The 140,986-nt window shown below is 31.0% G+C and overlaps 2 protein-coding genes across 2 annotated transcripts; both read left to right on the forward strand.

The window, feature by feature from the left end:
• The first annotated feature begins 9,057 nt into the window (after nt 1-9,057).
• LOC129957645 (maltase-glucoamylase-like) lies at nt 9,058-93,418 on the forward strand. Its single transcript, XM_056070081.1, has 24 exons — nt 9,058-9,201; nt 16,186-16,336; nt 20,258-20,487; nt 33,975-34,144; nt 37,610-37,781; nt 38,615-38,711; nt 40,996-41,108; nt 43,955-44,080; nt 46,021-46,155; nt 48,869-49,009; nt 53,260-53,376; nt 56,474-56,597; nt 61,906-62,041; nt 66,374-66,507; nt 69,067-69,101; nt 72,063-72,179; nt 73,861-74,009; nt 74,801-74,885; nt 82,735-82,797; nt 84,970-85,094; nt 87,544-87,632; nt 89,489-89,538; nt 92,005-92,154; nt 93,198-93,418. The coding sequence occupies exons 1-24, from the start codon at nt 9,172-9,174 to the stop codon at nt 93,285-93,287; spliced, it is 2,829 nt and encodes a 942-aa protein (XP_055926056.1). The 5' UTR covers nt 9,058-9,171; the 3' UTR covers nt 93,288-93,418.
• A 22,587-nt stretch (nt 93,419-116,005) lies between these two features.
• LOC129956702 (lysosomal alpha-glucosidase-like) lies at nt 116,006-138,474 on the forward strand. Its single transcript, XM_056068634.1, has 8 exons — nt 116,006-116,009; nt 119,519-119,621; nt 122,177-122,310; nt 123,838-123,872; nt 126,311-126,427; nt 130,819-130,944; nt 132,949-133,002; nt 138,340-138,474. The coding sequence occupies exons 1-8, from the start codon at nt 116,006-116,008 to the stop codon at nt 138,472-138,474; spliced, it is 708 nt and encodes a 235-aa protein (XP_055924609.1).
• Nucleotides 138,475-140,986: the final 2,512 nt, after the last annotated feature.

Genomic DNA, 140,986 nt, shown 5'->3' on the forward strand with positions numbered 1-140,986 from the left:
ATTTAAAAATATTCTTAATTTCCAATTTATCTTCCTGCTTGCAGCTCTTTTTTTAAACAAAAATCCCCAACACCTTTAATTTTGTTTTATTTAAAAGCATTATAGCGAATTGGAATGAGCGAAGATAGAACCTGGAACGTTGTGGTTCGCAGCCCAGTAACAATACAAAAGCAATTGCTCGTGCAGCGTAGTTGTAAACTGGCTTATATGTTTTCACTACGGCATCATGCAAAATTATTCACAAATCTTCCTTTTCAGATATTTCGTACTTTATATGAAATTTTATGATTAGCCTCCAATTAAAAGCTTATTCATGTAGTTATAAATTCTTTATTTTGTAACTACAGAGGTAGTGGAAACATTTTTTTTTCTTCTTCCCATCGGAAACTTAGTGTTTAGGATAAATATATTAAATCTTAAAAGAAACTGCACTTTTTTAGCTTATCTACAAACTTGGAAATTCTGACGATACTTTATATATTTATTATTATCATTATCATTTATTTCTTAATTTCCATCTGGATTATATTTTGCTAATTGATTTTGCAATCTAATAAAAATTAACTAGGTTATTAAACATAAAAGTACACCTGAAAGTCTACCGAAATTTCATAAACATTTGCTTCCATTTTGATTATTTTCATCCAATCATTCCATGTGAATTTCGAATTAGAACGAATCGTGGCTTCGTGACGCATTTAGACTTGGAACTATTGTGCAAGAACCGCGATTTAAGTGAACTGACTAATCAGAAGCAAACAGACTTCAGAAAAAGATTCACCCCCTCCCCTATTGACTGGCCAATCATGGCTGCCAAAACCAATGTGTGTTGCTTTCGTCATTAACTGACCAATCATAGCCTCCTTCTCTGCAACAATAGCCGCTTCAAGCTTAATGTCATCAATTTTTTAGTGTCCTACAAATACTATAACATTCTTTAGTGCTGTAAAGATAATTTTATTACTCATTTAAATGCACAAGCGTAAATATATAATATTCATGGATGTATATAAATATATGAACCTATTTCTAAATATGCATAAGTGTGGATTTGCGTGTATTTATAAAGTAGAATTTCAAATTAATATATTGGGTTCTTACAGTCGTTAAAAAAAATACTTATTCTAATACTTTCATAAAATTGGTGTAGACAGAAATGACTTTAGAGAACAGATGTGATTCAATAAAAATCAAATTATCCGAGTTAATTAACTAAAATCTCGATATTTTTCTATTACAGCTGTTATTATTATTATTATTATTATTATTATCCTTTTCTTCTTCTTCTTCTTCTTTTGCTGAGTTGGTATTCCGTCATGAAATGAACCATTCAATAAATTTTTATGGAATTCTGATGACAATTTGGAGAGCTACAGGATTTTGAAAAGTAACGCTTTCACTGTTAATAGCTCTTATTTCGGTGATATCTCGGAAATTATTTTATATTTCTGAAAACACTTTTACTCCCGATAAGAAAATTATTGTTTCGTTAAATCACGGAATAAATACAGTGTCTCACAAAAGTGATGGGACACTTGTGCTTTACAAAAGGAAACTGTAATAAAATAAATTAAAAAAACATGTACAAATTTTTTGTGGGTGTGTTTCATACTTAAATTTAGTAACAATTATTACATAACATACATTTTGTCAAAATATTAAAATATTTATTTAATAAAAATACAATTGTTTAGAACGGAGCAAAAAATAGCTCACATAAGTGATGGGACACCATTAGATATGCAACAATAATCGTCTGAAATAAGTAATAAAAATATTTTTGGTGGTTTAATTTTTACTCAAAAGCAATGGGGTCAATTCATGTGACGTAAAAGTCACATGTCATGTACCTCTTGCGCATGACATTTAAGTTTCATCCGCACCGTTTTCTTCGAGCAGTCTGCCATTAATGTTCACTCCGCCAAGTATGAAGCGAATTTTTTGTTTACATTTGGAGTTCTAATTTTTGAATCATTTTCTTTCCTCTTATTATGTGTTAACAGAGGAAATACTGGTGTGCTGATGGATGCTTTAATGCGTAACACAAGAGTGACTGTCACGATAAAATGTTTTCTTATTTTCCTTTCAACAATCCTGACTTGGGTTGATAGCTTTGGTATAGATTTTTCCAAGCCTTCGAAGTCGGTGATATGCTCCGATCATTTTGAAGAATTCAGTCAGTGTGTGTCCATTTATTAAATATAGCTGTTCCAGTAATTTGTTAGAAAAACTATTCGAAGAAAAAGAAATCGGTAAGCGATTTGCCATCAAAAACAATCAAACAAAAACATGAGTGCATTTCTAATTTACTTTATTCACATTTAATGAAATTTCTGATAATTTTGAATATGCTAAGAAGGTTTTAAAATGTTTATATGAATATTACATTGCATTTTCTACAAAATTTTATCTAAATTTAATTAACGTACATAAACAAATTCCTGTTGCAAAAATAACAACTGCTATAATGCTAAACTTAGGTGGAAGTGAATAAATTTCTTAAAGATTTATTTAGTAAGTGAATCCTTTACCAACTACTGAAAATCCAATTTTCTTATTGACTGTTATAATATATATATAATTGATGTATTTTATTAAAAGTGCTCTTAATTTGATACTAATTACTAAGCAAAAGATTACTAAGCACAGATTACTAAGCAAAATTATATGAATTCTGATTTCAGTGGAATGTACTCTGCTTCTTCCCAGACTATTACTTTTTCTGAAATAATCGACAGGATCAGCAATTTGCAAAATGAGCTACAAGAACTTCAGTATTCTGTAAGAAAGAAAGAGATTCATTCCAGAAAATATTGGACTCTTTTTTTTTTTTTTTTTTTCTATTTCTTTAACATATTAATCTTGAATTATAAAATTCTGTCAAAGCATAAAAGTATTTCTTTCAACTACTGTTTACATCCTATTTTAATTCTCTCTCTCTCTCAAAAGCAAAATTTGAAATCTTCAGCACGAAAATTGAACCTTCATAACGATTTTAAATTCTACCAGGACAATGACCCCAAGCACACTGTTTTGAACGTTAGACTCTGGCTGCTGTATAACTGTCCTGAAATAATAAAAACACCACCACAATCTCCAGATTGAAATCCCATAGAGAATATTTGGCAAGAATTGGAATCAAGAATTCGCAAACACACCATTTCTTCAAAACAACAATTAAAATCGGGGCTTTAAGAAGAATGGGGTAAAATCACTCCAGAAATCACAAAAAAAAAAAAAAAAAAAAAAAAAAAAAAAAAATGAGTCGAATCCATCCCAAGAAGATTAAATAATGTTTTAAAAGTAAAAGGAAATCCAACAAAATATTAAAACCTTTTAAAAAGTAAAATTTTTGAATAAATATTTGATGGAAAAGTAAGTGTCCCATCACTTATGTGAGCCCTTTTTTGCTCCGTTCTAGACAATTGTATTTTTATTAAATTAATATTTTAATATTTTGAAAAAATGTATGTTATGTAATAATTGTTATTAACTTTAAATATGAAACACACCCAAAAAAGTTTTGTACATGTTTATTTATTTATTTTATTACAGTTTCCTTTTGTAAAGCACAAGTGTCCCATCACTTTACACACATGTTACATAAATAATAAAAATGTAACATTTTTATGAATTTTTAAACATGGATGTGGAGAAAAACTGAGTGATAACGTAGTAAAATTTTCGCATAAAAGCAAAGCTGACTTGGTAAAATGTAGGAATCTGAAAAATTGTGGATATTCCCCAAACAAAATTGTAAATTAACAAAAATTGTAAAATTCCCCAAATCGATTTACAATACTCATTTTTAGAGGGACCGTATATTAAATTTATTCGTATTTAAAGATCTACTCTCCGTGAAATAGTTTCAAAGACCATTATAATATCGCAGTTGGCTAAATATTAAATTTATTTTCAAATCTGAGATTCTAAAATGAACTTTGATTTCTTTCTTAAAAAAAATAATCTTTTCCCAACTCAAACGATATAAAATTTGATTGCAGAGAAATTGAATGTTATAATGAACGATCAATTTTTACTCTTAACCAGCGTGCCGGATTGGTATGAGCGAGGATAGAACGTGGGACCTTGTGGTTCGCAGTCCAGTAACATGACCACGATACAAAAGCAATTGCTCATGTAGCGTAACTGTGAAGTGGCTCATAAGCTTTCTCCGCAGCAGCAATTACAGTTTGCAAATAAATGCAACCGAAATCTAATGAAACCTGCTCTCTTTCTTACCATTATGTAAGTTAACTAATACTAAAATAAGGAAATGAATTAGCTCTTGCTATTTATATATTCAATGGCTTAATCTCAGGTTGCCCACCCTGTTGCACAATATTATACAATATTGTGCAATATTATATTATATAATTTAATATTTAACAATGTTGCGAATATTGTTTAATATCATACAATAATGTACAATATATGTGTACTACTAGTGATGTTGAACATTCCATCATAACTTTAGTTAGATAAAGAACTCATGAAGAATAAACTCATTCATGACTATGAGTAGATAAAGGATATTTTCAGACTATTCGTAACACTAGAGCGTCCGGGACACTGTGATATAAAATATATAAAACTAGCTATTACCAGCGACTTCTTTCGCGTGGAAATTTTGATCTATATGTATGAGAACTGACCTAGGCATCTTGCGCCTCAATCAACACCAAAGCTCCGTTAATGATTAGGTCATTGTGAGTGCCCTCCAGCCTATGCACAATATCTTCTGATAAAGCGTCCTTGTATTTATCCCACAGCTGGAGGAGGTTTGATAATCCGGAAGTTCTCACTAAAATTGCAAACAGGTCATCGTGATGTGAGCAAAACGACAACGTCACCCATCACCGCCTGGTTGCTGCGATTTAACGCCTCTAATGCATGCTTGTACGACATTGTGCACTCGTCCCATACTATTAACTTGCACTGCTGCAAAAGGACTCCCCGGCCGCTGTTTTTGGTGATGTTGCATGTTGGGGTATCTTTGCTTGCAAGATTAGGCGGCAGTTTGAAAACGTAATGTTCACTCTGGCCACTGTTAAGCTAAGTTGCAGCAATGCCTGAGGAAGCTACAGCCAGAGCTATATTACGGTCCTTGCTGAGTTGGGCTAGCAGAAAATTCAAATCAAGTCCGTGTTTGTTTGTTTTTTAAATCAAGTCGATTTTATTTATCGATTGAGATAGTTACAACAGTATAACGCACATTAATTTTAAACTTTTAATTAAAAGGAAAATACAGTTGTCAACAATAAGAACAAATTGCGCATGCGTGAATTTTCAACTCCAATTGGAGTAACGCAAATGCGTGAATTTTCTACGCCAGTTGCGGTAACGCAATGCAGATTAGAAATTTTTAATTTCCTTTATTCTGTTTTATTTTAATTTAAAAGTACTTCAGAATGAATCCGAAAGAACGATTCATTAACAATGTTTAATTTTAAATGCATCGGACACTAAGAAATAAGCAGAATCGTTTGAAATAATCGGTCGAAAAAATTTTAGGTTGAAACATACAGACGCTTTCAGGAGACTTCATTTTATACTATGTATAGACAATTGCAATAACTAAATAAATGCGGGACTACTGTTCAGTAGGGTTTAGTTGTAACCTCTAACCTCTTTAGCGTGGGAAAATAAAAGACTGAAGCCTTACTCATTTGGCGGTGGGGAAATGAAAAGATACTTGGCAGGAAAGTTAATTTTAAATTAATAAAAAATTAGCCGCAATAAATAGTAGGCTATGTCCCATTCCAGACTATAATCTATTTCTGTGCTACATTTCATACAATTCCGTTCAGCCGTTCTGACGTGATTGACTAACAAACATAGGTAAACAAAGAAATGAATCTCCTCTGCATATAACAGCTCTTGCTATTTGCACATGCGCAGTTTGAGATTTTCGCGCATGCGCGAAATAATTAAAATCGCAATTATAAAACTTTTTTTTTATTTTGATATGACTTTAAACTAAATTAACTAAACCTTCTAATACTAAAGTACTAAAACCTTCCCCAATAAATGCTCTATAAAATGGCATAAATATCTCTAATATCCGTTAACTATTTCTCGAATTTTTAAATTCAAACATACAGACGCTTTCAGGAGATTTCATTTTATAACTATGTATAGACATTTGTAATAACTAAATAAATGTAGGACTACTGTTCAGTACGGTTTAGTTGTAAGATTTTTTAACTTTATTTCATGTAATTGTCATATTTCATAACCCTTTACATCATAAAAAAACTGTAACAAAACAAATTATTCACTTTCATACAATCTTATGTCTTCATCGGAATCTAAATTAGAACGAGACAGCTCATCACCAGCCAATTTATTCTCAAAAAATTAGCAAATTAGCAATTTCATCAGGACAGAGACCTTCTCTATGAGCCATCGTTTCAGGATATTCGCTCTGCACAAGGTTTGAAAATCGAATGAATTTTTATGAGCAAATAAGCAAATGCTGTGTAACGAAGCACTTAAGACATACAATTTTGGAATAATTGATTCATTTCCACTGTGAACCCAATAACACTGCATTCAAGGTCAACCAAATGTACGATAGTACTTTGGGGAGTTTGTTTTACTAAGTGAGCTATCATTTTTTGAGCGACAGCTATTTATAATGATAAATTACCTTGGTGTCGAAATGACACCAGCGGACGTTCTAGGTATATTTAGTTGAAAAATCTCACTTAATTAACATAGAACCACAAAACTTTTTCTGTGTAATCACCATGGAAAATGATTAAAAGTCACGAAAAATTTTCAAATTCCCTGCTAAAATGCGGAAAGGAGAACCAACTAAACAGGCTCCTGTGTCCAGTCGACACCGATGGATGTTCTAGTGTTAAGATGGTTACTAAGTTTTATAAAAGATTGTCCTCTTTGTAGATGTGTTGTGTAAAAACACAATTTTGAACCTCTTCTTCTAAAAATCACTATATAATAATGTGCCGGACTCGATTCGTTTTTATTAGTTCGCCTTGATGCATCAGTCATTACATAACAGAAAGAATGCCCATCACTCTGCCATTCTTATGCAACCCTTTATAGTACTATTTTTCTTAATTTCTTTTAAATGTTTATTCTGAATACTGTTTCATCACTATATATATTACCCTCATGTACTTTGATAATCAAAAATCGGAATTTTTTAACGCTAATTAGTAAATTTGGTTGACAGGAGATTTAGCTCCGGTAGGCGATGACACTGTGGTGAATAGCATAAAAGCCAGTTAACAAATCTTCTACCTGAACGATCGTTTTGGTATAATGGTTGAGTTACTGGACTGCTAACCACAAGGTCCCAGGTTCTATCCTAGCGCATCATCATACCGCTTCAACACGATGGGAATAGGACCGTACGGCCAGTATATTACCATGATCTTCTTCGTACAAAATGGTGTCAGTCTGGTCTTATTACCAGGTAGTCCGAAGCAGAAATAGGCTGGAACACACTGAAAGAAGGTGAAAGTCTGGGTTGTTCACCTTGATGCATTAGTCATTAACAGAAAGAATGCCTATCACTCTGTCATTCCTATGCAACTCTTTATGGTAGTATTTTTAAACATTTCTATTAAATGTTTGAAGGGAGAATTCTTTCAGCTAATAGGAAGCAGTGCTTCAGAGAAGTAGATGAGAAAGTGACTTCTGGGCCAGTTTATGGATGATGACAGTGGATTCTGGGCTACTGAAGAGGAATCAATTATTAGTGGAGAAAAACATATGGGCTGGTGTTAAGAATTGCGACTTGGCTTAACCCATGAGCGCGTTGAGGATTGTGAGTTCTTTTTCTTCTTTATTTTTTATTTGCTTGGCTATTATTTCAGCTTTTATAAGATTAGGAAAATCCTTTAATATATTCTTTAGTTCTTAGAGTGCTTCGTTTCTTTAAGTGTAGAAATATCGCCTAAATTTGAAATGTGTGGCTGGAAAGATCGCTGACGCATAATTTCCGTCCCAACTTATTAGATAGGCCGGAAATTCTTCCTCTTTCTCCGACATTGATTCCCGCATCATTAAAAGTTTTTTGGTTCGGGTCCCCCTTCCCTTCTTTCCCACGTGTATGTGAGTGCCGTGTAATTTTTGACTGTATTGTTTTATTTTAATTCAAAACTGCCTGTTGATTGCTTCTATGGTTAGTTCAAGTTACGAAAATATTTTTTATAAAATCATTAAATGTGATCAAGAAACCTCCAATTTCAAAATGTTATCAAAAAATTCAATATCAAATTTTTAAAAAAATGTTTTAAATTTGATATAAATAATAAAAAAGTATTATTTTGTTAAAAAAAATCAATTAAGAACAGAAATTTTCCATTTATTCATTATAATTTAATCTTTAGGCACCTTACAGTAAATAAAAATTATTCCAAAGAATCTTATTATAAATTAGAACCTTTTTCCCACAATATTACAAGTCATTCTAAGTTTTTTGCGCCTTTTAAGTTGGCGAATAATCTGAGTTCACCTTATTGTTAAATGTAAACATAATATCTTTTCTTCTTTCCTCTCTCCCCTATTTTGACAAAATAAACGCGGTCTAGCGCATGCGCAAAAGACCGGAGATTTTTTCGAATCTATGAATGAACATTATCTATATTTGTTTACTTGGTTTGGAGATATATGCATTTAAAATTTATATAAAGTTTATTTTATGTATGAATAAATTTATTGTCAATGTATGAATAAAATTTCACGTTTTTTAGATGGATATTTCTGTAAAATGAAAATAAAAAAGTTTAGATTTTTTTTTTTTTAGTAAACTGTTTTCGGAAAGATTTCAATTGTTTCAAATCGTTAAATTTTAACTGTGATGTATTTTATCATAGTATTCATTATTAAATTTTATCAGCATTTTTGATAACATTTAAAATCAATTTGTTTGTTCTGTAAACTTACTCTTTTTTTTTTTTAACAAGGAAAAGAAAAAGTTTTATCTTTCATTATCGTCTGCTGCTGATAATGAAAAAAGAAAATCGAAAATTATTGCAAGGACAGAAACAAAAAAAGCGGTGTTACCTTTCATCTGGAATTTCGAGATAATAAGGTCAAGATTATTTTCACCAGAATCATAACGCCATTGTTGTGATCGCGACGAGCTGTGAAGAAAGATATATCGAATAGAAAATTTGTCAAACGCATTGTTTCAGCATGGCCAGAGTGAGATTTCCTGGACAAAAAGTAAGTTTTTGGCACTAATATTTTTATGAAATCTAATAAATAAATAAAGAATAATTTTTATAACATTTCACATTTCTTCAATTTTAAAGAAAAAATTATTTACGTATAGATAAATTTTTGTTTTAAATAACATATTAAATAATCATAAAGAATAAAAATTAGTATCAAATACATTTACACCCTAAAAAATTTAAATAACCTTGAACAATTTCTGTTATTAATTTTAAAGAAAATGTAAAATGATATGTAATATGAATCAGTCTAAAAGTTAAACTTAAATACATTATATATTATTGAATATATAATAAAAACAATTTTCAACAGCAATTTTGATTCGTGTATAATGAGTAGATTTTCTTTATTTTAATTATTTTTGACTTTTGGGTCCTTAATTTATATTTTAAATACAAATATTAATGAATATTGAAATTAGTTTTTTTATATAAATTCCTTCCTAGATGGCACCATTAGTTTGAAATCAGAATTAATTAGAAAGCTGGCATGTGGTTATTACATAATTATCAGAGAATCGAATGTGCATTTTGAACGCCTTTTTTCCGACAATTTCGAATACAGAACTAAAACTGTAGACACAAAAACAGATACCTGATTTCTTATATTTAAGTCATCGCGATTTTTAGTTATATGTACGCAAAAGTATTAAACGTCAGATGGTCAACCGTTTGACAGAACTGATTCATAATTGGATAAAAATCTATATTTTATATCCTAAACCTTATGTACCAATTTTATCTTTCAAGCTCTTTACATTTTGTGGTCATCGAATTCACTTTTATTCGGATAGTCGGACAAACTTCCGCTGACTGAAGTTTGTTCAAAACTTGAGAGAAATCTACACAGTGTAAAATTTCATCCGTTTAGTTTGTTGCGACATAAATCGTAAATATTTTATTTAAAAGGAGCTAACGATTATTTTAATAATTATAAGTTTTATTTTGTAAATAGTTGTGAAATGCAGATTGGCAACAGTGATATTTTTGGAACTTTTAATTTGTTGTATTAAAAACGATGCTAGAATTTTGAATGAAAATAAGTTGATGTAAATTTGATAATATTATCTATAATGTAATAAGATTTAGTTTTATAGTAAGTTTGTCTGCATTTTATTTTTGTTGACGCATGTACACAACAAGTTCAAAACGTTTTTGAGCTATCGCTTCAGACTGAGAGTCATAGTTCCAAAATCAAGTTATTCAATGAGGTTTGAAACGTGGAGATTCATAAAATCTCGAATACGAATATTTTGATGATTGTAATAGTTCCTCTTTATATACTTCACGTGCAAGAAAGTAAAAAACGAAGAAGATATGTTTTCCTCTAGAATTTATCTTATATTTTCACAATATGGTCAGTTTTGAGATAAACTTTATCATAATGAAGAAAACACGGTATATAGTTTGAACCGATTGATTTGAATGATTACTTCCAAAATATAATGCATATCTACAATTTTGGTGGCAGAACCACAGGCAGAAATTTCTACTTCTTTTCATTTTTGAGTAATAAAGTATATAAGAACTCATAACATCACTGACAATTAAGTTTCAGCAATTTAACGTTAAACTGTAAATCAAATTTCATTTGTTTAGCTAATTTATTTTCGAAATATAAATAGCTCACAGATATTCATAGTAAAGAAAGTATTATTTTTGGAAAGGTATGAAAATTCATCAAAATCTCATAATCCAGTTCTTTAACATTACACTGTATTCTCTTTCTGTGCTAAATCTGAGTTTTAAAAAAAACGCTTAAATAGTATGAGTAATTTATTTCGCACAATTTTGCTGAATTATTCTATCTTTATGAAATTTCTTAAATCAAAAATAATGTTTTAAGATACAAATGAGTTTACATTTTTTAGCTTCCGAGTTTGAAAATCCACAGAGCTTATCAGTTTTAAAGTTATTTTTCAATGTTCGCATCATTTTATCGATACAATCCTTCTTATTTTTCATTCGTTTTTTTTTCTTCTTGTTTTTGGTTATCTTACTTTTTTGATAACACAAACAAGTCATTTATTGTAATGTTTATCATCTTGAAATTCGAACAGTCAAAAATGTCATTTTAACATTTCGTAATATTGAGTTCTGCTCTGGAGGTGGAAAAAAATTTAAAATTTATTTGACTTTCTAGTTTGAAAGATCGCAGCATGATCATGTTTCAGAATTTATTCGTTTGTCTCCAATTCGTTTTTTAAATTCAATTGTAATTCTATAAAAGTGATACTTTGTGCACAAAAATTGTGTTTGATATCGCGGGTAATTATAAATCCAGTAATGAGAAAAAAAAACAATTAAAAGTACGTACTTCAAAATATTGAAAAATAAGAATTTTTTAAATTTATAAATACATTCTAAAAGATTATAAATTATTATAAATATGATTTATAAGTTATTTTATATAAATTATATATTCTAAAATCTATCAATATTAGTCCCGCTAAAAAAATCCTGAAAAATCCTGCAGCTAAAATAATATGCAAAGAAATAGGTCACGTTGCCATCCAAATCTGATAATCTTGCACGAAAATAGATTTTGTGTAATTTCAGATTATATTTAATGACTGTTTTATTAAGTAAAAAATGTTAATATTTAAATATTTTTTAAACATTTTAAAATTATACAGAAATGTGATGTAATGCTCCTGAGGAAAAACGTTAACATTTTCATTAATGTTTGATGAAAATTCTAAAAATCCTTTCTTCATATACGATTCCACATATAACAATGTACCAAATTCGATAGTTTTGGTCAACGAATTCCACAGAAGAGCATTCAGAACGAATTTTTCTCTTCGAATTTCAAAATTTACAAAAATTTCCGATACGGAAAAAGTTGATTAAAAAAATACCTTATAAAAAATATTATGATATCAAAATGCATTATTTTTTTAACTGATTTTTATGTATCTAATAAAAATAAAACAATCAATAATGCTCTCAGACTTTCTTTGTATGCTTACATAAAATATTGCAATGTTTAATATTTGTTTTCTGTAAAGCCATCGATATCTTGAATTTTGTTGTTAAGAACACATACCATATTTTTTTTTTCATTTCTTTTTCTTCTTTTTTTTCCCCCATAATGTATCATGTTTTTGGATTTTCGTATTCTTGCACACGAAAAATACACAGAAAAATCTGTCTTATTCAATCAAAAAAAAAAAAAAAAACTTCTAAGTTACTATTTTCAAATTCCAGTAAAAGTTAGACAAAAACCAACAAGAATGGTCTTCCCAAAACATTCTCGCTTACCCCCCAATTAATCCCCCCCCTCCTCCCGTATGTTACAGTATATTGATGTCCGAAACGAAGAGCTTCAACAAAATCTCGAATTTGAATTATTTGACGATAGCAAAACGTTATCTATATTTCGTATACGGTAAAGTAAAAAGGAAATATTTTGAATTGAAGCTACCATACATAATAATTATGCCTCTACTGAACAATTCACAATTTATTGAAAAATAAATTATATCATACAAATATTATAAATATATATATATAAATCTAGATTTATACTTTTTGAAAAGTTTTGAAATTTTTAACACATGCCAAAAGTTTGTATTTATCCGCAAGAACTGAAAGTTTATATCCGCATGTTAAACATTATTTAAAGAAATTAGCCCTCATCTGCAAATATTGCTCTTTCAATTAAATGCGAACAATCACTTTCTATGGTAGAAAGTACGAATTTATCACTTTATTTTTCATTTATATTGAAGGAAAAAAAATCGTTTGCTTTTCTCATTTAATGCTAAACTAAGATCTTATTATTGCGCATTTAAATATTTGAATTATAATTATTAATTGGAGTAAACGTAAATTTATCATCTGTTATTCAGAAAAATATTCTTTTACATTATTGTATTTATTATTAACTACATACCATTAGCAAACTTAAGATTTAACCGCACAGTCAATAAACTAATATATCTTTGATGATTTTTTTCGGTGATTAATTGTTATCAGTCGTTAATAAAACTACCATACTTTGATTAAAGTCATAATGATTGTCTTCTATTATTACAATATTTTTAATACAGTATACTCTTAGTAATGCAGCCAACATCAAATCAAAAGACCATCAAATTAACAAAAGCTCCCGAGTAATAGTTCATTTTAAAAATAAAATACAGAGAGAACTGAAAAACACACAGCTTATGGAAATTTTTAAACTGATCGTTTTCACATAATGTTGTCATTAAATCTTTCTCTTTATTTTTATTTCCTTAGATTTATTCAAGCTTTTAATCTTTATTCCATGTGCATTTAAACAATTTCAAACTACAAAATTGAATGAAAAGTAAAAATTTTATCTCATTTTTTTTCAAAACTACCAACATAAATTGTTGGTGTTAAAAACAGTCAAACTTAAGGCTTGAAAATTACTTTTTAGCCCATAACATCTAAAATATTGGAATTAATGAAAAACTATAAATACAAAAGATGTTCGTCTTAATGAGGCGCCAATCTGCCTAATTGGTTTTATTTTTCTATCTTCAATATTCAGGAAGTTATGGCGAAATGAAATTTTCAACTTCCCCACCATTCCACCCCCTTTCAGCTAGATGACTCATATGGTTTTGGTTTTTAATAACCATGTTTGGAGAAGATCTGCAGAAATACAGAATACCAAAGTCGAGTCATGAGAATCACTGCAATAGGTAGTGTTCCTTTAAAAATCAAACTAATAGACGCCGCCTACCATACTGTCACTCAGATCATGTCAAATATGTATGCTTAGCACTATGTGTCTGTAGTTAGAAATACGACTCTAAATAGATGGCGCTGCTCTATGAAATCATATATCAAGCTAAAGAATATTGTGATTTTTAGTATTTTTTAATAGTATTTTTACGAAATTTCCGGGTGCGTTTGGCTAGTAGAAGTTATATGGTGTGGAGAACGCTCAATCAGCAGGTGGCAGTAGAAAAAAAACAACGACGTTTTTTTACACGAAGACACACAGGACAGCACAAAGACGACAACTATATACAGTACAGAGAAGACAATTATCTTCAGCCGAGCCGTGCACACAACAAAACTCTACTGCAGACAGTAGCGCACAGCTTAGTTCAGCACTAGCTTGACTACGTCGCTGCTCCGCTAATCTCTGGAAGACTCGTTTTTTATCGTCGATTCTGCCTACTACTCCGGCAGCTGCAGACTGCCTCCTTTTATAGGTCTCAGGAGGCGGGGCTAGAAGCCTCTCAACCAATCAGGAACTTTCGAGGCTTATTTCGGTTCCTAATGGACGGATAGGGAAAATTCTCGATGTTTCAGGTATAATCTATTTTGGCGCCAAAGTCGCCAAATTCGTCGCCAAGCTCTGGGATTTAAGACGCGATACCCGGACTCCTTCCAATACAGATGACTGTAAAACAGTCTTTCTGATGATGGAACCAACTATCCTGGGAAGCAGCATCACAGATTCGTAACAGTATGAACTACAATTCAGAGAGTTTGGAAATTGGCACATATATTGCAGTAAACTATAGGACATTTTGACTGAATTTTACTCTTCAACTTTAATAATGTTACTGAAATAATTTTGCTGAATTCTATTCTGCTGGTAATCTTAAATTAATATCTATCTTCTTATAATGTTACATTAGCCAGCTCACGTATACATAAATAGACAAATTATCAGACAGTTAATTTATTAACAAATAGAGTCTTAAATTTCGTACACTATTGCAATTTACATATTTTGTCTTATCTGGATCTTGAGTTATCATTTTCATTGATGGAGAAAAACAATTTTTCCTGATTTTTTTTTTAGTTTGAAATTTAATAGAAAATTGAATTTAGGGTGCAAATATCGTATACCACATTACATACTATCGAATATATACAGTTTTTATCCATTGAGCTTACAAATAAAACAATATAATTCTAAAAAGGATTTTTCTTTCGTTCTAATTTTCGTATAGTGTATAGTATTATCTGATAGTGAATTTGAGAGGCGATGCCTGCTACAGAAGAACACAAATAATAAATTTTAAAATGTATTTATTTAGTACCCTAACAAAAAACTGTTTTTAAAATCTTTTAGATTGCATTTATTTTAATTTATTCTTTTCCGAATGAATTATAAAGCTAGTGGCACCTTTATAAGTCCACAATCTTTTAAAGACTTCACCTCCCTCAAAGCTGATTTTGAATGGCAAGAAAGTTTTGATTCTGCACATTTTTAATCTCTAAGAAGAACCATCCGAACCCTTAAAAGTTATAGGAATGGTAAACTTTTAATCCCTTGTGGATTTTAACAAAAGAAAAAAGAAATATATGCTCATAAAAATAATAATACGATAATCGAATCAAGTCATCGTTTTCCCAAAATAGAGAAAAAAGTAAGTTCTCGTTCAGCTAGAGTTGGAGATTCAAGCTGTTATTCTTGCTACACAAAGCAAAAATAAAACAAAACAAACATTTTTGACCTCAGTACAGTTATTTTGCTTCTAAACGATGTAGTACAAGAGCCCTTTTCTGGATCTAGAGCGTGAAAATGTTGCATCGATATGACAGCAGACAACTGATATGAAAGTTGATAAATTATTCAGTTATCGCCAAAATAATATAAACAAAATCAATAATCATTGGATCGCAGGCTTTGGAAAAAACTTGTTATATTACTGCGAATTCTTCTTTAACTACAATGAATTGATTAACGAATTTACTTGATTAAAATTTTACTAATTAATATTATTTTTAATTAAATAAGATTTACTTAAATTTGAAAACGAAACTAAATGGAAAGATATTATTGAAAAATGAAAAAAAAAAAAAAAAAACTCAGTGCAATAAAAAGATTATATTTCTTTACAAAATAATCCAGATACCTTCGAATGAAGGAAAAGTTTTCAAATGAGTCTTTCAAAGATATGATGTCTTTTAATGAGCAATTTTGTCTTCCAAACTTATTTTGTTGTGTATAAATGTTATTTTATTTTATTTGCAGGATGGTACGTCGAAGGTTAAAAGGATTATTCTTGGATCTGTTGGAGTTGTCTCATTAATATTTGTCATAATAATGCTGGTAGTCTTCGTCCCTAAGCAGAAAGCAAAAGTTCTGGATACAAAAGACAGGATTGCCTGTCCTGGTTTTAGAGGTAAGTCGCATATAATCACCTAAGAATTTTCGACAATATCATTGATATTCGATAACCGAAAATCGATTATATCCTTGTGATGGGCAGATCCTAACCATTTATAAACTAATTACCAGATCTATTACCCTAATAATCTATACCATTCTTTTTTTTAATTCGTTAATGGTACACGCAATTCTCATTAACTTTTCACACAAATATAAAGAAATAAAACACTCGCAGACTTCTTTTATTTCAATTACTTATGTTTTATTTTGTTTGTACCACTTTCGTGTACTGCTCGTTTCAGTATCCTGAGACTACCACTTTTCAACGATCCTCTCTGACTAAGGGGTGGGACCCAGAATAACGAGCACATTCCCGGAATTTTTCATCGTTCATTGACTTGATTTCTGCCCTATTAGATATTTTTTCCCACTTATATGTGAGTGTCAGTGTCGCTTTTAACTGTGTTATTTTACTTTAAATCAAAAATTTATTTATTTTATTTCTGCGTGTAATTTGAGTTTATTTTATTTTTAAATGTAAACATCGCCTTCTTTTATCTTTCCTCTCACCCCTATTTTGACGAATTAAACCCATCCTAACACATGCGCAAAAGCGTGAAAGGTTTTAGAATATGTTGGCAAACAATACTTTTAATAGACGGTCATATATCTCAAAAAGTATTTCCATCATAATTTGAGAATCTGTAGCCCAGTGGAATTCACTTTCTGCATATTATAGGAAGAAGAATACCGCAATTATCATCCACGTGGTACAGACAACATGGAAATTAATTTTAAATGAGGTGATAAAGGACTAATGCTTCTATTTTTATTTTTTTAATGTCATTTTCCGATATTTTTCTAGCGTTTACTTCATTTCAAAATGAATTTCGCTAAATGTTTTGAACGATTTTTCTTTTCATTTTTCCTTAAAATTTGCATCCTGATCGGAAAATGAATAATACGAAACTGCACGTGTGTAATGTATTATTAATAAAATACAAAATAATATGCCATTTATTATTAAAATAATATGCTTGTTTGTTTCTTATGGCACTTGCCACTGACAAGCCCACTGTTACGAAGACAGCGATTTAAGCCTGAGGGGGGACGTCTCTTATTTTTTATAGCAGCGCCAACTAGGGCCAAGAGTACGACTTTGCCACTCGCGCATCACTCATTCGCTTGCACAACCCCTTTTTACAGGAGGGCACATTCACACATCTCACAGATAGAACAACAGAAGAACAACCATGCCCAAACCGGGACTCGAACCCGGGACGCCCAGATCACGGGGAAGACGCGCTACCCCTATGCCAGGACGCCAGCAAAAATAATATGCTTCTCGCAAAAATAATAAGGGTTTGAAAAGTGGTGAAAATTGAGTTTCAGAAAAAGGAACAGCATTTGTGTTTCAAATTTTCCAATTCCGATTGGTGAGCAGAATTGCCCATTGCGAACAGTTGGAACACATGTCTATATTACCTGCAAAATATGAAACACCGGCATTTTATAGAGTGCCTAGGCACTGCATGTAATGCCGGGCGTTTTTTAGACAAAGTATGAAATATGAAAATTATTACAAACTTTCCCTAGGCATTGAATATAATGCCTACGTACTCTTTAGAATAACAAATGCTATTTAGGCAAAGTATGAAAAATGTCCTTTTAGGACTTTTATATAAATTAAGTGTATTCTTCAAAAAAAAATGTTATTCTAAAAAATTAATTGGAGCCCCATTTAAAAAATTTATTCAAAATATAAAAAAAGAAAGAAAAAAGAAAGTTGTACACAAGATTTAAAATTCTCAGCCTGAGGCACACGTTAGAAATCACATCCCTTTCCATATGGTATTCGGAACGAATCGAAGATGTATTTCATACTTTGATGGTTTTTCATTTGACATTCTACAGAATGCTTAGTGAAATTTGTGAATTATGAACCGTTTCATATATTGTTAGGAAGTTTTAAACATTATCTACAATGCCTAGACATTCTATAGAATGCCGGAATACATATTTTGCCGGTAAAGTATATAAGGTTATATTTTTACCATTTGTTCTGTGCTACGGTTAATTTAAATCATTTCATTGTAAGTCTCATACGTCAGCGGTCGGACGGTTTAATTTCTATGACTATTCATTTTATATTTTATAAAAATACTACTAAATTTTAATAAAAAAATTAACTACTAAATTTACTAAATTTTTAGTCATCTCTTCCTTATATTGATGAAAGCAAGATATTGTCGTCATATCATGATGAATTTTAATAAACATATTCCTTTCTAGCACATCTCTATTAAGTAATTACTGTTAATATTCAAGATCATAAGGTTAAATCAATAGCAACAAGGCTTTAATTAATTAAAAATTAGGTCTGGAGATTGTGATTCGTTGAGATCGGGTGCTGCGTCAAAAAAACCACTATCACTGGTGTGACATCGTCGTCCAAATAAATATAATTTTATTTCATGCATAAATATTTTCAGAATAGTGTATTATCAATATATTATCAGAAATCAAATATCAAAATATTATCAGAAGTAATAGTTGGTCTGATAGCCAAATAAACAAAATATGTACTACCTTAGTTTAATAATTCTCACAATGATAAAAACTCCAAAGCTTGATTGTGTTATAATAGAATATCAAATGATCACTAAAATCTTTAAACGATAAATTTCAAATCTTGTAATGTCTTGATCTAGAGTGATCAAATAACGAAGCAGAATTTCCAGACAATTCTTTATTTTACAACCCGATATATACAAAGAACAACTTGTTCCAATCTTGGTTAGATAAATAGTTATTTACACCTGTAGTAGGAGATACAACAGTCAAAGTCGAAGGCTTTCTTGAAACTCAGTGGTTCTCGGACTCCGAACTCGTGGGCGTAGTCCAACAGTCCGCCTGCAATTTGTTTCTTCTCTCCTCCTAAAAAAAATATCCGCACTTTATTTCGGCGACCATCTCCTCTTCTTAATTTACATTGATCATTTTACATTGATCATCAGTTGGTCTGATAGCCAAATAAACAAAATATGTACTACCTTAGTTTAATAATTCTCACAATGATAAAAACTCCAAAGCTTAATTGTGTTATAATAGAATATCAAATGGTCACTAAAATCTTTAAACGATAAATTTCAAACCTTGTAATGTCTTGATCTAAACTGATCAAATAACGAAGCAGAATTTCCAGACAATTCTTTATTTTACAACCCGATATATACAAAGAACAACTTGTTCCAATCTTGGTTAAATAAATAGTTATTTACACCTGTAGTATGAGATACAACAGTCAAAGTCGAAGGCTTTCTTGAAACTCAGTTGGTTCTCGGAATCCGAACTCGTGGGCGTAGTCCAACAGTCCGCCTGCAATTTGTTTCTTCTCTCCTCCTAAAAAAAATATCCGCACTTTATTTCGGCGACCATCTCCTCTTCTTAATTTACATTGATCATTTGAGCACTGTTTCGGCCAATCGTGGTTCAGCAATATGCTTTCTCAGCGGCGCCAGTGGGTCGTGGGAAAGTCCCTTCACAATGAGAAACATTTAGCATCCAGATGTTTGGACACCTCTTTCTCTCTAAAGGTACTATCAATATCTCTTGCCGAGAAATTCCACATGTGGTCTTTCAACGTAGTCGCTAATGAACAGATGCGAGACCGCCCAGGTGAAAAAATCCACCATCTGGCTATTTCGAGGAGTTTAATAAGTAACAGCGACGACACAGCTGGCTGTAAATCAGTACTGGGAAACGGGGAATGTTACAACGTTAACTTATTTTCAAAGATTGTTAAAGGAAACCAACTTGTATTAAGATTAAGAAATGCTCCAAACGATAATTTCGAAATATGAAAAAAAAATATTGTAAAATGTACATCTTTCTATGAACCTATATAATAAAAAGTGATAATGTATTTTGTTAGATAAGTCTGACTGTACGTCACATGGTTGTGAATACGCCAATGTCAAAAGCGGCCCGTCCTGTTACATGAAGAAAAATAGTTTTGGATACAAAGTGGAAGATATTATCAAGCAAGCTGATGGAATGGTAGCCACATTATCCAGTTTGTCAAAAACTACACCTTATGGACCGAGCATTCCATTAGTTACTTTTGAGGTCACATATCTCACCGAGGAAATACTTAGGATAAAGGTAAAAGGCTTTGTTAATTTTTAATGAAGAATTTTAAGATTTATTGTATACTAGCCGCCACATGGCGACCGGCCGGTTCGCCAATCTTAATGCTCGTTAAAATTACAATTATTAAATATTTTATGTAACTCCTATTTTAATAGCTTCTTCATCAAAATATTTTAAAGGTTCAAATTTTGATAGTCATATAATTCATTCATAACATTATAAAGGCCTTCAGCCATTACGTAATATGTCTCACACTATTTTTCTGTTAACTCCCGTAGAATTTATGCCTTAAATTAAAGTGGAAATGGTTAAATTGCACTTAAAAGAACAATTTTTACTGAAACGAAGCATTTTTTTTATATATATGAGTACTGAAAACAGAGTCGCTGAGTATTTAAACCTTATGGGCACTAAAGAATATCTTTCTTAATTTATGTAATATCTCAAGAATTTGTCAACAAATTTATCTCAGAATCATCATGAGCAGATCGATTAATTAACAATGTGAAATTTTAAATGCATCAAACACTAAGAAAATAAACAGAATCGTTTAAAATAATCGGTCGAAAACTGGTTAAAAAATCTACTTAAAAAACTATGTGCTTAAAGCTATAAGCATATACAAAAATATATATAACTAACATAAATACAATTTGATTACAAAAGCATACAATTAACCTAAAAATAATTTCTATCAAGTCCACATCCGTCGAAAATAGTTGTCAACAGTCAGAACACAACGCGCATGATTGAATTTTCAACGCCAGTTATGGTAACGCAAGTGTGTGAATATTTCTACACCAGTTGGGGTAACGCTGTGCAGATTAGAAATTTTTAATTTTCTTTATTCTGTGTTATTTTAATTCAAAAGTACTTCCGAATGAATCTGAAAGATCGATTAATGAACAATGTTTAATTTTAAATGCATCAAACATTAAGAAAATAACAGAATCGTTTGAAATAATCGGTCGAAAGATGTTAAGCCTAACCTTATGAGCGTGGGAATAAAACTGAAGCCTTACTCATTTGGCGGTGGGGAAATGAAGATTTTTTGGCGGGAAAGTTAGTTTTTAATTCATAATTAAAATTCTAATTAAAAGTTCAAAAAAAGGGACCCCAGGTGCACATTCCCGACCTCCAAGGTATACATGTACCTAATTTAGTAGCTGTAGGTCACACGGTCTGGCCTGTAGAGCGCCAACACACACACACACATGGAGCTTTATATAAGTATAGATAATCTCATTTTTTTTCTCTCGAACAATAGAGAAAGTATAGTAATTGTCGAAAAATTCGAACTCTAGCTTTTGGTGAATATCCATACTTTTGACCTCCCTCATCTCGGAAAACACTTTTTTTGGGAAATGTCCGTCCGTTTGTCTGTCTGTGATGAAGATAACTCAAAAAACGATTTAATCTAGACGGATGAAATTTGGCATACAAGCTTAAATCCAAATTTGATGAAATTTGGCATACAAGCTTAAAGCCAAATTTCTAGATTTCTATCAAATGTTGGGCAAAATCCGTTCTGAGAAAGTCTATCTGTCCGGTTGTACGAATATAATTTAACACGATAGCTGCAAAACAAAGAGAGCTAGATCGATAAAATTCAGTACACAGATTTAACATTTATAATATTAACCCCGATCAAATTTTGTGTGAGATCCAAAAAGGGGTTGACCATTTGTCTGTCTGTATTTTCAGAAACATGTAAACGTGACAACTCTAAAACCAATGACTTAAATATCGGAAACATGGTTCTGCGACTTTAAGTATAGTTTTATGTCAAATTTTTGTTTCAATTGGTTTGGAAAAACGTGTCTGGGACCGATATCCGATTTTTTGGATACTTTTGACTATATGCTATGAATTAATCGTCTGGCAGCATCGCTGGATTGTGTATAAATGATAAATCCAAGCTAAATGTTAATATTTTGTAAGTATTGTGCGCTATTGCCATACAAGGCTTTCAAAATTTAGTTTAGTTATATTAACGTCCCATTTTAGAGGAAAACTAGGGCTATTTTAGATTGGACCTCATAATTTTGAGCCACGGTTAGATGATGGGAACGACACTTGAGTGACATCCCTCTTTGCAAATTTCCACAATACACCAGCGGGAGGATGTTTATCCCCAGTGGTTTTTCTGTGCATTGGGCCAGCTTACGCGATGGTTTGTTGGTGGAATCGTGTCTCGAGCATGGAATCCTCCGGTCCCGAAGGCGAGGCCTTGACATCAGACTATCGCGGCCCCCGGTTTTTATTGGAATAACATCTTTATTAGAGAGTGTGCGATGTTTTGGGAGACCATCTCTGCTGATTTTTTTTCAATTCGATGCTTTGAATTACATCGTTTTTAAATATAGTTATTCGGATATTTCATGAAAATTCTTCATTTTATTATTATGAAGTTTTCTGTTACATTTCAGAGGTATAGAATTCTTTTGCACTTGTTCTAAATATTTCTTTGAGCAAAGCTTGATTTTCATTTTTAGTCTATTTACCATTGAAAATGTAGATTTTAAAAACTGATAGGTACTTATTAATTAACGGTGAATATCGCCAAAAAAAGAACCAAAACCAAATTGGCATTGCAACCTTATGAGCATGCTTCTAATTTACAAGAAAAAAACAAGCACCTGTCTACGCTGTTTGTATTAAAAGGTGTCAAAATTATTGATATAAAAGATTTAAAAAAATTACCGCAAACGAATCGCCAATTTTTCATCTTTAATTAATAAGTACTGAGAGATATTATCTGTCCGATATTAAAAATACTTTTAATACATTGACGATTGGTTAAAATTTTAAGCAAGAAATAATTGGGTTAGCCTAAATTAGTTTTATATTTCACATACTTTTTATTTGTTTCAAAATGAATGCCATTTGAATGTCAATGAAACCGAAGACTGAAGATATATGATTACCGTCCAAACAGCTATGAGCGCTTTTATTTGTTGGAAGGGTTACAAATAGAATGCTCTTAAGGAACATTTGAGAGTATTATTCTGCATTTAATAGGTATTTTTCTCCATTTGTATTGTCGATTCCAGTATTTCCATATAAATGAATAAATAAATAAATTAGAAAAAGAAAGAAAACATTGGCTACTGATATTTCCCAAAGAACATATGCATGTGGATGCTTTTAAAAAATAAGAATAATTCAATTTTTTTGAATTATTGAATGGATATTTCACTCCAAATCGAACTTTGCAATTCGATATTTCTATACAAATGAAAAAAAAATTTAAAAGCAAAAAACAGGAAATATTTTTCTACTAAAATAGAAAATATTTTTCTACTTCTTCTCGTGAAAAAGAAAAATTCAGAGTCGCTAAGACGACAATTTATAGCCAAGCATGGAATGCCTGAATTTATCTTATGAAATTGTGGCAAACATAAATCAGTCCTTTTCTACACATGCAATGCCTATTTGCCGTCTTATAACTGGCCGAGTGTAAACCCGGCATTTATTTCTGTTTTTTGAATATATTTGAAGAAATTAAATAGCTTTTGCACATTTTCTTCTTTCAATTAAATGCAAACAATAATGTTTCATTATAGAAAGTACGAATTCCTCGTTTAATTTTTTTATTCATAATGGAGGAAAAAAAATCGTCTGCTTTTCTTAATTAATGTTAAATCTTATCGTATGCGTATTTAAATATTTCAATTATAATTATTACTATAATGAATCTCTGTTTTTTGAATATATTTGAAGAAATTAAATATCTTTTGCACATTTTCTTCTTTCAATTAAATGCAAACAATAATGTTTCATTATAGAAAGTACGAATTTCTCGTTTAATTTTTTATTCATAATGGAGGAAAAAAAATCGTCTGCTTTTCTTAATTAATGTTAAATCTTATCGTATGCGTATTTAAATATTTCAATTATAATTATTACTATAATGAATCTCTGTTTTTTGAATATATTTGAAGAAATTAAATATCTTTTGCACATTTTCTTCTTTCAATTAAATGCAAACAATAATGTTTCATTATAGAAAGTACGAATTCCTCGTTTAATTTTTTATTCATAATGGAGGAAAAAAATCGTCTGCTTTTCTTAATTAATGTTAAATCTTATCGTATGCGTATTTAAATATTTCAATTATAATTATTACTATAATGAATCTCTGTTTTTTGAATATATTTGAAGAAATTAAATAGCTTTTGCACATTTTCTTCTTTCAATTAAATGCAAACAATAATGTTTCATTATAGAAAGTACGAATTTCTCGTTTAATTTTTTATTCATAATGGAGGAAAAAAAATCGTCTGCTTTTCTTAATTAATGTTAAATCTTATCGTATGCGTATTTAAATATTTCAATTATAATTATTACTATAATGAATCTCTGTTTTTTGAATATATTTGAAGAAATTAAATATCTTTTGCACATTTTCTTCTTTCAATTAAATGCAAACAATAATGTTTCATTATAGAAAGTACGAATTTCTCGTTTAATTTTTTATTCATAATGGAGGAAAAAAAATCGTCTGCTTTTCTTAATTAATGTTAAATCTTATCGTATGCGTATTTAAATATTTCAATTATAATTATTACTATAATGAATCTCTGTTTTTTGAATATATTTGAAGAAATTAAATATCTTTTGCACATTTTCTTCTTTCAATTAAATGCAAACAATAATGTTTCATTATAGAAAGTACGAATTTCTCGTTTAATTTTTTATTCATAATGGAGGAAAAAAAATCGTCTGCTTTTCTTAATTAATGTTAAATCTTATCGTATGCGTATTTAAATATTTCAATTATAATTATTACTATAATGAATCTCTGTTTTTTGAATATATTTGAAGAAATTAAATATCTTTTGCACATTTTCTTCTTTCAATTAAATGCAAACAATAATGTTTCATTATAGAAAGTACGAATTTCTCGTTTAATTTTTTATTCATAATGGAGGAAAAAAAATCGTCTGCTTTTCTTAATTAATGTTAAATCTTATCGTATGCGTATTTAAATATTTCAATTATAATTATTACTATAATGAATCTCTGTTTTTTGAATATATTTGAAGAAATTAAATAGCTTTTGCACATTTTCTTCTTTCAATCAAATGCAAACAATAATGTTTCATTATAGAAAGTACGAATTTCTCGTTTAATTTTTTATTCATAATGGAGGGAAAAAAATCGTCTGCTTTTCTTAATTAATGTTAAATCTTATCGTATGCGTATTTAAATATTTCAATTATAATTATTACTATAATGAATCTCTGTTTTTTGAATATATTTGAAGAAATTAAATATCTTTTGCACATTTTCTTCTTTCAATTAAATGCAAACAATAATGTTTCATTATAGAAAGTACGAATTTCTCGTTTAATTTTTTATTCATAATGGAGGAAAAAAATCGTCTGCTTTTCTTAATTAATGTTAAATCTTATCGTATAACGTTATGTTAAATCTTATCGTATATTGTAATAACAAAAAATGTAAGACTTGTCCACTTGCTAATAAAGAACAAATTAATAACGAAATTTCAAATCTGGAATTGTTCTGTAAAAATAAAAATCTTATTTATTTATTAAATTGCAAAGAATGTAATTTGAATTACATAGGACAAACCAGTACTGAACTAAATAAACGAGTAAATGGCCACAGATCTGCCATTAAAAACTTTAGTAAAAATGAGTCTTGATTATGAGCTACTACACTTCCAATGTCATAATTTTGATAACATTAATATTTACATTCTGGAAGATAATATTATTGATTTAAATAAAAGATTAGACTTGGAAAATATTTATATATGTAATTTAAAAACTTTGTTTCCTTATGGACTCAATAGTAAATTAAATGGAGAAGGTTACGGGGATTTGGATAACATTTGTATTTATAACAAACTTAACATCTTTAAAGACTTTCTAGATAATGAAAACAAAAGTAAAAGATTTAAGAGAGGAAAAGGTAGAGGCGGCAATTTTGATATAGTAACTGAGGATTTTCAAAATTTGTGTAATTTGGAACATAATAATGAAAATATTCTTAAAATTAAGAAATATCTATTTGGCTTTAGAAAAAATAAAATTAGATGGTTTATTAATAACAAATTTGAAGATTTAAAGTTTGAAAATTCATTCACTAAATACATAATTCTAGATCTTATCAAATTCAAGCTTAATATAGGAAAAAACGATTTACTATTTAAAACTAAAAGTAATTTAAATAAAGAATACTGTGTAGTGAGATTTTTGGATATTTGCTTCGAAAACCTAAAGTTACCTAAAGTTATGCACAACAATAAAGAATTTTTTCCTTTAAAGGATAATGCAATAGCTTCAATAGCATTTAGTTATACAGCAAATTTAAGAAAAAGAATCTGTAACTATAATTACTATAGCAAAAATTTAAATAAGATAGACAAGACAGACTGTAATTGTAATAAAGATATTTATAAAGATTATATAGATGCTGACAAAGGACATATTATAACAGGGAATTTAAAAATTATAGATTCTAACTCTTTAAGAGATTTGATGGAAAGGGGCACGAAATTTAGATTAAGAGAAAAAGTTAACAATAAAAAAATCTTAATTTCTATCGGACAAGATTTGGATATTTTTATTTCCAAATTATCTAGGAAATACCATTGGCCTCCAGAAGGTTTCAGAGAATGGAAAGTAAGGATTTTAGAAGACATTAAAACAGAATTTAATGCAGACAACGTTAGAACTAAAGAACGAGGAATTTATTTCAACAAAACTTTGAAAAAAGAAATAAAAAATTTAAAAGAGAGGTTTGTTATTACAGTAATAGATAAATCGGCAAATAATTTCGGTTTAATTTGTAAATATTATTATAAAGAACTTCTAACTAAGGAATATAACTCTAATTCAACTTACAAATTAATTAACACCGGGAAAAAAGAATTGGATAAAAGGATGCTAGCTTTCGCTAAAAAAATTAAAATAAAAACTTGCTCTTTAAACTACCCTTACCTCTTCCCAACAATAAAATTTCATAAAAAACCAATAAATTTTAGATTCGTAACTTGTAGCACTGGCAGTTACAATTACTATACGGGAAAACATTTCTTTAAATACTTAAAAATTGTCCTAAACAAAATTAAAGAGGAAGATAATTTTATTATCAATAGTAACAAAGATATTTTGGACTTTCTAAAGGATAACAATTTTAATAAGCTTAATACTTATGATTTTGAAAATTTATACACTAATCTACCTCATGAAAAGTTAATAGATGTCTGTACTAATATATATGAAGAATATTTAAATAGAGATATTATTACAAAAACTAATTGGTTAGAGTTATGTAAATTTAATATTAAAGAAAACTATGTTTTTAACGGAATAAATTTTTATAAACAAGAAAAAGGAATTCCAATGGGAACAACTTTTTCAAGTGCGTTAGCCAATATTTTCCTACATTATTATGAAAAAGAAATAATTAAACTTAACTTAATAATAGGCTGGAGATATATTGATGACTTAATTTTGTTAAATGTGGATAATCCTAATGATATTATTAATTGTTACCCAAAAGAATTAGTTTTAACTCAAACAAACGAAATTCAACTTAAAGCTAATTATTTAGATTTAAATATAGAAATTGACAATGGAAAAACTTTGATAGGTATTTATGATAAAAGGGATGAATTTAACTTTAAAATAATTAAACTTAGTAACTACCATTCTAATTTAAACTCTAAAATTTTCAAAAATTTGATATTTTCACAATTTAACAGAATTAAAAAAATTTGCAATAATAAAAGCTCTTATATCTTAGCAACAAACAATCTCATTAAAAATTTAACTATTAACGAATTTCCCAAAAACTTTTGCAATATAGAAGTTTTGATAAGAGAAGGTCTGTTTAATTTCTGACTTCCTCTGGTTTGTTAGCTTTGAGTTTTAATTCAATAGATGGCGCTTCAAGTTTGATGACGATACATTATGACGAAACGTGGGAGGCGGATATAGCTGTAAACGTGGAAAAATTAAATCTTAGTTTAGTTCAACGAAATACATCTACAATAGCACGTTTTAACCTCAAGTAGTTTTCTTCAGATTTGTACTTTCATTTTGTAAGTAATTTGCCTTGTGTTTATATTACTTTTTTTCACGTATCTTGTGGTTTGATTTGCTGTGGTCTTATTTGGTTTGTTTTTTGCTAGTGTTTTTACTTGTTTTAATCTTGTGATACTAATTTATCTCTAAAACCTCAATTTTCTGGGATTTTCGGGTCACGAGGGGTCAATTTGTTGGACGAAAAGTCAGACCCCTCACAGAAAAAATCCCTGGTTTGAATCCTTGCCTGAGGGTGACCCTTGAAAAAGTCTTCGGGCCGGATTCAGTTAATCTTTCTTTTTGATTCTTTGACTATTAACTTAATATTTATTTCTAATTTGAAGAAATTAAATATCTTTTGCACATTTTCTTCTTTCAATTAAATGCAAACAATAATGTTTCATTATAGAAAGTACGAATTCCTCGTTTAATTTTTTATTCATAATGGAGGAAAAAAATCGTCTGCTTTTCTTAATTAATGTTAAATCTTATCGTATGCGTATTTAAATATTTCAATTATAATTATTACTATAATGAATCTCTGTTTTTTGAATATATTTGAAGAAATTAAATATCTTTTGCACATTTTCTTCTTTCAATTAAATGCAAACAATAATGTTTCATTATAGAAAGTACGAATTTCTCGTTTAATTTTTTATTCATAATGGAGGAAAAAAATCGTCTGCTTTTCTTAATTAATGTTAAATCTTATCGTATGCGTATTTAAATATTTCAGTTATAATTATTAGTTGGAATAAAAGAAAATTTAACGATGAAAAATAAAAAATAAAAACATTCATTCGGTAACGCACAAAAACATTTGTGCATTAATTGCAAGCCATTGCAAAACTTTAGCCTTAATTGCATGGACATAGACAGTAGACTGCATATCTTAGCGATCTTTTTTCGCAATAAAAAGAATGCATGCATGTTTTTTCGCAATTTTTTAAAAGAATGCATGCATGGGCTAAAGCCACAATGGTTATCTTTTATTTACTGCAGTATTTTTTAATACAGTATACTCTCAGTAATGCGATATACATCAATACAAAAGACAATCGAATTAACAAAAGATCTGAAATAACGAGATTCATTTTTAAAATAAAATATAAAGAGAACTGAAAAGCTCGCAGCTTGTGGAAACTTTTAAACGGATCGTTATATAATGTTATCAATAAATATTTCACCGTTTTTATTTTTATTTAATTAGTCTTATTCAAACTTTTAATCTTCATTTCACATGTATTTAAACAATTTCAAACTATAGAAATGGAAAAAAAAAAAAAAAAAAAAAAAAAAAAAAAAAAAAATCCCAAAACTGGCACCATAAATTCTTGTTCTTAGAAAAAGTCAAATTAAGGCGTGAAAATTATAATCCCTGAACTCTAAGATATTGTAATTATCGAAAAACTTTAAATACAAAAGTTATTCATCTTAATGAGGCACTAATTTAGCTAATTTGATCTATTTTTCTGTCTTCAATATTAACGGAGTTATAGCGAAATGAAAATTTCCGTCCCCCTAACCCACCATCTCCACCCGATTTGAGCTAGATGACCTATTAACGAACTCATCTGAGGTTTTTACATTTCTTGAAGCATATTCCAAGTATATATAAACTTTTGAACGAAAAGTGGTTTTGAGTTCTAGGGATCTTGATCGGATAAGATCTGCAGAAATTTGCTCAAAGTCGTTCAAGTGAATCATTGCAATGGGTAGTCTTCCTATAAGGAATCAACCTAATATGGAAATAAAACTCTATTAGGTCAACATTGTATTGAAACAAGGAAGAATTTTTTTATAATCTTATCGTTCTATCTTCTAAACGTAGAAGAGTTTTTCTAGTGATTCTTCATAACCGAAATTAAAATTTTCAAATTTAATAAATTTTTGACCTTTTCTATCTTTATTTATTTTCAATTTAAAGACATATTCTGTTCTTATACTGTTACTCATCACTTAAACAGATTGTAGTGTTCTGGGTTCTGGAAGCTTTCCCTTCCGAGAATATTATGAATGGGAAATAACTGTAATGAGGATAATATTAGTTATCCAGATATGCAAATAGTAATTAAAAGAAATATTTTAAAGTAACGATGAATGCCAGATAATTGATAAATTGGGGGAAATGATTTATTTCGACAAATAATTTTTTTTGGGGGGAGGGGGGCGTAAGACCCATATTTGGTTTTAAGGCATTTGGTTAAACGACAGACAAAAAGATAACAGAACGTGAAATTAAATAAAGAACGATACATGAGCTGATTTTTGAGAACAATAACTGCAATGAATGATGAAAAATGTCCGAGGGTGTATGGGTGAGGATTTCTTTTTACTTTTTTCCAGAAAATTAAAGACAACAGAACAAGGATTTACAGAAGAACCTGTTGTCGAGAATAGTAAGGAAAATTCACCTCGAGACGACACCAGCAATGTATTGTTACGAAATTTCCCGAGGTTCGTTTGGATAGTGGGAGTTATATGGTGTGGAGAACGCTGAAACAGCAGGCGGCAGTAGAAAATAAAACAACGACGTTCATTTACACGAAGACACACAGGACAGCACAAAGACGACAACTATTTACAGCATAGAAGACGATTATCTTCAGCCGAGACGTGCAGCATACAACAGCATACACAGCAGCATACAACAAGACTCTACTGCAGACAGTAGCGCACAGCTTAGTTCAGCACTAGCTTGACTCCGCCACTGCTCCGCTTATCTCTGGAAGGCCAGTTCTTTACCGTCGATTCCGACTACTCTCCACCGTCGATTCCGACCACTCTTCATCGTCGATCCCGACTACTCTTCTCTGTCGCTTCCGACTACTCTTCGACTACTCTCTGGTTCACGACTACTCTGGCAGCTGCGGCTGCCTCCTTTTATAGGTCTCAGGAAGCGGGGCTAGAAGCCTCTCAACCAATTAGGAACGTTCGAGACGTACCTCGGTTCCTACTAGACGGATCGGGAAAATTCTCGATGTTTCGGGTATAATCTATTTTGGCGCCAAAGTCGACAAGTCGCCAAATGGTCGCCAAGCTCTGGGACCTCCTATGGAACCAACTATGCTGGGAAGCATCATCACAGATTCGTAACGGTATTTATCACAATACCAGTGAAGTTTGGATAGTACTTCTGAGTGACTCATGATATTTATTTAATTCTTAGAGTAGTGTGGTAGAGCTCAAATAACCAGAAGAGTGGTCTCCTCAAAACTCTCTCGCATACTCTCTAATATATATGTCATTCAATAGTCACTGGCGTACTATAGTTACAAAAGCCTATTAGCCTTTCTAAATAATCCATTGTGTCATTCTTGGCGAGTTATTTGGTGATCAATCCCTGCGTTAATAGTATCCGAAAATCGAACTGACATGGTTTTCTTTACCTATTGAAAGAAAAATTTGACATAAAACTGCATTTGCAATTTCAAATTTTCATATAAAATTTGATATATTTAAGTCATTTTATTTGTGAATTATTGCATTTACTTATTTCTGAAAACCCAAGCCGACAGACAGTCAACCTGTTGCTGAATTTGGCACAAAATTTGACAAGTGTAGATAGACATAAAATCTGCATAGCGAATCTTATCTAGCTAGCTCTCTTCATTTTATAACTAGCCACCTTTGGCAACCAGCCGGTTCGCCAATCTTAATGTTCGTTAAAATTTTAATAATTAAATATTTTATGCAATTCCTACTTTAATAGCTTCTTCATAAAAATATTTTAAAACTTCAAATTTTGATTATCATATAATTCATTCATAATATTATAAAGGCCTTCAGTCATAACGTAATATGTATCTCTCTCATTTTCTGTTAGCTCCCGTAGAATTTATACTTTAAATTAAAGTGGAAAGGATGAATCTGCAATTAATATAATAATATTTTTTACTGAAACAAAGCCATTTTTATAATATGATTACTGATAATAGAGTCACTGAGCGTTTAAACTTTATGGGCACTAAAGAATATATTTCTTAATTTATGTAATATCACAAGAATTTCTCAACACATTTTTCTCAGATTCATCATGAGCAGATCGATTATTTAACAATGTATAATTTTTAATGCATCAAACACTAAGAAAATAAAACGAATCGTTTAAAATAATCAGTTGAAAACAGGTTAAAAAAACTATTTAAAAAAAGATGTAATTAAAACTATAAGCATATACAAAAAAATATATAACTAAAATATAAACTAATATATAACTAACTAAATATATAACTAATATATAACTAATACAATATACTAACTAAATATATAACTAATATATAACTAATACAATATACTAACTAAATATATAACTAATACAATTTAATTACAAAAGCATACAACGAACCTAAAAATAATTTAAATCAAGTCCGCATCCGTTGATAATAATTGCTAACAATCAGAACTCAATGCGCATGCGTGAATTTTCAACACCAGTTACGGTAACGCAAATGCGTGAATTTTTCTACGCCATTGGTGTAACGCTATGCAGATTAGAAATTTTTAATTTCCTTTATTCTGTTTCATTTTAATTCAAAAGTGCTTCAGAATGAATCTGAAAGATCGATTAATTAAAAAGGTTTAGTTTTAAATGCAACAAACATTAAGAAAATAAACAGAATCGTTTGAAATAATCGGCCGAAGAATGTTAAGCCTAGCCTCATTAGAGTGGGGGGAAAACTGAAGCCTTACTCATTTGGTGATGGGGAAAATGAAAAGATTTTTTGGCGGGAAAGTTAGTTTTTAATCAATAATTAAAATTCTAATTAAAAATTCAAAAAAGGGACCCCAGGTGCACATTTCCGACCTCCAAGGTATACATGTACCAAATTTGATAGCTGTAAGTCAAACAGTCTGGTCTGTAGAGCACCAACACACACACACACACATTGCGCTTTATATAAGTGTAGATTATCGTGTTAATTAATATTGGAATAGCCGTACAGACAGACTTCCTCTTAATATATTTTACCGAAAATTTGATAGAAATCTGCAAATTTGGTGTAAAGATCAAATACCTAATTTCAACTGTCTAGTTTAACTCGTTTTGGAGATATCTTTGCCACAACGTAAGACAGACAGACAGATGATATTTTCTAAAAACGTGTTTTTCGAACTGAAGGAGATCTAGAACGTGGAGATTCGTCAAAATCTCGAGTTTGACTTTTCCGAGGTTTACTATACTTTCTCTATACTATATATACGAGAAAGTAAAAATGGAGTGGTTGTTGCCAGTTGGGTTTTCTTCAGGAAATTATCCGCATAATTTTTTGTGAAACATTAAAAGTGTCAATTCTATCAGTACATACGATAAGATCAGAATCGCAAGAAAATGGATGTATCATTCTTATTCAGAACATTTTTTACTTTTTATTAAATGAGTTTGTGATTTATAAACGCTAATTATTTTAACTGGTGATTCTTTTTTTTTTTTTGTAGTTATATGATGCTAAAAATAAACGATATGAAGTTCCGGTTCAGGACACTTTTCCTCTGTTACAAGAAAAGAAAAAAGTTGATGTAAAGAAAATGGCATACAACATAAGCGTCTCTGAAAAGTCGGATGTTTTTTCTTTTCAAGTCAGACGCACCGAGGATAACACGGCGATGTAAGTAGCATTCCAAATTATTAAAAACTGGTAGCTTACTCAAGAGATTGAATGCAGGATTTCAGCTTGATTTCGAGTTCAACAAAAAGAATATTTCCCGATTTTATTTTAAATGGAATAGAAAGTTATTATTATTATTTGGAAAATTTATTAAACTCCATTATAAAATTCTTACTGTCGACTTTTTTGCTTATTTCTATGTCCAACTGCATTTCTACTTTATAAAGATGAAAATGTGTGTATTGCCAGACCGTTTGTCTTAGAGCTATTACATAGTACTTAGAAATTAAGTAGAGGGGAATCCAGGCATTGTTTTAGACAGTCGGCCTGGCATTGTTTTAGACAATAGCAGTATCGACAAATCCTGGCGATACTGCTACGTTCAGTGGTGGCGGGGTGGTCGGCTGTATGTAAGAAGAGGAAGGCATTGTTTTAGAAACCCAGACCATAGCTCAGTTTTTCGGTCTGAACTATTAACTTGCTATTAACAGAGCTTTGGACCTCGCCTTGGTGACTGACAATTCTCAAATTTGGATTCTCACAGACAGCAAGAGCTCAATACAATACTTAAAGGACTGGCCACACATTCTTGACAAGTTGGGCCAAGACATTATCTCCAAATTAACTACATTCGCAAGGACTAGGTCAGTGAGCATACAATGGATGCCTTCTCATGTGGGCATCCACGGAAATGAAATTGCAGATGCTCTGGCCAAAGAAAGAAGCCTAAGTCCCAATCCCTCCCCCCTCTTCTAAACTGCAGGCCGCAGAGATCCACGCTTTGTTTAAACTAAGAATTAAAACGAAGTGGGGGATTCCCCCCAGAGCATGACTGGTATGCCGGTAGGTGTTCAGGCTTGTCTTTGGCGTGCACAAGTACAAGGAGTGACTCTATCTAGGTAGCCTAGATAAGAGTCAAACTCTCTCATCTAAGCTAAGGTCTGGCCATATAAAAAGTCTTTTCTTCATCATAGGCCAAAAGATGTATACCCCTTGCCACTGCTCGGCCGGCGCTTCTCCCCCTCATATCATTGACTGTATTGGCGCCTCTGTGAGGCAGCTGGTGAATGAGGGGGAGTCAGTTTACAATCTTATCATGCGATTCGATCTCTTGGATTTGGTTTGAATTAGTGTTGAATCCAAGGGTGATAAGCAACAACAACAACTTATAGCTTAGAATTGCTACTACACATATACACATTGGAGAATGGGAATGTGCATTTCGAAGGAATATTTTTTTTAATTTTAATTAATTAAAAATTCAGCGAAGTCGTGAAGTTTTCCTGCGATAGTTTCCAAAAATGTTATTGCCCCAAAACAATTTTGCACCAATTAAAAATTTTAAAAAGTGCCTTTTTAATGACGTTAATTTAATAGTCGAGTGAATTTTTCTTTACATTTTTTTAAAAATTTTAAATATTTTTTTTCTAGTTTTTAATAAGAGATCCGGTTATTGATCTGAAATTCAATTACAATGTTTCATCAAATACTTAATCGCATAGTTTTCTTCCATTGTTAAAAGCTAAAGAAGAAGGATTCTGTTTAATATCTATTTGTGCTGTTTAAAAAGCAAATAAGGAAGTGAAGTTAAAACATTGTGAAATTTAGAAGATAGATGAATCGGATGTTTACATTTTTAATAGAGCTATGATGTTATTAGACTGTTTGCATTAGAAAAGTTGAGATACACAAGAAGTACAACTTAAGTAAGACAAAATAACAAGGAATCGATGTCAAAATTTGGCGGAATCATGTACATAAATATTCAATATTTAAATAAGTTATTGAAATAAGATGCAACTAGTATTCCCGGAGAATCAGCTGGTCGTCTGAGGCGACTAGCATCAGATGATAGAAAATCGATGTGACTATTCAACGGCATTAATACCTTTAAAATGTCTTTAAAGTTATTATGATGAGCTATATATGATAAAAATAATAATTAGACCTTTAACTTAATATAGATAAACTTCCGTAATGAAATTGCTAATTTTTAATAAATTGTAATTAAAAAAATTTTCAAATAACATTTCCCTGCTTATTTTCTTATTATCCTTACTTTTGCTTTTGAAGAGTTGCACAAATTCTATTAAGCAATAATAAAAAAAGACCCTAAAATAAACGCATGCGCAGGAAATTTATTTTCATACATATTGACAAGAAACGGTATTTTTTTTAAAAATTCAAGATTGGTTATCTTATATTTATTTGTTTATTTTTCAAATTATGGTATAGAGAGCGTTTAAAATTCCGTTTTTAATCACTCGAACTGCAATTCTTTTTACAGAGTGGGCAAAAAAATCCGTAAAAACTGTAAAAATTTATTAAACCCAGAAAATTAAGCAGAATAAAAAACGGTTTGCAGGTTTAGCATCGATAAGTCATGGAATTTTTGTTAAGGTAAAAAAAAATCATTCAAAAAATAGCCGGGAGGGTCTCTTTCACACACCTTATAGATAGAGCACTTAGGGGAGGAACAACCATGCCCGAACCGAGACTCGAACCCAGGACACCCATATCGCGAGGAAGGTGCGCTACCCCTAGGCGAGGAAGCCAGCATATCGTGGATTTACAAGACTAGATGATGACAGGGGCTAAGTATTATTTTTCAACCGCATCGTCATATTTTTTTTAAAAAAAGTAATATAAGCGTGCTAACATTTATTTCCATACTGTTCCCTAAAACGGACAGGAATATCAATGGCCTCTTGCTTTTCATTTGCTACGGCACTGAAGGTATGTGCCCCATTCCGATTGTTCGTAGGTCAATTTACTTCTAATTACTTACATTGCGCTCTTGATGTCTGCAATGGGAGCCATGGTGGCTTGGTGTTAAGGTCTCGACATCGGGACCGGAAGGTTTCAGGTTCGAGACCTGATTCTGCTAAAGAACTGCCGTGTAAGCGTGCCTGGTGTACGTTAAATCCACCGAAAAAAAGTTTCTACTTTTGATGTAGTGCGAAAGCTTGGAGAGGGGATTGCCAGCTCAAGCATCGTCCTCGTCATCAAACTGAAATTCACAATTGGGAGGTCCGTTCCAAAATAGCCCTAGTGTTGTTTCAAAACGGGGCGTTAATATAACTAAACCCATGTATTCAATGGCAAATATGCCATAAATTCTGAATCTTATCATGAATTAATGTTCTCGTTGATAAATATGAAACTTTTTCAAGTTCTATTTTATTCTAATCGCTAATCTTGGCAGTTCTGAAATCATCCTGCTTGACTGATTTTGAGAAATTGGGCAGTCGTTTTGTTCCCCATTTCGCTTATTCCCTGAAAAATACAGACATTGTTTATTTATCAAAAATGGTATTTTTCTAATGTTGCTTGATAGAACTGATGTCGTAAAAGTATATAAATATCATTTGACATTGGAAAAATTAGAACCTTGACTCACTTTCACCGTCATATTCCATATATGCCTCCATAATAAAAATTATCGACAGGTTTCTTCATTTCTAGATGGGATTCACGAATTGGTGGCTTGGTTTTGAGTGACAAGTTCCTTCAAATCTCAAGTTATCTGCCATCTAAGAATGTCTATGGTCTCGGTGAGCATGTACATCCTAGTATCAGACATGATTTGGAATACAAAACATGGCCAATGTTCGCCAGGGATCGAACTCCAGAAGCGGTGGGTAATATTTTAGTATATAATTGAGAAAAATTTCTATTCTATTATATAAAGCTTTTATTGACAGTAAATGGAGAACCCGCCTCAGCTCCGAGGCTATCTCCGGGCCTTGTAAAACAGGAGTTTGATGACATCGCATTCCTGAATTGGAACAAGAAATGGTCAGTAGTTAGTTCAGCTGGGCTGGTAGTTCATAAAACTTTTATAATACTAAGAAGACTGAAATAGTTAAGATAAAGTAAAGTAATGGTATTCCGATATCAGTGTAATTCTTGTACCGATAATATATGTATTATGATATGAGTTCCATACAACGCAGGCATATTATTCAGAGTTCCCAGTTGTTGGTTCATCATATTCAGTGGTTTGAAAAAGGAAATCTCAAAGCTGAGGCCCGCTAATCAAAGACCCTGCCGTGGTCAAGTTTTGCATTTCAGACGTTCAGTGACAATTAGAGAAATCTGTAACCTTCTCAGAATACCCAGGCAAATTCCTTGTGGTCATCTTTGTCGTCAGCGGCCATTGGGATATTTGAAATGAACCTGCAAAACAACTGCAAAAACAATCAGCATACTTTCAAATTACATGGTTTAATGTAGGGAATTAATTTTGACACTTATTGGATAATATTTTTATCGTTTCCTGTAGAATACAACTATTATAAGCCAAATTTTATAGATGCTTGAATCAAATTTGTGTAGTATATTGTTATAACAATATATTGTACAATTGGAAAGTTGTTTAGTATAATGCAAACTGGCAGTTTAAGAACTGTTCTTTTGACGAATATCGATTTCAAATTACATATTCTAAACAGTAACTTTCTTTTTCAGGGATTTATCAACCTTTACGGAGTGCATCCATTCTATACATGCCTGGAAAACAGCTCAAAAAGCCACGGAGTCCTTTTGCTCAACAGCAATGCTATGGGTAAAACGCAATTCTTATTAAATAACAATAAGTATTCAATGAATGAAAACATCAAAACAGCGAGAATTTTCAAAGATCTATACTTTGAAACAACTGACACTTTCACGAAAGGTTTTTGTATTAAAACAGTAAGCATTTTCTCAGGATATTCTTTTATGAGGACAAAGAAGAATTTCTCGGGAGATTTTTATATTGAAACAAAAATCATATTTACTGATGATTTTTATATTGGAGTGCCAAACGCTTTAATTGGAGAATTTTAAATCTGACAAATCCACTACATTTTCAGATTAATGAAATCTTTGCAAATCAAAGGCAAAATTTACGGACACACATCATTTTGTCTTGTTGGAATCAGTAGTGTAACGATAGGGGGTGGGGTCAAACAAAGAATTTACAATTATTCCAAGAAGCTATCTTAATATCCATATAGTAAACTTTTGCGAACTTATTTTAGTTTTAAAACTCATTTGTGCTCAAACGCCATAGATATGGCAAAATATAATATCTTTCTCCTGACATCATTTAGTCTTGCCAGGCCAGTAGTTGTGCCTCCGATCAACACACGAATATTTAAGTAGGCTTGGTGTAAGAACAGCCTTTCCAGACAAATAGATGAGAACGGAAATTGAAAACAAACTTCATACATCAGAGAATTAGTTGTACACTATAAAAATATGGCATTTGTATATATTAATTTATGATGTTTTACAATGCCGACCTTGGCGACAAAAGTTGGCGACTTGGCAAGAAAGTTGGTGACCTTGGCGACGAAAGGAATCTTCTAGAAGACTCCAGATGGTCCCAACATTATATCACCGAGACCAGTTTTTCCTTGAAACTTGGAGAAAGTTCTGGAACTTTCCCAAGTTCCACTTCCTGTAAGTGACATCACTTCCTGTGGGAAGACTATAAAAAAAGCAAGCACTCAAGACTTAGAGTATTAGACAGCAAGCAAGCTGCTGAACTAGCGATTATATGCGCTGAGTTATTACGATTGATTGACGGTATTTGTAGAAAGATTTTGTAACAATATTTTCCTGATTGGCACAAGATATTATACGATGTCTCACGATGTTATTTGATATTCTGAATGCTGCACAATGTCATGAAAATAAAGTAAATATATTGTTGGATATCATATGCTTTAGAGTTATCAGTTTTTGAAAAATCTTTTTCTGGTGGATATATTATTAAAATAAGTGACGATATAAAAAGTCCTAAAATGAAGGAAGAATATAGTCATATTTTCATTATAAAATCAAAATAAAAGCTATTCTTAACATTATTAAATAAAAACATGGACAAAAATCATATATTACGTTATTTTTAAGCATCCAGAATGAATTAATGAAATTTCAAAAATAATCGATGATTAGTCAAAGAGCAATTGTTACAAAATTCGTCGTTTGTAAAAGGATAATGGTCATAAGCTTTTTGCATACTATTGTTTTTTACTTTCTTTGTGAATTTTCCTATTAATCGAAAATGAATTAATGGTATATAAATGAAAATAACTAGAAATTACATAATCATTGTTTTTCTTTTTGAATCTCTTGAAAGAATTCATGATATTTTCATAATAATCAATGATCAGTTGGCAGTTAAATCTCATAAAGATTGTTATTGTGAAAAACTGATGTCCATTATCTGATCATCCAGTATTTATTACACCATTTATTTCGTTGTTCATTTTATTTTTAGCCGATGAAGTGTAAAAAAAGCTTTACAAAGCAAGAGGATATATAAAGGTTTACTCAATATGAAAATTGTTAGATCATATAGAAAACTCGCACACAAATTAAAGTAGCCGAACAAAATTTGGTCAGAAACGACAGCCGGAGGAAGTAGAAGGCGCTGTTTGTCAAAATATTGGATTTTAGAGTCAACCAGTTGTCCGGTTGTATATGAATACAACAGTTTATGAAGATTGCGATGACCGACAACTCTTTTATCATGTTGTCAATGTTTACGAAAAGAATTTTTGAATGAGCATTTTTGAGAGAGTTCATCAATCCATTTACTACTGGTGTGAATTTAAATAGTAAAAACTTAAAGTAATTGTGAAATTACGCTTGAGGAATTGTTGCTCAATTATCAGTTGTCATCCGTTCTTGACTAGTCATTTTTCCATTTTAGTGTATCTTATAGATAATTTGGTGATACATTCCTCCGCAATTCTGTCTTGTTTTTATGCTTTCTGTTGCACCAAATAGCTAGTAAGCACATTTCTCAATAATCATATGTAAATATATTAAAAATTTTATTTTTTATCTCTTTCTAGATGTCGCATTGCTACCAGCTCCTGCAATCACTTTTCGTTCAATCGGTGGAATAATCGATATATTTTTCTTTGTGGGAAGGGATCCAGAACACACCGTGAAGCTCTACACTTCCGTGAGCCACTTCTTAATATACTTTTCTCCCAATCATTTTAATTTTAAGATTTCATATAAATGACGATAAAAGCATGTACCGGCCTAATCATAAACATTCTTTTGGACATAAATCAGTTTATTGAACTGTTCATTTTGCTAGCTCAAATGTGCTTCTTTAAATACAGAAAAAGATGTAACAACAATAATTTCCAAAAGAATGAAATAAATAACGAGGTTTTGTAAGATATTTTTAAAGAAATTTAATACAGCTTTAAAGTTCTCTGAAGTGCATAAGTGCAAGTCAAGGGAGCGAGGTTACACACCAGTAAGAGTTATCTCATTTGAACCTCTTCATGCATTAAGGCAATATGGCCTATTTTCTGTTTATTTTGTCTTGTTAGAATTTACAGCTCTACTCTATATCATCAAAATCCACAAATATGTCACGTGCCGGATAAAGCAACAAACAGATCGTATATCAATGGCGGGAGAATTTTTCCCTCTACTTTAATGTATACGGTCACTTAGATGCGTTTTGTGCATCACAGTCGATGAAAGAAAAAATGGATATAGAAATGGATTAGAAATCTCTGCATCCATTAATTTTGCTTAACATCTATTAAACATTAACATTTTTTTCTGCCCCACTACGAAGCTCTCTTTTTACTTATTCCAAATTTTCTTTATTTTAAAATATGACTGAATTAAAATGTAACCGAAATTAAGATATGACTGAGTTAAAATGTAACCGAAATTAAAATAGAACTGAATTTGAAAGAAGGAAGGGAAAGATTGGGAATTTCAAAGAGTTTGTATGAGTTATATCATAATAAATGCTAATAAACATAGAACAACTCTGATAAGTAAATAACTGTTAATACTCACGATCATAAGTTTCAATCAGTAACAACCAGGTTTCAATTAATTAAAGATTAGGCATCGGAGATTGTGATTCGTTGAAATCGGGTGCTCCGCCAAAAAGGAAAAAAAAAAAAAAAGCATTGGTGTTGTTCCAAATTTTATGTATGTAAGTTACTATATTTTTCAATTATCGCATTCCTTTAACTCAAATGTACTGATGAACAAGTGGTCAGTAGATTGCCTTGTTTGGTCAAAAGTTAAACATGCTTCAATAATTTTGATGATAAAAAAGTAGATTAAATTCTATCCATCTATTTCATTTATAATTCTCTTTAAATAATCTCTCGTTTTATTAGCAGTATTATAAAATTTGGATAGTTTACACCAATCAGATTTGTTGTTTTTCTTCATTATTTCCTCTTTTACAATGAAACTCAAATGCTTGGTTAAATAATAGATTTTAGACTAAGCAGGCTTGTTAAAGCCAGCATGAATACCATCAAAATCCAAACCTCAATAGAAATAAAATAGAACTGTAAAGAAAGAGAGATTAAAAATGAATATAGATTTTACACATTTATTTTTCCTCGTGACAATAAAATCGTTTGGTAAAAAAAAATAATTAAATTCGAGAAAAAATTAAAATCAACGATCACTAAAAAGAAACAAAAAAAAAGGTTAAAATTAGAAAATTGCTGCAAACGAAGCTATTCAAATCTAAATTATATAAAAATAATTTTTATGACTCACTTTCTTTTAATAATTTTTAATTTAGCCCATTGCAAAATTGGCAACAAAAAAAAAAGAATCTGCATTTTTTTATGCTGGTTAACAAAGAAGATACTTAAATTCCTAAAGAAAATAATTAATTAAAAATCAATGATAAAAATTATTTGAATTGTTCTTATTTTAAATTAGAGAAAAATGTTTGAGAAATGTTTTCAAATGAAAATTTTTTTAAAGAAAATAGAGTGACAATGTCGTATGCATGAATTTTAGTAGTAATTAGTATATTTTTTGAGAAAGCTAAATAAATTTTGAAAATTCCTCAAAATTCAGAAAATTTCATCGCTCGTTAAGAACGAATTTCATTGACAGGACAGTTATTTGTTTCCTTCGATGATGTATTGATTTCTTCTTTTATAATTATTAGAAGCGATACTTGAAGAGTCATCCAAGACAACATACATTATTGAATTAAAAAAATTACATTAAATTTTAAAATTTGGTTTCGGAGTCATTGAGTTACCATTATCAATATCTGAAATTCAACTTTTATATCTGTACATACGTGCAATAGATTTGTCTAGACATAACAGAAATGCTCCCTAATTCATATCTTCAAAAACATTTCTTTTTATAAATAATGATGAACAAAATAATGATGGCATCTATAAACAAATATGAAAGAATAATGATGGCATCTAAAACAGTACAGGTACTATTTCTATCACAATATGAAAATTGTTTGTTGAGAACATTACATGACAATGAATAAATACACGAACAAAACAAACATCCCTTGAAGTGTCAATTGAAATGTAATATCTAAATGAATTAACTTACGGCCAAAGGCGATTGGTAAGTACTGAAGAATATCATCAAAATATACATGACTTACATTTCTAAAGAATCACTTAAACCTCTCGACAAACATATTGTTAGAATACAACTCAAGTCTTACACTTACCAATCTTTCCCTTTCCCAATCGTGTTCAGGGAGTGTCTATTTCAAATTGGGCATTGAAAATGGACTGCTGGGGTATAAAGAGAATAGATATCCGACATAACAGTTCGCGCCATGCCTATACCAACTGGGTTTTCGTACTGACGTTGGATTTCAGAGTATCAAAAATCGAGTGAAGTGAATAGGAAAAATCGTGACTATCTGACTCTAAAGTTAATTAAAATGCTGCCAACAACTGCACTATATTATAAGCTTCCGTTTTTGTATATTTCTCTTTATTATTGTGTCATTTTTATAAATTTTTTAACACATTTCAGCTTGTGGGAAAGCCGGTCTTGCCTCCGTTCTGGGCGTTGGGATTTCAGTTGTCTCGATATGGTTATAACTCACTAGATAACGTGAAAGCGGTTGTGGAAAGAACAAGAAAAGCTGAAATACCTCAGGTAAAAGTAGAGGTTAAATATGTGGAAATTTTGGAAAGTTGAATTAGTGTAAAAGAAAATATTTTTAAGAAATTGTTTTTCCCTTTCATTTAATTTTGAAATTTTATCAAATTATTCAATAAATTGGTGCCGAAATTTTACATTAATTTTTAATAATTTTTAACTGGTACTCAAACAGAAATTATTATTATTATATACCTAACTTTTCAGTAGATTTTATATAATGTCAATTCTACACAGATATCTTTTTAATTGCTTATTTTACAGACATTTACTCTTGGAGCATGCTTTTGAAGAAATTTTGATAGATATTTATACACATATCTTTCGTTGACTTTAGCTGACTTGCTCTAATTATTGTATGTCGTTTGTTTTACCGTGTTTCGATATGAAATACATTTTACATCTATATTTTGGAAAAAAAAAGAGATTTTTTTTTATTTTAATTATTTTCTACTGTTAAGTCTTTCATTTATAATTAATTACTTTATAAATTGTATATAATCATGAAATCAGTTGGATCTAAGTGATGCCCGATGTATTTTAATTCACTGAATTTATTAACTGATAATTGTTTAGAAAAATTAAACTAATGTATTTTCATTGACGATGTGTAAGTTTAAAAATTTCGACACTAGAACATTTAGACATGAGAGTGAAAAAAATCGGTTGCAAAATTCCATCATTACTAACATGAAGCAGATCAGCTCTATTTGCAATAAAGATGATGAGTGTTTATGAGTGTTAATGTATGAGTGTTTCCAGCTTTCTATTTGTATTTTGTACACCACACCATTTGACATATATGTACCAAATTTGGTACAAGGTAAGACTGGGAGCTTCGGTTCAATTTTTAAAATATTTAAATAAATTTAAACTTGAGTGAGATTTCAGTGTTTTAACTCGGTAAATTCCAAATGCGTTGTGGCATAAAATGATTGAATTAAATTTAGAAAAATTGTCCAAGATAAAACATTGCATCATAATTTGTTTATTTTATGATTAATTCTCTCGAATTGTGAGACTTTTTTTTTTTAATTTTTAACCATAATTTTTAAAAATACCTTAAGTTAAGCCTTTAAAGGGCCAATTTTTTCTAGTCATACTATGTTAAAATATTTTTAGGCTTGAAATTAGAATAAGGAAAGGGATTCATTTAATTTATTAGATAAATTTAATTTGATTAATTAATTAGTTTGGTTAATTAATAATTAAGTACAAATTAAGACACATCATTTTGTGTGAGACAAAGAACTGAAACATCTAAGTTTCTGCCTTTCTAAAAAAATCTGTCAGAACATATGCCAACCTACATAATTTCATACAAAGATTGATAAATTTGGTGGGAAGCATACTTCCCACGGCCCTAGAAAGGGTTAAAAAAGAAAATTTCTGCTAAATGTCTGCATAATTTACATGGAGAATAAGAAAGTGAAGTTTCAATATCGCGAAAGAAAACATGAAGTTAGAAGACTGATCACCCTGACAGTTTCGATTTTAATAAAACCATGATGTCATGAGCCTCCACTCCACTGAGAAACGCTCAAGCACTCAATTAATCGATAAGATTATAAAGTAGCAAGGCTTTAATATTTGTCACAATTCGATGCTAAAAATATTGTGTTGGTGGAATTATCGATATTAAGCTATATTAAGCTAGCTAAAGACACTTAATTGAAATTAAAACACTATATTCATAGTGAACTAGGTAGTCACAGAGACGGCTAGAGTAAATAAAGGATTTTTAGAAACACTGGGATTTTTTTTAACTCTTTTTTTTTATTATAATTAAATACTTTGAATTTAAATTTACTACAAATAAAACATGGCAATACTCTAATTTGTAACAATATTGTTTATTATTCAATTGATTTAATTGTTGATGAAAAAAATTCCGTTTTTTTTAAAGTCCTTTTTTTTTCAAATGCATATTTTTATAGAGTGTGCAGTTTTTGGACATTGATCATATGGATAATAACAGAGATTTTACTTATGATAAAGACAAATTTGCTAATTTAAAAGATTATATGACAAAAACACAGAAAGAATATGGATTGAAGTGGATAATCATTCTTGTAAGTATAAAAGTAGTTTTTATATTTTATTACTAGATTTAATATCGCATTTGATAATGAGTAACTGTATATTTGAAATACTAGAAAACCTGTTCTGTATAAAAGTCAATACGATTAAACTACAGTTTATTCTAAACTACGTACGTACTAGCGAGAAAGATGTACGTTTGAATATTGTCCTGATAATATCCAGATTATAATAAACTTTTTACTTTAATAAATCACGGTATATGACGGCTTTGTGGTAATATTTAAGAATTACTTTTATAATTTATTGGTTTACAATTTCAAAATTAATAATTTAGAATATTTCAAATATTAAAAACAGGTGGACGATGTGTAATGATAGTTACATTTCTTTAATTACAATAAATTCTTGAAAAACGATTTAAGGATATTTCTATTTCCTAGAAATGTAAACTCACAGAACAAATAACAATAAGTAACTCTTTTATTAAATATACATATTTAGATCTTAGTTTTTTTGGAATAATATATAGAAATAAAATTGTCTGCCTGCATTGTAATAACACTTTTTGGTATTCAATTCTTTTTGAGGAACTTTACTCTTTTAAACTTCCCTAAATATTCAAAATTTTTAATTTTGTTATAAAAAAAATTCTAATAGCTTGACATATAATTTCGAATTCTAATTAAATCAGTATATATCACTATGCTTTTTAAAAATATTTATTATGATATTAAAAAATGTTTAAAAACAATTTAATTAAATGAGTAACGAATTTTTAGAAAAAAAGGAATAAAGGATTGATTATTTCTTACTAACTATTAACAAAAGTTCGTCGTTTGAGAGTGGACATATACTCAATTTTCACATTCAGCTGGAATGCAATTCCTATAGTTCGCCTTTCCGACCTAAGGTGGCGCTGTTACTAGTGCGAATGAATAGTTCATGGACATTGATTCCTAAAACTGTTGCCATATTATATACTAAAATGAATCTGAATGAATTGGCAGTAAGGTAAACCGACGTACAAGAGATTTTATTATATTTTAAATTTGTTTTACATTATTCTATACATTGTACCTGTTGTCACTTTTTCTTTTTCTCAACTGATAACAAAAGCTATGGCAATAAATAAGTTATCAATGCATCGGATTTTTTTAACAATTTCTGATATCACAAATGCAATTTAGTTTAAAATAATATTTTTTTAAGTTTAAATTATAAGAAATATTTTGGGTTTCTAAGTTGTCACATTTTTTACGAAACAAAAGTGACCAATGCCATGTTTTAGAAAACGAAAGAAAAAAAAAGGATTTAAATAAAACCTTCTAAACAATAAGCACTGACCAAATTCCTAAAGAATGAATGATCATATCTCTTTTGTAGCTAGACATAAATTAAACACCTTTTAATCAATAAATGTCAATGAAAATCATATCCTAACACCATTTGTTCGGTAAATATCATAATCTAAATCTGTTAATTGACATTTAGCAGACGATTCCTTTTTAGACATTTTACAACTGCTACTATTTTTATTTTGTTAAAATATTATTAAAAAGTAAAAGCAAACGATTTTTTTTTTGATAAATATATTTTGTTAATATTATTTCGTTTATTTTTTGTATAATAGCTGATGATCAATTGCAAACCTTCTGGAATCTAGCAATGTTTGTAAGATATGCTGTTAAGTTGAAAGAATAAACAAGCCGATGGAATTCTAAATTGCTCGGAGTATTATTTTAGTTTTAAGAATTTAAGATGCTCTGCAAGCTATAGTTTGAAGCCTAAGAAAACGGGTAGTTTTCTAGAAAGCATGCAAAACCATTAGTTTTAAAACTGTTAATCTCTTATTTATTTAAATAAGTTTTCACAATTCAACTTAGTTTAGCAGTTTTTTTCATGCTTAATAATTATGAAAACTATTCATCAGTTTAGAAGTATCGGCAGCTAAATCTACGGAACAGAATAAAATTTAATTTCATATGCAAAAAAAAAAGACATAGACAGATTAATTTAGTAAAAAATAATAATAAATAAAAAAAATATTATCAAATTTTCGAATGATAAAAATTTGCATACAGAAACGGTTGAAAGGTACTTTGAAAATTACTGAAAATAATAACTCATTAATCATCACTATTATTTTCTAATAGACATGCAGTATTTTTAATGAGAAATTTTCTGATGAAAAAATATTTCGTAAGAAACTTTTTGTGCATTTTTTTCCCTCGGCGTAATCCATCTACTTGTGGTATCCAGTCTGCATATCAAATTTAATTTTATTCCATTTGTGATGGATCTGTTTTTATTAAAATAACGTCACAGTTTAAGCTGCATGATTCTGCAAGCGAATTAATAATGCGATGCACGAGTAACTGCAACTGTATCTCTTTTCGTCTTCTTAATGTTTCAGTTAAATAAAGATGTTATTTTTTGCTCCGTCATTGAATTAAATATTATAGACAACATCCACATTGGTGATCCGGACGTGATTTGAACACGCAACCTTCTGCTATAACTTCTGTTATATGAAAGATACAGTTGCAGTTACACGTGCATCGCAAAATTAATTCGCTTGCAGAATCACGCAGCTTAAACTGTGTCGACGTTTTGATGAAAGTAGGTCCACCACACATTTATTAATTTTAGACTCAAAAGAATACAAACAGAGAAAAAAAAATGTATGACCTTCTCTGTCTATTCCTTGAATCATCACTAATTGCTTTAAAAAATTGATTTCAGGACCCGGCCATCGAAGCTCTTAAGGGTTATGAAGCTTTCGAATCTGGTATGAAACAGAACGTGTTCATTAAACGATCACCTATTTGGAATGATGAGATGTTCCCACCTCAGCTTGTCGATTATAACATCACTTTCGGACGGGTGAGTACTTGCGGTTAAAGTTGGTTCCAATTTAAACTATGAATACCTATAAGGGCAAAAAAGAATTAAATGATTGCAAGCATTCTCTAATCGACTTTCACGTTTATTTATATTTTGCATCTTTTGTGTTTAGCTTCGTTTCGTGATAAAGAAAATAGAATGTGAATTCTGGACCTCTTTCTATAAATGAGCTGGATTGAAAATTTCATTCATCAGCGAGTTTCATGCCAAGAGCATATACATAATTTACTTTCTCTGTCATATAAAATCCTATCCCATCTGAAAGTACTGTCCCCATTCGCAACTAACTCCAGATCATGTTTTTGATTGCCAGGCCATTATCGGTTCCTTCTTTCAGCTTGGAGCACCCCCAGTCGAAATCCTCCATAGCCATCGGGCTCCAGAACTTGCAGATCTTGTCATCAAGGCCTTTGGTGGACTCTAATCTTTCCATTAGCACTGTATGCTTAGACACGACAACAACAACACTTTCTCTGTCTTGTTGCATTTTTGAGTTTGTAGGGGATTGTGATGCGCGAAGGATAGAACCTGAGACCTTGTGGTTTGCAGTCAAGTAACATAACCATTATACCAAAACGATTGTTCGGGTAGAAGAGCTGTTAACTGGCTTATATGCTATTCACCACAAGTTAACATGTTCAAATACACCCAGACAAACAAATAGATACCATTGTCGTCAAAGGTTCTGTTAGAACTTTAGGCATACATTAATGAATGAGAAATACATTTCAAATACTGAAATTCATTTTTTGCTGGTTTCCTTTTTATTTGATGTTTTCAATATAAGCAAAGTAATAGGCAGACCAAATGACAGTTAAATTCTTGGAGGCACTTCGTTCCAAATTAAAAATTGATGTAGAATATTGTTTTCAAGTTCACATATTAAATATTAATGGTCTAGTTTCATGTTCATGTTGTCCTTTTTTATCATTTCCTGATTTATTATGTAAACAAACAACATAATTAAAAGAAATGTTTGATTTTTTTTTTTGCGGGAGGAGCGTTTTAGTTCTTTATGGAGATTGATCAAAATCTGTATTCAAAGACATTTTTGTGTGCTGTTTCGAATTTTATGTTTTGGTATCAAAATTTGCATGAAAATTGTATTTTTTGACAATTCTTTTTCTATTTTTCGTTCACAAAATATTACAAAGGATTAATTCTGAAGGAATCATTTTAATTGTACTATTTATACCTAAATTAAAAATTGGATTAAGAAATTCATAAGATATAATTCTAAAATTATGTGGAAATATTTATATAGATTGATGTGCGCGATGAAATTTGATATAATACTCTTAGATGAAATACTCTTTAATAAGTTCTTTTACAGAGACTCGGCTAGTGACAAAACACAATTGTGATATTTTACAAGTATCTTTCATTTTTCTTCTCCCAGTGCGTCCTGGAAAACTTTTATTGTATAAACCAGTTCATTAAATAAAGCTTTGAAAAAATCTTATAATCTTCCTAGGTATTCATTAGATGAAAAATTATTAGATGAAAAAATGCATCAAAAAGAAGGAACATTTGATATGTGAGAAGTTTCAAATGCGATTTATTCAACAATTTTAAAAAAATCAGTAAAATTATTTGCAGAATGAATTTTACTCAGTGCATTTCAAATAAAACTCCCAATAAGTAATCTGAAAATATCGCATCAGTACTTATCAAATGGTAAAATTCTGCTAGAAAAGAATTTATGTTTCCGCTGTTGCTATACGTAGTAATAAAACGTTTTGTGTCCAAGTGCTATACGTTATCATGTATCTCTGCGTTTTACTGTAGCGCCCTCAAGTGGTAAGTATAAGTATAAAAATTTAAACCATTCTTAAGAGGTTCGTTTTAATTCTCAACATTATCTATCGGTAAAACTTTTAAATTTTTTTAAAAATTAAATGTTTTTAGAAAACCTTTTAATACAATCATTGATTTTTCTTTTGTGGAGATTAATTTAATGATATCCTACATTTCTCTATTTAATATAGTAAGGAACTTATTTTGTTTCATAAAATCTAATCAACTGGTGAAAAAAATGCCTTTTGGAAAAGTAAGCAGCATTTTTCAATCACTTAGTATTTTCACTCTACTAATTTCCCTGGGACAATGTGACTGAAATACCAAAATGCATAAAAAGGGCCCATAAAATGAATAAATAAAACCTTCTGGTGAACTGTTTATTATTTTTTTATCGCGGAAGTTATTAAAAAACTTTATGAAGAAAATTGTTTTTCTTTCAGCTGTATTTAGAGTCCAATTCACGTTGGTTGAGCTTTGAAATTTCGAATATTGGCTTAGGTTGTCTGACTACGGTTGAAAATCTATATTCATTATAGAAATCTGTATTCATTTATTTAGTGTTGTTTACTACCTTTTATAAATTCCTTGTTATGATAGCAAAAGAAGATATTATTTTAAATTGTGCTTTTATAATGATAAAAGTGCATTCTGGCTGTTTAGCCCTGTGATGAAAGCTTATAAGCCAGTTAACAGCTGCGCTACACGAGCAATTGCTTTTGTATCGTGGTCATGTTACTGGTCAGCGAACCACAAGGTTCCAGGTTCTACCCTCGCTCATCGCAAATTCGCCACATTGGTGACCTCGGACGATGATCCTTGAACCTTCGTACAGCTGTTGTGGCACCATCTACCCACAGCAAACCAAAGTCGTCAGACTCACTTGACGCAGCAACACAAAAAGGCCGCAGCAACCCAGACTCACGTGACGCAGCATCAGCAACCGCACACGCTCGCCATAACGCTTGGAGCTACTCAAATGGGTACAGACGCATTAGAATCTACATCTGATACATCACCACTCAACAGCCATATCTTTCGTCTCATCTCAGACTCACTGGAGGGAGAGTCTGTGGTGAAAGCTTATAAGCCAGTTAACAGCTACGCTACACGAGAAATTACTTTTGTATCCTGGTCATGTTACTGACCTGCGAACCACAAGATCCCAGGTTCTATCCTCGTCATATCAATTCGCCACAGCCCTTTCCTGTCAAAAATGGTGAATCCTACAATAGGACAGAAAAGCCTTGATTACATATCTAGAGTTCATAAGTTGTCATATGAAGAAAGAAAACCTTTCGAAATCGCTACGAAGGTTGCGACTTGGAAATTCTGTCAATGGCTTTCTCCATAAAAAAATATGTATTGCACAGTGATGGTTTTTTTTTATATATATTTTTTATTTCTATTTATTTATTTATTTCCATTTTTCTCGAAAATAAAAGATGGAGGATTGCATATCATCACGAATGGCATAACTAACTAGAGGATAGGAGCCTTTCAAATGAAATAAAAATTCGAGACTGGACCAGTAGCTTTATCTAAGGGACTGATTCTATGGTCCTTCTTATTATTATAAATATTAATTTAATGAAAATAGATAAAATTTCAAAAAATTATCAGAATAAAATGGTAGATTCATTTTTGTTACAAGCATAAACAGACAGCGAGAAAAATGCAAAAAATATGATTGACAGTTGAAGCTGCAGTAGAAAAATAATAACGGTGCATTATATTTCTTGTGCCATTTTAAACCATTCAGCTGCTTCTATGTACATCATTTTAAAATCATTTAGTGCAGGAATTCTGAAAAAAAATAATTCGCAATTATGTATAATGTATGATTAAAAAAGATTGATTACTCAAAGATGAAGAAGTACAGTTGTTCTATGCACCAATCTTAAGGGGCGTTATAGAAATAAAGTGCCCCTTAAGACAGGGGTTCATTTGGGAGTAATTTGGGTTTTTTTCTTTTTAGTCGTGTGACTGTTTTAAGCCAAATTTTGCACAGTAGCTTCTGAGGGTAAAGACTCCAGAGCACCCGAGAGCAGAAGTCTGACTTCTAGTTCAAATGAAGATAGCACACACACGCACTCGCTTGCACAACCCTCATTCACGCACCTCACAGAGAGAACACATGGAAAAGAACAACCATGCCCGAACCAAGAACGCCTAGATCACGGGGAAGACGCGCTACTCCTAGGCCAAGACGCCGGCGGAGTAATGGGTCTAATCAGTTTATTGCTGGAAAAATTTGCCAATTTCAGATAGTTTAGAAATGAACTACTGGACCATGATTATACTCGACATCCTAAATGATTGAAGTTAATCGATAACTCAGCGTTTCAAATAACAGTTCAAATAATTAAATAATGTTATGTATACATTACATATATATATGCATTATCGTGATGCAAATTTTTCTTTTTCAGGTATGGCCTAGCTCAGAGGTAGCATTTCCAAATTTCTTCGATCAAAATGATAGAAAATGGTGGAATGATTCAATAGTGAACCATCATCAAGAAGTACCATTCGATGGATTATGGATAGTAATTACATTTTATATTCATTTCTTTCCCAAATTTTATGTTACATTTATCCCACCAGTATTAATGTTTCCAATAAAATTGGTTTCCCTGAAGGATCCGAGTTTGTAGTGAAATTTTTTTATATAAAATTTGGGAGAATACCTTTTTGTTTCATTTTCAAGGTTTTGATGTAGAAGGGAATGAGTACGATTAGAAACGGCGACGTTATGAATAATTTTAAAATTTAACTTCCGTAAAAACAAAGCCAGTAAAAAATTACATGAAAATTTGGCAAACAATTACATGTAGTAATCTTTCGTGTAACAACTTTTATGCTAACAACTTTTGCCAAAATTGTTTTTAAAAAATATATATTCTGAATGATTGAATCTGAATATATTATAACAAAAGGAAAATTAGAAGCTTTTCTTTTCGGTTCAGATTAATCATCAATTCACTGTAGTTATAACTGAAATTAGTTTACAAATTTATACAATTTGTTCCTTTTAGTTTAAAATGAATTAGTTGCATTTCATTTAAGAATTTCATTTGTATTTCTTATGAAGTGGTTAGTTGACTTTTGTGAGCCGTATTTATAAGACTATGTCTAGTAAAACAGCGTTTATTTCATTGTTTTTCCCCTCCCGCTGGTGTGACGTGGAGAGGGGGGGTGCCAGCTCAGGTGTCGCCCTCGTCATCTGACCGAGGTTCAAAATTACGAGGTCGTCCCAAAATAGCCCTAGTGTTGCTTTAAAACGGGACGCTTATATAACTAAACATTGTTTTTTTTTGTTTGTTTGTTTGCTTGTTTTTTTACTTTTTCGAATGCTGTTAAAAAAATTAGAAGCAACAGAAAAGTTCTTGCCGGCATCAGCGCCATCTGGCCTTATAGAAATCGTAGCAAATATTTTAAAGAAAATGACGCAGACGCTATTAAGAAACTGACAAACGTCAGCCCTTTGGCAGAGTACGTTCAAAATTTGATAAATGTCAACACTTTAAATGCTAAAACTGTGAACCAAAATATAGCTATCTACACACCAGCATTTTATAATTATGGTTTTGTTCATTTGTTCTCAAGCAGAAAAATAAGTATCCTATGTCTGGATTTAGTTTAAAATTTGATAGAAATCTATAAATTCGGTGTAATGACTATATACCGAATTTCACCACTGTAAGTCAAAGAGTGTTTTTGAATGTGTTCACAGACAGAGGGAATTACAAGCAGACAGACATAATTTCAAAATTCTTTTTTTGCGGATTTAAGGCAGTCTGAAACGTGGAGACACATCAAAATCTAGAGTTTGACTATTACATTACTTTCTCAAAATTTACTTCATGTGTAGAGAAAGTAAAAGATTAAGAGAAAATGATTATGGCGAATGATATGGATTTTACTAAGATTTCATCAAAAATGAAGAGATATCCATATGGTATTGTGATATGGATTTATTATGGAGTTTCAGAGGAAAAGACTATTTTGTAGTTTTCTATAGATTACTATTTTGTAGTTCCTGGAAAACTGTATTAATATTATTTAGAGAAAAAAAATAGAAATACAGAACAAAAGCATGAAGTTATATAAAGCTTATATAAAATTGAAGTTGGCTTGATTTTTTATCATCCCTACGCTCAAATCGGTTACATATACATCATGAACATATACATCAGAATGTATTTGTTATAATGTAAAGAATTTGATTTTGAATTACTTGTACCTCATATCAGGTTGCCTTAGCTATCAATCCTCAGAGGAATGGACTCAGAGGAATCTATCAACTGAAAGAAAAAAATTATTTTCTCCTCAAAGTATTGTTTCTCTTAAATATGTCAAATAAGCCTGAAACGGAGTTTATTTTCTAATATCAATTCTGATGTTCAACATCTGTTATCGATTCCACTAGTTTCCGAACAAAATAAGTGTTTGATATGAATCTGTGGTGAAGCTTATAAACCAGATAATAACGCCCGGACTGGCGTGTACACTATTGTCTAGTGGTCTTGCTACTCGGCTGCAAATCCTAAGGTTGCGAGTTCTATCCTACCCAACACAACTTCCTCAAGTCTATTGTGACCTTTTATGAAATAAATAACCTTAGTTTAATCAGTTTTTATACCGGTTCTTAAAGTTTTTACCATTCTTCAAGAAACCTGATATAATATATAATACATAAATGTCTTACATTTTGTTATAATTATATGAATCCGGCAAAATAAAGAGAAAGGTGAAGCTACTGAAGTAAAATAGCAATTTACAATGGCCAATTTGAAAACTTTCCTGAAATGGACAAAAAATAGTAATTATCTTTATACTGCTGTCAAATTCATTTGAGTTTGATCCTAATGTAGCGGATTGTTATGTGAGAGGATAGAACCTGGGACCCTGTGGTTCTCAGCCGAGTAACAAGACCACAAGACAAAATTAATACTCATGTCTCGTAGCTGTTAACTGGCTTATAAGCTCTTCACCACAGTACTCTCCCTCCAGTGAGTCGGAGGTGAGATGAACGATATGGCTACTGTGTGGTGATGTATTAGCTGTTGAGTCTAATGCGCCAGTACCCATTTGAGTAGCACCAAGCAGTATGGCGAGCGTGTGTGGGTGAGTGGCTGCTGTTGCATCAAGTAAGTCTGGCGGCTTTGTGTTGCCGCGGCTTTTTGTGTGTGTGTGTGTGTTGCTGACGACTTTGCGTCAAGTGAATCGGACGACTTTATGAATGTTGAATGAATGGACAGCTGTATGAATGTTGAAGGCTCATCGTCCGAGGTCACCAATGTGGCGGATTGTTATGAGCGAGGATAGAACCTGGGTCCTTGTGGTTCGCAGCCGAGTAACAAGACCACAAGACAAAAGTAATACTCGTGTCTCTTAGCTGTTATCTGGCTTATAAGCTTTCACCACACTAACTTCTTGCATCAATCAGAATTCTTTCTTTTTTAAAAAACTAACTCATCCTGAAAGGTAACAAAAACGCGATAAGTATAATCTTATATGCAAATAAATTTTAATAGAAAAATTTCAGCAAATCTAGGGCTCTGATTCTATGACCATAATCAAAATTCAAAATTGCTTCATTAATAGAAATATAATGTTACTGATATTTCCTTCTTTCTTAAGGATATGAACGAACCTGCGAATTTCGCAACGAACGAAGACAGGCCTTTCAACTGCCCCGAAGACGAATACTGCTGGACTCTGAAGTGCCCAACTAGTCCTTACGAAGATCCACCCTACAATCCCTGTGAGTTCTCAGTAGTATGTTGAGTGTCACATCATAAAAAAATACATATTTCAAAACATATTAAAAATTAATAAGATCTAAAGCTGAATCCATGGAGTACTTGCAGATCATAGCAGCATACATATACCATGAACTCAGTGTCCAACTAGCCCTTACGAAGATCCACCCTACAATCCCTGTGAGTTCTCAGTAGTATGTTGAGTGTCACATCATAAAAAAATACATATTTCAAAACATATTAAAAATTAATAAGATCTAAAGCTGAATCCATGGAGTACTTGCAGATCAAAGCAGCATAAATATACCATGAACTCAGTGTCCAACTAGCCCTTACGAAGATCCACCCTACAATCCCTGTGAGTTCTCAGTAGTATGTTGAGTGTCACATCATAAAAAAATACATATTTCAAAACATATTAAAAATTAATAAGATCTAAAGCTGAATCCATGGAGTACTTGCAGATCAAAGCAGCATACATATACCATGAACTCAGTGTCCAACTAGCCCTTACGAAGATCCACCCTACAATCCCTGTGAGTTCTCAGTAGTATGTTGAGTGTCACATCATAAAAAAATACATATTTCAAAACATATTAAAAATTAATAAGATCTAAAGCTGAATCCATGGAGTACTTGCAGATCATAGCAGCATACATATACCATGAACTCAGTGTCCAACTAGCCCTTACGAAGATCCACCCTACAATCCCTGTGAGTTCTCAGTAGTATGTTGAGTGTCACATCATAAAAAAATACATATTTCAAAACATATTAAAAATTAATAAGATCTAAAGCTGAATCCATGTAGTACTTGCAGATCAAAGCAGCATACATATACCATGAACTCAGTGTCCAACTAGCCCTTACGAAGATCCACCCTACAATCCCTGTGAGTTCTCAGTAGTATGTTGAGTGTCACATCATAAAAAAATACATATTTCAAAACATATTAAAAATTAATAAGATCTAAAGCTGAATCCATGGAGTACTTGCAGATCAAAGCAGCATAAATATACCATGAACTCAGTGTCCAACTAGCCCTTACGAAGATCCACCCTACAATCCCTGTGAGTTCTCAGTAATATGTTGAGTGTCACAATCATAAAAAATATATATTTCAAAATATATTAAAAATTAATAAGATTTAAAGCTGAATCTATGGAGTACTTGCAGATCAAAGCAGCATAAATATACCATGAACTAAATCGGTGAAATGATTAAAAAATCAGCATATAAATTGTTAATTTAAAATAATAGAAAGCACTTAAACAAGCCAGAATTATATGAGAATGCAAATAAAATGATAAAAAATGATGAAAAAATGATCAACCATTACCCAGGAAAGATCTTAATTGGGTGATATTTCGCACTTGGAAAGTATCACTCGATAAAGACTTTTCCCGGTTGTGCACATCAAAACTCGTTCCAGTCATAATCATGCGCACTTTAGAGCAGCAATGCATGAATTGGCATATGCTTTGGAGATATTCGCCATTTTTCTAAATGTGCAGTACTGATGAAGACACGGTCGGCATAGCTACCATTTTAACATTCGCCAATTGCTGTATTTTTTTTTTTTTTTTTTGTTACACTGTTAAAAGTTTACATGGACAATCAATGAATTCCTGTTATACCATGGATCGAGAATTCGTAATGGAAAAATTCCCATCTAGCTCTTTCGGATAGTGTGCTGTGCTATTTTTTTTTCTATGAAATTTTAATTTGATTTCGGATTTTCTATATCTAAACTTCGAATACTGACTCCCACTGTAGAGAAAACGATTTCAAAAATAAAACATTAGAAATATGTTTCTTGAATATAGAATGTCCAGAAAAAGGCTGAAAGGTTCAAAAATGAAATGTCAAATGAATAAATGATTATTATTTTAAGATGCACTAGCAGGAAAAAAAATAGAAGGAAATCATGATTTTTTTAACATGCTGCTTTATTATAATTCTACATAATACCGATAGATGACACTTCAATCGCCCAATTGATACTCTAACTTCAGAAAATTAATATGTTCAGAAAAAGAATACGAACAGGTTCTGGAATTATCTATAATCAGTTGGATATAGCAAGTAAAGTATTGTTACAAAATTTTTTCTACTACAAATACCGCTAATCAATTGTAATAACGTAACGCATTTAATTGCTAGTTCAGCGGCTTGCTTGCTATCTAATCCTCCAGTTTCTTTACTTTTCAACGACTCCAACTCCCCTCACACACAACTTCTGACGATCCACACAACTTCTTCGCAGCTTCAGAGTGGCCGTCTTTTATAGTTCCGGGAGGCGGGACTAGAATCTTCAGACCAATCAGGGCGTACCTGGGTGTATCTCGGTTGTTAGTGGATGGATCGTGAAAGTTCTCAAACTTTCCGGTATTATCCATTTAGTCGCCAAATTCGTCGCCAAGTCGCCAATTGGTCGCCAAGCTCAGAGGTCATTGACGCGGCACCCGCTCAGTACGCACAGGACAGATTTTACAACGGTTTTTCTTACGATGACACTAGTCATGCCGGGTAGCAAAATTACAGATTTGTAACAGTATAAAATTAGAAAAGATTGACATTTTTATGAAATACATTTTTCTGTTCGAATATCTGTACACTTATGACATGATCTGTGGTAACTTCTTACAGGATTTTGTCAATTAACAACACTACAACCTCACATTCTCCCCCTGAATGGAATCGCATCACATCCAGCAATTCCAGTACCTAATCCGTAAACAAGAGTATCAGTCAGGTCCTGGCACCTGTTTCCATGTGCTTCAAAGTTTCTTCTAAAAAAGAGAAAAATCTTATCATTCAGCTTTGTTCCTCACAAACAAGATTTTCCCGGTTAAATAATCCTCAGAAAAATACTGCCTGGGTGATGCATCATCATCTATAGGTGACATAGGTGACATTAAAAGGAGGAAATTAATTCTTCCTTCTGTTAAAAACTCTAAATCTCAGTCGTTCATCCTTTCAAATAATAGCTTCAATGACTGAATCATTAGTTTGCTCTTAGCACATGAACCATTGGTGTGAGAAGTTCATTATCAGTTACAGGTTTTAATTAATTGCAAGATATTAAGCAAATTTTCTGAGAATGTTTGAATAGTTTTTAATAAGGTTTTCGTTTTAAACTTTTCAAAAACTTTATTAAAAATTCTTTAAACTTTTTATTTAAAAATTGACACGTTTATTAAAAAATAGTGACGGCGTCCTGGCATAAGGGTAGCGCATCTTCCCCGTGATCTGGGCGTCCCGGGTTCGAATCCCGATTCGGGCATGGTTGTTCTTCCGTGCTGTATATGTGAATTGTGTGAATGTGCTCCCCTGTAGAAAGGGGTTGTGCAAACGAATGTGTGTGTGTATTTCATCTTCATATGAGCTAGAAGTCAGACTTTGGCCCTCGGGCGCTCAGGGGTCTTTACCCTCAGAAGCTACTGCACCCCCTTTCTGTGGTAACGTGGACACGACAACATCATTATTAAAAAATGGTATATTATTCGACATTTTTTTGCGCGTGATTAATTGAATTTTTAAACTAAACAGAATTTTTCTTTTGAATAAGAGTTTGACTTTTGATTTCAATGTTGTGTATTGGGCGATTCTTGGAGTTCGCGAATAGTTTTGAAAAATTTAAAATCACGATATTTATGCTCATAATGCCTTTGAGCATCAAAGAGGTTAAATAGAATTTTAAAATACGAACTGCAACAGATTCTAATTATGGAACTGTATATTACATTTCTGACTTAACTGTTGCCCATTTAAACATGAAACAATGAATTTAAAAATTAAATTAAGTAAATGTAAATATTTGCTTGAAATTAAGAAAAAAACACTAGTAAAAAAAATAAATTTGATTTCTGCATAACATTCTGCTAAGATAACTATTTGGACGGACAACTGGCTGATCCTTCGATTAGTTTGTTTTTACGTGCTATTTTCAGCCTACAATTTCTGTTTATCAGGAACTCTAATCTCTTCACTTCTGCAAAATCAAGATCATTCAGCACCAGAAAAGTTTCACCATCAAACTGGGAAAAATCGCTGCTTCTCACAGCGCTTATTTCTTCTCATTATTTTGTTTTCGTATTTGGATGGACACAGACCAATGAAAAAATAATGTTCTACTTTTTACATCATGATTATACCCAGGTAGCACAGCCTATCGCATAATATTGTTCAATATTGTGCAATATTATATGATATTTAACAATATTCTACAATATTAAACAATATTCTACAATATTAAATAATATTCTACAATATTAAATAATATTCTACAATATTAAACAATATTCTACAATATTAAACAATATTCTGCAATATTAAACAATATTGAGAATATAGATCAATGTCATACAATATTGTACAATATATGTGTGCTACTAGGATAAAAAGAGAAACTGTATTGTTTATTTCGCTTGAGAACAGATAACTTCGAAATGTAATGTGTAGTTTTATGACTAACACAAAATAATTTTTATATAACAATAACTCTCGATACAAAAATACTTTTCTTCTGAATGTGAGGTATGAAATTTCTAAAGTAAATAAAGAGTAAGGAAAATTCTGAATTCTCTTTAAATGAACCACTTTCCATATCAGCAAAGCAAATATGACATAACTTTTCCAACTTTCGAATTAAAAATTTTATTTTGAATAATGCAATTTTGATCTATTTTCAATTGATATATTTAGCGTTATAGAATATGAGAAATACGATATTATTTAGTGACAAAAGTTTTGAAATGGAAGTGAACGAAGGAAACATTTTTAAAGTTTTTCTTTCTGATTTAAAAGTTTCAAACCGAATTCAAATTAATCTTTTCAGGTTTTAGAAAGTCAAACGATATTTTATTTCTCTTCTGAATTCAAATGCATATTTTCCACTTTTTTTGAAATACGCATTTTTTTGTCAATTTGTTTTTATTTAAATTTTGGCAAAAAAAAAAAAAAAGAAAAGAAAAGAAAGAAAGAAAATTGCGTGAGATGCAGCGCCATCTTTTGAGATAAATTTTAACGATTTTCTGCTTCAGTAAAACAAATTTTCCTATTCTAAATTTATCCATTCAGAAAAAAAAAACTATTATTTTATTCAAAAATTTGCATTTTATGAACTACTCGATATCATATCAGAACAAAAATGTTAGTATTATGATTTTTTTCCCTGCAAATTATTCGATTTAAAAAAACAGGAACAAAAGAATAATCAGTTCATTAATTAAATGCCTCTTTAAAAAAATTCTATCAATCTTTTGAAATCACATTGCGGAAATTATGATATTATTTTCTCTTTTGTAGTGAAAGACAGTGGAAGTGATAGGATATCCCACATGACGCTGTGCATGGAGAGTTTGCACCAACATGGAGATCACTATTATCGGCATTATGATGTCCATAGTTTGTACGGATGGAGTCAGACTCAGATCACTCTCCAGTAAAAACCTTTCTTGTATACTATTTATATTAAGCAAGCCGTCTTTCGCCCAGTTTATCGACTTTCTAGGTTGTTAAATGATTAATTAGTCATTTGATGTGACTGAAAAACATGAATTCAATTATTACACTTCAAATTAAAAAGTATATATATTACGAAACAAAAGCAGAGATGAAAGTCATGGCATTTAAAAACATTTTTTTTTAGATAATGTATTCAAATTGAATTAAAAATATTGTTTCTTTTAAATAAGTAATTGTGCAAAAATGAAATTGATATAATTAAAAAAGATATTTTTTTTTAATCTTAAGATAATACAAAAATCACTTTTTGTAAAATAATTGTTTTAGAAAATATGAATATCAATTTCCGTAGGAAAGTCATAACGATACGGCTAGACTTAAAATTAATGTATGGTCACCAAAATTGAATTATACCGCAATTACTTCTTTTGAAATGGTTAAGCCTATTTTTGAGCTGAATCAAACTTTTTGTTTGATGTCTATTTCTTTTTATTTTGTTTATATCTTCTTTCCTCTGAATGAATGTACTTTTTGGTGACATGGCGAAACATCTCCAGCATATTTCTGAAATTGTGTTGCAGCTCCATTAATTAGCTGAGCGAAGTGTTGGATTTAATACTCTTGTAAAAATATTCAATGAATGAAGCAGTCTGATATTCGTCTGATAGTTTGTTGATATTTTAATGTTGCCATTCTACAGTAAGTAATAAACCCGATTTCTCTGCCACGTACATTAACTTTTTATATATATAGATAGCATAAAAAACCTGTACCTAAAATAATACACAAATTGATTATAAAATGTCATTCTTTATTGAGTGAAATTTAGTTATTTTACAAATTTTGGATTTGAATTCTTTGGAAATTCCAATTTTTCTGACGTTTCTTAAACTTTCCTTTAATACAATGTCAAAATATGATCTGTAATTCGAATTTCTATTGGTTCATTAAAAGATAAAACCGAGAATTGTAAAATATAGCTTTCCTTTCTGATAAAAACAGTCAGCGAAATACGTCCATTTATGCTATTAAATGATGAAAAATTAATAATTTTTAAAGCATTAAATTCGTTCGAAGATCTTTGCAATCATACAAAGTTTCAAATCAAAAGGCAATAACAAATCTATTATATTTTTAAAAACTTTTATTACTTTAGATGGGAATTGCATTGCTTATTTTTTGAAAAATATTTTATATTTAAAACGAGTTAAATAATTTGATTCCTTTATTAAAATAAAGAAATGGAATTAATAAAATTTCCCTTTTTTAAATATTAATTAAGAAGCCTTTCAAAATATTATGTTAATTTATTATTATCATTATTGCTACTATTAACTATTTCTTAATTTTTATTTATCATTAAAACTATTAAATATGAAAAATAAAATTTAACTAGCAATTTTAGTTTTAAAATTAACATTTTCTCTTTCTAAAAAATTTAAATTTTTTGTTTATAGATTCAATTTTCACAATTCAAATTTTTGAATAAATTAAATCTTAATCTATTATTATTCGTTTATTATTATCTTAATCTATATTAGCTTAATATCTTAATCAATTATGATTTCGTTTGAATTTCCATGTGTCCAATTAATCAAAATTCACTGTAATGTTGTGAGAGACAACATTCATGTCATGTTCTTGCTATAAGTATTTCATCCGTTATCATGAACTACTTATTTGCGAACAATAGAGTCATAGTTAGACAAAAATAGACAATAAACAAGCAAGCAAAACACCGCTTCAGAATGAGATCCTTATGGTCAAAAGTTTTTATATTTTTACATCAGCGGTGGAATTTAAACTAAATATATAATAATGTGTTGTATTCTTGGCTAATATTTTAAGACGCGAAAATAACCAAAAAGGCATATATATTGCTATTTGCATAGAAATATTTTCTTTAATATCTTTACAAACAGCAAGAAATGACTGAACTTAAATCTCCACTAGTATCCGCTAATGTCGAATGCCGATCTGATAGTGTGACATGGAATTTCTAAAAGGGAATTTCTCCTATGGAACCAATTCAATCATTTGATTATTAATAAAAACTACCAGGTCTGAGTTCATTAGCCGAAGTATAACTTTTGACACATATTTAGATAGTAAGTCCATCTGTATTATTTATTTCCTGATTTTGAATTTAAATTCAGAATCTATAGCAGCAAGGATCTTTAGATCATTCCTAAAATTAAGGAATAAAATTTAAAGGAAAGGGCATACAGAAATAAGTAAATTTTGTAATTGAATATGAAGTTGAAAGCACCAAAAAACCACAACAGAAGGTCATTGCAGCTGATTTATTTTTTAAAAAATTTAAAAACGGAATACGTTAGACAAAGTGTGAAATACAGGATTAATGGTTACAAATTTACAATAATGCAACTATCGGCATTGCAGGGATAGTTCCACTATTGTAAATTTATTATATTGTCTCTTTTTGCAGGGATAAAATTAAGCACCATGTATAACTTCGGACGGCTCATTCTTCGAGCACTTACTTTTTGTTGTTTTTATGGCATTTAATTCGTTACTCTGGTATATGTCATGAGAAACTAGATTTATTATTGGGCAGAACATTTGGTACGCTATCGGGAAAATTCCATAAATCTTATCTTGCACGCTTAATCTGATATGTTATTTTTCCCCCCTTTTAATATTAACTTTCTACCAACAAAAGCATCTCTTATAAAAGTTTACCATTTGCCTTTGCGATTTTACGTTCTATTTAGACATACAAGGAATTTCTGCGTGCTTAACTTAACTTTAAAATTTGTCTCTTGGTTTTAGAAACATCCTGCATGAAAGTTAATTCAAAATTCAATGCTATAAAACTGAGGAGAAATAGGAAACACGAAAACATGACATGGCACACAGGAAAGCATATAAACAAACTAGTGTACTCTGAGGAATGAACTAGGAATCGCCGTTCGTAATTGTTGTGTTTGAATTTCTGAGCTATTCATTTCCACGTATTGATTGTATTTGAATAACATGCAACATTAGCGAATAGTGAGATCGGATCATGTAGATCTCACACCCGCCAACAAATATATCCGTTACTATCTCAAATGTCTATAAGTTGTCAAGAATTTCTAAAGAGTGTCGTAGTCCATGCGATGTCCTGGGAAGTGGGTAAGATACGAGTAGTAAGAGCTTTGAACGGATGTGAAACTGGATTTAAGCATTTATGTATTATCTAAATATAAAATAAACTTGAATAAAGAGATTTTATCCATTATTGGTTTGTCCTCTAATTCATCCATACATTGCTACATGGCTCTAAACTATTATTATTATTGTCTTTTGTTTTTCCATTGCACAAAACAGTTTGGGCTCTGGATTTGGAAACAAAGTTTATCTATATATTCAGTCATTTAAAATTATGATCTCCGCTCTAAAAGATATCTCTTGTATCTTTAAACGAGATGATAACCTAATTGAACAGATCAAAATTAATATTTTTTTTATTTCTTTCTGATTACTAATACTTGATTATTTGTTCTTTACGATAAATTACCAATTTAGTTAACATGAAATCTTTTCTCTGTAAATGCTTATCCTTTAACAGGGCTTCTACTATCGTACCACCCTGTGGAAGTCAAATGATTCAATAATAAAATTGGCAAATTTTCTATATTTACATATACTAACCGACATTGTAAATGAATTCGTTAAAATAGGAGGAGGAATTTTTCTGGTTGTAACTATTAATAAGAAATGCATAGCTATTTATATATTTTATTAAATTTTTCACAAACTAAAATATATAAATTCAATGAAAATTTTAATTATTAATTTTCATTTGCAGAAAAGTGAAAATCTGTTTTTAGATTCAATATAAAAAAAGTCCAGTTTTTTAAATATAGCTTCAACAATGGGAAAAATAATGCAATTATATTATCTGGTGGAGCAAAAAAAAAATTGTTTTTATATTATTTCAACAAAGAAAAGGGTTGTTGCAAATCAAGAACAAAGATTTAAGATGAAGGGGGAAATGATACTATCTATAAATTATTATAATTTAAATTTACTATATTCTAAAATTTAATTTTGTAGGAATACATATTTTACCGGAAACTATGGCAAAAAAATGTCAACATCTCTGCAAGTTTTTAAATTTTTAAAAATGTCAATTAAATTTTTTAAACTGAAGTCACTTTCCCACCCATCAATATACATTTACGATAAATTTGATAATTGTCGATCATAAGTTTGCCAAACAGTAAGCAGTGCCAAAAGGCAAATACACACATTCGCTTTTATTACTAGTCGAGGTCAATATTTTTTGAATTTTTTATTTCAGAGCCGCTGAAAAAGCAATAGGGTATCGATCTTTGGTCATCTCTCGATCAACTTATCCTTCCAGCGGACGCTATGCTGGCCACTGGCTCGGTGACAACAAAAGCACCTGGGATGATCTACGTTACTCAGTCATCGGTCAGTTAGTTACAAACCAGTTCTGTAACCCTAATCAATTTGAAGATATGCTTAATTTTCAGGAAAAAAGTTTCATTTCATATGAATTTCTGGATTTTACTTTTCAATATCTCTTATTATTGTTTATATAGGTATATGCAAATTGTTGGCTTAAAAAAAAAAGAAAAGCATGTGTTCTTTTTTTATAGGAACAATTCTTTAATTTATTAAAAAAAGAATATCGTCTTAGAAAAGGTAAGCGGATTGGTTTGAATACTCCAGATGAAGATTACATTTCAGAAAACTTAATTGCGTAGGAAATGGATAGATACTGAACATTTAGGATAACAAAAAACAAAAGAATTAGTGGCGGGTGGTGTTGTTCTTTCTGTCAAACTAACTAAATCACCGAACATTCCAAAACACCGTGATCGATCATTAGATGGAATAGTTAGATGCTTAACGTTTAACATTATAGTTATCCAAAGTCAATCACGCGAGCTTTCCTAAAAAATTCATTGTGATGCTTATAATGCTGCTTGATGCTATTGTAGAATGCACATGTAGCGAAGTCAAAAGTTTTAATAAAGTGAGGAAGGGATATCTTTTGTTGATCAGCTGCTATTTTCAGCACTATGATGTCATTTGAGGTAGAAGGCTTATTAAACTCCAATATAAGGCGAAGGTTGTCTTTCTGTAGAATTTTCAAGGAAAATTGGTCCATTCTTATCTTTCTTTTGAAAGAAAATCTCCAACACTAAAAAAAAAAAAAAAAAAAAAAAAAAAAAAAAAAAATTAGAGAATAATACATTGTTGGAGCTCAAACTGGTCAATCTTTTTTTAATAATGCCGCTTCAGAGCACAAGCTATAGAACCTATAGCTTTTAATGTGTATTCCTCGGTCATGGCATGTCTTTCTTAACCTACTCAGATACTGGTGGTCTATGACTGAATGTTGTATGGCAGTTATGCTCAGCATACGAATGTAGATAACACGTGTCAGCTTCTTCCCTGCTTGACCAGGATGACGTTTCTTTTCCCACGCTCCATAATTAGCATCCAGACAGCAGTATCAGCAATGGCGACGCCCTACCGCAGTGTAAATGTTTCCAGAAGTGCCAGGTGGTCAAGCCCTTTAAAGTAAGGACATCTGGGCAATTAGTGCGAGTCCAGATAAGGGACCCCACCTGCATTGTATTTGAAACAGATGTAAACCTGCATTCTTTACATTGTGGAGGGTGGCTCCTCAACGGATTCCCACGGTCGACGGTAGACCAGTGAAGTTTTTGCTGAACGACTATTGGATAACCGGGAAAATGGTCCGATGTGAATGAGGGATAGGATAAAAGTGCGAGGAGATTGGAAGAGAGGATCGTGGACACTGAGGCAGAAAGCGGAGTGTCCGACTAGAATTCCATCCGAAAAGATTCGGTGGATCCCTGGAGCTACGCCTGTTTGCGAGAAAGCTACAAGTCGGCTAGCTGTTTTCTTAAGAGGTTTCTCCGAAGTATTCGAGGAACTATCCTTGTTGTGTCGAATAAAAATCATTTAACCTAGAACTCATTTAACCTAGATGATGAACTGTAATTTTATGTAAATAAAGCTGTAAATAAAGAATTTGATCATAACGCTACCTTTTATTGGATCGAGACTTTACACCCGCTTCAGTTTTCTCGTGGATAACTCGTTTCTATATAAAAATTTATGATCTCTGAATGCGAACCTTTACGGGTTAACATCTTGGGTGCATTGTCTCGGCTGGTTCAATCCAAAATGTTCACAATGTATGAGTTCTTATTGAAGTCAATCTCAGCTGGACTCACCAACAATATTCTTAAAGTATGAGTTCTTGCTAAGGTTGACCTCAGCTATACTAGCAATGATTTTAATGTATTAATTCTTATTTAAATTAATATTCTTTTGTGTTTCTTTTAAGCTTTATGTACATTAAGGTTTATCTCAATATTAGAAATAATCAATTAATTTGGTTGTTTTGAAATTAAAAGCTTATTGAATACACACTTGACACACCAGTGTGCGCAGTGTACGATAGATATTGACCCGTGCTTCAGTACTTGCAGTTATACATAAATGATGGTGGATGCATGAATTGTTTCATAAATAAGGATGTGTGTTATCTTCATTGAGATTCACGGTGGCTACTGTCTTAATAAAGTCCAGTAACTTTTATTTGGACAAAAAAAAAAATTCTACAAAATTTACCCTCGTGTGCATTTTCCATGTTTGAATCAATTATGTCTAGTATTTCTATCAGACGCAGATTTTGAATTCTTTAAAGTAAAATTATAGTAACTTTTTTCATAGAACTTATTGTTCTTAAATTTAGAAACGAAAATAACTTTTTAATTTTTATCTAACAAAATATCATTTTTGCATTATATTCTTCAAATATTCATCTGTGAATAGTTTCGCACACGATTGATAATTGCTTTCAAGAAAGGTTTAACTAATTCTACTAATTTTTAAATATATAACTTATATATTAAATGAGTGCTATATTATATTTAATTTAGATAATAACTTTATTTGTTTTCTCTAAAATATAGTTTCATTTTCCAGGAATGTTGGAATTCAATATCTTCGGCATACCATATGTAAGTTGACCTTTTTTTTTTATTTTAGAAAAACAGTGTGAAATGTCTGAAATTCTTAGGATTTTCAAATAAAACGAAAAAGTAACTTAAGTAAAAGGAAACAAAAAAAAAATTCGGGTGGGAAAATAAGGTGGCAAATGACTCTCGAATGTTCTAAACGTCCCCTATGATATTACATAGTAAAAATTTGGCAATTAAGAATCAAATGGCTGTTTATTCCACAAAAGTTACGCTTTGAAGTATATCGTATATCTTTAGGTCAGCAATTCTTGTATATGTATAAAAAATTATTTATTTCGTGTATCTTGAAAACGACTCTAACGATTTGAATCAAATTTTATATTTAGATAAGGTTTTGCTTTTAAAGTTTATCTATATAGGTGTCCTACCTGAAAAAGCACGATTTTGAAAACAAACAAAAAACATTTTTTATAACTATTAGAGCCATTTTCTATCTGCTCTCAAGATAGGGCCCGGTTTCGCTATTATAAAACTGAGTGTAAGTTCTAAAATATAAGTAATGATAGATAAACCGTAAAATGAATACTAAAATATAGAGTGTTCATTAATTATTGTCGGGGTTTCCGTACCTCATAACTTTCAAATAAAAAATATTACACAAAAACCGATTACGTATTCGTAAATTACAACTCAAAGAATTTTACGTGGCAACCATGCGATCTTAGCGCATTTGCAGTCTGGGTAATTATGACGTCATAAATAAAAATGGCGACCGTGCAAGAAAAAGCAATGTGTGTATTGTGGTTTTTCGAAACTAAATCAGTCATAACTACTCAACGTCGCTTCAGGACCACGAACAAGAAAGATCCTCCTTCGGATAATTCTATCAGACGCTGGTTAACACAATTTCAGGAAACTGGTAGCGTTCTACACCGAAAGGGAGCGGGAAGACCGAGCACATACGGCGATATGGAACGTTCTCCATAACCGCCTTCAACTGAATGCCGACAAAGTGCAAATTGTGCAAGCTTTACATTTTAATATCATTAATAAAATTCTTTGAGTTGTAATTTACGAATATGTAATCGGTTTTTGCGTAATATTTTTTATTCAAAAGTTATGAGGTACGGAAACCCCGACAATAATTAATGAACACCCTATATAATAGATTATTTCGAATAACGTGTTAAACTAAGTGCATTCATGATTTTTTTTTATTTAAATGACCAGTTCATATGTAGATAAAGGTGAAAATTATTCATATGTAATCAGTATGTGTTTCGTATCAAACCATTTTCAATAAAAAAAAATCGATTTTACATACAAAAAAAAAAACCCACCAAGAGAAGTTTGGATTTTCAGATATTTGAAATTATAGGAGGTGCTTGGCAATTTTTCCAGTTTTATTTAGAACATGCAGAACAGCGTCTTCGAAATTCCCGATATAATTTGGATACACCCTTCCCTCTGGATTTTCTGTGTATAATAAAGGAGAGACAATATGATATTTAAGCTGAGATACCGACACCTTGTCAAAGTAAACAGAATGTTTCATTTTAACCAGGGTGGTGGTCACCCCAAAATTATCTCGCATACTCTCTAATAAACTTGTCATACTAGAAGAAGACTTGTATGAGACTGATATACAACAATTACGAAATATTAACTTTTGACATGAGCTTAGAATTCTTGCAGAATCTAAGTTCTAATCTATCATGGCATCTTGGCGAGTTATTTGGCGATTAATCCCTGGTATGCGATTAATAGTATCCGGAAATCGAATTTGGGTTTTAGACGCGTTTTTCACAACCGAGTGGAACAAAAATGTGCCGCAAAACTGCATTTGTCGTAACAAAATTCCAAATTTAATTTAACATATTTAAGTCATTCCATTTTTGAATTATCACGTTTACATTTTTCTGAAAGTACAGACCGACAGACAGTCAACCCTTTATTGGTTTTGGCTCAAACTTTGACAGGCGTCTATACTATAAAAGTTAAATCTGTGTATCTAATCTTATCTCTCTTCGTTTTCTAGTTATAGTGTTAACTAATATTCGAACAGCAGGACAGACGGACTTCTTCAGAGCAGATGTTACCCAAAATTAGATAGAAATCTACAAATTTAGAGTAAAGACCATATACCAAATTTCAGCCGTCTAGCCCAAAATGTCTATTACAATATTTTGATTACTATACTTTCTTTATACTACGTATACTAGAAGAATAATTAATAACAATTAATTAAAAATTTCTTTTGCAACACACCACACCGCTTCATGCCCCTGCAACTACAACCCTCTGGTTATTTAAACAGAGTAATGAGATGAAGTGGGAGAGACATGGAAAGACTCTCCTGTTCTATCCATCCCTGAGACTACTGTTCGGCATTTGGCATTTATTGATTGAAATTTGGTTAGGGGGTTTTAATATTGGACAAAAGAAATCCCAAAGCAATGAGCTATTTGAAATAAAAAATGGGAAGTAGCTTTGGCTTGTAAAGCAAACCATCAGAGATAAACTGAAAACTTGTGCTCATTTACATAAACAGACTTACAGTTTGTATGTGATTACAAAATTCTGAAGAAAAAAATAATAAAAATATTAACGAAAAATTAGAAATTAGCAGAATGTAGAGAAAATATTAAATATTGATATGCATTCCTAGGGATTAAGTTTAGGAGTCTCATTAAAGCTAATGCTACGGCATGCATTTTTCGTTTATCAACACAGATGAAGGTGAAAATTAAATACTTTGCCTGTGTCATCATTTATGTTTTCCCCGCCGCTGAAGAGCATATTTTATGTAAAAGTTCTATATAAGCCCATGGCTCTTTGATCAGCGAATCAATACTTCAAGACAGAGCGTCCATGAAAAATGAATGTTTCACAGTAATAAGCCTGCAAAACGGAATATTTTACTATTTCAACAAGTACTTTGAAGATAAATTTGAGAATTATCGAATGTTCAGATAATTAACATTTACTTATTCCTCATAGATTGGAGCTGATGTCTGCGGATTTGCTGAAGCCACTACGCCTGAACTGTGTAAACGCTGGATGCAGCTTGGAGCGTTTTATCCTTTCTTCAGGAACCATAATGTTTTGGATCAAAAGGTAATTGTGTAGGGCTTAGAATACTGTTGGGCGATACAATAATACATCGGCTGTGTAACATTCCCCGTTTCCCAGTACTGATAAGACATATACAGCCAGCTGTGTTGTCGCTGTTACTTATTAAACTCCTCGAGATAGCCAGATGGTGGATCTTTTCACCAGGGCGGTCTCGCATCTGTTCATAAAAGACAACAATGAAAGACCACATGTGGAATTCCTCATCCAAGAGGTATTGACAGTACCTTCAAAGAGAAAAGGGTGTCCAAACATCTGGATGCTAGATGTTTCTCTTTGTGAAAGGACCTTCCCACGACCCACTGGAGCCGCTGAGAGAGCATATTGCTGAACCCCGATTGGCCGAAAGAGAGCTCAAATGACCGATGTAAATTAAGAGGCGGAGATTGTCGCCGAAATAAAGTGGGGAGATTTTTTTAAGAGAAGAAAAGAAACGAATTGCAGAGACACTGTTGGACTACGCCCACGAGTTCGGAGTCCGTGAACCAACTGAGTTTCAAGAAACCCTTCGACTTCGACTGTTGTGTCTCCTACTACAGGTGTAAATAGCTATTTATTTAACCAAGATTAGAACAAGTTATTCTTTTGTATATATAGGGCTGTAAAATAAAGAATTGTCTGGAAATTCTGCTTTGTTATTTGATCAGTCTGGATCAAGACATTACAGCTGCCTCAAAACAACTGTCACTGACTATCAAATTTCCTTCCTCGGAACAGTTTTTACTCAAAATTTGATAGAAATCTGCAAATTAGGTTTAAAAACAGTGCACCAAATTTTAGCTGCCTAGCTCAAAGCGTATTTGAGTCCTCTTGTCATAAAGAGATGAACGCACAGTTTCTAAAAATGCAATATCCAAACTCAAGGAGGTCTGAAATGTAGAGAATCGTAAAAATCTCGAGTTCGAATTTTTTGATGATTACTATACTTTGTAGCGGATTGGAAAGAACGGGGATAGAACCTGGAACCTTGCGGTTCGCATCCCAGTAACATGACCATGATACAAAAGCAATTACTCTGCTAGCGTAGCTGTTAACTGGCTTATAAGCTTTCACCACAGACTGTTCCTCCAATGAGTCGGAGGTGAGACGAACGATATGGCTGTTGAGTGGTGATGTATTAGCTGTTGATTCTAATGCGCCTGTACCCATCTGAGTAGTGTCAAACGTTATGGCGAGCGTGTGTGGGTGAGTGGTTGTTGTTGCTGCGTCAAGTGAGTCTGACGACTTTGGGTTACTGTGGGTAGATGGCGCCACAATAGCTGTATGAAGATTGAACGTTCATCATCCGAGGTCACCAATGTAACGGATTGCGATGCGCGAAGATAGAACATGGGACCTTGTGGTTCGCAGCCCAGTAACATGACCATGATACAAAAGCAATTAATCGGGTAGCGTAGTTGTTAACTGGCTTATAAACTTTCACAACAACTTTCTCTATTATACTATGTATACGAGAAAGTAAAAAAGAAAGTTTAGACAAAGTCTATCAGCGTGCGTTCAGTGTACTATTTAGTCTTATTGTACATTGAATTTGCACTGAGCTGATATTAGTTTATTTTGAGAGAAACAAGTTTCAATGCATTTATTTCAGTTTTGTTTAAATTGTGGACGAAGACAGTTTGCCTCAACTCTTCGGTTGTATTGAATGTTGTATTTGTTTTTTCAGGACCAAGATCCTGTTGCTCTTGGTGCCGATGTCGTAGCCGCATCGAAGAGAGCAGTGGAACGGAGATACGGCTTGAATCCCTATTTGTACACACTTTTCTATCGGGCCCATTTGGAGGGTTCCACAGTGGTCAGACCTTTATTTCACGAGTAAGTGATGAAAATAACATCAGAATAATATCATTTATTGCATTTCAAATTTATAAGATTTGTAAATTTGAAATTATATTATTAAATAATATTATTAAATCTTACTAAAATGAAATACATTTATATTTTAATATATTTCATTTCATTAACATTTCATATTTTAAAAAATAAAGCTTGGTTACCCTTATGCTTAGTATGTAATGCAGGAGCTATATATGTTCGCTCGCCAAATTATAATATTTTCAAGTGTAAACTAACCAAATGCGAATATTTGCTGTCTTATGACATGAAAAGGCGCTATCAAAGAATAATATAACTATATGATAAATTGAGATTCGAATTCTTTTCATATAAACTTTATAAATCAATTCTTTGTTTACTTTAAATACATTTTATACCTATTTCGAATTTATATAATGTTTAATGATATCTACATATTTGAAATAATTACCAAAAAAATCACACCTAACCACAATCACTGTACTGATTTTGCCAGTTTTTATTTCATATCAAAAATGAAATCAATCAGGGATCAAGGTTTATGATCCTTGGATACACTATCAATGGCTACCTGTTCCCTACTACCTTTTATTTTTGAGAGAAATCTCTAAAACAGTATTTTCCTGCATATTATATGTGAAACTAAGCCTCGACATAATCCCCCAGTCTTAGTCACTTCACCATATTTGTCAATTTTTAATTTAAATGAAATGAAAACAGACTTGGCGATTTTGGAGACTTTTAAAGCTTGGTTTTTGTTGTTGTTGTTGACATTTTTGTATTTGTTTTAGGTTTCCAAGCGATGAAAATACTTGGAATATTGGTGACCAGTTTATGTGGGGTAAATGCCTGCTGATTTCTCCTGTCTTAACACCGGTAAAAAGTTTTTCTAATGAATCTTTTATTATTCTTATAATTTACAGCAAAATTAAAATGATCAAATCTTGGATAATTATTAAAGATGAAAACGACATTTTGTTGGCCATTTAAACAATCCAAACCTGTACTACAGTTTCACAAATATAAAGAACTTATTTAATTTGATTAATGAATGAAAATTTTTTTGTATGTAAGATTTTTTTTGTATTTAAGATGGTATATTTGCTAATCAAATTTGAGAAAGCTAAATATCATAATTGAGAATAAAGAATATGGAAGTTACAGAATGAGCGTTTAAGAGGAAAAAATAGAAAGTCTAATTTTAATCAGTTTCCGTTAAAATAATAATAAAAAAATTTTTTTATTGTTCCTTCAATTATGATGCACGCAATCGAGCACTGAAAATCATAAGTTTTTCTAAAACATCTGTATTAAAACTGTATTTTTCGAATTTCTCTCTTCTTTATACTCTTTTTCTCTAAGAAACTGAGAAACAAGATTTACAATCCGAACTTCTGCAATGCAACTTATGTTCTCACGATCACCCCCACCTTCTTCTCCTTATTGTGTACAGCCGACCACCCCGCCATCTCTGAACTAGTCAGCATCGACAGGATTAACGATGCCGCTCCCGGGGAGACACCTCAAATATAGGGATGACAAACTTCCGGATAGTGATTGGTTCTGGACCCTGGAGGACACAGAAAGGGTGTGGGGTCGACTACTCCCTGCCGATGACGAGACGTGCCTCCTACGGGAAGGGTTGTACTGTGACCGGTGACAGCACTTAGAAATTAACCTCAATTCCCGCCAATGCTGTCCCGGTGATCCGATCAATCAATGTTTGTTTTTTGTCCCCCCCCCATCGTGTGTCTCTGCCGGACTAATTGTCTGTGATTGTGTTCTCAAAAAGAAAACGTAAATTGAAACAAAAAAAAAATATTTTTCAATTATTACAGATTTAATATTGATAAAGTATTGCTATCACTGAAAAGTTCAAACTAAAAGGATTGGCAAATGTCTAAATTTTAAGGGGGTCTGGGACACAAAAATCGTCAAATTTTCGAAATTTGTTTTTTTAGCTGAAAAATGTTTGCATGGTTTTCTGCTTAAAATAACATTTAAATCATGTTTCTGTCTTAATTAGAACGAGAGATATCATAATTTTTGTTGACCACTGCTTTGAAATTCCAACTGGCAAAAAGGCGTTGCCATGGCAACTTCATCTCTTTAAATGTAAACATACATTTCCCGGCACTGTTTTAGCTTAATTTTTGATTTTTTTTAAATAAATTTTTAAAGAATTTATTTTAAATTCTAGATTTAGTTTGTATGCAACTCAAGTCCTTCAATAATGAAGTGAAACGAAGAGAGACAGTGTTTATTAGAACCTCTGTGTTTACATTTCATGAGACAACGTGCTTTTTAATTTTCTGCTCTAAAGTTTGTTTTCTTAATTGTAAATGTAAAATTAAATTAAAATAAACACTTGTGAGGAAGGGAGGCGTCTCTTATGCATCTGGAAGCTTTTAAATGTATTTAAATAGTTTTAATTCTTATAAACTTTATTTTTAAAATTTAAACGCATTTTTAACCATGTTGCGTTTTTTCATTATTTGTTGTGATCAAATTGATATAAGTCCAGATCATATAAAGATAGAGGTCTGAAATTTGAAAAACATACTTTTCAAACTGTTTGCCTTAATTTTGATTCAGCAAATTAAAAAAAAAAAATTTACTTTTCAAGATATGAATTTTTTTTTAAAAAGTACCCAAGATTTTTTCAAAATTTTCATTTAAAATTTTTAAATTTTTTTTAAATTAATATTTTTTAAATTTCCGAATCAAAATGAAAGAATATATATTTGTGTTTGATTTAATGAAAAAAATTTTGAAAATTGATCAAAAATATTTTGAGTTATATCTATTTAAAACAACGTAACTTTTTTTAAAAAAAATTTTGAAAACTTTTGTGTTGTGATTTTGCTTATTAATAAGATGGTTGATCAGTACAAAAAATTTCAAAATTTTAAATTAATTAATAAAAAAAATTTTAAAATGTGTCCCGGACCCCCTTAAAACTTACTTTATCCCCAAATGTTTTTTAGAATTATACCGATATTTGTTTATATACTAAGGTGGGTTCTGTTTAATTGAACCCTTTTGATACATATTTCGATGATGTTTCGAAATTGATATTGAGAAAAACAATCTATTTTCCTTTCTCCTATATCATAAAACCTTATTTATCATACTCCGTTTAAACCGTTTCAGACAAATGAACAGTCGTTTATACAATTTAAGAGTTTAGAGAGGGGAATACTGGATCAGATGTCGTCCTTATCAACCAAACATGGCTCGCAGCTATGACATACATTCTGAAATAGACATCAAGTGCAAGATATGACTAAAAAAATAACCGGGTTATATCTTTTACAGCGGAACGACAAAAAAATCAAGGACTCATCAAGTATATCCATCCCCGCTCACATTTGTCAAGTTTTAATGCACATATTATTCCATCCGTTTGCAATCTAAGTTGGAAGATATTGTTTGTGTGTGCGATGCCGCGAAAAAAAACACACATTAGGAACTAAATTTCAACATAACTCTCCTTCTATCCGGAAAATTTGGGGAAATTCATTCCTTCTTGTAACCAGTATACAAAGATGAGTTCTCTTTACATGCACAAGTAATTGACTGGATAAAAAAATTCGAAGATGGCCAATTAAAGATAGAAGACGACCTATGTTTTAGTTATACAAGTCCAACAAATGTTTTCATTCTCCAAGAGATTCTTATATTGATTTGGTACCTGAAGGTCAAACAGTCGGCAGACGATATTAAACCAGTAGAGGTGGTTATCAAAATAATGGAAACACCTGTGAATAAAAGTGACATTTTTGAATGCGCTTCGTAAGAAATATGTTGGTAATCAGTCGTGGGATCATTATGAAAAGCGCCGTAAGGTAGCAGAGGAATTCAGATGCCATTGAGCTCACGATATAAGTGTATTTATATAGACGAAAAGACGATGGAAAGAGGTAGACGGAGATGGCTATAGATGACATGTACCAAACATGCCCTAATGTTCTACAAAATGTTCATTTTTAAGTTTTCTTTTGAACCTTATTACGTTTTATTCAAGACGAATAAACAAAGTTGTTTCGAAAACCTGTTCTCTGTTATTTCTCCAACACAATAGATAGTATATATTCTGATAGTATACATTCTTCGTAGTATATATTCTGATAGTATACATTCTTCGTAGTATATATTCTGATAGTATACATTCTTCGTAGTATATATCCTGATAGTATACATTCTTCGTAGTATATATTCTGATAGTATACATTCTTCGTAGTATATATCCTGATAGTATACATTCTTCGTAGTATATATCCTGATAGTATACATTCTTCGTAGTATATATTCTGATAGTATACATTCTTCGTAGTATATGTATATTCTGATAGTATGTGCTAGCTTTATTAAAGTTCTGTAATTCTTGGATTTTTTTCAAAAACGTAAAATGTCAGACCTCTCAGAGACCTTTCAAAGAGGCCAAATTGTAGGAGACCGTCTAGCTGGAGCAAATGTGACCGAAACATGTCAACTTTTAGGCGTTTCTAGAGGCACGGTGTCTAAAGTCATGACAGCATACACACAGCGCGGCAAAGCAAAATAATGAGCGGAAAGAGAAGCCCATTGAAGCCAGAAGTGAAAGAGACAGACAGGTATTGGAGCGGATTGCAATGTCTAAAAAGCAATCGACTGCAGTAAAAGTGACCGCACAGCTCAATGCCCATCTGAATTCTCCAGTGTCAGTGATTATAGTTAGAATACACCTTCATAAACAGAGCATTTCTGGCAGAGCAGCAATTCCCAAACCATTTGTTACAGATGTCAATGGTAAATGTCATCTACATTGGTATCACACTCACAAAACCTGGTCGATTGATAAGTGGAAGAAACTAATATGGTCTGACAAATCGTTTTTCACAGTTTTCCCTACAACAGGACGGGGGCTCGTTTGGTGGACACCTTCGCAAGCATATGATCGTCATTATCTCCTTTCGTCAAGTATGGAAGTGGATCTATCCTGATTTGGGCATCCATGTCGTGGTTTTCTGCTGGACCAATTGTAACCTTGAAAGGAGAGATCATTAGGAAGAAGTATAGAGAAATTTTAGCTGACCAAGTCCATCTTATGATTCAAACTTTGTTTCCTGCAAGAGATGGAATTTTCCAGGATATAATGCACCTATCCATGCAGCGAAATTTGTCCAATCATGGTTTGATGAACACGAGGATGAAGTTAAACAGCTGCCTTGGCGCGCACAGTCACCCGACCTCAATATAATTGAATCGTTATGGTTTATTTTAGAGCGCTTAATACAGAATCGATATCCTCCACCGGCATCTCTCCCAGAACTTTCAACATATCTCCAGGAAGAATGGTACATTATTCCTCTAAACACTATTCAACACTTGTATGAATCGATTTCTAGACGAATCCAAGCTGTATTACATGGCAAAGGCTGTCCTACACCATACTAATAAAGGATTGTTTATAACTCTAAGGTGTTTCCATTATTTTGATAACCACCTGTATCTTTACTATTTTACATGAAGGGATGGTGAAGAAACGACCTCATTTGAGATAAAATACAAAGTATAACTTCATTAGGATAATTCCTTAATCCACAATTTATAGTCTGTCTAGACGTTTATGATAAGCAACGAACAGTTATCATAGAACACTTGCAACATTAATCTGATATCCCCTGGTGAATTTTCACTTTCTCGTATACATAGTATAGAGAAAAAATAGTAATCGTCAAAAAATTCGAATTCGAGATCTTGACGGATCTCCACGTTTTGGACTTCCCAGACTTCAAGACACAGTTTATAAAATGTCCATCCTTCTTTCTTTCTATAAAAAAAGATAACTCAAAAGTGCTTTGAGCTACGCGGTTGAAATTTGGTACTGTTTTTATATCAAATTTACAGATTTTCTATCAAATTGTGAGTAAAATCTATTCAGAGAAAGTCTATCTGTCCGCCTGTTCGAATATAAGTTAAAGCGATAACTACAAAACGAATGGAGCTAGACAGATAACATTCGGTGTCCAAATTTAATATCTATAGTGTAAACGCTTATCAAATTTTGAGGCAAAATCAATAACGGGTTAATTGTCCGTCTGTACTTTCAGAAATATATAAAAGTGATAATTCAAAGACTCAGTGACTTAAATATATCAAATTAGCTATGGGATTTTGTGACTACAACTGCAGTTTTGTAGCAAATCTTTATTTTAATTGATTGAGAAAAGCGTGTCTAAAGCGCAAATTCGATTTTCAAGTGCTATTAACCGCATGCTAAAAATGAATCGCAAAAAAAAAACTCTCTAGGGATAACATGAGAGATGCAGTAAATATTCAGAGTTTATTTATGGCAAAAGTTACTACTTCGTAACTTTATTATATAAATGTTATGTAAGGCGTTCTCTAGCATGACAAGTTTATTAGAAAGTATACGAGAAAGTTTTAGCGAGACTACCACCAATGAGTGTTTTTTTAATAATATATTTACTTAATTTCATAAATCGATGTCAAAAGACAATAGATTTGAGATTGTAACAGAAATATAATGAACTAGCAGTACCCGCACAGAGTTGCCCGTGGCATAACATTCAAAAGGAAAAATTAAATTTAAACTTAAGTCTAGCCTCCACCCGATATGACACGAGCATGTCACGCAGCATCAAAAAAACATATAAATATATTAAGAAACCATAAAAAATAACGCGAGTTCGCAAATTGTATAGACTAAGTCTATGGCAAAGGATACCGACGTGCTCTGATTGGTTTAAGCCTTGGCATCTTTTTGGCAATGTTTTGCCTAAAAGAGGCCATACCGAAATATATTTTTATAAAAATAAATAAAATTTGTGAATTTATCCCCCCCTCCCCCTATTTTTTACGGTTTACATGTAATATTAACCTGGAACACATATACAACAGAAAAGATCAAATCCTGAATTCTAAATTCAGGAAATATAAAAATTACAATTTATTAAAAAAAAATTTGTGTGTGTTTCTTCTTAATATTATTTTGATATAACTAAAAAAATTAGCTACGAAATCACATATTCCGTTAAAGCTTACATATTTATACGTTTTGGGCATTAAGTAATCATCTCCCCATATGCAGTTGATGGGAAAGTAACAAACGTTCATCAACAAGTTTCACTAACTGCATAAATTATCTAATAAAGGCACGAAAATCATAGAAAAATAAGAATTATTTCATTGCTGTATCATATGTTGAGTAATTACTTCCATTTAGTTTTTATACTTTTGTGCATAAACAACATTAGTTAATTGTATTACTAGCATTATTAGTAATATTTGTTAGTATTATTATTAATTAGTATTAGTAGTATTACTAGTAATATTAAGAGAAAATAATTATATTAATAAAAATTAGATGGTGTTGATATTCACTCGTATCTTCCATAAAACTAATGAAAGGTACAAGATTTGAGCCAAATAAGCGAAAACTACACTATTATGGGTGCAAAACATTGCCAAAAAAATGCCAAGGCTTAAACCAATCAGAGCACGTCGGTATCCTTTGCCATAGACTTAGTCTGTACAATTTGCGAACTCGCCAAAATAACTACAATACAATTTTTTATAGCACACATGAAGAAATATTTAGACTGTTAAAAAGATAAAAATATTTTGGGGCATAATGAACTTTGAACCGCTGTTTAAAATCAGACGAAGAAAGAAATGTATCGTGTATGTATACCACAGCTCTTGCTATTTGCGCATGTGCAGTTTGAGGGTTTTGCACATACGGGGATAAGTGCAAAGCACAGGTACTGCTGCTTTACGCATACGCGAATCATAGTAGAAAAATAATGAAAGTCGCGATTATAAAATTTCTTTTTTTATTTTGATATGACTTCAGTATATTAAAACCTTTTCCAATCAATGCCCTACAAAAGGATACAAATATCTCCAATATCAGTTAAGTATCTCTCGAGTTTCTCTTTCAAACATACAGACGCTTTCAGGATTTTCAATTTATACTATGGATAGATAAATGAATTCATAGTGAGTATTGGAGTAAAAAAGTAGCTGGGGTGGTGATGAAAAATCTGCCAGAATATTGCCGGAAAGATAAGATTTGTCGAGAATGGTAGGTATTGAGAAAGGGAGTAGTAGATTGAAGATGATAATATCAAAATTATGATAAATAGAAAAAGATTAAAGCGTCATCTATTTTTTTTACGTGAAACTTCATTATTTTGAAAACGTCTCCTTACTATTAACTAAAATATTTATATATTTAATTTACTAATCATTCTTAACTCTCTCTGCAAATAAGTTAATAAAATACGTTAAATAAACCATTGGATAACCATGTGGGTAACTTAATAATAACATTATGTTAAATAAACCATTTACCAATAATCACTATAAGTGTAAGGAATCCGAGGAAATAATGTCCTCAAGCCAAAGTTAACTTGCGTGCATTCATTTAATACAGATATGGATGGTGGCATCAATCACTATTGCAGGTAGATGTCTTGAAATAATAAACTGACCCTCAGGTAACAAATGAGCTAAGAAAATAATAATTCTTGTTATAAGTGCCTTAATATTTTTCGTTAAAAATTACGAAGCATTTTCGCAATAAATATGCAATATGAAGACATTGTTTTGCTTAAATTTATGAATATGTAATTCTGAAATAATGTGGTTGCAAATTGTGGTGTAACATTTTTAAAATTGTTTTATTTATTTTATCTACTCTCTTTATTTCTTCTAGGGAGCAAATTCTTTGAAGATGTATCTGCCAGACGCTGAATGGTGGCATTTTAAAGGCACTGAGGTAAATACTAAATTTGTAATGATGCTATATGAAGTAGGTTTTAATCCTTAAATTATTGTAATCTTTAAAAAATTCGCCTCCTAGATATTCAGAAAATAGTATGCTTTAGATTCAAAATTGAATTTAGATTGAATTTTCCAAGAATTATGTTGGTTGGCTATTGGTATCTCAATGAAAACACAATGAATTTAATATATTGTTACGTAAAAATTATTCCATTAAAATCAACGAGTTCGTTGTAGTGGGTGATGGTGACATAGTAAACAGTCTCAATAACAAATAAAAACGTTTATTAACACGAACAAACAGACGACTAAACACAGCCGAGGTTTGGTTTTGGTTTGGTTATATTAACGTCCCGTTTGAAGCAACACTAGGGCTATTTTGGGACGGACCTCGTAATTTTGAACCACGGTCAGATGACGAGGACGACACCTGAGCTGGCACCCCCCCTCTCCACACCACACCACACCACACCACACCAACGGGAGGACGTTTGGCATGATGGATTTAACGTGCAACAGACCCCCTTACACGACGGTTCTTCGGTGGAATCGGGTAACGAACCTGAAATCCTCCGGTTCCGAAGCCGAGACCTTACCACCGGGCCACAGTCGAGACGTACACAAGCTATACACCGCAGCCCTTACAATAAATAACAGCCCACAAGTAATAATTGATAGTAAACAATCACGACAACCCACTAAGGGGCCAGAAAGAACACAGAAGGAAGAGAGAACCCATGTTGCTATTCACTAAGATCTCTCCAAACTACTCCACATTTCGGTGCATGACTCAATTCTCAATCTACTAATCCCTTGAGCTCTACTCAACGCTTTCGCTTCGCTGGACTGATGCAACTAATTATTCGTCACTGACTCACACTCACTTCTGGTTGAACCGCCAGCCTTTTATAGATAACTTCCGGATCAGGGCATAGAAGGTTCTCGAGGAATCACGCATTAATCGCCTCCTATTGGTCCTATCACCAAAATTCCTGAAGATTCTAGTATCTCCCATTTTGTCACTAAATTCATCGCTAAATGGTCGTCCAATTTGTCGCTAAGCCTGCGGGGGGGAGGGGATCTTTGATCCGGCATCCAATAGAGATGTCCGTAAAACTATCTTTCCTACGATGGAACTGCTTGCGCTAGGAAGCAACATTACAGATTCGTAATTTTATATGTGGTCTTGTCAATAACATTGTAAATTACTATCAGATTAAGTAATCAGATTCGTTAGTGAAATGTTTGGCTGTCATTCATATAATATGTATGGGCACAATTATTAAAATTCGAAAAACATTGGACAATCATAAACACAACGACTTACATAAATAAAATTTGGATTGTGATTTTATGACCAAAGTGAAAACTTGTATCAAAATTTAAACCAGTTGTTTAAAAAAAGAGCATCCAAAATGCACGTTTGATTCTTTTTATCACACGATAAATTAAACTCAAAACATCTTTTTTTCGGTCTGTCCGTAACTTAGTGACTCATAAAAGAAACATGATGGTTGAATGAAATTTGGTATGTTGTTTTTGCCTCAAAATTGTAAATTTTTATGAAATTTCAGATGAAATCCGTCAATGAATTGACTGTCTGTTCAGCTTACCTATTCCCACGTACATTAACCTATAAAAAAGTAATAATCTAGATAGAACTAGTAAATTATATGACATTTTCATTAAAATTATGTCAAGTGTCATACTAACCTAATGACACATGGAATTATCTACATGTTTATGTTACAGTGTAGTTAATTATCTACATGTTTAGCTACAGTGTAATTAATTATCTACATGTTTATGTTGCAGTGCTTGTGAACACTGTAACATAAAAAATGAATGTCAGAGCTAAAAGAAATTTTATGCATGAATCAGTACATCAATATTTTGTATTATTTTCAAATTTATAATCTTTCTAAATAAGGAATTTTTTTAATATCATTACATTATTTACATAGCTGCTATTACACAAAATTATCTGATAATGCAGAAACTCAGATGCCAATGAACATATTTCAAAATAGAAAAACAGCAACGCTGCATCAGATATTGTCAGAATTCTGATATATCAGATTTCTGCTTTCACTACATCAGACACTGAAATAATTCCTGCTAAAAAGATAAGGTGACTATCTTCGACATTCTCTTTTATTTCTTCCAGAGTCATCGGGAGGAAGTAAAAGGAAATTATTTCGACGAAAATGATATCCATGAGGAAATTCCTCTTCATGTCAAGAGTGGATGCATCATTCCAACAGAGTATTATCAGCTAAATAAATCTAATGTGTAAGTGAAATTAGAAGAAATTGCTTTCAATAGAGGATATTCTATAACTTTTTTTACAAGCTTTTTTAAGAAGTTACATTTATTTAAATATATATTTCTTCGAGTTTGCAAATATGGAATTTTGTAATTAGTTGTTCATTCAATTGAAAATCTATAGATTTCTCAAATATGTAGCGTTTAAAGGTTCCCAATAATAACTCGAAAATTTATCATATCTAGAACTTAAGTACAAAATAATGCATTAAATTAAGTTTTGATACCTTACTAGTGGCGCCATCTGGATATGAAATCAGAAAAAAATTGATTACATTATTTATAATAATGAAGCATAAACTTGAGGAACAAAGAAGATAAAAAAATAAAAACAGATTTTAAACGTACTTTTTAATTACTTCACTAAAATAAAGAATCTAATTTTTTTAAAGTCTGAATGTTAAAAAAAATCGTACATTTTTAAAGTGCTGATAGAACTTAATTAATATTGTTAATGAATTTTCTTCTTTGTTGCATCTTTTGTAAGCTTGATTTCTTTAGCATTGTAAATAACATCATTCTTTTACGATTTTGTTTTAGTTTTTAGCATTATTTTAAAATTTTCCTCTTCAAAGCTCATTAATATGTTTTCAAAAATTTTCATTTTTTAATTTTATTACAGCCAACATTTGCAGAATGATTCGAAAAGCTGCCAACAAAGTTTGAAAGTTTCCACAATTAACATTTTTTTAATCCTGTTTATATATCTGTTTGTATGTGAATAGAATAAATATAAACATATCAAATAACCAAATTCAACTAATTAAAATGTCATGAATTAGAAAAATTAAATTTAGTTTTTCTTTGTACCAAATTTGTGCATTTCTGAGAAATTTAGAAGAAATCATTCAGTAGAAAGTCTGTCTGTCTCTCCGTCAGTGAGCAAGTTATCTCTAAACGAGATATCTAAAAAAATGTAATGTCCAAGACAGATGACATGTGACATAAAGTGACGAAATGTAAATCCCTATAAAAGTTTGGAGCAAATCTGTCTATATTTTGATTATCTGTCTGTTGGTCTATCCGTGTGTATATAACAAAAATAACTAAAAATTATGAGTTTCATAAAATTTACATCAATACTGCAGATCAATGCCAAATTTTGGATTGAATGGATCCAAGAGAGGCCTGGCTTTTTTTGACTGTCCGATAACTCAAAACATAAAAAGTTACAAAAATTAAATTAGTTATATTGTCTTGACATTAAAATAATATAAGTGTGTCAAATTATGGATCCAGTAGGTCAAAGGGAAGAGTCTAGAGATCATATTCTTTAGACTTCAATATTCGATTAGAATATTTGCAAATCATGCCATATCGTATTCAAAGTGTAAAAAATTATATATAGAACTTTTCTTTTCGGTAACCCTTCATATAGAAACAAATGCCAAGTCGTCAATGTCGAAAAGTAAGATTTTTTTTCAGTCAACAATCCAGTGAAGTAGATATGAATTGCAATGGCGACTTTAATGACTATTCAGTAGTGATTTTGCATCCATCGGTGATGTGAAGTTTTACTAAATAATAGGTCTCAACTAAATGAAATTTTTGGTATTTCCTTTCTGCATTTTCCCCCACTTATTTGTTTTGGCTTTGCATTCTTTAGGGTAAACTGATGCAAACATATATTTCGATTTGTCCGTTAAGATTACTCAAATATATAAGAAATTATGGAAACCACTGATATACTATTGTTATCAAAAATTACCTGAAATGGTAGCATAGAACAAAAGGTATCAATTTATTGGTCAAATTTATTGTAACTCGTTCGGAATAATTTCTTTCGGCTGCAATGCACTTCAGCTAACATTTTGTCCATTCATTAAAACATCGTTTTTGTGAAATTTCTTTAGAGTTGGTAATGCATTTTTTTATTGAAATATTTGTTAAATGGCGATCACTAAAAGAAAATTTCTTTACCTTCTTTACAGATTTTATTCCTCTCAAACACACTATTTTTTTTTTGTGTATGATTATCAGTTGATTTTTAGAGCTTATCACTGCATTTCAAATATTTCATTCTGAAAACAAATTTTAATGCATATTTTTTTACTCAATTATATTCGACAGTTTGGAAGATAGGCAAATTAAAAATTTGTATCTCATTAAAAAGGAATTTATTTTCAAACGATAAAATAAAATTAATTTCTGACATATTTATAGAAGTCGTAAAAATAATTTATATATATGTTTGCAGACGATAATTAATAACTTAATATAAATGTATTTTATGTGAAGCATTCCAGCTAATTTTTAATAACAGTAGTTTTTTTATAAGTTTTACAGTTAGTTTTTTATAAGGTTTTACTTTTTACTATAAATATTTACTGACTTTATTAATTCGTTAAAACTAATAAATCAAATAAACTACGATTATTATGTGTAACCTCCTAAAATAAATTTATTTTTTTTCCAGAGAGATGCCTAAAAACTTAACTCTTTATGTTTTCCCTATAAATGATGAATCGTCTGGTGAACTTTATGTAGATTCATTAAACAGTACAGGTAGGTCTATGAATTTAAATTGTTATTATCTTAATTTTTTCAAAAAAAAATCATATTTTTAAACCAAAGTATTTTGAGCGTGACATTTATTTAACAATAAATTGCTCAAAAACTTCGAGAATACACAAAGCTATATGAAATTTAAATTTAAATATGAAAAAATTTAAAGAAGATCCAGACTTCTAATCTAAAAATACCGAAGCGTGGTAATATTTAAAATTTGATTAATCTATCTTCATACTATTTTTGAAAGCATTTTCTTAATTTTGGCAACGATAATATACATATACTGTACTTAGTGTTGTTGCGATGCGTATGAGTATTAATGCTATAACTAAAATAATAAAAAGTGTTGTAAAAATATATTTAAAAATATTTTTCAATTTATTTAAATTAACGAAATAATAATTCATTATAAATAAATGACATTATATGTGTGTTTCAGTTCTTCTAAAAAAGTGGGCCGAATTCAACCAAACTTCACATTCTTTTTATTTAAAATAAGAAAAAGAATGCTGTCAACTTTCCAAAGAGAAAAAGTTACTTAAACATTCAATTAATTAGAAATTAAAGAAATTAAAAATCAATTAATTAGAAATTAATTAATAATACTTTGAACTACTTCTATTTCTTTTATTTTTTATGTTTTTAAGTAGATTTTTTAATCTTAAAGTAGTGATTTAATCATGCTTAAATTTATGTCTAAACCAATCAGCTTAAATATTAATAACTTGCGAAGGAAATTAACTATAGGTGATTTCTAAAATCGTCTGGTTTAATTGATATTTTAATTAAAGACTGAGCGATCCAGATTTCAGACTATAAAAAGATTTTTTTTTATTTTATGATATTTTATAAAGAAACAGTTTTTATTAGAAATATTTTAATCTTGATCAAAGCTGGTTATATCCACAATTAGAAAAATAATAACTACAAGATTGTTATCACAAAGAGGCTGATTGTTTTTAATTTTAAGGTAGTGTAAATATAGTTTCTGTTCATAATATTCTCAAAGTTCCTGAAAGAAAAAAAACTTTTAATATTTCAGTTCATTTTTGATAACATATCTAATAAAAATTGTGAAAAATCGCTTTCTTCATGTGCATCAACAACAATGAAATAAACACGTGACATATTTAGTAACCGTAAGTGCAACGATCTGTAGAATGTTTTAGATTATTTTGCATGACGCAATTTACTGATAATATGAGAGTCTATAAGTACTATTATGTCAATAAAGTTAATAATTTGATAGTCACTAAGTATTTATGAGTCTGAATATGAAAAATAAAAATAAAAAAACTCACATAAACTATTAAAACTTACGTCATTCATTGCATTGTAAGCATTCAGAATTAATGCAATCGTTTGAAAACGTAATTTTAATACTAAAGGCAGTTGTAATTGCTGCTTTCTCAAACTAATTCAAAAATAATGCAATTAAAAGCATTTAACGATTATTATCCAAAGAGGAATTTTTATTTTTAGAAAAATTGCTTTCAATGTTTTTCAGTTTTGTAACAGAAAAATTCCTCTGAAATTATAATTTGAAAAATATAATTGTAATAAAAATATTTTAATTCCTGATAAAATTTTATTTGTGTGATGTTCCTATTCGATCATTTCAAGTTCACAATTAGAAAAAAATGCTCTAATAAAAAAGTCTTCATTAGAATTTTTTAAAAGTTTTAAATACAGATTTTTTTTTTCGTATCGTAGAATCTTAATCTTTTGAAAACGATTAAAAATGGTAATCTAATACGCATACGTAAGAAACTTCAAACAAGTATTTCCAGAAATAATTACATATTAAATTAATACAAAAAATACTAAAATTCATTCATTTCTTTCTCAAGGTGCAATTGAAAACAACATATTCGAAAACTACCATTTTAGTTATAAAAATGTAAGTATGATATTTGATTTTAAATTTTAAAGGAGAAAAGATAAATATTGCTATCTTAGAAGTCAACATATCGTGAATTTCATCCTATGCCTTTAAAATTTTAAAAGAAATCATTTAGAAAACTGTTGATTAAACAATGTCGATTGATAAAAAATTTTACGTTTCCTGTTTTTTTTTTTTATTTAGTTTTTTTCCTATCATTTTTAAGAAAATATTTTTTAAAAAAAAATCGTCTGTTTGTAATACTTGGTTCTAAATATGATTTTATTCATTCATTAAAGAGGTTTTTTTTTTTCATTCTTTTTTTGAATTTGAACAGAAAATTGAATTTCATTCATAATATTGTATTTTTATTGTATCGAGTTAAGTTTATTCAAGTTTTAACCACTTCTGGAATGCATTTAATTTATACGTGATGATGAGATTTATAAACTAATGACATAGATTCCTAAAAAAATATGAAAATTCTTATTGCCATTTATTATCTTTACCATGTTTTAAAAATGAATTTTTATTAATAGGATTCTATATTCACGTGCCACCTAAATTATATTCTAAAAAGGGATGTTTAGAAAGTAACCACCGATCCTAAGACAGCTCGTTGAATAGTCTTATAAATTTAAACGAGCAATTCTTGTATATATATATAAATTTATTTCGTGTATCTTGGAAACGGCTCGAACAATTTGCATTAAATTTTATATTTAGATAAGATTTTGATTATTAAATTTATCTATATAAGTGCCTTTCCTAAAGAAACATGATTTTACACGAAAAAAAATTTTTTATAACTATTAGAATAAATAAATTAAACTTCTGTATCCAAGGGTGGGCGGTTCAATATTCTGGTTTGGAACAATATGAATGACACGTGTGTTGCTGGTATTCAGTTCGAGTCGCGCTTTTTGCTTTATTTTTTTACTTACATATTTATATTTAATATTTTTGCTCTTTAAGTTCATTTATATAGGTGTCTTTCCTGAAAAGAAACGCGATTTTACACTCATACATACACACAAAAGAAAGAAGAAAAAAATATTTTTTTTATAACTAACAATTAAAGTTTTTTTTCTATCTGCTCTCATGCTGACATTGTCATACAGCGCCATCTCGAACCCGATTTCATCACTGTAAAACGGAATGAAAGTTCTAAAATATAAATAATGACAAATGAACTGTAAAATGAATATTGTAACACAGCAGATTGTTTCTAATAACATACTAAATTAAGTGCATTCGTGTTGTTATTGTTTTTATTAAAATGGCCAGTTTATATGTAGATAAGATTGAAAAATATTCATATGTAATCAGTATGCGATTCGTATTTAAATATTTTCTGCAAAAAAAAAAAAAAAAAAAAAAATTACAGCAAAAAAAAACCTGTAGAACAAAGCTTGATCTTCCAGATATTTATCCCTGCAAGCACCTGTAAATTTTAAAACATTCTATTATGTCAAGAATATTTTACTAAATATGATTAAATATAATCAGAAAAATGTATAAGAGCCTGCACTTCGTAATTTTTTCAGCGGTATATTTATTGACCTTAAAATTTAAAATATAGTTCTTTATTTGGTTTAAAATATTCTTTTCATTTGGAAATATATGCCCGTTAATGAATGAAATGGCGGATCAAATATGAAGAAAAATAATTTCTTCATATTTGTATCATTTTTGATTGATTTTTGGCTAAATCTAGGTCATTTTAATCATCACCCTTTATGATAATTTGAAAGAATAGAAATCAATAAATCCACTTTTATTCCAAAACTAAAACAACATTGTCACAAAAACTCAGAATTATCAACAACATTACTCTTATGTTACACTTCTCAAAGGATGAGAGTACAACGCTATAAACCAATAGAAGTATAAATCATGGCGAACCATTTACATTACTTGCTCTTAAAATCAACTCTGAGAAAACTGAATATCGTATAGAATAGGAGAGCTTTAAACATGGATGTTGGAATTCCTGGCTTATGATGTAGCCCTTATGCGCACGCGCGCACTGGTGACGTCAGAAAAAATCTCATGATTCCACAAAAACAAAAGTAGGCTTAATTTTTTTGGTGAAGTGTAAGAACGGAAAAAAAGATGGTTGTATGCTATGTAAAGAAATCAAGAATATTAGAATTCTAGGAGAAGAAATATGTAAAAAAATCTTTGAAAATAATTATCTGTGCATGTGTCCTCGTCCAGAAAATAATAAAAAAAAGATATTAAAATAGAGAATGCGTGGATTAATGATTTCAATGTTTATGTGGACTAATTCATGCTGAAATACCTCAATTCTTTTGTTTTAGAAGTTCCTGGAAAAACAAGTAAGAGTAAATTTCCTCTTACATTTAAATATTTTTGAATTTAGGAACTAGAAATCGCAAAAAATAGGCATGCAAATGTAGGTTAATATCATGTCTGTACACATTTTTTTTACTGAAATATATTATTTCATGTAATTCTTAGTGTAGTCTCAGTGTGAAGAAAACAGGCGGTGAAAGTAGATCGTTTGATTGGTTTGTGCATCAAGTTCACGTTTTCAAGGTGAAAGAAGCAAAAGCTGTCAAAATTGGTTCACAAAGCATCAGCAATTTTTCTGTCAACACTACATCCAATGTAAGTCAGAAGATATACCTATAATAATATACAGTTCTGGAATTTGTTTATATGCTAGTATATTTTTGTAGATGGAACGTGAGTTCCATAATATGTGCTCAAGAAATCTGTATCGAACAATAACAACAACATAATTTATTTTCTTTTCTTTAACGAGAGGATTCTAGTGGGTCTAGATAGTTGAAGCTAATATGATGACTATAAAAGTATTATTGTGATCAGAGTTATATAGTTTCAAATTCTTCCGTTAAAATTATGAAATACTAAGTTTAGGATGAATTTTTTTAAAAAACGTTTGAAAATAGTTATATTTTCGAATATTTGCATAAAACAGATGTTAAAAAAGCATCTATGAAACAAAAATATATACTAGTAAAATGGCAAAATGTTTCTAAAATTTTGTGAAAATGGCTCTTTTTTGTCTAAAAAGATATATAAAGCGAAATTCTTGTAGTTTAGAGATTTATCAAATAACTCGCTTAAAATTTTACAGATATCTCTCAAAATATATTAATTAGTTCCTGAACTAAAGATTAAGTTGTGGTTTTAGCTATTATTTAAATATTGTGTTCGGCTGTTAAATAACACGTAAAGCACTGAAAAAATTATAAAATATTTCTAAAACACAGATTACTTATTCTCTAGTAACTACAGAACATACTGAGAAATTATTGTACCAAATTTGAAAAAATATATATACATTAGATTTTAATTTATGAAGTTTTTCGTAAAAAAATTCTATCAAAGATTATAATTTAAGAAAATAGCATCTAAAATGTAAATAGCATTAAAACATATATAAACGCAAATTTAAACATCAGTGTAACTTCCAAAAAATAAGCTCAGAAAAAAAATTTAAAGGTTTTATTAAAAAAAATCAAAAATTAAGAGTATTAAAAATAAAACATTAAGAATATTAAGTAAAAACATTCATAATTTCGTTAAAAAAAAAAACGACTGTTTTATGTAATCACTTATCTTAAATACAATGTTTTTATTTAGCTTTTTTTTTAATATTGTTTTAATTATGAATATTTTTTCAGGTTCTAACGGTAACCGTCAAACAAAAACTGGCGAATATAGACCAAATAACTTGGGAAGATGAAAACAAGAAATGCCAGATGCTGCCATGATGAGCTCGAAATCAAGTTTGTGAAAAATCAACCTTTGAATATTTTCAGTGATTGATAAGTTCAAGTTGCTGCATCAGCTTAAAAATGTTGTTTATGAGATATAAATATTTATTATAAATAATAAAATACGTCATAAATCTCTTCCAAATTGTCTGTTTTTATTTTATAAATTAATATTCACACATGATGATCATATAAAATCCAAGCATTTATTATCATGCGCCAACATAATGTTATAGAGGGGAGATTATCAATGGTGGCACAGTCCAGTATTATCGTATAAAAGAGCAAGTAAAAAAAAAAAAATAACCTTCTCTATATTTATATTTTCAGACAACAGATATACATACCAAGAGATTAGAAATGGATTTCGTATCTCAGTATAACTACTGCTGGTGTCCTGGCATAGGGGTAGCGCGTCTTCACCGCGATCTGGGCTTCCTGGGTTCGAGTCCCGGTTCGGGCATGGTTGTTCTTCATCTGTTCTCTCTGCGAGATGTGTGAATGTTCCACCACCCCTCCTATAAAAAGGGGTTGTGCAAGCGAATGTGATGCGTGAGTAGCTAAGACGTACTCTTGGCTCTAGTTGGTGCTACTAAAACAAGAGACGTTTCCTTGATTTAAAATCGCTGACTTCTTCAGCGAGTTGGTCCATGGCAAGTGCCATTATAAACAACAATATAACTGCTGGCTTTGAATGGTATTTATCCCAACGGTTTACAAATCGAATATAATCTTGAAGAAGAGGATTCTTATATGGACGTCCATACACCACAATTTTGCAACTCAGGATCTGTAGAAAAGCGACGTTCAAATATTACACCTTTGAAGAGGAGGGATGGTGTTTCAAAACTTCGCTTCCCAAATGTTTGATAAGAGGTGGACAGTGTCCGGTTGGGTCACATACAACACTAAACAACGGCATTTGCTGCGGATTGCAGGTTTCATTGTATATATAACTTCGGCAACACCTTTCTTCGTGAAGAAACGGATAAATGCGCATTTTTCCTTCTCAATGTATGTTGCTATTGTAATCGCCATGATTTTTTCTACAACAAAACGGAAAGAAAGGGCACTGTCGCCGTTAATTTTCCCTCTTGATCACGATATTGGAGCGAAATACACAAGCGATGAAAGCTCAAAGGTACAGTGGCTGGGGGCCAATTGCTTCGAAGAGGACGTCAGTTCGGTATTATGGACGGTTTATGTTAAAGACAGCAGTTGGCCCCAACAAATCCTGTCGACACTGCTTCGTTAAATGGCGACGAGGTTGTCCGCTGTAGACTAAAGAAGAAGCTCTGAGGTACAATAATCCATTTGAAATTTGCCGGATTCAAATCCCGGAGATAGCAACAAAAATTTCTAAGATTTCGGTTTTTGTTTAGAAATTTCAGAAAAATCATATTCGGATCAGTATTCTGGAATATGTTATTGTATTAAACTAAAAAAAAAAACATGACCATTTAATTTCGATGATTTTCTATTCAAATATAGCGGTTAACAGTTTGTTATACAATTGCATGTGATTCTTGAGATCCAAACGAATACATTATTTGTGACTGAGGCACTAAAATGCTATATGTATCGGTAATATGTTCAGTAAAGGGTATATATATATACTATATATATTTTGACCATTGTGTTTTTGTAAAAATTTGTTGTTTCTTTATTATTTTTAACGATCTTTTTCACTTTCGTATTAATAGCATTCTAAATCAACTCTACTAATATTTTCAAAGTGGTTAGAAATTGAGACGAAAACAATTTGCAACAATACAGAGTAATTTCAAGCGAAATTTATTTATTTATTTTTTTGTTACGTCTTCCAAATAAAATTCATCGAAAGGATTATGCAATATTTCGTTGAAAACAAACGCTTATATTTGTGTTATAAACTAATATTTTTTTTTTTTTTTTGTTCTTCCATCAAAATTAATTCTGTTGGGAAATGATTGACGCTAATCTACCTATTAAGTAATAACAGCTGCTAATATTTTCATTGAAATTTAAATTCTTCGAGGATTGGAATTTTCAGTTCTTTTGAAAATCAAATGAAACTATTTTTTAAAATGGAATTTCCGTAAATCAATTGTTTTTTTTAACAATTAGTAAAAGAAACTAAAGTTCAATAAAAAAAAATATGTAACATAACAATTCTTTTTAATAATTTGGCGACGAAGTCATCGGCAAATAATTCTTTAAAGAATTGAATTTGAGTTAAAACCATTAGAAACTAAAATTAATTATTAAATGTTGGTAAGTAAATTATTATCTTTTTATTATCGTATATCAGAAATTAATAAAAACTAAAGGGATTTTGTGTTGAAGTTTCTTCCGAAACATAAATAATATTTTTACAAAAAAGTAAAATTGATAAAATATATATCGTTAATGCCTTATATATGAGAGCAAATACGGAAAAGTTAAAAATTATTTAACAATAAATTACGGGAAATTGAAAATTGCGCGATTATAATGTTTCTTTTCAGAAATACGCTATTTTTTAAAAAATAATTCTGCTTCTGCAGTTGTCATAATTTTATGTTAGTTTTAAACGAAGCATTGGAAATAAAAAAGAATAAAATAAATCTATTTTTTAGATAGTCTTAAAATTTTAATAGCCGTTATTAATTACAGGAAAAAAAATTATTCAAATAAATGCAATTTAGAATTGGAACAGACGATATGTTTTCTTAAAATAATTTTTGTCTTTCATTTTTTAAATTATCTTATTTTTTTCATATAATTACAAACGATTTCTTTTTTATTTGCCAAACGCTTGTTTAGCAATAACAAATCGATGCTTAGTTAAATAATGAGTGTAGTATCATCGTTAGCTAATAACACTAGATATTTCTTAGTCCAATTATTTTAGTAACTATGTCACTTAGAAAATCGAAACAGAATTTTTTGGATTGAGCTTTCTTTTATAAAAATAACTGTAACAATTATTGAAAAATCAAAAATATGATAAAAGAAGGATTCAAATCTTTAGAAGAAAGCCATTTATATTAATCAAATTTAATTATTGATACAGTTCTTTTTAATTAAAAGTTGTACTGTAAAAGCCGACTTCACAATTTAAAAAATAAATTAGCATTCCAATAGGAAATGAACAGTGAAAATTTACAGCATCAACAGTTTTATAATAAATTTGATAAATATATTTAAATAATTGGAAAAAATAAACTTTTTTTTTTTTTTTTGCAAAATTATTCTTTGCAATCATTGAGATAAAACGTACAAAGTGTAGCAGATTGGCAGCAGCAAAATTGAAAAATTATTTTTAATTTATTAGCTATTTATTTCATTATGTAATTTTTATTTTAACTATATTTGCACTGTAACTGTATTATTTATATTTCTACAAAACCATTGGCTTAACTTCGGCAATAATACAAAACTTTTACTTTCTCCAACTTTCATTGTATTTTCAAACGCTCAGTGTTTTTCGGCAATTGATTAAAATAAATGTTTTAGTATGGATAATACAATAGAAACACAATTTTCTTAACACAAGTTAATTCCTTATTGTGAACTAGATTTAAGACGCTAATGGCTACATATACTATGGAGATTGTTATATTTTGCATTAACTTTTTAGAAAAATGATATTTTATATTTATTCCATTTGAAATAATATTTAACGTATTTTTTTTAACAGCTTTTGTCAATGTTATGGCAACTTGTTGATAAAAGCTATTTTTCCCCATGCACGCGTTACGTCTCTTGCAGGTTAAATTATATTTTTATTTCGTACGAGTTAAATTGCTGATAAATATGGTTAAATTATTTTTAAAAAAATAATTAAAAATAGAAATTTAATTTGTTGGTTAAAACATTAGTATTATTAAAAAGATAATATTTTTATCTTCAATATTGTTATATTTATGTTTGTAATTCAAAATTTTAAATAAATGGCAACGATTGTTACAATTTTTTTTTTAGTTTAGCGAAAGTGGCAACGCTGTTGTAAGATTCCATAAATTAAAAAAAAGAAATGCTGATTTAAAAATGGTTGTTAGCTTCTTGCTTTTGTTAAGAATATCTATTTTATTGCGTAGAATCCGGAACTCTAATAAAGTGAGCGACATTAGCAATCAGATAATACAGAACATAAACCTTATTTTGAGATAGATAACGTACAAATTTTTATGACTATTTAGTAAATGACGTTTTTGATTGCATGTTAAATAATAGAGATCTTAAATACTCAAACTCCGTAATGGCGACTTTTAAGTGAACTCTGAAGAAGAAACTTCTCGAAAAGATATCCATGTGAATCTCCCCCTCGGGGGGGGGGGGAGGCACCTCGAAATGAGAATGAAATGCTTCCAGCATGGTGGTTGGATCGTTTCACCCTGCTGGGTACATAAAAGGTGGGGAATCTGGCTCCTTCTATCGATGACAGGACGTACTTCCTTAAGAAAAGGCTGTACCGTGGACGGTGATGGCCCTTGGGATTCAACCACAGCTCCCATCAATGTTGCTGTTGCGGCGATCCGGTATTTCAGTATTTATTATCCGTGTGCCTTCGAGCGGGTCGGAGAGTCAGTGATATGACAATCCATGTGAATCTCCCTCCTCACGGGGGGGGGGGGCACCTCGAAATGAGAATGAGATGCTTCCGGCATGGTGGTTGAATTTCGCCACCCTGGTGGGTACATAAAAGGTGGGGAATCTAGCTTCCTATTGATGACGGGACGTACTTCCTTAGGGAAGGGTTGTACCGTGACTGGTGATGGCCCTTAGGACTCAACCACAGTTCCAGTCAATTTTGCTGTTGCTGCGGTCCGGTCATTCAGTATTTATTATCCGTGTGCCTTCAGGAGGGTCGGAGAGTCAGTGATATGACTATCCATGTGAATCGTTCATATGCGCATTTTATTGTTCATATGCGCAGTCGTCTGTCTGGCTGTGAAAAATTGTTTGTTCCGAAGTTTCTGAAATAAGATGCTAAACTATTTCCACTGTATTTATGTTTTCACTTTCTCATATACAAATAATAAAGTATAATAATCGTCCAAAAATTCGAACTTGAGATTTTGACGTATCTGCTGTTCTAGACATTCCTGAATTCAAAACCACATTTTTGGAAAAAGTCCGTCCGTCTTTCAATGTGTGACAAAAATAAATGAAAAATGCTTTGAGTTAGACTATTAAAATTTGGTATATGGTCTTTACGCCAAATTAAAAATTTCTATCAAATTTCGAGAAAAATCCGTTTAGGAAAAGTCTGTCTGTCCGGCTATTTGAATATGAGTTAACACGATAACTGCAAAACGGAAAGAGCTAGACTGATAAGATTTGGAACACATATTTAACATTCATAGGGTAGACACCTAATTTTGAGCCCAATCCAGCAAAGGGGTGATTGTCTGCTGGTGAAATCTATCAAATATGGTATGGGATTTTGAGACTACAAGTGCAATTTTGTGTAAAATCTTTATTCCAATTGGTTGAGAAAAATGTCTTTAAAACGCAAATTCTATTTTTGGATAATATTGTTACAGATTTCCGGGTTCGTTTGGATAGTGGTAGTGATATGGTGTGGAGAACGCTCAATCAGCAGGCGGCAGTAGAAAAACAAAGACGTTTCTTTACACGAAGACAGGACAGCACACAGACGACGAGTACACAGACGACAAATATTTACAGCAGAGACGAACACAGTAGACGACAGGATTTGGCACACAGCACTTCAGTACTCGATCCACACAATGCTGGCAATCCGCCGTTGCTTCGCTATCCTCTCGAAAACTTACTTGTCGGCGACTCCGACTGCTCTCTCACACGACTTCCCCGCAGCTTGAGAGTACCTGTCTTTTATAGTTCCGGGAGGCAGTGCTAGAATTTTCCAGACCAATCAGGGTGTATCTCGATTCCTAATGGATTGATCGTGAAAATTCTCGAACTTTCCAGTATGATCCATTTTGTAGCCAAAGTTACCAAATTCGTCGCCAAGTCGCCAAATGGCCACCAAGTTAGTGGCCAAGTTCTGAGTTCATTGACGCTCAGCACGCACAGGACAGATCGTACATCCTGTCTTTCTTGCGATAACACTAGTCATACTGGGAAGCAAAATTACAGGTTTGTAACAATATTATCTGCATGGAAAAGAATTGATCACCAAAAAACTCGCCAAGAATGACACGATAAATACCATACAAATGCAAAATTCACACTAAAAGTTAATATTTCTTAACTGTTGTACACCAGTGCAGTATAAGGCGTAGTCGGACATGGCAAGTTTATTAGAGAATGTGCGAGAAATCTTGGAGGAAACCAATCTCGATGGTTTAAATTGTGCATGTTTCTTCACTCTCAGAGAGGGAAATTATGAATGTTCTTGTGAGTCTGAGTTGTTTTCATTACGGTCGGTAAGGTTTCTTTTCTTAATATTCACTTACCATTATAGCATATTTCACTAAAGTATATTTTTCTTAAAATTCTTTTAATCTCGATTTATTGCAATACCTCGTTACGATATCTATGTGTTGTGTGCTCTAGTTGTACTCATAAAAGTGTCTCTTAGGCAATATCGTTTCTTATTTTAAATTTATATTGCAATTTACACTGAGTATTTGCTTTTATAGAACTATTTATTTGTATTCATTTCGTGTATATATTTTTCTCCGATATGAACGAAATTGAATGAGTAGCCACACCGCGTATATGGGAGTTAAGCCACTGCCATTAGGGAAAATAAACTCAGCATTATGGTTTTTTATGCCGGGTTTACACTCGGCCAATTATAAGACGGTCAGTAGGCAGCACATGCGTAGAAAGGAACTGATTTATGTTTGCCACATTTTCATAAGATAGATTCAAGCATTCCATGCTTGGCTATAAATTGCCTTATTGGCGTTCCTGAATTTTTTTTCACTGCGTATCGTATAAAAATGGTGGATATTTACACAATGAAACATGGTAAAATAAAAAAAGGTCAACGTGCCTAAATTTGGAAAACTATAGAAAATAAATGACCATTAAAATGAAAAAATAACACACACAACCTCGCCTCAGAAAGAACAAAGAGCAAAAAAAATTTCGAAATTATTCTATGACGAGTGATCAATTTTTCCCCGCCAAAAACCGCCAAATTCTGCAAATGCATGTGCTGTAAGGAAAAAATACAATACAGTGGTATGTTACTTGCCGTCGACCGAACTGCATTTTTCAGCCTTTCTTAGCATGGGCTGCCTACCGAGTGTAGATTAGAGGTGCAGTTTTCCTTTGCAAAAATAAGTTAAGCCGTCGTTGCAGCAATTGATGCTGATATCCTAACTTCCATAAGTGAAATTGTTGTCAATCCCCTAATGATAAACCATACGATATGGTTGGAGAAAAATCTCACTCTAAGAATCGAAAATACGAACCTTGCTGCAAGGTGAAGAACTTGGCGATTCATCACACTTACTATGCACGGGAAGTACTGCTGAAGATGCACTCTTAAAATCTCTTTGGCTCACACGTCTTCCTATTACCATACACATATTATAAGTGCATTAAGTGGCGAGCTATAGCAGTTAGCTGCAAAGGCGGACAAATTTCATGATTTTATTGCGTCTCCACAAATTAATGAGACATTACTGGGCATCGGAAAATTACACAGCTCACTCAGTAGCTAAGAGAACTGACAGCTCCCGTGCACCGGCGGAATCGCTCTAAAGATGGCAGCTAGCCAAATAATAGAAAGCGCAATTGGTTCTTATGAGTTAATGGTGAAAGAGCCAAAATCTCACCACATATAACACTTGGCAAATTTAGCATAGAACTGCATAGAACACCAAATCGGCATTGGTGCTCTATGCAGTTCTATTCTAAATTTGCCATTTAACATCCATGCCATTTGCCATCAAACATTTTATTTGATTTTTTTTTCTGCCAACGAATCGCCAGTCTTTTACCATTAAATAATATGTACCGAGGAAATCAATCATACCCAAATACATTATTAAGAGTCTGAACATAATCAGCTCTCTTCATTCTAATTTTGATTCGAAGGCGAAAAAATGCAAATCTCCATGTCCCTCCCATCACCAGGGAACTAAATGGGCTGTTACAATGAAATAATTGTGGCCGCTAGGTTAAAAGAAATACGCGCACAGGTTTAACATCTACACTGTAGACACTTACCTAATTTTGAGCGAAATACAAATGCAAAATCCATCTAGGGGTTGAAGGTATGTCGATCTATTCTTTCAGAAATATGTTAACACGGTTACTCAAAAATGCAATCACTTAAATATCAGTTGCAGAACTTGATTTTGCGATTTTAAGTGTAGTCTTATACAAAATTTTTGTTTCAATTGGTTTGGGAAAAACGCGTCTAAAATACAATTCGACTTTTGGATACTATTAACAGCATGTCAATGAATAATTAGCAAAACAGGCGCCAAGGATGACGCCTTAGATTCAATGAAAATGCTAAATTTACGAAAAAAAATATTGTAGCCAACTAGTGAACACCAATGCCATTCAAAGCATTCTCTTGGATAATATCTTTATTAATTGGCATGTGATAAAGTTATGATAAGCCCACTATTGCTGGTTTATTTTTAAAAATATATCTGAAAGATGTTTTAAAATTATATATTTACAACCCGAAAGGGAGAAAAGTTAACTATAAAAGAAATAGAAGATATTGTTACGAAATTTCCGGGGTTCGTTTGGATAGTGGGAGTTATATGGTGTGGAGAACACTCAATCAGCAGGCGGCAGTAGAAAATGAAACAACGACGTTTATTTACACGAAGACACACAGGACAGCACAAAGACGACAACTATATACAGCACACAATTATCTTCAGCCGAGACGTGCAGACAACAGACTCTAATGCAGACCGCAGCGCACAACTTAATTCAGCACTCACTTGACTCCGTCGCTGCTCCGCTAATCTCTGGAAGGCCAGTTCTTGCTGTCGATTCCGACTCCTCTCCGACTCCACTGGTCCCCGACTCAATTCACCACTGCCGGGCAGCTGCGGGTGCTTCCTTTAATAGGTCTCAGGAGGCAGGGCTAGAAGCCTCTCAACCAATCAGGAACATTCGAGGCGTATCTCCGTTCCTACTGGACGGATCGGGAAAGTTCTCGATGTTTCGGGTATAATCTATTTTGGCGCTAAAGTCGCCGTCAAGTCGCCAAACGGTCGCCAAGTTTTTCGCCAAGCTCTGGGACCTCCTATGGAACCGACTATGCTGGGAAGCCGCCTCACAGATTCGTAACAATATATTCTTCTTGGTGATCTCTCTGCATCTCTTTTTTCAAATTCGAAGTAAGAAAATATTGATTACGTTTAAAATATCAATATTATTCAAAAAATTAATCAGGATTAACTATTTTTTTATGATCGAATTAGCATGTAAATCATCATAAAAAAATAATAAATATAAATAATTAAAATATGATTGATTTTCAAATTTTCATCCGTGTACAAATAAAAGAAGACTGCAATTTTAGGTAATATTTTCGAAATAAATTTTTAATGGATGATAAATGAATGAAATAAAAATTTATGATCAAATTTAAACTTTATTTGATATAATATATTAGAAAAAGATTTTTGTATTTATAGAATGATCGTCACATATGCAATTGATCATGAGCATTTTGAATCCTACCTTGAATTACACCGTTCTTTTTCTAACGATATTTGCAATCACAACCGCAACGAAATGCTTCTCAAAAAGACGAGTCGTTCCCATTGCTGAACTCTGCGCTTTTAATTTACAGAATAGAACGATATAACTAGTTGAACGTGAACAACGTTCAACTAGTATCTGAAAAATAAAATAATGCAACGACAAAAAATTCAAACTCCAAATTTTGACAAATCTCCCCATTTCAGACATCTTTGGTCTCTAAAAACAGTTTTAGAATGTCTGTCAAATGTAAGAGTATGGACACGATAATTCAAAAATGTTTTAAGGCCTTTATAGTCTAGTTGGTAGGGCGATGGATTCGCATCCCTTGGATCGCGTGTTGAAATCCCGCCGGCCGAAGACTCTTCGTGTGTGTGTGTGTGTGTGGTGGCTGGCGTATGTATAAATCTGTCGTGGTCACAAAGTCCTCCATGTCGAGAGTAATACCACTGGGGGTACTGCATCAGTGGTGATCGTTCTCTGATTCAGATTTAAATTGCGATCTGTGGATGAGTGAATGAAGTGCATGAATGAAGTCCGCCCCGTAAAAAGGGTTGTGACGTGTGTGTAGGTAAGTCGCACTCTTGCCCCTAGATGGCGCTAGTGGAAAACAAGAGACGCACCCTTGGCTTAAAATCATTGGCTTCTAAAGTCAGTGGGCTTGTCTCTGACAAGTGCCATTAGAAATAACAAAAAATGTTTTGAGCTAGACCGAAGAAATTTGGTAAAATGATTTTTCGCTAAATTTGTAGATTTCTGTTAAAACAAATCTACAAATTTAATTAAAGTCCATTTAGAACAAGCCTATCTGTCTTGTTCAAGTGCAAGTGAATTCAATAACTAAAAAGCTAGACAGATGAAATTTAGTACACGGGCTTGATTTCTAAAATGTAGATTCTTAAAAAATCTTTGTATACCAAATCCATCAACGAGTTAAGCATCTATCAGTCTGTACAATGATTTAAGCGCAACGGCTTAAATCATTGCAATTAGGTTGGCCATCTTAGGTTGATCATACTTGTAAAATTTTGGCTTCAATCGCAAAGCAATGAAAATACATATTCGCTCGATAGATTTATTAATAACGCTAAATTCACGCAAAAAAGCTATATTTAGTTGCTACTGTTCGCCAATGCCCTGCAAGATATTCGTGGCCTTATCCAAAGTCTACAGTTTTATACGAAGGGAGAGGTATAAGACTAGGTAGCCCATTCCTGCTCAGTTGAACAGCATGTTTCCTTCTTTTAGTGTACAAATTGGCTATACAGAATTGTTTTTCAAATGAGTGAATTATTTCTATAGTTGAAAAGCTCGAATGTCTAAATTTTAATACTTTAATCTTAGAGCAATTATAAATATTAAGTGTTTTTAATGTAGGAGATTTACTCAAATTTTTTTACGATTGAAGCAATAATAACAATTAAAAGTAATAGTGATTACATATAATCACTGAAAAAAATAAAAGGAGACTGCAATTCTGCAGTACCCAGCCATCCCTATGCAGGATGACTAAATGTATATTTATATATATAAGTAACTAGTCTAAAATTAGAAATATTTTGGAAACGAAACTAAATAATTTCTGAATCGCAACTAAAAATTATTTCTTATTCAAACTAAAACCAAAAAAGGAAGCGAAAAAGCACCATAGTATTTAAAGAGCGCAAATGCAGCTACTACTAAAACACAGATTAATTGAGACAATTTTTCTTTTCTGTAAAAATGGTATATCTCTTCGGCCTAATTTCAGGGGATTTTCGTCTCACGAGGAATCGATATTAGACTGTTTAGTCTGCATTCCTTCACAGAAAAAAAATCTCTTTCTTTGAATCCCTCTCTGAGGGTGACCCTTGAGAAAGTCTTCAGGCCGGATTCCTTTTTTTATTTGGTTTAATTTTGATTTTTTCCTAATATATATATATATATATATATATATATATATATATATATAACAATAAATTAATACTTCTCCAGATTCATGATATGATTTATTTGCTGTCTTTCCAAATTTAACAATAAGATACTCTCAGAAATCAATCATTTCGCCGCTTCTATAAACTCTAGTCTCTTTTCCGAAATTTCCACCACCAATAATGAAGCACATATGTACATACACAAAAATTATATATCACTCCAGACTTCATTAAAAATGATTATTTTTTTTTCAGACAAAACTGATTGCAAGAAACATGGATGTCAATTTACTTCTTCTAGGTCCGAAAGTCCTAGGTTCCTAGGTTCTAAAGGTCCGAAGTGTTTTATGAAGAAAAACGCTTTTGGATATAAAGTAGAAAATGTTTTGATAACGGATAATGGAATGGTGGTCAGATTGACCAACATTTCTGCGAACACTCCCTATGGACCTAGTTTTTCGTCAGTATTAATTAAGGCTTCTTATATTACTAAGAAATACTTCGTATCAAGGTAATATTACAAATTATTGTGAATCCCAATTGTTAAATATCAATTGTACAATCTTTCATTTTTAGAAACTAGTTTTAAATAATCTAATATATAAAACTCTCGTGTCAAGGTATTTGTGTGCGTACTCCTCCGGAACGGCTCGACCGGTTTTTATGACATTTTTTATGCGTATTTGGTAGGTATGAGAATAGGTCGTAAAGTATATTTCATAACGCTAGGTAATTAGGGTGTTCCTATCCACGTTCACCGTACGCTGAAGAGATCAACGCTTGCTTGAAATCATCGCCACTGTGGCATAATGTTGAAAAAGTCCAACTAAAAATAAACATGCGCGTCCAAATACTACAAGATCCATCTGCTGACACATTCTCGGTCCAACTGTTAGATATCGGCGATGGAAAAGGTGCTGTCTATGAAAATACCGGATGCATAAAATTGCCCACTCATTTCTGCACTATCTTTGATTCGAAAAATGCTCTCATTGACCGCACATTTCCCGATGTACGCACAATACATAAATCATGTGTGGCTGGCAGAAAGAACCATTTTGGCAGCAAAAAATGTGAACGGCGACGATTTAAACTTCAAGATACAGCAGTCGTCGCCAGGCGACTTGGTATCATTCAAATCGATCGATACAGTTTGTGATGCTAAAGAAGCCACCACTTTGAATGGCAAATTCCGAGCCCGAAATGTTTTGCTGTCACGAATTCCAATGATTCTCACAGACGTGCCAATTGAATTCAAACGCGTTCAATTTCCTATTAGATTGGCATATGCAATGAAAATCAATAAGTCGCAAGGCCAAACGATGTATGTTTGCGGCTTAGATTTGGGCATACCATGTTTTTCACACGGACGTGGCATGTTTTCGAGTCGGCAAACCATTGAGCTTATTTGTGTTGGCTAAATACGGACTGACAAAAAATATCGTCAACTCAATTGCTCTTCGAAATGAATATTGACTTTCTTTATTTCATTTTTATATTTTAGGATAAAAAAATATATTACTTTTTTCACTTTACGTTTAACTTTTAAGAGATCAAACAATGTATATGTTCGTTACGTTAATGAAACGCATTGTAGTGAGAAAATGAATGGTTGGCGTTTTTTTTTGTGCTTATCGGCGATCATCGTCCACAGCGCTACATTCCTCTTTCTGTCATAGATCCCATCCCCACACACTTACAATACATTCGTTATTTTTTAATTAACAACCAAAATATTCACTGGAAATAATTTATATGGCAGAACAACGTTTGCCGGGTCAGCTAGTATTATATAGTTTTTGAGCTAACTTTAAAAACTTTAAATTCGAAAAGAAATATTAAAACTCAATATTGACTTTCAAAAGTCAGTTTTACTTTCTGGATTTGGTAAAAGAGAATTTTTAAATGGGTTCTCAGTTTCTTTAGTAAATTTTTAATGTTGTTTCTAAAGAATAATTTATAATTTTCGTATTCAAAGAATGTAAAGAGAAGGTCCAGTAAGGTCGTCAAAAAAACCAAATTCGAGATTTTGATGAATCTTCACTTTTGAGAACATCGTCGGAGTTATGTGTGCTTGTCTATAAAAACAATAGCTCAAAAAGGCTTTGAGCTAGAGATGAAAGAAATTTGGCACGTGGACTCTATACCAAATTTGTAGATTTTTATCAAATTTTGAACAAAATCCACACAAAGAAAGTCTATATGTCCAACTGCCCAAGTACAAATGAACATGATAGCTAGACAACATTAGAGCTATGTAAGTAAACTTCGGATTGCTATTTTAACATCTGAAATTTAAAGTTTTATCAAATTTTGAGGATTGTCCGTCTGTTGATCTGTATTTTAGCATGCATGTGAACCCAATAACTCAAAAATGCAACAATTTAAACATATGAAATTTGATATTTGATCTTTTAATTACAAATGTAATTGTAGCTCATATTTTCGATTCAATCGGTCGGACGAAGCGTCCAAAATATATATTCGATTTTTCGTTATTCATATATTAATCTTATAGCAGTAATTAATTACCAAAGATCACACGCTGGCATTAAAAACGTTAAATTCACGCTACAGATCAATATTTTATAATTAGTTTTCGCCATTGCTATAGTAATTAACACAAAATTACTCGTTTACTTTCTTATACTACGAAATTCACAATTTTCATATTAGGTACTCTGAAAATAAAAATCAGAACACTTGTGGCATTTATGGCCTTATCCTAGGTCCCAAATTTTATGCGGGGGTGTGAGATAACACTTTCATTAAGGAATATGAAAATTCAGAGCATACTTATCTTATTGGTTCTTTCAAACATTTTATTGTAGCATTATGAGTATTAGGAGAATTTTTTTAATAGATTACAGCAGAATGTTTCAAAATAATGTTATGTTATTGGAGCTACTGATCAATTCCATTAATGGGTTTCTTCTGTTCCTTAAAATTTAGATTATTATTAAAATACAGACCTTATATTCTCTTTTTTTTTCAGCAAGGAGTCTATTTTCACAAAGTCAGTATTTTCAATAAGTCGGATTTATTTTCCTTCCAGATACAAAGGACGGAAGATGATACAGTTTTGTAAGTAATAACAGATATAAGAATCGAAAACAAACAGGAATTGTTACGTGTTTTTTATAAATACTGTATTGAAATCTAAAGTAGAAAATATTTTTTTAATTGTTGAAAAGATCATGATATTACAGAATTTAATTAGGAGTCTATTTTTATTGAAAACCTTTTCATCGGTTATTTTATGAATTTGATATAGAGTAAGAGTATCCAAATCGTGCCACAAAACAAATTTATTTCCAGCACTTTTCCATTCTCTGTGAACATAATAGCAGTAGCGAAATTTTATATTTTTAAACGATTAATTCTTGTATATATATATATATGTGTGTGTGTGTAATGATATTTTAACTCTAATTTCAATTTAATTAATTTCCAAGATTTTATCTGAATTTAGCCCATCGTAACGTCATTTTAGGGTATTCTCTTATTTCGTGATCCAATTCCACTTTCTATACTTAATTAATTCAAGAGAAGCTTTATAAAATTGCTGAATCAGCTAAAAACCTCACATTCCCACGCTCCGCGAGAAGGGATAAAACTTTCGAGAGCTTTTTCCTCGTTCCTTTCTGTGTCATTTTGTGTTGTGTGTCACTCGTCGCTTCTGCTGTAAATAATGCCTGCTTCTCCAAGATGAAATAAAACGACGTCACGAAATCGAAAGTGTCTTCACTGTCTTCAAACTGCATCATGCTTCACATAAAATAATACTTATATATATACAAGAATTAATCGTATATATATAATCTCGGAAACGGCTCTAACGATTTGTATCAAGTTTTATATTTAGATAAGGTTTTTTTTTTAATCTATAAAAGGGACTTTCCTGAATTAGCTTAGTTGTAATTAACGTCCCGCTTTAGAGCAACACTGAGGATATTTTGGGGCGGATCATTATGTTGGACCACTGCTAGATGACGAAGGGGACGCCTGAGCTAGCATCCCCTCTCCAACCTTCCTCATTACACCATGTCGACAGGATATTCTGCCCCAACGGATTTAACATGCACCAGGCCTGTTTACACGACCATTCTTCGGAAGAATCAGGTTTCGAACCTGGAACCCTCCGGTTCGCAGACGAAACTTTACCACCAATCTGCCGCGGACAGTACCTATCTTTAAAAAACGCGATTTTACGCACGCACGAAAAAAACTTTTTTTTTATAACTAAATATTAGTTATAAAATCTGTTAGTAACTAATAATTAGTTAATAACTATGTTCTATCAGCTCTCATGCTGACAATGACATACAGCGCCACCTCGTAGATTTTTGTAATACTTGCATCGTTGCTATAGCATAACTAACTGGTTCCTCAAAATTTTGTGAGATGGCGCTGATGGATTTGAGATAAGATAAGACTGAAAAAAATCATGTATAATCAGTGTGCGATTCATATCTAAATAGTTTCTGAAAAACGCACACACACTTTTACAAACAAACAAAAAACTGCCGAGCGAAGTTCGATCTTCCAGATACTGTTTAATAAAAATAGAGTTGCCAATCAGGTTTGAAAATATTCAAAAGCTGATACATGAAATTCCATGTGCTTAAATATATATCGGTACCAGCAGTTTTATTTTCTTACCAATGGGAACGAATTATATTTCAGATGTAAAAATAGTCTTGGATTTGATTTTAAATTAATCCTAGCATTCAATGTATCCCCTGATGGAAGAAAAATGGTAGTAGAGAAAGGATACCAAGCGTCAGGAAGAAAACATTTATTGTATCGTGATACGTGTTAGTTTTGATGCTGTGTTTTCAAAATGAATCTATAATTCTATGTAAATTATGCTCTTTTTATTTATTTATTTTTCGTCTTCATCAGAAACCTGGTTTATTCAGCCCATGCTCACTCACATTTGAGTTTGGCATCCTTTTATATCAAACTGTTCTATAGAAACCAATTTTTAAAATGTCTACAAGAACATATTGTGCACCATACTTAAAATCTTATCAATGCAATATATAGTAAACTGAGTAATCTTAATAATTACAAAATTCAAAAAATTCCTCTCGGCAAGCAGGAATGCTAAGGCAGATTCCTTTACATCTAAGTTACTGTCTGGAAACATAATTGTGGATGTTAGAAATAGTCAAAATTAGGGCTCGAAAATCACTTTTCAGACCCTAACTACTAAGATATGTCAATTATCGAAAAACTTAAAATACAAAAGCTGATCGTCTTTATGAGACGCTAATTCGGCTAATTGGATTTATTTTTCTATTTACAATGTTAAGAAAGTTATAGAAAAATGAAAATTTCAACCTCCCATCGTCTCTACCTCCTTTGAGTTATATAATGCTTATTTTGGTTGAAGCAGAATGCAAGTTCGAAAAAATTGAAGAAACATTTTACATTTTAAAATTAATTTTAATATCCATTCCGGGAAAGCATAATTATTTACAAGCAAAGACGCGCACGAGGCACGTCCGCCACAGTTCGACACAAAAGCAGAAGTAAGAAAAAGGTAAAAGCCGAAACAAATGATCACTACTCTTATATAACATGGGATTTCCGGCCACGTGGCGATTGAATACGCGTGTTGACCTTTGACAAGGATAACGGAGGGATCATTTTCACTTGATACATAGACTGATTGAGCAGCAATTTTCACACAACTTCATACGTGGAATGAGATCAGAAAATAAGAGTATTTTACTATGGGCTAAATTAAGATAAAGTTTTGGAAATTAATTTGGATTAAATTAAGAGCTTAAAATATCATCATATATATATATATTATATATAACTGCAGAAATTTTCTCGAAGTCTCTTCATGAAAGCCATTGCAATAGGTAGACTTCCTGTCCATTATTTTTAAAAATCGTAACTTCTCGATTACAGGAAAGAACCATTAAACATAAAATTCATTAAAATCTTTTAACTATTATGTAACTGAAATTTAGTTATTGGAACACAAAAAAATGACCTATATTATATGGGAATATTATGGTATCTTGAATGTAAGCATGCAAATAACATTCAAATATTTATATAGTAGGCAAATAATCAAATAGTAGGCATAAAGTTATAATATGCTTGAAAGAAGAAAATTCATTAAATGGAAAAATGAAGCCATTCGCAAAAATAACGAGTAGGAATTCTTGAAATTATCAAACAGCCGAAAAACAATGATATTAAGGCTGGAATTTTAATGTTTTCCAATAATATTCAATTATTCCATTTGAAAAATAAAAATCAAACTCTGAGCTGAATTATTGTTATTAACAAAATTTCAATTGCAGTTCATTTTAAATATTCCTGGTTCATATGAACGGACGTTTAACTGTATTTCCGTTGCTAATAAGGTTATTTCTCTGCAGATGGGACACGAGTATAGGTGGTTTCATTCTGAACGACAAGTTCCTCCAGATATCCAGCTGCCTCCTATCTCGGAATATCTATGGAGAAATCTCGGAATATCTATGGTGAGCATACGCATCCAACTTTAAGACATGACTTGAACTACAAAGCGTGGCCCATGTTTTCACAGGATCGGTTTCCAGAAGGTGTAAGTATTAATATTAGAAGTTTGTGGTGTATTTTCGTTTCCGGTTATAGTTCTGGCGAAATTATTGGTTCAATTTGCTTGGACATATATATCTAATTAAATAGATAATAGACCTAATTAAATAGAAAATAGGCCAAATCGAATAGATGAAATAGGTCTGATTGGAAGAATTGGAACTATTTATGTATAATTCCGGTATTCTTTCTTTCTATCTCTTTTATAGTGTATCTTTTCAAAATGAGTTCTAAAAGTTACAAAGAATATCACCCATCATCTTGGTTTACAAAACATAAATGGACGCCAACGAATCAATCTCTATATTTTAAATACAATAGATACAATTTTTACTTATAAAGTCAGAAATATTTAAATCAAGACAAGATAATATAAATGTATATATCGCTTACAAGGTCATTAAATACAAATATTACAAAGTAGTCCTTTATTGGTATACGAGTCACCTTTGGCCATCAATTTGTACGCCCCAATTATTAACATTTTATGCTGTTAAATAATTTATAGGGTACATTTAAAAGAACATTTCACCTTGATTTTGATAAGCCTGAAAAACTTGAATTTAATTATATCTAAATACAAATTAAAAAGTATATATATTAAGAAATAAAAGCAGAAATGATAACCTTATTAAAAATTTAATGATTGTCCAAAGAATGTTGAATGTTTTGATGGATGAGTCTCAATGATTGAATGTTTGATGGGTGAGTCTCAATTTCATCATAGCATTTAAAATCATTGTTACATACAGTGTATAAAACTGAATTAAAAGTGTTATTAAAATCTGTGATAATGGCATTGATATCATTGATAAGAGAATTTTTTAAATTTTAAGATAATGTAAAGATTATTTTTTGTAAGATAAATGCTTTGTGAAATATGAATATTAATTTCCGTTGGCAAGGCATAGCGATTACACATCTGGCGACGGTTAATTTAATTTTTGCATTCTATTAAACTTTCTTTTTGAATCCTATTTCTTGATTTCTTTTATATCTTCTTTTCTGTGGTTGAATGGATTCTTTGTTGACATAGCGAACCATCTCCAGAATATTTCCAATAATATTTTGCACCTCCATTGATTATTTAGCTAAGCGAAGCGTTGAATTCACCGCAGCTGAAAAAACATTCCATGAAGCAATCTGAAATTTGTATGATGATTTGTTTACATTTGACTGTTGCCATTCTACAATAAATAGTAAGAGTTATTTCTGTGCCATGCACGTTAACGTTTTATATACAGTGGCTCAAAAAATTGAGAGTACATCTTACTTTTACTTGATAAATATGATTTTCAATATAAATAACACATTACCGAGAAGTACAAACATATTTTTATTTTTACACATAACAAATGGTTTAATTTAGAGTAAAAATAAAGAAAAATCAAAGAAACACTTCTAAATTGAAAATTTTCAGAAGCATTTTAAATAAACATACGCAGAATTTTGACTCAAAAAATTGAGAATACACCAATGAAATTTTTGCAATATCACGCATAGAAGCAAAGTGTCACTATTAAAATGCATGTCTTTTGGCTCTTATAATGGCCTCTAAACGTCATGGTACCGATTTGACCAATGTTTGGTGGTATTTGAAGATATTTTACCCCATTCTTCTTGAACCACTTATTTTAAATGAGCTTTGTTTCTAATCTTTTAGACCACTGCTTCAAGTATGGCCTATAGATATTCAATGGTATTGATGTCGGGATATTGTGGTGGTATGTGTAACTGCTGCTTACAATGAAAAAGACACCACATTTTGATGTTACGTGCATTCTGTTTGGGGTCAAAAAATGAAAATTCTATCTAAAAATACTATATAAAATGAAATTTCTATCTAAACCCAAATTTTTAGCACTTTCCTTTAGATTGCTACGAAGTATATCCAAGTAAACCGTATCATTTATAAGGCCATCTATAAAAATTAAATTTCCTACCCCGAATGAAGCCATGTAACCTCAAATCATCACGGAGTCACCATCATGTTTAACTGTAGGACGTACATTTTTTGGATGCAAAGCAGTATTAAGCTTTCTCCATACATTGAGATGGTTGTCACTGCCAAAAATGTTGAGGTTTCTTTCATTACTAAATATAGCTTTCTTCCAAAAGTTATTGGTCTTCAATGGATGAGTTTTTCTGAATTTGCAAGCTGATGAACGGTTTCTCTCTAACAATGCGACTTTTATATCTAGCTTGTCTAATGGCATTTCGCACAGTTTCAGCACTTACACTTCTGCCTATAATTTGAAAAGTTTCTGCAACAAGTTGGATGAACCATAGGGTCGCAGCAATATAGAAGAAAGTGTTAAAAATTTGGGTTTATATGAAAATTCCATTTTCCAGCAGAACAATGACACCAAACAGAATGCACGTAAAGTCAAAATATGATGCCTTTTTCATTGTAAACAGCACTTGCACACACCACCACAGTACCCCGACATAAATGTCATTGAATAGTCTTGGGCCATATTCGAAAAAGTGGTTCAAAAACACAAAATTAAAAACAAAAACCATTTAAAACAAGTGGTGCAAGAAGAATGGGGTAAAATATCTTCAGATATCACCAAGAATCGGTCGAATCGGTACCATGACGTTTAGAGGTCATTATAAGAGCCAAAAGACATGCAACTTACTGTTTCTATGCGTGATATTGCAAAAACTTTTATTGGTGTATTCTCAATTTTTTGAGGCAAAATTCCGCGTATGTTTATTTAAAATGCTTCTGAAACTTTTCAATTTAGAAGTTTTTCCCTGATTTTTCTTTGTTTTTACTCTAAATTAAACCATTTGTTATGTGTAAAAATATGAACATATTTGCACTTCCCGGTAATGTGTTATTTATATTGAAAGTCGGATTTATCAAGTAAAAGTAAGGTGTACTCTCAATTTTTTGAGCCACTGTATATAGATTTATTGCAAATAATTTATACATTACCTACTGTTATAAATAAATGAAAGAAATTAAAATATAAAAAATTACGAGAGAATATTCGTTACAATTCTTTACTTAGCAACAAATCAAGAGAAGAAAACAGGATAGATTTAAAATTACATAGCAATCACGTTGCCGCTCTCATGAAATGTTTATCAACCTTTAAAACATCCCGCAAATGAACACCATTTTAGCCGGTTGCAAGGAAAAAAAATTATTTTTCGTTTTTGAAGTTGATTCTGAAATATTCTGGATTGCTTATTTAGTGAGTTACCATTTGTAAAATTCAAGTTTGGCGATTGTATCGTAATTTTAAATCAAACCTAATAAAGTTAACATTATCTGAAGATCATAATGAAGTTGAGAATTTATACGAGAAGCGATAGATCAAGTGAAATTTCCAAACATTCTGTATTTTAAGGGCGCATATCTTTCCCCTATATAACAGCATATTCTAATTTTCGAAATCGACTAATGTTGCTACGCAATAATTATCCAAATTTCCATTTTTAACAGCGTGCTTGCAATTTAAATTACTAAGTAAATAATCATAAAAATCGGTTGCAAAAGATAAAAAACTACTTACTTTCTTCAATACTTTCAAATTATTAAATCTTTTGCAATTAGCTTATATAAAGTAAGAATAGAATAGATTAGATTTAATTTATTTCTAGCACGATGTAAGACTATATAAAAAGCATAATTAAAAGGATAAATATAAAATAATTTAGTGGATTTTTTAAAAAGAAATTTAAAGTGACGGCGCCAAAATTAATTAAAATTATGATAAAATTAAAAAGATAAATTACATAACAAAAATAAATTAAATAATATAAATTAATAAAAGAAATAACTGATAAATTAAAGTGATCACATCATAATTAAAGTGAAAATTCTGTTTATTGGAAATATAATAAAAATACAATTCCAGTTAGCGAAATTGAACAATGATCAAGTTGATTCGGGTAAGCGGAAATTCAGATTGGGTAAAAGTCTGAAATTAATTAAAAAGACATCAGACATGGATTTAAACTTATTTTAGTTCATTAAATTAAATTTAACAAACATAAGCTAAGGAAACTGTAGATACTGTAAGATTTAAATTTAAAAAAAGAAATCGCAATTAAATTATGTATGATGCTTATTACATTAATAATTGTGCTTTCAAATTACATATGAAAAAATACAAATATGTATTTGCGCTTTTAGTAGTTAAAAATAATCTTACTCCAGATAGATATAGAAAGTTTGGTGCAGTATAGTCAAATGTACTCTTGCGCCTTTAAACCAAACCAAATCAAATAGATAAAAACACTTGAAGGCGATCGGATTCCCACTGTTATTTTCCAAATTTGATACCTTTCATTTTCCGATTACTGAAATCTTATTATATTGTTAAGAAACAAAAATAAATAAAAAAATACAGAAATAATTCAGATCTGGTAAAAAGTTAAATTTATTTTAACACTGAAGTTGAAGATTTTTGCTTTTTGTTGTATTTATTGTAAAAAAATATTTAGGGTCCAATGAACTTATATGGAGTGCATCCTTTCTACACATGTTTGGAAAATAGCTCCAATAGCCATGGGGTTTTATTTCTCAATAGTAACGCAATGGGTGAGTTTATGCAATTATATCACTTTTCAACTAACAATGCAACATAGTAAACTCTCAGCCCATTACAAAGATTATACCACAATTTTTATAATCATTGACTGTTTATTCTTTCAATATACATAGTATCCATTATTAAAGTTCCTCTGTCCTAATCTACTATATGCAGCCTTAGCCATTCATCAGAAAAGTGTGAAACTTTGTTAACAAAACGATTAAAATGATATTCAGCAAATAAAGAAAAATTGTTCTAAATATGACCACCAGATGGCGCATTACTGTAACGACGTGATACAGTAGTTGTTATGAAATCTAATTAAATTAGCGAAGAATTTATAACCAATTTTTGTGCTCCTTATTATTTTGAAGGTCTGCCTGACTCTATTTAGATAGCAACTCCTATATAGAAACTGGAATTTCTGTAACTTCCAGGATGAATAGACAATCTCGTTTCTTTAAATTTTGTTATAATTTTTCAGCAGCAATAATTTCCAATCGGTTTTATAATAACTTTTGCAACTCCGAAATGTGCATGCATATTATAGATTTCATGATAAAATGCCTTCTGGTGGTCATATTTGGAGTTCATTATTTTTATTCTCTGGATATTTTCCCATCTCTTTATTGTCACGTTAAATTTTAAGCTTCTCTGTATATAGTTGTGGATGAAGGCAGTTCTGAATAAGAAAAGTTTAAGACGCACAACTTGTACTTGGAATGTTATTAAAGTCTTTGAGATATGATGTAACTCAAAATTTTGGAATGAATCAATATCACATTAGAAGGAAAAAATATACAAGAATAGGAAATTTTGAATAGTACTCAGAATTAAGATAAAACTAAAGTTGTACCTCCTATTAGTTTGTAAAACCTTAAAAATCGTTTTAATTTTTTTATTTGCTTGTAAAGAATTAGTTTAAATTTATTCCAAATTTAAATACTTGTCGGTTTTAATGGCGTCCAAAAAGCGACAAAAAAATTTCGCCAATTTGTAGATTTCAAAATGTCATTAAATGATATAGCAAACGATTTGCACGTTCAAAAATTTTAATAATCATAATGCACTTAAATATGTTTTTATAATTTGGCGAAATTGTTTCTTGGTGCTTTTTGTTTGCCATTCAAACCGACAAGTACCCAAATTTCTTGCTATATTCTAGGTGACTAAAGGCTTATAAATGTTCTGAACATTTCATCTTTATCGCCAATGGTATAAAAGGACATAAAAAAAATTTACAATGCATGAATTAAAATTCTGCAACGAATCATATTTCATTTGGAATTGGTACTGGTACAATATGAACATCAATTTTAGCAAATGACATACTTCAATTTTTTTAATGTAAAGTATTTCATATAAATAAAATACCATTTATTTCCAATATGGCGCTATTCCAAAATTGTATTCAGAAAATTTAATTTAGTTTTTCTTTTTCAGATGCAAAAAAATATTTTAGTTTAGATTACAATATGATGCAATATCAAGTCTTATATTTAAGCCTATTTCTGAATCGGGCAATAACAATTTTCACCATTTGTTCTTACTTTGTCTTACTAGCTTGTGAACAAAGTTCTGATCAATTTTTGTATATTTCCAGACCCCAATATGGTGGCATTCGTTTTCCATGGGTGCTCTGAACAAGTAAATTGTGCTTGATCTTGAATTCTTAATACAATGTTTCAAACAATCTCACTGAAAATTGCCAACTTTTCCAAGATTCTCCGACTCTATAATGAAGAAAAGGGCAAGAATCAAGAATCCTTTAACGGATTTTCATCAGGAATGGTCTTCAATTCATTCGCTTTCGGAAATAATTTATACCATAAGAATTAATAATTGATTAATTTGTGATGTAAAATATTAATTTTCGTTATTATTTGTTTATGTAGAAGTTATTCAAAATATATGCACCATTTTTTTATCATCTACTCGGAAAAACTTTTTACAACAATAAACGTTTTTTTAACTAAATGTGAAAGTTATCAGATTTTATTCCAGAAGAAATCAAGCCAAATGGACAATATTTACAAAAAATAATTTTTTAAAAAATTGAACTTTCTTTAAAGTTTTAGGAGTAAAAGCATGAGCAATAAATTAAATCATTTGTCTCAGATCGATAAGCTTGTTTGCATCTCCTTTTCCAAGACATATTAAGTCACACTTCTGCCAACACATTGCCACGAATAAGATTCTTTTAAAAATTTAAATGACTTTGCTAATGATAAGGCAGATTCACTTGTCTTGTCTTTTCTTTTTAAAATATCAGAAGTTTCCTATCCTTCTGAAAATTAGTTTAAATCGGACTAAAACGTTGGAATTTTTTACAAAGATCCCGAAAAAAGAATGGACCTGTTCTCCAATTATTGCTGTTTGTGACTTCTGTGAACGTTTTAAGTCTTTCTGATATGTCCATGTATGCATGAAAAATCCATAACTTTCCTATTTAAAGTCCTTTCTTAGCGTTCGCTTAATATTTTAAGTCAATTTCTATATATCAGCTAATACAGCACTCAGCTAATGATAAAATCGCCGCTCCAGAATCAAAAGGTCATGGATTCCAAACTCAATTTTATCAAAGATCTGTCATATACATGCAACTAATGGACGTCATAGTAAACTAGCAAAATCATCCTCTTTCATTCGTTTGTCTTTATTTTATATGCGAAATTTTCACTTGATTATAGAAAGTATAAGATCAAATTCATTAAATTAGATAAAAATTGTTCGGTAAAAAGTTATACCGAAAAGCCTATTCACTGAATTTTAAAATCATGCAAAAATGCGTTTGTAACGATAATACGTGCCGAATGATTTATTGATAATCTAAAAAATTTGATTACTTTTCAATTCAAAATGCAAATAAAATGTCAAATTCTCTAATCTTATTGAGCATCTATTACCTACAAATCTGCTAAAGAATCTGCTAAATTTAATAATTCTAGGTTCAACAACCAGTAGAATTCATACACGTTGCATTTTATAGATAATATGCCAAGCTATAAACCTTCTCGTGTTCATATCGAACCTGATAAGGTTTACAGATTTGTGCATTATATTATTTTATAACATTGTATTTTTATGTATTATATTTTTATTATCTCTAATTTTTTAGCATGATAATATTTTTGGGCTGGTATTATTTTAGTAAACTGAGTGACATAATACTTTTTAAGCAGAAACTGTGTCCAACTGATGCAATCACACTAAACTAAGACAATGCAGACGTATCTTACCTAAAGGAGTATCATACAATAGTGTTGAAATATTATCAGAACCCGCTGCAATGTTTGTTTGTTTTTCGTCCTAAAATATCGTTTTTACTGAGGAGTAACGAAGAAATATCAAAATGGAATGCTTTGGCATTAATGGAATATATGACAAAATGATTAAATAAAAAATGATAACGTTTTATTTTGATTAGCAAAGTCTGATCATTGAAGACTATTAATACAAAATATGATATTCTATTTATATTGGTAGTAGCAAGATATTTTACTTCATTTCATTTCAGTAAAGAATACAGGAAGTGCGCGCCTGTCTGCGAAAATACTGTGCATGGAAAGTGTGCAGACATCAGGAAAGAAAACCTATCGTCGTTATGACGTCCACAGCTTGTATGGATGGAGCCAATCTCAACCAACATTTCAGTCGGTTCAGCTTCCCTAATTTTTGCTGTTTTATGTTTGTTTTCAAATTACACATTGATAACTAATAGTTCTGTGAGTAGATCTTTGATTTGAACGCATCCCCCCCCCAAAAAAAATCAAAGATTTGCTCATCATCACAGTTTTTAGGGTTCTCAGGACTCTTAACAATAGCCCATGGAAGCAAAAATCCATCCTTTCACCAACCCATCTAATTTACAAATTCGAAATGTGTAATTTTAACCATAGAACATTCATACACATTTGCATTATTTCTCATGTTTTCATATAATTTCAAGAAAAAATAAAAAGTTATAAAGAAATATAAATGGGGTGTTTTTTTTCCAAAATCTGTATTTTATTGTTTTACAAACAATATTTTATTGTTTGCAGGAATCTGTGTTTAAAATCTGATTCAAATTTACAAAATTTATATTAAGTTACAGAAAAATGTCTAGTTTTTAAATTATACATACGTTTTATAAAACTTTCCGAAAAAAATATTTTTTTAAATACAATTATTTTTAAAAATTTGATATTTTAAAAAAATTTAATTAAAATTCATGTAAATTTTTTTTCTGTGAATATTTTATCTAAGATTTGATGAATAAGTCACAGAGGAACTTATTTTTAGCATGTTGATGAAATTTCAAATTAATAGAGAGAACGTTTATGGTATATCCTCGCGGAAGTTTCACTTTTTTTTTTTTTTTTTTTTTTTTTTGAGAAAAATTGCATTAAAGTTGAAAAAGAATTTGAATGAAATTATGTAAATTAGAAAGCTCTAGAAACATAAGAACTATCTTTAGTTAGCTTAAATTGTTACTTTTGCTTTATAAAACTTTTAGTAAAAAAGGATTTTTAAAATACAGTTATTAAAAAAAAGGACATTTTAAGAAAAATTCTAATTAAAATTCATGTATGATTTTTTCTGTGAATAATTTAAGTCACAGAGAAACTTATTTTTAGTATGTCGATGAAATTTCTGATTTATAGGATAGATATGTAGTTTTTGAGAAATCCTGCGCACAAGCTTCATTTTTTTTGTTTTGAGAAAAATGATGTTAAAGTAAAAATTAATAAAAAAAGAATTTGAACAAAGTAATGCAAATTAATTAAAACAGTAGCATAAACACTGCTCTTTCTTTGTTTAAATTGTTCCATTTTTTTATTAATTTATTTATTTTTGAAATTTTAAGTTTTTTGCCCTTTTATACATCAAAGAATGCTTCGGTTGTATGTCTTTTGACATTCGAGTAGGTAGAGGATGTTTCTTTTTACATTTAATCGTGTTGTTTTAGTTCTTTCTCGATAACTCTGGAAGTTTTGAAAGCATCGTTAAAAATTTGGTACCAAAATGTCAAAAAGTATGAAATTCTAACATACATTTCTTTTTTTAAAAAATTGTAAATTTGGAAGTTTAAGACTCCTAAGACCCCTTAAATTTTTAGCTAATGATTATTTCTTTATTTTTTCAAATGCAATTATTTAAAGAAATCTTTGCTTTCCTCAGTATTCACAAAATCATAGTTAAATCCCTGCTTTTATCAGTATAAACAAATTAGAATTAAAAAAAAAATTCGTTTTTGCAAATTTATAATCAAATCTCGATTTTTATGAGAATTAACAAAATTGCAATCATAAAATCCTAATTTTATAATCTAATTTTTCCATCTGGTTTATTTATTATCGATTTAAATCTTGATTCAAGAATCATATATTAAATTTCATCTTTCTAGCTGTAAAAAAATATGAATTATTGTATACATTTTCACCGTAAAAAATATGCATACCTCTACAATTATTTCTAAAAGCGAATTTTTCAAACTCGGACAGATCTAAAACATGAAAATTTCTAAATATTCAATGTTCGATTTATTCACAAATGGTCTATTTTTCGGTTGCGAGAAACTGCTAAAAGTTATGAAGATATGTAAAACTTTTATACCATAATTCATTCAAATATTATTAACATTGCTTTTTTATGATCCTTGAACTAAGCACGGCAGATTGGGAAAAATCATCTTTATAACACTGATAAAGCCTTTAACTATTAATTCAGATTTTTTTTAGTTTTGTTAATATCCTGTTTTAAAGCAACACTAAGGCTATTCTGGAAGGGACCTAGTAATTTTGAACAGCGGTCAGATGACGAGGACCTCAGCTGGTACCCCCTCTCCAAATTATTAATTCGGAATCTTATTTGTAACGGCAAATTATAGCGATGCTGCTGTAATTATTCAACTATTCTAAGCTTATAATTTCTTACTAGCCACCTTTGTCGACCAGTTGGTTTGTCAGAAATATTATTAGTAATATTTCTGAACCATGTGCATTCGTGCGTTTTAGTTTTAATTTCATTTCACTACTATCAGGGATATATTCCCATCACCAAAAGGCAAATTTATATCAAATTTGGTAACATTCTGATTTATAGATCATAAATAAATACACAGATAGACAGACAGACTTTCACCTTTATTATTAACAGATATAAAAATTCAAACAGAAATTTTCTATTTCAGAGCAGCTATAAAGGCCCTGAATCAACGATCATTAATTATCTCTCGGTCAACTTATCCTTCTTCTGGACGCTACGTTGGACACTGGCTCGGCGATAACAAAAGTATTTGGGATGATTTATATCGATCGATCATTGGTAAGCGGCCATTCAAATTTCTTTTGTTGTTCTCCAGAATTAAATTTCTATAAAATAATCTTAATAAAATCTTTAAAAAATGGAAATGTTTGATAAAATCGTTTTGTTCTTACTGTTATGATCAAAAATATCCCGAATGCTTCTTTTAAAATAAAAAAAAACTATCATCTGCAAATTTTATCAGACATTTTTATTTTTATGAACTATAAACATATTTCAATGATTAAAAATTTATTTTATTTTATCATCTGAAAATAAATTTACTTTTTATCGAGATACAAGATCAAATAGAATACAAATTAAAATTTCTGAGAGCAATGCAACTATTCCAGTGAAAATATTTGAAATTTTACGAAAAACTTTTAAGGATAATCGCATGTCAAAAATAAGAGTGCTTGAGTGGAATAAAATATGTAAAGAAGATAGACATAGATGAGTAACGCTCCGGAGATTCCTTCACTTCATCTATACATCAACATTTCGGTCAGATCAGAGAATTAACCCTCAGTAATCGTCATTTAACAACTAGATGCATTATTGAACAAATTCTTATATGGAAAGAGGGGAAGAACATCAAAAATTGAAGAGAAACTCATGGACTTTGCAATATGGTAATGCGTCTTTTCACAGAATCATCATTATTCGTAAAATTTTTATTAAAAAAAATAATTGAATGTGACTCCATATGGTCCGTTTTCACCTGATATGGCACCGAGTGATTTTTTTATTCCAACGATTGATTAAGCCTTGCAATTGGAGAAGATTACAGGATATATGTTAAATTTTATACAATAAATTGATACTTTTTGTTTTGGGTCACTGTTGTGGGCGCTTTTTGATCCTAGTAATTTATATTTTTTAATTGTGTTTCTTTATAAAAATAAAGACCACTAATGTCTCTCAATCATCCTTTTTACTTATTCGGCATGCTTGATGTTTGTGAGGATCGAATCTTGTGATATATTTTGTAATTAGAGACAAATGTTCTAGAGTCTCGAAATTTCTGACATTTATATACGGAAGACAATAAATGCCATTTATGCATTCATAACAATAACTTAAAAGTAAATTTTAAAATAATATAGATAATGTGATAGTGATTTCTAGAAAGAAAATATTAAGATTGCATGCTATTTATAATATTGAATTATGCATTCTGAAAGACAATACCAATTTTTAGTATTTTCAAAATTTAATTAACAACTACTTAATTAGTCATTTATTCGGTATGGGGGTAGGTATCTGTGACAGAATTAGGAAAGATACGGATTCCAAAATTCTAAAAGATATATATAAAAAAAACAGATTGTAATTTTTAAAAAATAGGAGATAAAAATAATTAAAATCTGGAAAAATATCTGCTTTATGACACATTAAAACAATTTTTTTTTAATATTTTTACTAACTTTATTTTATATAAACGCTTGAACTTATTTTACGTTTTTCATCAATAAATTTTCATCAATGAGAAAAAATTATGAATTACAATTTTATGTTAAGAATTTTTTTTATTATTATTATTTTTAGGAATGCTGGAATTTAATACTTTCGGAATACCATACGTAAGTCTATATATCTTTATTCATCAGCAGAAAAAAATGAAAATAAATATCAATTCCTCATGAAATTTTGTCTTTATTTAATTCTAAAGTAATAGCATTGATTTTTAAAAAAATTCAAAATACGCATCATCAGTTTCTATTAAGTAGCCCATATCGCAATCCATAGAACAAAAGCTTGTCGATACGCCAGTCTTGTGTAACATAAATTGACTACTTCTACCCGCCCTAAGGAACACTAAAATTGAATGACCGAACCACCATGACAGCAATACTGGCGGGAATTATGTTTGAGTCCTAAAGGTCGTCACCGGCCACATTACAACCTTTCCCGTGTGAAATACGCCCTGTCATTGATAGGAGGTAGCCAATCTCCACCATTTCTGTACCTACCAGGACAGTGAGAGCCAACCACCATACCAGAGGCATCTCATCCTCATTTTTGAGGTGCCCCCGTCATATATATATATATATATATATATATATAAATATATATATATATATATATATATATATATATATATATATATACATTAGCAGTACCCCCACAGCGTAGCTCGTAGCATAACATCCAAGAGGAAAAATAGCTTTAAACTTACATCTAGCCTCCACTCGATATGACATGAGCATGTCACACAACATCAAACAAACATAAAAAATATAGTTAGAAATCATCAAAAATAATTACGAAACAATTTTTTATTGCACACATTAAAAAATGTTTAGAATGTTAAAAAGGTAAAAACATGATATGTTCGTTGACAAAACATTTCACTAAAAATATACAATAGAAAAGCTGTTTTTTAAAAGTTAAAAATATAGAAATAAGTCTTTGCACTCACTGTTCCACAGTTGGTTATTAACTCTGTAAAATCTCATATGAAAATAAAATTCAGCTTGTTTTATAATATTTCTTTGTAAACTACATTGACTGTTTCTCTCCTGGTGCTAAGACAAAAAGATTTTGTTTGGATATAATTGTAAAAAGTGCCACATAAAGTTGTCCATGAGAAAAACATTGTTCGCTTAATCGCAGTAGGAAAATAATTAAAATCGCAATTATAAAACTCCTTTTTTTTATTTTGATATGAGTTCAGCATAATAAAACCTTCCCCAATAAATTCTCAACAATATGGTGCAAATATCTTCAATATCAGTCACGCATTTCTCTGTTCTAATCTTTCAAACATACAGACGCTTTCAGGAGACTTCATTTTATACTATATATATATATATATATATATATATATATATATATATATATATATATATATATATATATATATATATATATATATATATATATATATATGTATAACAACGCTTTTCTAAAAGTTGAAGATTGTGCAATACAATAGTCACATGATGATTCGAAACCAGTTTAAACTAGATTTTTTGCAAAAAGCCAAAAAAAAAAAAAAAAAATCTGTCCTCAAGAAAAAGTTTTGAAGCTCGTATTATTTGGGGATAAAAAAAATATCGTTTTCTAAATATCGATGCATGTGTAATCTCATAGTCACGTGATTTTTCCAACCGGTTTAAACAGGTTTTTTACTGAAAAAAAATTCTGGACTCGAAAAATAAAGTTAGAACTCGATTAGATTAGAAAAAAACAATATTCTCACATGATAACTTGAAAATTGCGATAGTAGATTTCATTTTTTTTAATTGTGTTCCTTTCTTTTTTTCTATTGCGTGTCAAAGTTTAGTTAAATTGTATTAAAATCTTGTTTTGAAGCAGCACGAATGCTATTTCGGAACAGAACTTTCACATCTGAACCGAGATCGATGACAATAATGATGAGCTCATGTATCTCTGTTGACGCTTCTACTCCACATGAACCAGGCTCTTAAAAACGGATTTTGATAGAATCGGGTTTCTAATATGGACCCCTCCAATCCTGAGGTCGTCATCTTATGACAGATCAACTGAATTCTAAAGTTTACAAAATAATCGCTTCGGAACCAGGACTCAAACACGTGACGCCAAGATCACGGGGAACATAGTAACCGGCTGGCCAGGACGCCAGCTGGTTACTTGTTTTATTATAAAATTCTTAAGTAAATATATTTTGATTAAATTAACAAATTATTATTTTTTGAAATCCATATGAGCTAGAACTCTGATTATGTCGGATCCCTTACTTCATCATGCTACCCAACCTGTCTATTGCAGCGTCCTCAAGTGGCTGCTTTTAGAAAATCACCAGCATTTTTTAATCGTATTAGCAGCATTACTCCTCCCCTGTGCTTCAAAAGAAAGGAAAATTTGTGTATTTAGATGTCTATCAGCTAAAATATCAAATTCAAACTTTTATTTGTTATTCAAAAAATCCATCATCAATTAATCCTATTCATGATCAATTTTTGAGTTTGACAAATTTTCTTTGTGTTAAAAATGAAATTATTATCCTATTATTCATGGGAAAGAATTTTTGAAGATAGGTGCTGACGTCTGCGGATTTGAAGGAAACGCTACAAATGAGCTGTGCACCTGCTGGATGCAGCTAGGAGCTTTCTACCCTTTCTTCCGAAATCACAACGCATTGAAAAATAAGGTGAGAATGCAGCTGTGCTTTCTATAATCTCATTTGGTCTAGCTTGTCGTAGTAAATCTACTTTAGCAAGACCTCATCAGGTAGAACTGTGTTATTTTTTGTTGACCATAGTGAATTTGGAACCATTAAAAGCTTCTTAGAAGATGAATGTGCGTGTATGTGTTTTATTGATCTAGAGTTGTCTAACAGTTGTTTGATCTAGAGTTGTCTAACAGTTGTTTGATCTAGAGTTGTCTAACAGTTGTTTGATCTAGAGTTGTCTAACAGTTGTTTGATCTAGAGTTGTCTAACAGTTGTTTGATCTAGAGTCGTCTAACAGTTGTTTGATTTAGAGTTGTCTGACAGTTGTTTGATCTAAAGCTAGTATGTCTAACCATTGTTTCATCTAGAGCTAGTATGTCTATACGTTGTTTAATCAAGAGCTAGTATGTCTATCCGTTGTTTGATCTAGAGCTGCCGACATGGCATATTTGAGTTTGAAAATGTACATATAGGAGCTATTTTTTTAAATTTATTTATAGTTTTAATTAATTAAAATTAAGTAAAAATTCGAAAAACTTCCGAGAATGTTGCATCTAAAAATGATTTTTATATTACTTTAAAATTTTTAAAAAATGATCTTTTCAATGATACCGTTTCGTTGCTGTTTATTTTTTTGTCTATAATCAATGTTTTTAAAATGTATTACGCAATTACAATGTTAGTCGTATTTTACAATGACATATTTCATTGTAGAAGTGAAATTCCAATTCATTTTCACTGTTGCTACTAATATTTCATCCTGGCTGTTTGATAATAAGGATATAAAGGTTCGTCTTATTTTTCATATTCTCAGTAGATTGCATTATAAGGCATACTTTTTAAAAAATTTACTTTTGCTGGGCTTACAATTAAATTTTAGCTACAAAATTATGCGCAGGCGAAAATTTTATAATATGTGCCCATTTCTAAACACTGCTGCTCTTCAGAGTGATTTAGTTAGCGATATAAAGATAGAAACAAATAAATGCTATCACACTGGGGAGAGTGGTGTAAGGTTTTTAAAATGGTATCTCTCATATGACTATCAAAATTTGAAGTCACAAAATATTTTTTTGTGGAAATAATTAAGCGATGTAGCTACCTAAAATATTTAATTGAAATTTTTAGTATGCATTTACTTGGGCAAACCAACTGGTCGCCAAATGTGGCTAGCTTCAAATATATGAAAATATATTGCCTTCTTGTATGCCTATAAGGATACACTTTTGCGTTTGTGCGTTTTCGTTGGTGTTGTGCAGAAAATCATGGAAACCTATTCATTGTTAAACCGCAGTAATTCTTTGTTTAACCACATTTTGGTCTACCAGGATTCATATGATTCTTAAAGTTTGCATAACTCAAAGTTAAATTCAGAGAATTGATCATATAATCGTTTCTCCAATCATATTCTTCAGCCATAATAACTTCAATTTTCTAAGCCAGTAGTGGTAAATTATATAATACATTTTCTATGCTAGCTTCTAAAAAATACTGACGCACTGGAAAAATATAATATACTGATGCACATTAACTATACCTATAATATTATCATATAATAAGGCGATTTTCCTAAAACATAATCTAAAGTTTTTAGAGACATACAAGATAAAATAAATATTGAAAAAAAATAATAAAAGGTAAAAGTGAATTATAGTGTGCACCCTGCTGCGCCAACAATCCCAAGTCGCCAATAAAGATGGCGGACAAAATAAACAAATACTTCCGTGGAACAGTTACGGTTACCATTTCCCGCCATATAATTAGGACTTTTTACTGATAAGTATTGTTTTTTTTTTCATACAACCCGGTGCCTTCTACAGATGCCGAAGGCATCGGGCAGAATTTTTTAACTTAAAAAAACTTCCTACGGCTTCGCTAGCAGCGGGAGCGGGAACCTAGTAGCATCGCTAGCACATTGAACATAAGGACTGTGTGGATAACAGAAACAGAACGTAACCAAAAGAAAAGAAAGAGCGGAGAAAGAAGGAACATTCTCCATACAAAATTTCAAACAAGCATCATTTTCCCAACTTCATCAACTCGTAAAAAAATATATTCCACTCACCTTCATCCATTCTGCCGGTTCGATATCAAACCATTCTCAATACAAAATTTCAAACAAGCATCCTTTCCTAACTTCATCAACTCATAAAAATATATATATATATACATATTTAACTCACCCTTCATCCATTCTATAGGTTCAAAATACTCCCGACATAACAAATTATGAAGAGAATCAACCGTTAGAACACCAAAAGAATTACGCGAACTGCGAAGAATTCCATTGCAGCTGTCTTTTAAAGTGAGAATGCAGACGATTTTTTAAAGCGCATACTGAGAATCAAAAATTGCAAAAGAATAAAGGTTTTGTGTTCGTATTCACATTAAAAAAAAGAAAAAAGAAAATAACTTTAATTATAAGCTTAACTTTCTTTATTTAATAAACTTTTAATTATAATAAAGAACAAAATTAAAATCTTTAATCGATATTTTTTTCATATTTTTAATTTAACATTTTACATAATTTAGTTCTAGTTTATGTACAACTCAACCATTGCAAAATGTAGTAAACAAAACAGCATTAGGGTTGCTAGAAGAGCGATCCGATGAGCTGCAATATTGGCGACAAACTCGGGAGCACACTATTCTTCACTTTATCCTAATAAAAATATAATTAATTAGTTATAGAAAAACCAATATTAAATACGTATAAATCAGTGTTGATACTACTCATGATTTCAAATTCTTCCACCTTTTCAATACATTACTATCGAATGAATAGCAATACTTCCTCGTCAATCTTCCTATATCGCGTTCGCACTAGTTATCTAAAAGATTTTTTGGGGATCTTTTAGTAGATATTACGAGGAAAGAAAAAACTTAATTCGCAATTTGCAGTAAATGGTTCATGCAAAAATATCCCGTGAGGCATATTTTTCTCTCGAGTCACATGAATACTTTTTTGCAATAATATGCTTGATATATAATTATTGCAAAATAAAAGGAATGTTTGCAAATAAAAGGAATGTTCAGTGAACATAATGAGCTCTGTTCATGCATGTCACTTTATGCAATTTGTATCAGGCCGAATTACGGGCATTTATAGGACGTATCGCTAATTATCGGGCTGTTCAAATCAGTTCCTTTTTAGGCATTTCCTCCTCTTCATTTCTACTGAATAAATCAGTCAGTAAGTTATTAATTCCATCTCAGCTATGTGCTAGGTCATGGGCATGATATTTAGCTACATTGATGTTTCATTTTTAAGCAACGTGAGGGTTCATTTAAAATGGAAATTTTTACTGAATCTTGAGAAAATGATGCAGCCAATAATTGCGGCTGAAGTTATTCTCACCAAAATTATATTCACTTCCACAAAAGAATGTTTTAATTCTTGAAGCGACCTAGCGGCACGGATAATCAGTCAAATTTGGCATGTATCTGGTTGATATAAATGAGAGTTCGTTGATGGAATCAAGGCTTCTCTTTCCCCACATTTTACGAAAATGCCATTGCGGTTCTGTGGAAGAAGAATGAAATGGAGAAAAAAAATCAACGAATTTTTTTATTTTAAGGATTTTTAATAAACTAGTGTCTACATTAATTAGGTATATCGAACTTTCATAGAATAACGGTACTTTGAAGGTTCATTCGATAATTACATTATATGTGTTAGTTACGTTACATTTGGTAATAACATTAAATGTGTTAATTGCATTAAATTCGGTAATTACATTACATTCGATAATTGTATTACATGTGTTAATTACATTACATTCGGTAATTACATTACCGTTTTCAGTGCATTACATTATATGTGCTATTGCACTACCTTACATGTGTTAATTACGTTACATTCGGTAATTACAATACTGTGTTCATTGCATTACATTATATGTGTTCATTGCATTACATTACATGTGTTAATTACATTCCATTCGATAATTGAATTATATGAGTTAATTACATTACATTTGGTAATTACATTACATGTGTTAATTACATTACATTCAGTAATTGTTTTACATGTGTTCATTGCATTACATTTGGTAATTGCTTTACATATGTTCATTGCATTACATTCAGTACTTACCTCACATGTGTTAATTACATTACATTACGTATGGTAATTGCATTATAAATGTGTTAATTAATGTTAATTGCATTATATTACATTACATGTGTTAATTGCATTATATTACATTACATGTGTTAATTGCATTGCATTACATGTGTTAATTGCATTGCATTACATGTGTTCATTACATTACATTAACGTACAGTATAGGATCTGGAGTTTTAGCGATAAAATATACAGTTGCACATATTTATTTTAGCATAAAATTGCCTGATGTGTCTTCCCATAGGATCAGGATCCAGTCGCTTTAGGAGAAGACGTAACAGCCGCCTCCAGAAGAGACGTCCGCCGCAGATACGCTCTGAATCCTTATCTGTACACGTTGTTCTATCGAGCCCACATAAGTGGGTCAACTGTAGTTCGACCGTTGTTCCACGAATAAGTGAATAAAGAAAATTGTATTTATATTAATAAAGACAATGAAATATATTCATAATGATCCGGAACTTCATTTTGTTTTAAAAGTTTCGGTGAGTCATAAGTAAAAGGCAAGTATGAATGAATGAATAAAATGAACAAAATGAATTTAATTCCAAGACTTACGTGAAAATATGATTATTTTTCTGCGTTATCGCTGTAACTATTCAGACATTTTTCATATCCAGAGTTCAGTCTTTATATCATCTTCCTTTCTGGGAACCTTTCTGCTATAGTAATGTGAGATGGGCCTTAATTTTACTTTAAAGATCCCTGTTAATCCCTTAATTTTCTTTTAAGGAAAGAATATGAGCTGGAATGTGTAAAATTCTTCACCCTCCTATGTAGTATAAAAAATTTCAAGATCTGTACTTCTTGTAAAAACTAAATAAGATATATATCATTATATAGTGCAAATTCAACAAGAATTAGTATGTATTTATTACTTTTTGGATCTCCAGAATAAATGCACTAATTTCCATAAAAATCTGAGAAAAGACATGATTTTCAAGAGAATTTCGACTGACATATTTGAACAGATTATTTCCATTTCCCACATTGAACTGATATTAAAATTAATTAGACATTTCAAACTTTCTCAAAGTATTCTATAGAAAGTATAGTAGTATACGTTTTGATTAAAAAATGCAAAAAAAAACATTAGAATGTACTTATTTTCAGCGGAATAGCAAAAGTGCATTTAATAATGTATTTTTATTTTTTTTAGATTCCCAAAGGATAGAAGAACATGGAATTTAGGCGAGCAGTTCATGTGGGGAAAATGCCTTTTAATTTCACCAGTTTTAAAGGAGGTATTCATTTTTAATCATTTTCGAATATTGTCCTTAATTTTAAAAAAAATCACAACAAATACATATATGTGTGTATGTAAAACACAGGCTGTCTCTAAAAAAATAGAATATGCTTTTATTTTATTTTTTTAATTTTCCAATTAAACTGACTTTCTCATTACAAAGTTTCATGAATTCATTTATTAAAACATTAAGGTATTAAAATATTTTGGCCTTCTGTAGAGAGCAAAATTAAAAAATTATAAATATTAAATTTTTATATTACCCCTGCATTGAAAAAAATGTCAATGAGTGGAATGTTTATCTTACAATCATCTGTAAGAACAGAAAGTTTAATGCTTATATCTGTGAAATTTCTTGAGATAAAAACGTATTTATTGACTTAGACTATTTTATCATACCACGAAATGGTGTTAGGGTGAGATTTCCGTTGCAAGTTTCGGGGAAAATACACATATCACAAAAGATTATTAAAAGGGCAGAATCAGAAAATAATGACAAATTCTTTGAAATCTATAGGAAGTTGATTCTTTTAACAATGCTTGAGTACAAGCGATCGATTTCTTTACTTGCAATGTAACGAAAGGTTTAAAAAATGTCAGCAAGTATTTACAGGACATGTATAGCCAAAGGAAATTCATCCTTTAGTTCAGACATAATGCCATCAAAACAAATTAAAAAAATCGACACTATTCAGTGTACTGTTGTACAAAATAAGACTAAAAAAAGGAGCTTCTAAAACTTCCACATCACACACAATATAAAAAAATCGCCACTGGTATCTCTTGTACGAAAAAAGAATTTTTACCATTTCAAAAGCGATAGTTTTGTGAAGTAAAAAAATAAAAGCAACATTCTTCTGTTCAAATTACATTTCTCGGAAAAGAAGGATGTGATTTTACCTCAAGTATTATCCAATTGAAAAATTCTAGACCCAGACGTCTACTTGTCCACGTAATTGTTGTAATAATCTATTGGCGAATACTGCATACGAATGCAGTATGTATGCAAGTTATTAAATTGAAATATTCTCTATGTTATTGTTATTGAAATGTTCAACTCTGAACTGACTCTTCGTCTTTCAGCATAAAAAATAAACCAAAATATAAATTTATGTATCCTTTGTATAGGGCCTCATCTTCCCCGTTCCTCTCCAGAAAAGCAAAGATCTTGGAATTAGTTATGTAAGAACACTTTCTAAATGAAGATTCAGGAAGCTGCATTTATTTTCTGTTACAATTAAACTTTCATTACGATTACATACAACACATTAAATTACCCATTATTACTTTTGCTTAAAATTAAATTTGCTTAAAACCCATTATTACTTTTCCTTAATGCTATGCATAAAACTGTGAGCAGAGAGTTTTACTTTCTTTTACGGTATTCTGTGGTTTCTCTCGGGTATAAAAGTTGATTCCCTGAAATTTCAATTTCTTTCTTGTTGAAGTTGAAGTTCCAGCAGTTGGTCAATCAAAATTAACATTATAAGTGATTAGAAAATTTCTTTGAACATTAGATGATGTATTCAATTAAGATATACTGAATACTGAAATGGGAAGTATAAGTATTAGATATTGTTACGAATCTGTGAGGCGGCTTCCCAGCATAGTCGGTTCCATGGGAGGTCCCAGAGCTTGGCGACAATTTGGCGACTTTGGCGCCAAAATTGATTATACCCGAAACATCGAGAATTTTCCCGATCCGTCCAGTAGGAACGGAGATACGCCTCAAACGTTCCTAATTGGTTGAGAGGCTTCTAACCCCGCCTCCTGAGACCTATAAAAGGAAGCACCCGCAGCTGCCGGGCAGTGGTGAGTCGAGTGGTGAATTGAGTAGTCGGAAGCGACAGAGAAGAGTGGTCGTGGACCAGTGGTGAGTCGGGTGGTGTGGACCGACGGTGAATTGAGTCGTGGATCAGTGGAGTCGAAGAGTAGTCGGAATCGACAGAAAGAACTGGCCTTCCAGAGATTAGCGGAGCAGCGACTGAGTCAAGTGTGTGCGGAATCAAGTTGTGCGCTACGGTCTGCATTAGAGTCTGTTGTCTGCACGTCTCGGCTGAAGATAATTGTGTGATGTATATAGTTGTCGTCTTTGTGTTGTCCTGTGTGTCTTCGTGTAAATAAACGTCGTTGTTTCATTTTCTACCGCCGCCTGCTGATTGAGTGTTCTCCACACCATATAACTCCCACTATCCAAACGAACCCCGGAAATTTCGTAACAATATATTTGTCTTTACCAGTATTTTTATAGTAAAAAAAATTCCGTTTCTGAAATAAATCTTTCCATCTAAAATTTGTGATCGACGCTCTAAACGTAAAAAATTAAGATATTTCTGCAAATTTTGTGGGTAGAAACTTGAAACTTTGTATATGCACAGATGAATGTAGGAGAAAGGTTTTACTAATTGACAATGTTTTCACTATGGAGGACATATCAATATTTAATTTTTTTTCCCAACTTTATGCTATTAACCTCTATAGAAGCAAACATATTTTCATACAATTTTCTGCCCATTTAAATGAAATTTTGTAATTGGAAATAAATATATAGATGCAATATTTACGGAAATAAATAATTCTCTGACTTCTTTGGGAACACCCTGCATATATATAACAATTATCTCAATTCAAATGAATTTAAAGTGGGTGAAAACTTAATAATCTTTCGTATTTTTATAAAAGTTTAGATTTCCTGATAGTTACAATGTACCCGTGTCCTTGTAAATTCGCACTGGCAGCCAAACATCCTAAAATCAACATGATTTTTAATAACACATAAAAACCAGCGAGGGCAGTCTTCCCAAAATTTTCTCGCATATTCTCTAATAAACTTGTTATTCCAGAAAATGCCTTGCATGGCATTGTTGTACAATAGTTACGAAATACTAACTTTTAGCGTGAATTTCGTATTTTTACTGAATCGATCTTGTCATCCTTGGCCAGTTTTTTGGCGATTAATCTCTGTCATGCTGTTAATAGTATCCAAAAGTCGATTTGTTTTTCAGACACGTTTTTCTCAGCAGATTGAAACAAAGATTTGACTCAAAGCTGCACATCTAATCATAAAATTCCATACTAAATTTGATATCTTTAAGTCACTGTGTTTTTAAATTATCCGGTTTATATATTTCTGAAAGTATTGACCGACAGACAATCAATCAATTGCTGGATATGGCTCAAAATTTGATAGGTGTCTACGCTATAGATGCTAAATCTGTGTGCCAAATTCTATCCATCTAGATCTCTTCATTTTTTGGCGAATTATCATGTTAACTTATATTCGAATAGCCGATCAAACAGATTTCCTCTGAACAAATTTTACTCCAAATTTGAAAGAAATCTGCAAATATGGTGGAAAGATGGTATACCAAATTTCATACGTCTAGCTCAAAGCATTTTTGAGTTATTGAGTCGCAGACGACGGACGGACGTTTTCCAAATATGGGTTTTTCGTATTCAAAGAAGTCTAAAATGTGGAGATGCCTCAAAATCTCGAGTTCGAATTTTTTTATGATTATTATACTTTCTCTATACTACTTATGCGAGAAAGTAAAAATAATCAAGATAGTTTAAATCACTGAGAACATTTGATTTCTTATTGCATTTATTAAATTATATTATTCCAAATAATCCATCCATATATTCCATTTATATTGTTCTAAATGTCGCCAATTGTGAACCAAATGCGAATTTGGCGTAAGAAATTTGGCGGAATTCTACATTATTTGGGGATTTTTCGCTTGCCTCTGGTTAACGGATTGTGAATCAAACGCGAATTTGGCGTAAGAAATTTGGCGGAATTCTACATTATTTGGCGATTTTTCGCTTGCCTCCGGTTAACGGATTGTGAACCAAACGCGAATTTGGCGTGAGAAATTTGGCGGAATCCTACATTATTTGGCGATTTTCCGCTTGCACCCGATTAATGGAAAAGTACCTTCATTTGTTCTTCAATTACATTTCTAAGCTCGCTGGAGTGGTTTCCCTGAAACTTTCTTTCATATATTTCAATAAAAGTTTTAATCCCCTTGACCCTCATAATATTGTGTTTCCTAAATAAAATTGCGAATGTCTTCCATGTCATTGGCGAACATTCGTTAAGAGATATCGATCTTTGGCGTAAATCTAGCATTTTTACTGAATCTATCGTGTGAATATGTATTTTGGAAGCCTTTTTTTCCGGCCGATTGAAACCGAAATATGACACGAAATTGCAATTATCGTCACAAGATCACATATCGAGTTTTCAGTGATTTATATCATTGTATTTATGCGTTATTGCTTTAAAATTCGTGAAAAAGTACAAACCGACAAACTATGAATAACTTTAAGGAATTATTTCAAAATCTGGTAAGAATCTGCATTTTAGATACTTAATCTGTGTACTAAATTTTAGCTATGAATCTACGTTTCGTAGGTATCAAGTTTTTTTTTTTTTTTTTTTTTTTTGTATTCGAATAGATAAACTTTCTCTGAATGAATTTCCTTTAAAATATGGTAGAAATCCAGAAATTTGCTCATAAGTCCTGGAGTGATTTGGTAATAGCGAGGACTGAACTCGCAACGTTTGAGTTCGTAGCCGAGTAACCTGACCTTTAGATAAAAGTGATCACTCATGGTCAGATACCAAATTTTGATCATCTATGTCAAAGCTTTTTTTTTTTTTTTTTTTTTTTTCTTTTTTTTTTGAGTTATTGGTTCTCAAACAGACGTAATGTCGAAAGTGAGTTTTTCGAACTCTTGAAGGTGATTGCTCAAATGATTGCAATGCTTTCACTACACTTCGAATGCGAGAAAGCAAAAAAGTATGCTTTAATTATACTCACAAGTAGCGAAATTCGATTCTATTTACTGGATATTTTGTATTTTTTTTAAACTTTATTTCCACTTTTTTGTATTTTTTCAGAAAGCCAAATCTTTAAAGCTATATTTGCCCGATAGTGAATGGTGGCATTTATTTCACGCCATATATGTTGGCAAATAATAGCATATCATTAAATCAATTGCGCTTTTACTTTCCTTTTGTGTGAGTTAATTCCCGGAAATACTACTGCTTTTGTCAGGATATATAACAAAGTATCATTACCAGTAGTTAACCCTTTCTAGGGCCATTGGAAGTATGCTTTCCCCCAAATTTGTCGATCTTTGTACGAAGTTATGTAGGTTGGCATAAGTTCTGACAAATTTTTCAACAAGAGAGAAAGCTTAGATACTTCAGTTCCTTATCTCACATAGAATGTTGTGTCTTGATTTGTTACTTAATTATTAATTAATAAAATTAAATTTATTTAATAAGCTGAATAAATAACATTTCTTAAGGCAATCTCAATCCTAAAAATATTTTAATATAACATGACTAGAAAAAAACGGCTTTTTAAAAGTTAACACAACACACAACTCAGTGTCTGTTCTCGATCTTAAGAGACAATTTCTTTAAAAATTTTATTCCATGATGTACAATTTAGAATATCCATTTGAGGTCTCGAACAAACCAAATAAATGTTTATGATTAATTCAGTTTGTAAAATTAACATCCCTCACTCAAACTAAGAGTCAATTATTCTGAAACGAATCTTAAAATGCTGACCCAAAGTCAGGTAAAAGCTACATTTGAAGCAGCAAATTGATCTGTGACCATCATTGTCAAACATGATTGACGTCGTTTATCTTTAAAAGAATCAATGGGGTTTCAATTTTATTCATTTTCAAAGTTGTAAGCTTTGTTAACGAGTTCAACTTAGATATATTAACTTTTTATTTTGAAAACTATTTCTAAATCCTTAATTAAACCTTGATCAAATGACAAAGATGACATCTGGACAGCTATCCGCACCCTAAACTTGCAGAATCGTGATTCAGTTGTAAATTTATCTTTAAAAAATTTCGAAAGGGCAATCCATTTTTTCCTCCCACATTTGCCTATCTTTGCTGATTGGGAACCTTCAAGACTCCAGGGATTAAATAATATTAAAGGAAATAATATAAAAGTTAGGAAATAATATTAAAGTTAAAAGATACCAAGGATGCTCTATGGCAGTCTCGGTTTTGTGACTGGAGAGTAGTTAACTCGATTCCGCAGACAGTCCATCCCTTCAATGGGCTTGTTGCTTTTTAATACTGCCTAAAGTTAAGCAATCTTCTGCTGGTGTACTATGAAAATTTGAAGACACTGGTACTTGGTCAGATGTTTACCTCGTGACCATACTTACCTCTCTTTACCTCTGACTATACTTAGGAATAAATAAATCCAAGATCAAATATTCTTCGACTTTTACAGAAATTTCGAAAATACCTTAGGGAGAGGACGTTGACCTTCGAGACAAATTAAGAGCACACGAAGCCCAAAAATAGCTGGACTTTAGTGGAATCCGATTTCAATCTCGGTCAAGAAATCGGCAAAATAAAATCGTGTATGGAAAGAAAAGCAGGGAATGAAATGAAATATGAAGATAAAATTGAAGTTGTGGAATTGATTTAGCCCTATTTGTTCATTTTTATGCTTTTTTTCTTTCCTCACAGAGTCGTCAAGAGAAAAAGATCGGCGATTACATTGAAATAAACGACATCTTTGACAACATTCCTCTTCACGTAAGAGGCGAATGCATTATTCCTACAAAGGACAACAAGCAGAAGAAACCGAATCCTGAAAAGTGAATACTTTTTCCGTTTTCTAATTCAACAATGAATTTTAATTTATTTCAAGGAAAGTGATCTAGAAAATTTGATTTCAATAGAGAAGTCATCAGAATGTAAATAGGTATAAATAAAAATTATATTTAAATTGTTATTATGCAAAGAATATCCAAAAAAATATCTTTCCCTGATTGGAAGCACCTGCAGCTGAAACCAATGAACGAAATGAAACCGAATTTCATATGCAGACTTTGGAAGGCATAGGGTGACGAATACAGTTAAAGCTAGTTGGTGTGGTATTTCCAAAAATTTCTCGCGCACTCTCATGCCAGAGAAAGCCTTACATTGGCGTACAATAGTTACGAAATATTAACTTCTGACATGAATTTAGAATTTTATCTGAATCTATCGTATCATCATTGGCGAGTTATTTGGCGATTAATCCTTGGCATGCTGTTAATAGTATTTGGTAATAGAATTTGTGTTTCAGACACATTTTCTCAATGGATTGAAACAAAAATTTGGCACAGCACTACACTTGTAGTCAAAAAATTCCATACCAGATTTCATATATTTAAGTCATTGCATCTATGAGTTATCGTGTTAACCTGTTTATGAAAGTACAGACCGACAAACAATCAACTCGTTGTTAGATTTGGTTTCAAAATTTGACCAATGTCTACACTATAGACGATAAATCTGTGTACCGAATTTTATTTACCTAGATCTCTTCGTTTCGTTGTTATCGTGTTAACTCATATTGAAACAGCCGGACGGACAGACTTCCTCTGAACAGATTTTACTCAAAATTTGACAGAAATCTGCAAATTTGGTATCAAGACCGAATACCAAATTTCAACTCTGTAGCTGCAAGCGTTTTTGAGTTATCTTTGTTACAGACAGACAGAAATTTTCCAGGAAGGTCTAAAAGGATGAGATTCGTCAAAATATCGAGTTTGAATTTTTTGACGTGCACTATACTTTCTCTCTACTACCTGTACCTGTACAAAAAAGTAAAAGTGAATATAAAGAACGAAAATAATAGAAAGAACTTCTTTAATTAATCAGCATTCAGGTCTCTTGAAACCAGTAGAAGAATTCTTTGTTCTTTTAATGTACTAATCGTTTCATGCCCTGTCTGTAAAATACTGTAGTAGTGACTACTTTTCCCATGTCTTGCACAATCAGCATATGAAACTTAGTTTCATTTGGTTATTTGTTTTAGTTGCAGATGCCTAAAAGCTGAAAAAGTTATATTTTAGATTTTCAAATCAAACTGGATACAAGCGTTGTAAAACATTTATATTGCAAATGCAAGGCATCTCTTTTGATAACCTTTCATATCGAAGAATATTTCTAGAAAACTAGCTTTGAAAATTATTTATTTATTTATTTTTACTTAGACCGCTTTTCTTTATATGCATTAAATTTAGATTTTAACTAATTTAAATAGTTTGATACTTTTCACGTATCGTTTTACTGGAAAATTTTAAAAATTGTATCTTTTATATCTTTTGGTTAAACTCAAAATATTAAAAAAAATTTTATCAAAATAACCATTTAAAACATTAGAGCCAAAAGTTATTTTACAAGATACTATAAAATTCTCTATTTTGCATAATAATTTCCTAAATAACAGTCAAAAACAAGTCATAGTTTTTTTTTTAATCTTATTTACAGGAATTATTTGAAAAACTACACCCTTTACGTATTTCCACTTAGAGATAAACCTGGGGAGAAATTTACATAGATCAACTAGTTTCACTTGGTAAGAATCTATTCCGATATTAAAGAATTTTTATATTTAATAATGGTGCTCAACTCAAGAATTATTAAGATTGTTTTGCTCAATGTTTTTCTCAACCCCTGAATGAAGGCAGTAAAAAAAAATTAAGTGAAAATGAAAAATTAATTATTGCAAGTGCATCATTAAGTTGCGATTTTAGGAATCGTCTGTGTTTTATTTTGTACTTTTCCCCTGTTCTTTTTAGACCATTTGCTCAATATATTTTGTTTTAAGCCACTATAGGGTGTTTTATATTTTATATCACTATTAGTTGCTTAGAGTTTAGTTTCAGTATCCCATGACTACCACTTTTCGACGATTCTATATCACTGAGGGATGAGATATGAAAGGATGAGAGCATTTTCGGCATTCTTTGATTATGTTTAACACTCCATTTGATACTTTTTCGTTCAGTTTTCTTTTCTTTTTTTTTCCCACATATATGTGGGTGTCGTTTCATTTCTTATCGTACTATTTTATTTTAACTTAAAATTGTGTATTTCTGTGCTTTTATGGCCAGTTCAAGTGACAAAAAACTTTCAGGAGTGACACGAAAAAATAATTTACATAATACCATTAAATGTGGCAGAAATTATCTACCATTGTTAATCTAAAAATGTTATCAAAAATTCAATTAAAAAAATGTTTTAACATAAGAAATTATTATTATTTTGTAAAAACGTGTATTTCCGAATTTCTAGAATAGAAATATTTTATTTATTCATCACTTGCCGCCTTTGGCGACCA

Source organism: Argiope bruennichi, chromosome 11 (genome assembly GCF_947563725.1).
Source record: "Argiope bruennichi chromosome 11, qqArgBrue1.1, whole genome shotgun sequence".
NCBI lineage: Eukaryota > Metazoa > Arthropoda > Arachnida > Araneae > Araneidae > Argiope > Argiope bruennichi.

What these genes read in the sequence shown, in the direction of transcription:
- LOC129957645 (XM_056070081.1), top strand. Translation starts at nt 9,172, where the DNA reads ATGGCCAGAGTGAGATTTCCTGGACAAAAA. An exon ending in GTCAGACCTTTATTTCACGA is followed by an intron (nt 74,010 to 74,800) that starts GTAAGTGATGAA and finishes TATTTGTTTTAG; the next exon opens with GTTTCCAAGCGATGAAAATA. An exon ending in TTTCTCCTGTCTTAACACCG is followed by an intron (nt 74,886 to 82,734) that starts GTAAAAAGTTTT and finishes TATTTCTTCTAG; the next exon opens with GGAGCAAATTCTTTGAAGAT.
- LOC129956702 (XM_056068634.1), top strand. An exon ending in ATACTTTCGGAATACCATAC is followed by an intron (nt 123,873 to 126,310) that starts GTAAGTCTATAT and finishes GAATTTTTGAAG; the next exon opens with ATAGGTGCTGACGTCTGCGG. An exon ending in CCCACATAAGTGGGTCAACT is followed by an intron (nt 130,945 to 132,948) that starts GTAGTTCGACCG and finishes TCCTTTGTATAG; the next exon opens with GGCCTCATCTTCCCCGTTCC.